Genomic DNA, 144179 nt, shown 5'->3' on the forward strand with positions numbered 1-144179 from the left:
CTCTGGGACTAGCCTTGTTGCAAACCTTTGTACTTTCTCTAACTTCTTGATGTGCTTGACCAGGTGTGGGTTCCAGACTGGTGCTGCATACTCCAGTATGGGCCTAACATACACAGTGTACAGTGTCTTGAATGATTCCTTATTAAGGTATCGGAACGCTATTCTCAGGTTTGCCAGGTGCCCGTATGCTGCAGCAGTTATTTGGTTGTGTGCCTTCGGTGACGTGCTCGGTGTTATGGTCACCCCAAGGTCTTTCACCATGAGTGAGGTCTGTAGTCTTTGTCCACCTAGCCTATACTCTGTCTGTGGTCTTCTTTGCCCCTCCCCAATCTTCATGACTTTGCATTTGGCAGGGTTGTGTGTGTGTGTGTGTGTGTACTCACCTAGTTGTACTCACCTAGTTGAGGTTGCGGGGGTCGAGTCCGAGCTCCTGGCCCCGCCTCTTCACTGATCGCTACTAGGTCTCACTCTCTGAACCGTGAGCTTTATCATACCTCTGCTTAAAGCTATGTATGGATCCTGCCTCCACTACATCGCTTCCCAAACTATTCCACTTACTGACTACTCTGTGGCTGAAGAAATACTTCCTAACATCCCTGTGATTCATCTGTGTCTTCAACTTCCAACTGTGTCCCCTTGTTACTGTGTCCAATCTCTGGAACATCCTGTCTTTGTCCACCTTGTCAATTCCTCTCAGTATTTTGTATGTCGTTATCATATGTGTGTGTGTGTGTGTGCGCGCGCGCGCTCACCTAGTTGTACTCGCCTAGTTGAGGTTGCAGGGGTCGAGTCCAAGCTCCTGGCCCTGCCTCTTCACTGGTCGCTACTAGGTCACTCTCCCTGAACCGTGAGCTTTATCATACCTCTGCTTAAAGCTATGTATGGATCCTGCCTCCACTACATCGCTTCACAAACTATTCCACTTCCTGACTACTCTGTGGCTGAAGAAATACTTCCTAACATCCCTGTGATTCACCTGTGTCTTCAACTTCCAGCTGTGTGACATCTCTGGAACATCCTGTCTTTGTCCACCTTGTCAAATCCTCTCTGTATTTTGTATGTCGTTATCATGTCCCCCCTATCTCTCCTGTCCTCCAGTGTCGTCAGGTTGATTTCCCTTAACCTCTCCTCGTAGGACATACCTCTTAGCTCTGGGACTAGTCTTGTTCCAAACCTTTGCACTTTCTCTAGTTTCTTTACGTGCTTGGCTAGGTGTGGGTTCCAGACTGGTGCCGCATACTCCAATATGGGCCTAACGTACACGGTGAAGTTCAACGATGAGAAATTTCAATTACTCAGATATGGTAAACATGAGGAAATTAAATCTTCATCAGAGTACAAAACAAATTCTGGCCACAAAATAGAGCGAAACACCAACGTCAAAGACCTGGGAGTGATCATGTCGGAGGATCTCGCCTTCAAGGACCATAACATTGTATCAATCGCATCTGCTAGAAAAATGACAGGATGGATAATGAGAACCTTCAAAACTAGGGAGGCCAAGCCCATGATGACACTCTTCAGGTCACTTGTTCTATCTAGGCTGGAATATTGCTGCACACTAACAGCACCTTTCAAGGCAGGTGAAATTGCCGACCTAGAAAATGTACAGAGAACTTTCACGGCGCGCATAACGGAGATAAAACACCTCAATTATTGGGAGCGCTTGAGGTTCCTAAACCTGTATTCCCTGGAACGCAGGAGGGAGAGATACATGATTATATACACCTGGAAAATCCTAGAGGGACTAGTACCGAACTTGTACACGAAAATCACTCACTACGAAAGCAAAAGACTTGGCAGACGATGCACCATCCCCCCAATGAAAAGCAGGGGTGTCACTAGCACGTTAAGAGACCATACAATAAGTGTCAGGGGCCCGAGACTGTTCAACTGCCTCCCAGCACACATAAGGGGGATTACCAACAGACCCCTGGCAGTCTTCAAGCTGGCACTGGACAAGCACCTAAAGTCAGTTCCGGATCAGCCGGGCTGTGGCTCGTACGTTGGTTTGCGTGCAGCCAGCAGCAACAGCCTGGTTGATCAGGCTCTGATCCACCAGGAGGCCTGGTCACAGACCGGGTTCCGCTTGATTTAGGGAATTGGGGCTCCAGTTCCCCGTTGATCCCCCCCCAGAACTCTCTCCAGGTAAACTCCAGGTGTACAGGGCATAATAAAGTTGGTAAAATTGCCGACAATATGTAAAGTAAAAGGACACAAGTGCAACTAATGTGACATTTTATTGTGGCAACGTTTCGCTCTCCAGGAGATTTATCAAGCCATTACAAACAATACATGGACACAGAGGGTATATAAAGGCTCAGAGTGAGGTGCAGTACTAGTGAGGTACCATTTAGATGTTCACTAGTGGTAGTAGTAGTAGTAGTGACAGGTGTACAGGGTCCTGAATGTTTCCTTATTAAGATGTCGGAATGCTGTTCTGAGGTTTGCTAGGCGCCCATATGCTGCAGCAGTTGTGTGTGTGTGTACTCGCCTATTTCTGGTTGCAGGGGTCGAGTCATAGCTCCTGGCATGTGTGTGTGTGTGTGTGTACTCACCTAATTGTGGTTGCAGGGGTTGAGACTTAGCTCCTGGCTCTGCCGCTTCACTGGTTGCAACTAGGTCCTCTCCCTGCTCCATGAGCTTTATCATACCTCATCTTAAAACTATGTATGGTTCCTGCCTCCACTACATAACATGCCAGACTATTCCACTTCCTGACAACTTTGACTTAAGAAATACTTCCTAACATCCCTTTGACTCATCTGAGTCTTCAAATTCCAATTGTGACCCCTGGAACATCCTGTCTCTGTCCACTTTATCTGTTCCTTTCAGTATTTTGTATATCGTTATCACATCTCCCCTAACCCTCCTGCCCTCCAGTGTCGTCAGGCCGATTTCCCTTAACCTTTCATTGTAGGACATTCCCCTTAACTCTGGAAGTAGCCTTGTTGTAAACCTTTGCACTTTCTCTAATTTCTTGACGTTCTTGACCAGGTGTGGGTTCCAAACTGGTGCTGCATACTCCAGTATGGGCCTGATGTACACAGTGTACAGTGTCTTGAATGCTAGTCTCAGGTTTGCCAGGTGCCCATATGCAGTAGCAGTTATCTGGTTGATGTGTGCTTCTGGAGACGCGCTTGGTATTATACTCGTCCCACGATCTTTCTCCTTGAGTGACGCTCGTAGTCTTTGGCCACCTAGCCTATACTCTGTCTGCCGTCTTCTTTGCCCTTCCTTAATCTTCTTGGTTTTGCATTTGGCGAGATTAAATTCGCGGCTCCAGTTGCTGGACCACACATCCAGCCTGTCTCTCTCTTTGTAGTCCTCCCTGATCCTCATCTGATTTAATTCTCCTCATTAGTTTCATATCTGCGAACAGGGACACTTCTGAGACTATCCCTTCCATCATGTCATTCACATATACATACCAAAAATAGCACTGCTCCTAGGATTGACACCTGTGGGACCCCGCTCGTCACAGGCGCCCACTGTGATACCTCATCACGTACCATGACTGTGTGTGTGTGTGTGTGTGTGTGTCCGTGTCCTTGTTTGGCAATGTCATGAATAGTTTTGGACATAACTGCTATGTTAGTATCGTTTTTCTTTATTGCCTTGGTCTGTAGTGCTGGCTGTTGGAAAGACACAGAGCCTGAATTTTATTTATTTATGCCTTTGCAATTAGTACAGTGTGACTGGAGTTGTAATGTAAAAATATGCTGCTAATGGTGTCACATTCCTCTTCTAAAAATTCAGGGCTGCAGACTCGATAAGCTTTTAACTTTTAACTGCATCCAGCGTACTGTTACGCAGGTGACGTCTGTGTGTTCAGTGTACTATTATGCACAATTTTTCATATCAAATCTGCCACCTGCCAGTATCTTTGACCTCTGCATAATTCTTTAGGTCTTTTACAACCTTTTTGAGCCTTTGAACAAAAGGTCTGAGGCCAGGCAGGTCTACACACAGCATGGTCAGCTATACAGGTGATGTGCTAGTATGCCTAGCTGGTATAAGTAAACAGTCGAATCAGGACCTATTGTTCCACCATCAGCTTCCCTGCTAGCAAACATTGAGTGGAACTGGCACAAACATGACTCATTCCAAATTTATTGCAATTTCATAATACTAATATTGAAATTCAACCACAAAGCACACTGTAGATTTAACCTAAGATAACCCATGAAAGCCAAGCAATATGGCTTATTTCCATGTTTTGAAGAGTATTACACTGAAACAATTGTAATATGATTTTCATGTAAATATACATTTTACAGTATGGAAGGCCCACGAGTGTTATGGGCACACTGAATGTTTGTATAACCAGGATATTTCTTCAAACCTAAAAATGATACAATTAATCTAGGATAACCAAATACAGCCTCTCCTTACTTAGAGATGTACTCGTTTACTGACGACTCTGGCTTACAACGGGCTTTCTGATCAGTGTGTAGTATACGTTTTTTTTTACATAATGTAAACTCGAACGTAGAGGTATGTCTGGACTGCTATGCGTGCGAATGTAGAGCTTTGTCCAGAGCGCTACACGTGCGAACGTAGATTTACGTTTGGACAGTTTAAGGGTTGAGTAATACAAAAACAAAAAACAAGAAAACTGAAAAACAACAATGATTTGGTGTCAAATTGAGAATCTAAATATCCCTGGCACTTTTACTCTGCTGTTGTCTGAGAGTGACAATTTTTTGCCAGATTTCAGCACACCATAAAAATTATAAGATTTTATCAGATTTTACCCATTTTATTTTAATTCATAAAAATGCACCCTTTCATTCAATAAGAATTTTTCAAACTCTTGCCTCCACACATACAGGAATATTTTTTCCAAGTATGCCACAAGTTAATGCCTCATTTTGTTTGTCATAATGGAAGAAGTGTACAGCCTCTCCTCACTTAGCAACGTACTTGTTTACTGACCAATAATGTACAGTATATTAGAGCTGATTTCCTATATTCTGTTTATTACAGTATACAGTACACTACTGTATAAACATTTAAAAATATGCTAGAAATGTTATAAATGGTGCAAAAGTGACATTAAAATATCTAAAGATGCTTGATACAAACTCCCTGCGAGTATAGTATGCTTCTCGCTTAATTACCAATTCACTTACCGACCTGCTCTTAGGAACGGAACCCTGTCATTAACCCTTTGACTGTTTCAGGCCGCTTTCTGAAACTGTCATTCTATGTCGATAAATTTTTGAAAAAAATAATTATTTTTTCTTATGAAATGATAGAGAATCTTTTCCCAATGGTAATAACACCAAAAGTTCGAAATTTGGTCAAAAACTCATGGAATTACGCTCCCGCGAAGTTAGCGGTCTCGGCGACATATGCGTATTGGCGATTTCGCCGACTTTGAGCCCTATTTTCAGCCAATTCCGTTGTTCCAGTTGACCAAACTCATAGCTATTTCTTTAGAACTCCATTTTATCTATCAGCTGAGTACAAGAAACCTCCCATTTACCAATTTGGACTACCCAATGTGGTGGTCAGACTAAAAAAGATGCCAATTTCAAAATAGGGTCCAGAATAAACAAGGTAGATATTCTTGGCACTAAAATAACATATCCTCTGTTCATTAGTCATATCTCTAGGCCCCTCTTATATTATTATTGCTTTCTATTTTGATTTTTTATTCATACAAAAAAATATAAAATTTACTGTTATGCAGACTACTACATTATTGTAAAAATGGTATAAATAATATCAGTGCACTAGTGAAAGAATATTAGGCTCCCCAGTTGACGTGTATTGGACGTGTGGTGTGATTTGTTTACTCCTGAACATTGGTAAAAATCAAACATTTTCGCTACTTTGAGCTCAGTTTCAAGGTCGTTTTCATCGTCAAAGTAATGAAAATCATCTCTATTTCTGTAATATGTTCTCCATTTTATCACCTAAGACCATGAAAACGCAAATACAGTGGACCCCCGGTTAACGATATTTTTTCATTCCAGAAGTATGTTCAGGTGCCAGTACTGACTGAATTTGTTCCCATAAGGAATATTGTGAAGTAGATTAGTCCATTTCAGACCCCCAAACATACACGTACAAACGCACTTACATAATTGGTTGCATTGGGAGATGATCGTTATGCGGGGGTCCACTGTACATCGATAAATACTATACGAAAATACACCTCAAAGTCGGCGTTTTAATCCAAAAAAACGATCAGTTTTTTTTTTTTCATTACGCACTGTGTGCTGCAGGATTTTTTTATGTGGTGCACACTGACCATGCAGACCCATTCTCTCACATGTGGGCCTACCAGCTTTCTTCCGCTTGATTTGAAGCCGCTAGAATTATTGAGTATATATACGTCAGAAACAGTGGCGCGTAAGATGTATTTATACGGCGTAAACAGTCAAAGGGTTAAGAAAGGAGAGGCTGTATTAGTTTTTCCTAACTAGTTTATGGAAAACCTAAAATTTCAGTTGTTGATCTGTTTTAAGAAGCAAGATGTCTAGAATGGAAATATGTTAACTCTCATCTTTGATAGTGAAATGTATTTAAGATTCAACAGAATTAAGATGGTTCTAGGCATAGTAACAAAGAGGTCTACATAGCCAGACGATGGATGATTTGATGTCAGGAATGTTCTGTTTCTAGGGAATTCTTGTAGAGGTTTGCAATTACTGTATTGTATTTCTGGGTGACCTCACTGATAAAGCTCAACCCTGGATGAAATATGGTCCCATTGAAAGGTTCTGCATAAGGTTTTTATACTGGCATCTGTCGTCGTGACACCTCTACATCAAAGCTTGAGGAAGTTAAGGGTATGCCATCAGACCGGTCTTTGAATTGAGGGATATGAAAATTTCCAAATGGTTGTAGTGAATTTTTTTTTGTTTTATGTAAGTGCTATTAGGTAACCCTGGATACATCTTTTTATTCTAATGAGCCATAGTTAATTAGCTAACATCATCACTCATCTTTTATAGTTCAAGCACTGTACTTCACATCTCCAGAACTTAAATTTGGTAAACCAGTTTCCTTGAATCCCTTCATAGATATTACTTATCTCACACATGCATGCATATATATATGCATGTCTTTGTTTCTCAAGAGATATGGATTTATAAGTTATCTTTTGTGTTTAGTAACTTAGTCTAACCTAGAGGTCAGCAAACTTATTACCCCAAAACAAATTTGTGTACAGTGAAATTACCCATTAGTCTTGAAAGTCCACATAATTTGGAAAACACAAGGAGCATTCAGATTAAAAAAAAACTGTATTGAATCCCTTTGTATGGAGAATTAGTCATACAAGCTGAAAAGTATGTATGTATTATATGCAATAAAGCAACTTAAAAATATAAAATTTACAAAATTATAAAATTAAAAATAAACTGCATGAAATAAAAAAATAGTAATAGACAAATTTAATAAAAATCTCATTAGGGAACCAAAATTTCAATGAAAACATTTTTACTTCAGGTTTTGGAGAAACCTGAAGAAACTAAAAATTATTTGTTTGAAAAAAGTATAACTCATAATTTGCTTGCTTATTAAATAAATTTTTGTGCAGTTTTATTTGTTTATTGAGCCTTCATTACCCCTGAATTTTCATTTTTACCCCATTTTGGGTAATTTACCCTGGTTCCCCAACCTAGGGTCAAACCCCACAGTCTTACCCAACACCAGCATCTTGAATGCATATTAAACCTTTCCTGGTACCATTTTGTATTGTATGTTTTCTTTAAGTATCTTTAAAACCTTTCATGTAGTGGAACAATAAATACCTTATCATTAGCTAGCCTTTTCCATCAGTACTCTGTGCAATACTCTGGTTACCTTATTCTTATCCTTGAATCCCTGTGTATCTTGCTCATCACCTACTATTAACCCTTTCAGGGTCGGTGCCATACTTGTACGGCACGAGAGCCAGGTCGGTGCCATGCTTGTACACGTAAATTCTAGCGCCTTCAAGTCTAGCGAGAGAAAGCTGGTAGGCCTACGTATGAAAGAATGGGTCTGCGTGGTTGGTGTGTACAGTATAAAAAAAATCCTGCAGCACACAGTGCATAATGAGAAAAAAACTGACTCTGTTTTTGGTTTAAAATGGCAACTTTGCAGTGTATTTTCATATGGTATTTATGGTTATATTCTCATTTTCTTAGTCTCATTTGATAGAATGGAAGATATATTACAGAAATGGAGATGATTTTGATTGGTGTCACGATGAAAAGTACCTTGAAATTGAGCTCAAAGTAGAGGAAATGTTTGATTTTTGCCGATGTTCAAGAGTAAACAAATCGCGCCATGCATCCAATACACATCAACTAGCGAGTCTAATATTCTTTCACAAGTGCACTGATACTATTTATACCATTTTTACAATAATGCAGTAGTCTGCATAACAATCTATTTTTTGTGAGAAAAATTCAAAATGGAAAGAAAGAGTAATATAAGAGGGGCCTGGAGTTGTGACTAATGAACAGAGAAAATGTTATTTTAGTGCCAGGAATGTTTGTCTTGTTTATTCTGAACCCTATTTTGAAATTGGCATTGTTTGAAATTTGTGTGAAATTGGCCAAATTGCCAATATCTGACCACTTTATTGGGTAATTGAAATCAGTAAATGGGCGAATTCTTGTACTCTGTCGATAGAACGAATGGAGTTCTAGTGAAATACATAGTTATGATGTTAGCTGAATTGGCCAAAAATAGGGCTCAGTGGGCAAAATTGCCAATGCATATAGTATATCATCAAGATCACTAACTTTGCGAGAGCATAATTCCATAAGATTTCCATCAAATTTCATACTTTTGGTGTCATTACCATCGGGAAAAAATCTCTATCATTTCATAAGTTTTTTTTTTTGACCCTGAGAACGAGTTCAGGATTGGGGAGTCTCGACCCGGAAAGGGTTGATTCTAAATACTATTTGTCTTTGAACTTCATTTATTTAATTAAATCGCAATCTATCACCTTTACGTGTAATAACTGTAACATAATATGTGCTTACGAGAATAAGATGTGGAAGGGATTTAAAAAAAATGTGGTTTTATTAAATGACTTTTTATTGCAGTTTTACATACAGGAAAGATGTTGAAGATTTTGCGATGCATTTTGCATATGTAGGTTTTCGTACAGCATATTGTTGTTTATACTGTAGAGGGTTGTTAAAGATTAGAAAAATTCAGTGCTATACACATTTGAGCCCCTTGATATTTAGCATGTACATATTTAGCATGTACACTCCCACCAGTGGCATAGCCAGGGTCTAACATCAAGGAAGCAAGCACATAAAAAAAGGTCCCCCCTCCCCACATGCATACTAAATAAAATCATTTTAAATTAATTATGCAAGTAAATCTTTATTATGTATTTATAATCAAAGCACAATAAATAATTTTAAAATAAGTACAGTACATGTTTTACTATTTATTTAAATGCAAAAATGTTATTTACTTCTTATAGATTCTGGGTTTAGCACTTAGTTTGATATTATTATTACATATTATAAATGTTTATTTCCAAAGTAAAATCAAACCATGAAGGAATATGACTCTGTGGATCAACCACAACAGCCCCTTTCGTATAGGATTCTAGCAATTATTCATTACATTATTATAATCTGCTTAAGTAGACAACTGTCTTTCAGTTGTTCACTTCTGCTGATGTCAATAGCTGTCAATAATTACTATAAAGCTTTTAACCACTCTCATTGCAGTTAATGTATTTGATAGCTAGCCTGATAAGGGCTATATCAATCATTTTGTATATCAAAGATGAGATATATCGCATATCAATCATTCGGTAATAAATGTTTCTCCACATGTATAATGTTTAGCCAACAGTTTAATAAGTTCCAAAAATTTCCTTTATTTGTATTTAGTAAACCTAAATGAAGAGAGCAGCTGCAAAAGGCAAGGGCAAAAAAGTTTCCACATGTTCTTAGGGAAAGCAGCTGCTTTCTCTTCAATGCCCGAAGCAATGACACTGACTACCACATGGAGTCCAAAGTAGATATGAAAGATCTTAAAATGTTAATCGACTGTTTGTTCCATGTAGGTACTGTACAGAGCAGGGCTAAGATCCATACAAGAAGATACTCAGCATGAAGGTAGTGTGGTACAGTATGTACTAGGGAAGTAATGAAGGCATGTGGTACATGAATTCAAATGCATGTACAGTAGTGTAGTGTGCAACAACCTATTGTGTTGAGTATGCATCACACTGGTAAATGACTAACAAACAGAGCTGCTACCCCCCCCTCCCCTCACTTTTATTCCTCCATGCACAGAGTAAAATTATGAAGATTGGACAGCATGAGCTTAGCACCTGACACCCCCATGCCTCAGTCCACCCCCTAACACCTGACCTGCATGCCTCAATCTACCCCCTGAGCCTCAGTCTACCCCTAGCACCTAACACCCATGCCTCAGTCTAGCGCCTGACACTTCTGTGCCTCAGTCTACCCCCTAGCATCTGACACCCATGCCTCGGTCTACCCTCTAGCACCTCACCCCTGTGCCTAAGTCTACCCCCTAGCACCCCCATGCCTCAGTACCCCCAGCACCTTATGCTCGCTCACAAATACTTTCATTTTATATAAGTAAAAGCTTTTGACATAAAAATTCTTTCATGAGTCGTATATGATGTACATTTTGTAATTGAATAATTATGATTAAAAAGTATCACTTTGTTGTGCAAAAAGTGAAGCTCTTAATTTTCATTTGCATGTTATTCTTTTGGGATCTACTTGTATACCAATATGCAACTAATATCTTTATTTTTTTTTTTTTTTTTATTATCACACCGGCCGATTCCCACCAAGGCAGGGTGGCCCGAAAAAGAAAAACTTTCACCATCATTCACTCCATCACTGTCTTGCCAGAAGGGTGCTTTACACTACAGTTTTTAAACTGCAACATTAACACCCCACCTTCAGAGTGCAGGCACTGTACTTCCCATCTCCAGGACTCAAGTCCGGCCTGCCGGTTTCCCTGAATCCCTTCATAAATGTTACTTTGCTCACACTCCAACAGCACGTCAAGTATTAAAAACCATTTGTCTCCATTCACTCCTATCAAACACGCTCACGCATGCCTGCTGGAAGTCCAAGCCCCTCGCACACAAAACCTCCTTTACCCCCTCCCTCCAACCCTTCCTAGGCCGACCCCTACCCCGCCTTCCTTCCACTACAGACTGATACACTCTTGAAGTCATTCTGTTTCGCTCCATTCTCTCTACATGTCCGAACCACCTCAACAACCCTTCCTCAGCCCTCTGGACAACAGTTTTGGTAATCCCGCACCTCCTCCTAACTTCCAAACTACGAATTCTCTGCATTATATTCACACCACACATTGCCCTCAGACATGACATCTCCACTGCCTCCAGCCTTCTCCTCGCTGCAACATTCATCACCCACGCTTCACACCCATATAAGAGCGTTGGTAAAACTATACTCTCATACATTCCCCTCTTTGCCTCCAAGGACAAAGTTCTTTGTCTCCACAGACTCCTAAGTGCACCACTCACTCTTTTTCCCTCATCAATTCTATGATTCACCTCATCTTTCATAGACCCATCCGCTGACACGTCCACTCCCAAATATCTGAATACGTTCACCTCCTCCATACTCTCTCCCTCCAATCTGATATTCAATCTTTCATCACCTAATCTTTTTGTTATCCTCATAACCTTACTCTTTCCTGTATTCACCTTTAATTTTCTTCTTTTGCACACCCTACCAAATTCATCCACCAATCTCTGCAACTTCTCTTCAGAATCTCCCAAGAGCACAGTGTCATCAGCAAAGAGCAGCTGTGACAACTCCCACTTTGTGTGTGATTCTTTATCTTTTAACTCCACGCCTCTTGCCAAGACCCTCGCATTTACTTCTCTTACAACCCCATCTATAAATATATTAAACAACCACGGTGACATCACACATCCTTGTCTAAGGCCTACTTTTACTGGGAAAAAATTTCCCTCTTTCCTACATACTCTAACTTGAGCCTCACTATCCTCGTAAAAACTCTTCACTGCTTTCAGTAACCTACCTCCTACACCATACACTTGCAACATCTGCCACATTGCCCCCCTATCCACCCTGTCATACGCCTTTTCCAAATCCATAAATGCCACAAAGACCTCTTTAGCCTTATCTAAATACTGTTCACTTATATGTTTCACTGTAAACACCTGGTCCACACACCCCCTACCTTTCCTAAAGCCTCCTTGTTCATCTGCTATCCTATTCTCCGTCTTACTCTTAATTCTTTCAATTATAACTCTACCATACACTTTACCAGGTACACTCAACAGACTTATCCCCCTATAATTTTTGCACTCTCTTTTATCCCCTTTGCCTTTATACAAAGGAACTATGCATGCTCTCTGCCAATCCCTAGGTACCTTACCCTCTTCCATACATTTATTAAATAATTGCACCAACCACTCCAAAACTATATCCCCACCTGCTTTTAACATTTCTATCTTTATCCCATCAATCCCGGCTGCCTTACCCCCTTTCATTTTACCTACTGCCTCACGAACTTCCCCCACACTCACAACTGGCTCTTCCTCACTCCTACAAGATGTTATTCCTCCTTGCCCTATACACGAAATCACAGCTTCCCTATCTTCATCAACATTTAACAATTCCTCAAAATATTCCTTCCATCTTCCCAACACCTCTAACTCTCCATTTAATAACTCTCCTCTCCTATTTTTAACAGACAAATCCATTTGTTCTCTAGGCTTTCTTAACTTGTTAATCTCACTCCAAAACTTTTTCTTATTTTCAACAAAATTTGTTGATAACATCTCACCCACTCTCTCATTTGCTCTCTTTTTACATTGCTTCACCACTCTCTTAACTTCTCTCTTTTTCTCCATATACTCTTCCCTCCTTGCATCACTTCTACTTTGTAAAAACTTCTCATATGCTAACTTTTTCTCCCTTACTACTCTCTTTACATCATCATTCCACCAATCGCTCCTCTTCCCTCCTGCACCCACTTTCCTGTAACCACAAACTTCTGCTGAACACTCTAACACTACATTTTTAAACCTACCCCATACCTCTTCGACCCCATTGCCTATGCTCTCATTAGCCCATCTATCCTCCAATAGCTGTTTATATCTTACCCTAACTGCCTCCTCTTTTAGTTTATAAACCTTCACCTCTCTCTTCCCTGATGCTTCTATTCTCCTTGTATCCCATCTACCTTTTACTCTCAGTGTAGCTACAACTAGAAAGTGATCTGATATATCTGTGGCCCCTCTATAAACATGTACATCCTGAAGTCTACTCAACAGTCTTTTATCTACCAATACATAATCCAACAAACTACTGTCATTTCGCCCTACATCATATCGTGTATACTTATTTATCCTCTTTTTCTTAAAATATGTATTACCTATAACTAAACCCCTTTCTATACAAAGTTCAATCAAAGGGCTCCCATTATCATTTACACCTGGCACCCCAAACTTACCTACCACACCCTCTCTAAAAGTTTCTCCTACTTTAGCATTCAAGTCCCCTACCACAATTACTCTCTCACTTGGTTCAAAGGCTCCTATACATTCACTTAACATCTCCCAAAATCTCTCTCTCTCCTCTGCATTCCTCTCTTCTCCAGGTGCATACACGCTTATTATGACCCACTTCTCGCATCCAACCTTTACTTTAATCCACATAATTCTTGAATTTACACATTCATATTCTCTTTTCTCCTTCAATAACTGATCATTTAACATTACTGCTACCCCTTCCTTTGCTCTAACTCTCTCAGATACTCCAGATTTAATCCCATTTATTTCCCCCCACTGAAACTCTCCTACCCCCTTCAGCTTTGTTTCGCTTAGGGCCAGGACATCCAACTTCTTTTCATTCATAACATCAGCAATCATCTGTTTCTTGTCATCCGCACTACATCCACGCACATTTAAGCAACCCAGTTTTATAAAGTTTTTCTTCTTCTCTTTTTTAGTAATTGTATACAGGAGAAGGGGTTACTAGCCCATTGCTCCCGGCATTTTAGTCGCCTCATACGACACGCATGGCTTACGGAGGAAAGATTCTTTTCCACTTCCCCATGGACAATAGAAGAAATAAAAAAGAACAAGAGCTATTTAGAAAAAGGAGAAAAACCTAGATGTATGTATATATATATATGCATGTGCGTGTCTATGAAGTGTGACCAAAGTGTAAGTAGGAGTAGCAAGATATCCCTGTTATCTTAGCGTGTTTATGAGACAGAAAAAGAAACCAGCAATCCTACCATCATGCAAAACAGTTACAGGTTTTTGTTTCACAGTCATCTGGCAGGACGGTAGTACTTCCCTGGGTGGTTGCTGTCTACCAACCTACTACCTACCTAATATCTTCTCATTGTTAAAACCTCTTAGCAAATGCAATACAAGTAATTACTAAAACTGACAAAGCAGATGTACAAATTCGTAGCATCCTTATCTGTTAAATTGCATGCAGTACTCTGAAGATTAAAGGTATATGGAAAGGGGGTAAAAGTCTGTGTAAGACTTATTTTTAAATGTAAATAGGTGGAGACATTTTTGTTTCTATAAGTACAGCACAGTAGTACTTTTAAAAGTACTGTACAGGAGGGCCCCACTTATACCAGGCTACTGTTGTAAAGCGTAAATCATTGTAGAGTGAACCATAGCCTTTTTCACTATCAAAATGCATGTAAAAGCCTGATAACATGTTTACACTATCATATATTAAATGAGTAATATAGCTAGGCCTTAAAAATACATGTACAGTAAACACATTACTTACCGTATTTCGAAGCTTTTAATGCTCTGATGCATTAGACACATCCCAGTTTAGAAGGTAATAATGAGAAAAAAAGTTAAGGGTGCCTAATACCAAGTAATATTTACTCATTGAAACCTATGGTAATTTTACATGCAGAAATAAGGTTACATTTGATTTATGGGTAGGTCAAAACATAGGATAGGCCTAGTGCTCACCTGAACACCCCAATACTCTCTCAATTTGAACTGGTGAAACAGTCGCTTGTGGCCGAGTTGCTGCTGTGTGTGCAACTCTCTATAGTGAGGGTCCCAGAGTGCATAATGATCCATCTTTGTCAGTGACTGTCGTTAAAAACAAAAATGGCTGCTTCAGCTGTTGTTGGGCCACCATATTTACTTGGCAATATTTAACACTATAAGTACCATAACATATGGTATTTAATGTGCCTGCCATAAATGACACTACTTTGTGACTTCAGTAGCTTAAGAAATAAGAAAGGAAGGTGTTACTTAAGGAGGAATTTTGTTTTCTGTCAGTATCCCAGTACAGTATCTGTATTTCATAAATAATGTGTCTCGAAATGTTATTAATTTACTGTAATTTTGAAACCCTGACTTGTTTGTTTCAATGGCTTGGCATCAGATGTAACTGGGAGAGCTACAGCCCACCCCACACCCCAAACTTATAACTCCCTTCACTGACCTTCAGTTTTTAGGACGTAGGGTGGTTTTTTAGAGACATTTTAGGGAAAAAAAATGTGTCTAATAAGCCACAGAATACAGTACCTTAAAATATTTTTGTCCTTAGCTTATAGTGAGTGGTGAATATATTGTAGGAAATCTGAATAAATGAAGAATGGGTATAATTGAAAAACCGTTGTATTAGCAAAATATTGTAAAGCGGGTCCTGCCTGTATGTCAGAGTATGTTTATTGATACAGTATTTGTGTTAAGAATTTTTGTAATTAATACTCTAGGAATATCTTTTACAAAAACTGAGAAACAGAATTGTATAGTAAAATTTGTTTTGATGTTTTAGCATGATGCATTGGTGCAGAATGAAACTATTTTAATTGGGAGGAAGTGCTAAAACTCTAGGGAAATAGGAGACATTCAAGTTTGATCCAAGAAAAGGGAAGTATAGTCCAATTTCCTGGAACACGAGAGCCCCTTTAGCATTGAGGCGGCACCTGTGAAGGGTATACTGTACTATAAACTGTAATTTATCAAAAATATTTATTTATAGAGAACAGTATTTTTCCATTTCTACAAAAGTTGCTTTCTAACAGGTTGTGTTGTGGCATATAATATGCCATATTATTATTATTATTATAATACTATAATCAAAAGAAGTGCTAATAATATGCCATAATAATGTAGGGACTTGGCATCCCATAATGGTTATAATGGTTACTAACCCAGTAGCAGTTTTTTTATTTGCCAATGATAGCTTCTTGCTATGAAAACAAATACGTACTTGTTTTATTACTGACAGATATTACTTGAGGATTTCTAAGTCAGTATGTACCAGTAATTATTTTCACATTGACATTGTAAAGATATACAGTATACCACACTCATTATAAAATACAATTATATTAATGCCATATATTTAGAAAAATGTGAAGCCCCATAATCACAGGTATTTTCAGTTTATCAGCTTTTGATATAATGGTCACATTATAGAAAAAATCATAGCCATTTTTTCTTGTTGGCAAATTTCAGTGTGTATTATGTGGTTCAAAAGGAGCTAAAAGATACTGATAAAATCAAAAGAAATGTGTTTGTATTCATGTGAAACTTTGTATTGTAATAATGTTGGTAGAATTACCATCTGTTAGGTAAAAAGGACCTGTGTGCAACTAATTACTAAATGAGACACTATTGTGGCAACATTTCACTCTTCAGGAGCTTACCCATTGGCAACAACGTTGGTCTGATCTGCTCCATAACAAACTTCATTCTGTTAAACCGAGTATAGGTTTCTGGCCATCTTCTTGTCATCAGTGTCGAGGTTGGGAGACTACTCTCATCTTCACATCAGCCACACTTGTCTTACTCACAGGTATCTCATGAAGAGGCGTCCTTTTCTTCTCTCCGAGAATTGTTAAGTCCCAGTATCTGTTAGCCACATTCTGCCCACTCTGTCAACGAGCACACAGAATTTACCTCTGTCGTCATCTCTGCTCTGCTACCCTTTCTTTACCTTCCCTTTTTGCTGATGGACCCTCCTTTAATCCGAACACTCTCACTGACTTTTTGACAGCAACTGATTTACTACACAAACTCTGATGATGATGTCTCTAGCACTCTCCTCAGTCCTTTCCACCTTAATCTCTAGCTACCCTCTACCCCTGTCCTATCCACTGCCCCACTGCACTTCATAACCTAATAATCATCCCTCTCCCTCTTGCTACCCATTACCCCTGCATCCTTCCCTGCCCTGCTGCACTGTATAACCCTTGTGGTTTAGCGCTTCTTTTTTATTATAATAATCTTCAGGAGCTTAGTCAAGATAATACAAACTAAAAGGACAAAACGAATATGATGTTGCACAGCAGAAAAGAATAATTGCCACCATGGCCAAAATCCGAGTTAGCGAAAGGATCATTTCCTTAATGTTTCATCTGTTAGTGAGAATGTATATATAGTCTTCTGTATCTGTAGATTAGACTCAGAACCCTATATTATTATCATGAGGGAGAGCTAAACCTGTAGAATTATACAGCACCTGTGGGGGTGGGGGAATTGGGGCACAGATCCAATTCCTTTGATCAAGAGCCCCTCACCACCATCAAGGAACCTCCCTCGAGGGGTCAGAGCCCAATAAAGTAGGGTAAATTGAGCTTCATAGCTCCTGTCTCCCCCACATCTGTGTCTTTTTCATAGTTTGAGTTTGGTGCGTATTCCTTTCTGCCATGCAAAGCCTTCTATATGTATGCGTAATGTGGTGAGGTGAAAGAACTTGAGCACTGCACTGGGTGGGTATTGAGAACTTTCAAAACAAGGGAAATAATGCCGATGGTGACACTCTTCAAATCACTAGTGCTCCCTCATTTAGAATATTGCTCAGTGCTGACTGCCCCATTCAAAGCAGAAGAAATATTAGAGCTAGAACAAATACAGAGAACATTTACGGCTCATATTGAGCCAGTAAAGGGCCTAAATTACTGGGAACGCCTTCAAGTCTTCAACATGTACTCGTTGGAGCGAAGGAGAGAGAGATGCATGATAATATACGTGTACCTGGAAAGTACTCAGGCCTGGTCCCAAATCTGCACACTGCCATAACAACATACTGGAGTGAGAGATATGGGAAGTGCAAAGTAAACTCAGTGAGGAGCAGAGGTGTGGTGGGGACAATAAGGGAACACTATCAACATCTAGGTCCCAGACTATTCAACATCTTACCAGAAGATATTAGAAACAGGGCTGGAACATGTGTAGAAGCCTTCAAGAGGAAACTGGACAAGTATCTTCATCAGGTGCCAGATCAACCAGGCTGTGATGGATATGTGGGGCAGTGGGTCTCCAGCAACAACAGCCTGGTAGACCAGGCAAGCACGGGCTCCAAGAGTAGTGAGACTCGAAACTCTTCAAAGGTATATATACCCATGCTAGCAGGAGAGGTAACTTTTGTAATAATGAAGCTGCATTTATTTTTTGTCTGAAATGGAAATTTGCCACTAAGAGGCAAATTTTGTCTGCATTTATTTCTATACAGCCTCTCCTCACTTAGCGACATAATCATTTACCGACCACTTGGACATACGACCAGCTCTCCAACCAGTATGCAAACCTAAATAATGTATATTAGAGCTGATTTCCTCTGTTCAGCTTATTACAGTATACAGTACACTACTGTATAAACATTTAAAAATATACCAGAAATTTTATAAATGGTGCACAGGTGACATTAAAAATATATCTAAAGATGGTTGACACAAACCCACTACCAGTATGTATAGTATGCTCCTTGCTTAACAACCAATTTACTTACCAACCTATTCTTAGGAACGTAACCCCATTGTTAAGCGAGGAGAGGCTGTATTCACTAAGTAGACGTCCTTGAATCTCTGCAAATGATTGGTGGTATTCTGGAATTGTACATATGCATTATTGAGGTAGGAGCTTCTTCATACATTAATAAGTTCAGTCAGACATTTTCCTAGGCTTTGTGATGTTGCCTTGACTTATATTATGTCACAGCTTCCATAAGGGATTATATAAACCTGTGTTGATTGGTTCATGTTGTACACTTTTGTCTTGGTGAGGTCATTGATGGATGTGCTGGTTATGACAACTAGTGATGGCTTATGCTAGTACTTGAGTATGTTCATGGCAGCTTGTCTGAACAAATACACCGATGCATGCAGAAGCAATATCTTAAACATGTAACTAAAGCACAGAAGCGCCAGTAACCATTTGACGAGATTCAGTGATGCCCACTTAATGATTAAAGAACCAAATACTGTACTTGCAAAAGAAATGCCATTTCAGACAATAAAGGTAGCTTAATCTTCTCTGAAGCATTAATGCCACTTCTTAAAACAAACTCCATTCTCACAAAACGAAGTAACTGCCTCCTACTGTTACTACTATATTATTACTACTACTACAGTACTGACTACTTCAGTACTACAATACTGCTACTACAATATTATTAATACAGTACTACTATAATACTACTACTGTTACTATGTACAATACTACTGCAACATTTCTATAACACTACAACTATTCTGCTGCTGCTGCCATCCTTCATAAAAATTACCCTGCTTTTCTCCATTCACTTCCCCCTAACAAGTTCACACAAGCCTGCTTGCTGCTCAGGTCCCTAAAACTCAGCCTCTTGTATCCTGCATCCTTCAACCATTCCTTGAACAACCTCGCCTCCTCCTAACTTCCACCTTAAATTTATACACCCTCTTTGTCAACCTATCCTTGTTCACCATCTCTACATCAAACCACCTAAACCACTCCTCAGCTCTGAATTATACCCCTAGTCACCCTCACATTGCCTTTTAATTTCTACACTCCGTATTACCTGCATGATATTGACACACACTGCTCTCAAACATGAAATCTGTGTCCTTGTAGTGTTTGTATTGGCTTGACAGAGCTTCTGGAGAGTGAAATGTAGCCACAATAAAATGCCCCATTAGTTGTGCATGGGTCCTTTTACCTGAAACTTTGTATTGGTTTGTACTTGTTTTAAGTGCAAGTGCCTTGAAACAAGCTGGGGGGAAAGGGGGGAGGGTGCAAAGTTAGCCGATTGGTTATTAGTCGACATTGTTTCAGAGAGGAGACCTACGCAGGCATTATGCTGAATTTGTTTCTTTAATTTGTAAACACTAAGAAGAATTATTATTTTATACTAAGGTTTAAGTTTTCCTGTGTGAGCTACTGATGACTTAAATTATTAAAATGAATGTAGCTCAGGGTTGCTAGGTGAACCTTTGTCATACAGCAATAATAGATTATGAATGTGCTACTATATTTAGACTTTATATTTTATACTTTAATAAAACCTAATTAAAAATAGTTTTTTTTTCCCATCATGATCTAATGAAGTTACAAAACAGTGCTAAACCCAAATAGGTTGCAGTTTACATTAATATGACATGAGCTACTAGAATAAAAGTGTACTGTATGCTCGATCATTATTATATTTGGTGAAACCAGTGTGGCTTATTCATTGTTGCATGGCGAGGGTAAAAAGATAGTATGGTTTAGGTTGAGTGGTGGTAAGGGATGACATTGGCACAAAACTATGTGAATTTGGTTGGTGTACCTTAAGAAAGCAAACAAGTGTGTATTACAGATGGGACAGTCAGAGCAGAGTAGAGCAGACAAATTAAGTATGGCAGGGTGCTTTAGTTGGCATATGGTGATGAAAGGGATGACCCTTGTGGGTTTAGCACTTAAACCATACCCCCGGCCGGGATTGAACCCGCGGTCATAGTCTCAAAACTCCAGCCCTTAGTTTTGATTAAATAATTATGAATGGGACAACTGATAAGATATTGTCAAGCAGCTGTCTATCCTCAAAGTGGTCCCAAAGGAATAGAGCAGTTTGTGGCACATGCACTTTCTCTGCTCATTGTGGTTCAGGATCTTCCAATTTTCCGTCTTGTCTTTGTGCATTTGTGATTGGCAGTATTTTGATCCAGTGGTCGTCTCTCCCGTCCCTCTACTTTGGCTGACCACCTCACTAAGAGTCGCGTCTTTGATTCAGAAACTAACTTATTGCGCCAGCTTTGATTATGATTTTTACCTTTTACACTCTCCACTACCCTTACTAACCTTTACCCTTGCACACTTGTTGACATCTGCATATTCCTTCTAGAGCATATCACCCTGCAGAACTGTATGGCCCTTTTGGGTTTAGTACTTAATGTATATCATTATTATTATGGCATTGATCCAGTGGTGACCAACAAGCTATTATTAAACAGGGATCATTTCCAGTTGACTTTCTCTTGTTACTTTCTGTTATGGAACTCCTCTAGGGAGGCTCCTTGATGGCAAGAGGCTCTTGATCTAAGGAACTGGACCAATGCTCCAATTCCTTGAATCGTGTTTGAAAGATTTTCATTCCCCAGGTGCTGTATTACCCCTATGAGTTTAGTGCTTCCCCACTAATGTAATACAGTAATAATTTCTGTTGTGGGAAATGGTTCTCACCTTCATACTACTTGGGCATCTCCCTGAAACATATCTGCCATTCTTGTTGCCTGTACAACACCTTCATTGATTTTTTGGCAGCTATATTACCCTTAAGGGTTTAGCACTTAATTTGATTATAATGTTGATTTTCTTGTTTATCAAAGGGCCCATAAGATTAATTTTTTTTTTTTTTACATCCTCCCTCAGACACCTCTTAGTGGAGGTGCCTTATTGCCAATGAAGAGCTCCTGATCCAGGGAACTGGACATGTCTTCCTTGGATCAATTCTGAATGCTTCCTATTCCTCATGCACTAGATGACCCCTTACAGGTTTAGCACTTCCCCAAATAAAATATAAAATACTGTAAATCACTACCTTGAGACCTGAAAGCTATACTCAACCCTCCTGATCACTTCGTCTTACTCATGCAGTTTGCAGTCTACACTTATGGTTCAAAATCTCCCGATGATGCCAGGCATGCAGCTGTTTTTCCTGAGCAAACAGAGGTCATTTATTAGAACTGGCTAGTATTTTCATGGCAGTTATACATAATTCTCATTGCTGTCATCCACATTGCAACTATGTTCAAATCATCATTCATAGTTTTCCGAGTCCCAAAGTACATTAAAGGCTATCTGTATGACCCATGAGTGTTTAACTCTTAGTTTTGATTAAAATATCCATGCTGTACAACCCTTGTGGGTTTAGCACTCAGTTTTGATTGTAATAATATAGACTATCCAGAAATTTGACCTGTATACTGCTCTGGCTTCTTTGTATTTCTTGTAAGCACAAAGAAGTCTTATTTTGCTAGATCCCTGCAATGAATGTGCAGACTTGGGCACACAGCCAGCTATTCAGGACCTCCAAATTTCCCATAGGAATATTCCTTACTTGAACTATTTTTCAGTGCTCACCACCTTCGTAACCACTAGCAACACTGGTTCACATTACAACTCAAATTGTTTTTCATCAAACTACGTTTATTATTTTAATTATCTTCCCACAATTGTTGATTTTGGAAAATCACTTTCGTGCTTGTGTATTGGACATGTGACTTGCTAATGGTTACCACATGAAAAAACAAGTGGCACCACTCAGTTAGGACTATCAGGTTGCACTGTGTTCAATGTATTTTAACAGATAGTCCTCCCTATGAGTGCACACACAGGATCCACTGCCGATGTCTAAACCGCCCACTCACTGATGTCCTTGCTGATAGTCCTACCTTTGACACAGACACCATTTAAGTGAAACCAATGTATTGCACAAACTTTGATTTCAGTTTCACTTTCACTAACCCCTAACTTTACACACCTACCTCTCACTCACTCTTAACCTTTTCACATCCTCCCCAACACGTTTTCGCCCATATGGGTTTAGCGATTAATTTGAAAGTGTAATAATTCCAAGAGACCCATGAGTTAGAGTTTAACACCTTATAAAGGCCCAGTATATTTAGCCCAACACATTAAAGGTAAGCACCTGTAGTTTTACCACCACCAAAGAGGCACAGCTGTAAATCAATATCCCCTCAAGGAAGGTTCCTTGATGTTGGTGAGGGGCTCTTGATTTAGGGAATTGTATCTGTGCTCCAGTTCCCCGAATTAAGCCTGAATGCCTTCCACATCCCCCCCCCCCTGGCGCTGTATAATCCTCCGGGTTTAGCGCTTCCCCCTTGATTATAATAATAATAATAATAATGTAAATCAATATATACCCTTAAGATACCTAGGTTCTGAAACTCAACCCAGACTGAAAATAAGATGGCAAAGACATGTGGTGTTTTAAGATGCATACGTGTGTTGCATCAGTGCTATATGACCCTTTCGTGTTTAGCGCTTAGTTTGATTAAAGTAGACTGTTATATTACATTACACGGCTTTATTTGGCACATTTTGGTTATTGCACTATTGAAAAACTGTGGCACAACTTCATACAACACTTGTAAAATTAACTTAACACAGTTTGGAGCGTCGCCCGGGGGTTACTTCCCCAAGACAGCTAGGAGCTAGCTGTGTTTATTATGTTTGTGGATTGAGTTTAGATCTTTTAACTGCCATATCTTGTATCTGCCAAGCAATCATGGTACCCAGTAGGCATACAGGTGCTGGTGAAAGTGGCAAGAAAAAGGTTTAAGCGTTTAAGTCTAGGAGTTACGAAGAAAATCGAGATATTAGACAAGCTTAAGAGTGGCTCACGTGTGGTGGATGTAGTGAGGGCCTATGGCCTTAATAAAGTGTCAGTTCATACAGTTAAAAAGAATGAGGTGAGTATACGAGCTTGTGTAATTAATAACCCAGGATGTCATCTCATGAAAAGAATGACACAAATCACAAGTAAATAAAACTGAAAATTTATTGCTTGAGTGGATTGAACAAAAAACAAAGAAAGGTGGACCACTTAATTTCATCTTAATTAGGGAAAAGGCCTTACAGTTGTTTAAAGCAGTGTGTGATAAGGAAGGAAGGCTTGAAAGGAGTGTATGTTTAGCACAGGCTGGTTCCACAACTTTAAGTTGCATAATAAGTTAAATAATATTAAGTTTTCTGGTGAAAGTACTTCAGCTAATCATACAGCAGCAAGTAATTTCCCTGCTGAATTGCAGGAAATTATTTGTGAGGGTGGCTATGAGCCACATCAAGTGTTTAATGCTGATGAGAAGTGTTTTTTGTAAGAAAATGCCAACAAGAACTTATATTAGTCAGCAAGAGAAAAGTGCACCGGGCTTCAAGACAGCAAAGGATCGCTTCACCTTGCTCCTTCGTGGTAATGAGTCAGGTGATTTCAAGTGTAAGCTTATGGTTATTTACTGCTCTAAGAATCCTTGTGCTTTGAAAGGTGTAGATAAAAACACCTTACCAGTAATTTGGAGGTTAAACCAGTCAGCATGGATGACAGAGAAACTATTTACTAACTGGTTTAAGCATCACTTTATTCCTAAAGTCAAGTTTTACCTGCACAGCAGGTAATTATTATTATAATAAAAAAGAAGCGCTAAGCCACAAGGGCTATACAGCGCTGCAGGGCAGGAAGGAAGCGAGGGCATCAGGTGGCAAAAGGGAGATGGATGAGAAATAGGTTACGGATAACAGTGGGGCAGTGGATGGTGAAAGGGTAGAGGGCAGCAAGAGACTGAGCTAGAAAGGGCTGAGGGGAGTGCAAAAGGTATCATCATCAGAGTTTGTGGAGTAAATCAGTCGTCAAGAAGTCAAGGAGAGAGTCAGGATTAAAGGAGGGTCCATCAGCAAGAAGGGAAGGTAAAGAGAGAGTAGTAGAACGGAGACGACGTTGGAGGTAAATTCTGCGTGCACGTTGATAGAGAGGGTAGTCTAACAGAATGTGGCTAATCGATACTGGAACTTGACACTGCTCACAGAGAGCAACAGGGTGCCTCTCCATGAGATACCCATGAGTAAGACGAGTGTGGCCAATGTGAAGGCGGGAGAGAGTGGTCTCCCAACCTCGGCACTGATGACAAGAAGACGGCCAGTAACCTATGCTCGGTTTAATAGAATGAAGCTTGTTACCAAGCAGAGTTGACCAACGTTGTTGCCAATGGGTGTGAAGGTGGGTAGCTATTGTAGCAAAATAGTCCAGAAATGGAACACCTCTATAAGAAATTGGTAGGTCATGTACTGCTGACCGTGCAGCAGTGTCTGCCTGTTCATTGCCCTGTACGTCGACATGACCAGGGATCCAACAAAAAACAATATCTTTATGCTTGGTAGAGATACGGCATAGCCAAAGTTGGATACGGAGAACTAGGGGGTGAGATGTATCAAATTTTCGTATAGCCTGTAGAGCACTAAGGGAGTCTGAGACTACCACAAATGATGACACAGGCATAGATGCGATACGAATAAGTGCTGCAAGAATGGCATACAATTCAGCAGTAAAAATGCTAGCCGAAGATAGTAAATGCCCCCGCACGACGCTGTCCGGAAACACTGCTGCGAATCCGACGCCGTCTGAAGACTTAGAGCCATCTGTGTATGCAGCGATGGCATGAGAATGAGAGTGGAAGTGATCAAGAAAAAGAGAGCGGGAAGCCACCGTAGGCAGTTGGGCTTTCGAGCAAGGGAGTGAGAAAGAACAGACCCGAACAGCTGGAACTTCCCAGGGGGGTAGGGAAAAGTGAGATGCTACATGAACATATAAAGGTGGTAACTGAAGGGAAGACAAGAGCGAATGTAAGCGAAGAGAAAAGGGACGGAGCAAACAGGGGTGGCGAACGAATAAAGAATGTCTACTAATATTGGTGACCATTCTATAAATGGAAGGATTGTGGAGATCGTGAGAGCGTACATAGTAGTGAAGGCAATGGGCATCACGGTGATCAGACAAGGATGGAACATTCACTTCTGCATAGAGGCTCTCAACAGGGGAAGAGTGAAAAGCACCAATGCATAAACGTAATCCTTGGTGATGGATGGGGTTAAGGCTAGAGAGAGTAGCAGGAGAGGCCGCTGAATAAATCTGGCCACCATAATCGAGTTTCGATAAAACGAGGGCTGAATGTAGGCGAAGCAGAGTTCGACGATCAGCTCCAAAGGAAAGATGAGCAAGGGTTTTAAGAAGGTTTAGCTGGCTGTGACAAGTTGCCTTCAGAGAGGTAATGTGAGGTTTCCAGGATAACCTACGGTCAAAAAGAAGGCCTAGAAACCTGACTGTATCACGTTTGGGAATACGGGAGCCATAGAGATACAAAGGATGATTGGAGATGACAGAGCGTCTAGTGAAAGTAATTTGGTGAGTTTTGGTACTTGAAAATTTAAACCCATGTGTGGTGGCCCAAGTGGAAACACGGTCGACCGCATGCTGGAGAGAAACTGCAATGAGATGACAGTCAGAGCCTGCACAAGCAATAGCGAAGTCATCAACATAGAGTGATGACCAAATATTGGGTGGAAGAACAGAGGCCAAATCATTTATAGCTAGGAGAAAAAGTGTTGTGCTCAGAACACATCCCTGAGGGACACCTTCAGCTTGGACGAAGTCCGGGGAAAGCACATTATTGACTCGAACAGTTAAAAAGTTCTCAAGGAAGGATGGTAGATTGCCTCGGAGGCCTAAGGAGTGGGCTTGGGCCAAAATATTATACCTCCAGGTTGTGTCATATGCCTTCTCAAGGTCAAAAAATATGGCAATAACTGAGTGATTATTCACAAAGGCATTACGAACATACGTATCTAAGCGTAGTAAGGGGTCTATGGTAGAACGGCCCTTACGAAAGCCATATTGACTAGCGGAGAGACTGTTGTGTGTCTCTAGATACCACATTAAACGTCGATTTACCAGACGTTCCATCACTTTGCAAACTGCACTAGTAAGAGCGATGGGACAATAGTGGGAGGCATCATGTCCTGTAGTACCCGGCTTGCGGAAAGGGAGAACAATGGCAGATTTCCACAGCTGTGGAAGAACTCCTTGTGCCCAAATAAGATTGAAGAGGTGTAAGAGGACTACAAGGGCTGACTGATGTGAATGTTGTAACATACGAATATGAACGTCGTCAGGTCCAGCTGCCGATGATCGTCAAGCTGAGAGTGTTGCCTCCAGTTCCTGAAGTGTAAAAGGCACATTATACTGTTCATCTCTGAGAGAAGAAAACTCCAAGGGTGCTAACTCTCTGGCAGATTTTGAGAAAAGAAATGAGGGGCATAGATGGAGCCCCCGGGAAATACGGACCAGATGAGTGCCAATTTCAGCGGCAACGTCAAGAGTGTTTGCTACATCAATACCGGCGACCCGTAGAACAGGAGCCGGGTCAGGAGAGTATTTACCACTCAATTTCCTCACTTTTTTCCAGACTGCACTCATAGAGGAAGCAGAGGTGATGGTGGAAACATAGTCTCGCCAGCAAGTGCGTTTAGCATCACGAATGACACGGCGAGCGATCGCACGCTTCTGCTTAAAATCAAGAAATCTCTCATTGGTTCTACAGTGGACCCCCGGTTTACGATATTATTTCATTCCAGAAGTATGTTCAGGTGCCAGTACTGAACAAATTTGTTCCCATAAGGAATATTGTGAATTAGATTAGTCCATTTCAGACCCCCAAAAATACACGTACAAACGCACTTACATAAATACACTTACATAATTGGTCGCATTGGGAGGTGATCGTAAAGCGGGGGTCCACTGTATTGTATCGGTACCTGCCCCATGCAGCGAGTTTCAAAAGTACTGCACGAGCACAAGCAGGAGACCACCAAGGCACTCACTTCTGAAAATGCCTGCCTGAGGTTTGGGGTATAGAATGAGAAGCTGCGGTATAAACTGACGTCAAGAAGAGGTGTAGGAGCTCATCAATGGAGGATGAAGAAGGAACCTCATTAAAAGCAGCGAGTTGCGAGTAAAGGTCCCAATTTGCCCGATCAAATTGCCAGCGAGGGCTAGAGAAAGGTGGTGAATATGAAGGAGAAGTAAGATTGATTGGAAAATGATCGCTGTCATGTAAGTCCGGTAGAACAGACCAGGTGAAGTCTAGTGCAGTGGAGGAAGAGCAGACTGATAGATCGATGCAAGATAGAGTATGAGTACGAGGATCAAAATGGGTGGGAGTACCCATATTTAAAACATGGAGGGGGCGAGAGGCGAGAAAAGCCTCCAACTGGTTGCCACGTGAGTCACAATGAGACCCCCCCAGAGGAAATGGTGGGCGTTAAAATCACCAAGTAACAGAAGTGGTGGTTTTGTAGATGAATGGTTCAGAGAACTGACATGTTGATAAATTAGACACATGTGCAACTCTTGGGTATCTAAATTTATTGAGGAAACGTTTCGCCACTCAGTGGCTTCATCAGTCCATACAAAGGAGAATCTTGAAGAACAGGAGTAGAATGAGGTAATCAGTCCCTCAACCTTGAGTCGATGTGGTCAGTCCATCAATCTTGAATAGAATACGGCATACGTGCGGAGAAGGAGCTTATAAACCATTGGTAGGAGAGGTGCAGCAGTCATAGGCGGTGTCACATTTGTTCAATGTGGAAGTAGGTCGTGCCCAAGAATTAGGCAAGCGAAGAATTCCCAAGTATTAAGATCCCAAGAAGTTGCAGTGTCTGACAGGTTTGTAGATGAATGGTTCAGAGAACCAACATGTTGATAAATTAGACACATGTGCAACTCTTGGGTATCTTTATTGAGGAAACGTTTCGCCACTCAGTGGTTTCATCAGTCCATACAAAGGAGAATCTTGAAGAACAGGAGTAGAATGAGGTAATCAGTCCCTCAACCTCGAGTCGATGTGGTCAGTCCATCAATCTTGAATAGAATACGGCATACGTGCGGAGAAGGAGCTTATAAACCGTTGGTAGGAGAGGTGCAGCAGTCATAGGCGGTGTCACATTTGTTCAATGTTGAAGTAGGTCGTGCCCAAGAATTAGGCAAGTGAAGAATTCCCAAGTATTAAGATCCCAAGAAGTTGCAGTGTCTGACAGGTTTGTAGATGAATGGTTCAGAGAACCGACATGTTGATAAATTAGACACATGTGCAACTCTTGGGTATCTTTACTGAGGAAACGTTTCGCCACTCAGTGGCTTCATCAGTCCATACAAAGGAGAATCTTGAAGAACAGGAGTAGAATGAGGTAATCAGTCCCTCAACCTTGAGTCGATGTGGTCAGTCCATCAATCTTGAATAGAATACGGCATACGTGCGGAGTAGGTCGTGCCCAAGAATTAGGCAAGCGAAGAATTCCCAAGTACATATTAAGATCTTCGCTTGCCTAATTCTTGGGCACGACCTACTTCCACATTGAACAAATGTGACACCGCCTATGACTGCTGCACCTCTCCTACCAACGGTTTATAAGCTCCTTCTCCGCACGTATGCCGTATTCTATTCAAGATTGATGGACTGACCACATCGACTCAAGGTTGAGGGACTGATTACCTCATTCTACTCCTGTTCTTCAAGATTCTCCTTTGTATGGACTGATGAAGCCACTGAGTGGTGAAACGTTTCCTCAATAAAGATACCCAAGAGTTGCACATGTGTCTAATTTATCAACATGTCGGTTCTCTGAACCATTCATCTACAAACCTGTCAGACACTGCAACTTCTTGGGATCTTAATACTTACCTGGAGGTTATTTAGGGGATCAATGCCCCCGCAGCCCGGTCCATGACCAGGCCTCCCGATGGATCAGGGCCTGATCAACCAGGCTGTTACTGCTGGCCGCACGCAGTCCAACGTACGAGCCACAGCCCAGCTGATCCGGCACTGACTTTAGGTATCTGTCCAGCTCTCTCTTGAAGGCAGCCAGGGGTTTATTGGCAATTCCCCTAATGCTTGATGGGAGGCTGTTAAACGGTTTTGGGCCCCGGACACTTATGGTGTTTTCCCTTAGTGTACCAATGGCGCCCCTACTTTTTATTGGGGGCATTTTGCATCGCCTGCCCAGTCTTTTACTTTCGTAGGGAGTGATTTCTGTGTGCAGATTTGGGACCATTCCTTCCAAGATTTTCCAAGTGTAGATTATGATATATCTCTCCCTCCTGCATTCCAACGAGTACAAGTCAAGTGCTTCCAAGCGTTCAGAGTAGTTAAGGTGCTTGACAGAACTTACACGTGCAGTAAAGGATCTCTGTACACTCTCTAGATCTACGATTTCACCTGCTTTGAATGGAGATGTTAATGTACAGCAGTATTCCAGCCTAATTCTTGGGCACGACCTACTTCCACATTGAAATGTGACACCACCTATGACTGCTGCACCTCTCCTACCAACGGTTTATAAGCTCCTTCTCCGCACGTATGCCGTATTCTATTCAAGATTGATGGACTGACCACATCGACTCAAGGTTGAGGGACTGATTACCTCATTCTACTCCTGTTCTTCAAGATTCTCCTTTGTATGGACTGATGAAGCCACTGAGTGGCAAAACGTTTCCTCAATAAAGATACCCAAGAGTTGCACGTGTCTAATTTATCAACATGTCGGTTCTCTGAACCATTCATCTACAAACCTGTCTGACACTGCAACTTCTTGGGATCTTAATACTTGGGAATTCTTCGCTTGCCTAATTCTTGGGCACGACCTACTTCCACATTGAACAAATGTGACACCGCCTATGACTGCTGCACCTCTCCTACCAATGGTTTATAAGCTCCTTCTCCGCACGTATGCCGTATTCTATTCAAGATTGATGGACTGACCACATCGAGTCAAGGTTGAGGGACTGATTACCTCATTCTACTCCTGTTCTTCAAGATTCTCCTTTGTATGGACTGATGAAGGCACTGAGTGGCGAAACGTTTCCTCAATAAAGATACCCAAGAGTTGCACATGTGTCTAATTTATCATCAGAAGTGGTGGTTGTAAGGATGAAACTAGAAATTCAAAATCTGGGATAGAAAATGCTCGAGAAGGAGAGAGATATAAAGAACATATTGTAAACCACTTATTCAAGTGGATACGGGCTGCAGTGTAATGCAGCGAGGTGTGGACAAAGAGTTGACAGTACGGAATATCATTGCGTAGAAGAAGGGCACTTTCATTAAAGGTCCCATCTGAGAAAGGATCCAAAGAATACAATAAATTATAGCCTGAGATAGGTTGGAAAACAGCTGAGTGTAATTTTGGTTCTTTTAAGCAAGCACCAACAGGGGAAAACCTGGAAAGCAACATCTGAAGCTCACCCCGATTACCCCTGAGGCCGCGGATATTCCACTGCAAATAGGTCATGATTGGCAATGAAGAAAATACCAGGAATCCGTAGGGAAAGGCACCTACGGACTAGAGGGGTTAGAAAAGTCAACGTGTGGTGGCATTGGAAGACGTTCAAGCAGCGAAGGAACGGAGCGTTGCGAAGAATGGAGTTGTGAAGATGGAGGAGAGGGAAGAGAAGGAACAGGAGGTGAATCAGTGTCCATTGAAGGTTTAGTCTCTGCAATATATTCTGAAATGGCTTCAAGTGTTTCTGAATTCAAAGATGTATGGAAGACCATATTGGAGGTAGAAGGAGGAGGGTGAGTAAAGATTGGGACAGTAATGGACTGTTCCAAAGTAGAGGGGGACGAAAAAGTGTAGGGGACTGGAGATGAAGTGTGGGGGGGGGACAGAAGAGGCAGAAACCTGGGAGGTGGCAGAAGAGGGAGAAACTTGGGAGGGGACGGGGGTGGAAGGCATAGTACAAGGAGGAGAGTGAACCTTCACACTTGTAATAGAGGCAGAGAGAGGGGAAGAACTAGGCACAGAGACTGGAAAGGTAAAGTGTGGAGGTGGAAGAAGGGAAGGAAGGGGCAAAGAAGATTTGAGCAATGTGGATTTTTTGGACTTCTGAGAAGTAGAGGAGCGATTGGTATAAGGTGTCGTACGAGGTCTTGTCGATACTGGGGCTTGTGAGGAAGGACGCGAAAATGTGAGAACAGACTGAGTTGTAGTCGGGACGTCAGAGCCAAGGACAGCAAAAGGATTAGATGCCGGAGTGGCTATGGGAGGGGTAACAACAGAGGAGGCTGCAGAATATGGGACTCCAGAAGTGGGGGGATGTTTTGAAACACGAGAATAAGAAACACGGGGTAGTCTTCCTTGGAGGCGGAGATGAGTAACTGCCATAGCATAAGGGAGACCTTCTGCCTCTTTGAGACAACGGATTTCACGCTCATTTAACCCTTTCAGGGTCCGTCCCGTAGATCTACGGCTTTGTGTTCAGGGTCCAAACCGTAGATCTACGTCATGAGCTCAGCTCACTCTGATAAACTGTAAGTGGTACATTTGGGCCTAGATATGAGAGAATACATCTATGTGGTATGTGTGCACTACATAAAACAGATCCTGCAGCACACTGTGTATAGAGAAAAATACTGAAATCATGATTTTTCGATTAAAACAGCGACTTTGCAGTGTTTTTTCGTATGTTTTTTATAGTTGTATTTGCGATTTCTTGGTCTCATTTGATAGAATGGAAGACATATTACAGAAATAGAGATGATTTTGATTGGTTTTAGCACTGGAAATGGCTTGAAACTGAGCTCAAAGTAGCAGAAATGTTAAATTTTTGCCGATATTCAAGAGTAAACAAACGACCTCACACGTCTAATACACACCAGCTGGTGGGTCTAATATGCATTCACAAATATGGTGATGATATTTATACAATTATTACAGTATTGCATAATAGCAAATCTTCTATTTTTTGGTGTGAATAAAAATTCATTATGTGAATAAAAAATCAAAATGGAATTTATTTGTAAAGTCTCAAAACGTAACTAATGAACAGAGGAAATGTTAGTTTAGTTCCAGGAATACCTACATTGTTTATTCTGGACCCTATTTTGAAATTGGAATATTTTGAACTTTGTGTTAAATTGGCCAAATTAACAATTTCCGAATACTTTAATTTGTAGTTGAAACAGTTGACTTGGCGATTTCTTGTGCTCAATCGATAGAATAGAAGTAATACTAGTGAAATAGTGAAGAATTTGGTTGACTGGAATAATGTAATTGGCCTAAAATGGGAGTCAAATTCGGCAAAATCGCCGATTTGTAAATATTGCTGACACATCAAAATTCGCGAGAGCATAATTTCGTCAATTTTCCATCAAATTTCGTACTTTTTGTTTTCTTTCTTTCACAAAAAGATTCTCTACCATTTCATAAGAAAAATAAAAAAAAATTTTTTTTTGAAAATTCTTGGACACTGGGGCACCACTTCAGATTTGGGCCTTGGACCCTGAAGGGGTTAAGTAGACCTGGCAACGGCAGGAGTACAAAGGGTGAGCTTCATTACAATTAAGGCAAGATGGAGGTTGACTGCAAGATGTATTAGAATGGTCGTCGGCACCACAGACTGGGCATTCGGCTATAGATCTGCAATATTTCGCTGGGTGACCAAAACGCCAGCAATTTCTACACTGTTGCAGTGTAGGGATCACCTTTCGAACTTGTAACCTATGTCCCGCGACATAAACAGAGGATGGGAGTTCTCGGCTGTCGAAAGTTAATCGAGCCACAGTGTAAGGGTAATGTCTCCGCCCACAGGCAGGAAGGACATAAGTGTCGACTTTGAGGATTAGGAGATCCTGGAGTTCCAGCGACACTTTGAGGATTGGGAGATCCTGGAGTTCCAGCTGTTCAAGAATGTCATTGCCACATGACTGGAAATTCTGTTGGACTATGGTATGGGGCAGAATGACAGTACCACTACAAGAATTGAGAGAATGATGTTTGTCAATAGTGATAGGAGTAGTATTGATATGCGAAAGGAGAGAAAGATCATGAGCTTGGGTAGCATTCTGGACAGTGACGATGCACGTACCGCTCTTGAGAGCATGAAATGAAATATCTCTACCAACATGAAGCAGGAGCACTTTGCTAATACTATGGTCAGAAAGATAGGCAGAAGAAGTCAGTCTTAAAGTAAAGAATTTAGTCCATTGTGTGGTCTGAAACTGAGCTTGGAGAGGGAGTGCATGACGTGTCAGTCTTTTCCGGGTAGAATGGGAAGGTAACGAAGGAACATCATCAGGAGATCGACATTGGCGTTTAGGAGTAGGACCAGAGTTGGTCCATTGTGAAACGGGCTGGCGATTCGAAAATTGCCATACCGTAGAGGGAGAGGCCGGAAGCATAGTCAAAGGAGAGCGGAGGTCAGACAAATCGAAGGAGTCAGTCGAAGCCCCGGTACCTGAAGTGGGTGAGGAAACAGCACCAGCAAGAGGTACAGGGGCCTTAGGAGTGTCTAAAGAGTGGCCAAAAGACGAGACGAGGTCAGAACAGGGTGCGGTAACAATAAGGGGCCCGGGGGTAGCGGGGTCATGGATTTGGGACTCCATAGTTAGGTTACTTCTTTCTTTTTGTCTTTAAGAAAAAAAAAGAAAATAAAAATAAAAAAAAGAATAAAAAAAAAGGGGGGACCGGGGAGGGATAGTTCCTAGGAGGAATGAAAGGGCCAGAAATCTCCCTCCGCGCCCAAGAGGACCTCAGCACCGCTAGTAGCGCAGATACAGCATGGAACCCGTGCCATACCCTACCCTTCATGCCAGTAAACCAGCAATCCGGGATAGCAACCTCACATCTGCCGAGCTACCTCGGTGGACAACAGAGGGCGGCCGGATATCTGCCACAAAGCATACCTCCTTCGGCCACCACCCCCGGAATCCGAAAGGTGTCTTCCAGAGATAAACCCGTCGCCCGAAAGACACCCAAAGCTACACTCCGGGATACCGGAGAGGGATTGGGACATCCCCAGGCGATCCAGATTCCACGGCAAACTACGCCACCGCCAAGAACCTCAACGGAATGGGATGAACCCCGGTATCCTTTCCCCTACCTAGGAACTAGCGTGCCTGTGGGAGAAATCCCAAAGGCCAAAAAGAGGAAGGGCAAAAGGGAGGGGTGGGGAGGAGGAGGAGGAAAGGAAAAAAGGTGAGGATGGGATAGGGAAGGGGGGATTGGGGGGTAATTAGGTTCGGTCTGAGGAAGGAGACCGACCGGTCTAATTCCTCAGACCAAGAGCCTCTTCACCACAACAAGGAGCCCCCCTTGAAGAGGCACAGCAGGTAAAAACTTGCATTCAAGGCTCTCTTCATTCTTGATAATTCCCGTACTCATCCACAAGCTTTGCTGGATGTGACCCCACATGTAAAAGTTGTATTTTTACCTCCAAATACAACATCTTTAACCCTTTGACTGTTTCGATCATATATATACGTCTTACAAGCCACCGTGTTTGCTGTATATATACTCAAATTCTAGCGGCTTCAATCAAGCAGGAGAAAGTTGGTAGGCCCACATGTGAGAGAATGGGTCTGTGTGGTCAGTGTGCACCATATAAAAAAAATCCTGCAGCACGCAGTGCATGACGAGAAAAAAAACTGACCGTTTTTTTTTAATTAAAATGCCAATTTTGTGGTCTATTTTCGTATAGTGTTTATGGTTGTATTCTCATTCCCTTGGTCTCATTTGATAGAATGGAAAACATATTATAGAAATAGAGGTGATTTTAATTGGTTTTACTATGAAAAGAACCTTGAAATAGAGCTCAAAGTAGGGGAAATGTTTGATTTTTGCTGATGTTCAAAAGTAAACAAATGATGTCATTTTCCAATAAATGTCCAAGTAGCCATTCTAATATGCAGTCATGAATGGGTTGACATTATTTATACAATTATTACAATATTGCAGTAGTCTGCATAACAGTAAATCTTCTATATTTTGTTAGAATAAAAATTCAAAATAGAAAGCAAGAGTAATATCAGAGGGGCCTGGAGACGTGATTGATGAACAAAGAAAATATTATTTTATAGCCAGTAATGTCTGCATTGCTCATTCTAGACCCTATTTTGAAATTGTCATATTTTTTAATTTTCATGAAATTGGCCAAATTGCAAATTTCTGACCACGTTATTAGGTAGTTGAAATCGGTAAATGGGCAGTTTCTTGTACTCAATCGATAGAAAAAATGGAGTTCTAAAGAAATAGCTATGAGTTTGGTCAACTGGAACAATAGAATTAGCCAAAAATAGGGCTCAAAGTGGGCGAAATCGCCGATTCATAAATATCACCGAGGTCGCTAACTTTGCAAGAGCGTAATTCTGTCAGTTTTTCATCAAATTTCGTAAAAATATTTTTTTTCGGAAATTTTGCAACACCAGGAGACGCCTCAGGATTTGGGGTTGCGACAGTCAAGGGGTTAATACAACCACTGGGTCAAGGAGTTATTAAGTCATTCAAGTGTAACTACACAAAAAAAGTTAGGAAAAAACTAGTTGCATCAATGGACTCTGACTCCAACCTGGCAGTACTAAGTTTCTGGAATAAATTTAACATTGCAGATGCCATCAGCTATGCTAGAAGTGCATTGCGTGAAATGCCCCAATCAACATATGCAGGCTGGGGAAAGTTATGGCTTTCTGTAGTTAATTCTTTCACTGGTTTTCCCTTGCTTGAGAGTCAGGTTCAGGAAATTGTTCAGCTGGCAAGGAGATTACCAGGTGATGGTTTTGAAGATACGAATGAAAAAGGTGTGAATGAGCTCTTAGAAGATGATGATGACGACAGGAGTCCAGAGGAAATGTTGGCAGAGCTCGATGCACAGATACAAGGGAACCACATAAAAGATGATGATGAAGAACCTGAGAAAAACAGTTTACACTGCACCAGTTATGTGAGCAGTTCCATGTTGCTGCTAAACTAACAGACTTTTTCACTAAAGAGGACCCTGACAAATCTAGAAGCAGTGCTTTGAAATGGGATCTAGACCAGCTGATGATGCCTTACCATCAGCTGTATAATGTACTGCAGGGTTAAAGAGCCCAGAGACCCATTATAGAATTTATGCACACTCCAATACAACCATCAACTTTAGTACCAGAATCTCTACCATCCACTTCTGCCGACAACCAACAACCATCCATCTCAGCTCAGTGGGGCCAAACCATGCATCTCCACTCTCTTCACAATCATCCATAAACACCAGTACCCACAATTTAAGGTAAGAAATACTATTATTTCTGACTTAAGAAATCGTAATGACACGATTGCAAATAAACCATACCCCCGGCCGGGATTGAACCCGCGGTCATAGAGTCTCAAAACTCCAGCCCGTCGCGCTAGCCACTAGACCAGCTAGCCACAATAAGATTCATCCAACTAGGTATATTTCTACACCATAGGAAAGTTAGCACAGGCACCTCTGTGACCACAAATGCAAGTTTTTACAGACGAATCTCCAGCTAGCGTGGCCGTGACGAACTCTAGCTCAAGTCCCTTCACTGCCGTCAACATGACTTAAGAAATCGTAATGACACGATTGCAAATAAACCATACCCCCGGCCGGGATTGAACCCGCGGTCATAGAGTCTCAAAACTCCAGCCCGTCGCGCTAGCCACTAGACCAGCTAGCCACAATAAGATTCATCCAACTAGGTATATTTCTACACCATAGGAAAGTTAGCACAGGCACCTCTGTGACCACAAATGCAAGTTTTTACAGACGAATCTCCAGCTAGCGAGGCCGTGACGAACTCTAGCTCAAGTCCCTTCACTGCCGTCAACATGACTTAAGAAATCGTAATGACACGATTGCAAATAAACCATACCCCCGGCCGGGATTGAACCCGCGGTCATAGAGTCTCAAAACTCCAGCCCGTCGCGCTAGCCACTAGACCAGCTAGCCACAATAAGATTCATCCAACTAGGTATATTTCTACACCATAGGAAAGTTAGCACAGGCACCTCTGTGACCACAAATGCAAGTTTTTACAGACTTGAGCTAGAGTTCGTCACGGCCACGCTAGCTGGAGATTCGTCTGTAAAAACTTGCATTTGTGGTCACAGAGGTGCCTGTGCTAACTTTCCTATGGTGTAGAAATATACCTAGTTGGATGAATCTTATTGTGGCTAGCTGGTCTAGTGGCTAGCGCGACGGGCTGGAGTTTTGAGACTCTATGACCGCGGGTTCAATCCCGGCCGGGGGTATGGTTTATTTGCAATCGTGTCATTACGATTTCTTAAGTCATGTTGACGGCAGTGAAGGGACTTGAGCTAGAGTTCGTCACGGCCACGCTAGCTGGAGATTCGTCTGTAAAAACTTGCATTTGTGGTCACAGAGGTGCCTGTGCTAACTTTCCTATGGTGTAGAAATATACCTAGTTGGATGAATCTTATTGTGGCTAGCTGGTCTAGTGGCTAGCGCGACGGGCTGGAGTTTTGAGACTCTATGACCGCGGGTTCAATCCCGGCCGGGGGTATGGTTTATTTGCAATCGTGTCATTACGATTTCTTAAGTCATGTTGACGGCAGTGAAGGGACTTGAGCTAGAGTTCGTCACGGCCACGCTAGCTGGAGATTCGTCTGTAAAAACTTGCATTTGTGGTCACAGAGGTGCCTGTGCTAACTTTCCTATGGTGTAGAAATATACCTAGTTGGATGAATCTTATTGTGGGTAGCTGGTCTAGTGGCTAGCGCGACGGGCTGGAGTTTTGAGACTCTATGACCGCGGGTTCAATCCCGGCCGGGGGTATGGTTTACTATTATTTCTGTTGCATTTGTAGTCTTAAGCAGTAAAAACATAATATATCTCGACAACGAACAACAATTACATATTCACTTTTATTTTTGTAAGATCTGTTGGTCTAAAAAAAAGTTGTTTGGCCTTCTGGGGGCTCCCAGGAATGTAACCCTATTTCTCCCATAAGTTCTTCAGTTTATCTAATATGGTTTTTTACCTAACACAGCATTTTCAGGAACGTAACTACCATGTAATATAATGGTCTACTTCATATGAAAAGAAATAATAAATTGGGACTGTATTCTTGAGTACCTGTTCTTTCAAGAATTTTACAAGTGTTTGCACACCAAGGCATAAATGCAACAACAATGATGAAATACTAATGTTTACACTCTATTTAAGAGTGGGAGTTTAAATGTCAAGATCATAAACTCTAGAGAAGAAATGTGCTTTCAATTAAGACTTAAAAATATAGATAGATTCCTGACTTGCCAGACACTGGCAACCTGTTGAATAATCTAGGAGTTACACAAGATAAGGCTTCTTCTGTAAATGATTTCTCCAACACATGGCTCAGTCTAAAAGGGTTAGTAGCAATTATGGAAAACAGTCTTGAGCCCAATGTAAAAGGTACAAGCAAATCAAGCTACTAGAGTTCATTAAATTAACTTTTAAATGTTAAAGAAGAGCTAATATTTAATTCTTACCTTAACAGTGGTGGCAATGCAACTTAAACAAGCAGGGACTGGTAAAGACCCCAGTTGGGAGCAAAAATTCCAGTACCTGCAGAGCTCAATACATTTTGAAGTTTTGCTTTTGTTTTCCTTAGAAAGTAGTTAGGCAAACCCACAAATAAACAATGGCAAAATCAATTTGAGAGGAAACAAATAAATGGATAAGGACCAAGATACTGTACTTACAAAGATATTTTCCTATTGCATAGAGAGTTTTAAGATTTAAAAATTAAATGTCTAACAAATGACCATAATGAATCCAGGCACACCCAGAACCCTTGCTGATCCCACAGGTTGTAAACTGACAGTACCACAATCACAATCAAAGGCACCAAAATCCTTAACCTGTACTCCCCTGAAGTTTCCCACTGACAATCAAAATCTGTCTTACCCTCATTTAGTGTTAATTTTCTATTTGTCATCCAAGTCTGCATATCCAGCTAAAGAGAACTAATGCAGTGTTTTGCATTAGTTTAATTACAATAATCACATTCAGAACTCAAATGTAGATCTGTGTATCCTTAGAATAAAAATGATAATTAACCCCATAGGAATCTAACAGTAAGGTTAAGGCACTAACAAACAATACCAGTCCAAAAACAAGGTCCCTGGGGAATGCTAAAGAATCATTGACTACTACTCGACATGACTGACCATAAAGATATGATTCAAGAGGTGACAATGCAGCATTCATAAGGTCATAGCCAAAAAGATCACTTACCAGTAATCCATGATCAATAGCATCATATGCAGCAGTGATGCATTTCCTAAACAAACATTCAGTGCTAAATAATAAACTGGACACAAAGCCTTCTCAGTTGAATGAGATTGTCTACATGCAAACCGAACACACGGTAAACATCACTCCACTCCAGAAAAGGAAGTTTGTAAAAAATAGCACAATCAGTTTAAAAAGGAACTTAAGATTAGAAACAGGATGATAGTTTGACACGTTTTCTGAAACAAGAAAAGATTTCTTGAGAAGCAGGTGAAGCAAAGTCCTCTTAATTGACTATGGAAAACAAATGTCTTAAAAACAGTTGATCAACAGTTATAAAAGAAATAATACTTTCATATGTGAACAAGATTTTTAAAGTATTCATTATTTTTTTGTAGTTACATATAATTATTTTATAGTTATATTTAGCAATCCTTGGTGGGATACAGCCAGTTTGTTGAAAGAAAGATTTAGCAATATTTGTTCTCTCTCATAAACATGCAAGATTTCAGGTATGTCTTGCTACTTCTACTTACACTTAGGTCACACTACACATGCATGTACATGTTTATGTAAACACACTCATCTGAGTTTTCTTTTATTTTATCTTAATAGTTCTTGTTTTTACTGCTTTTCCTTTCATATCCATGGGGAAGCAGAAAAAGAATCTTTCCTCTGTAAGCCATGAGTATTGTAAAAGTCAACTAAAATGCCAGGAGCAATGGGCTAGTAACCCCCTTTTCCCATACAGCTTACTAAAAAGAAAAAGAAGTAAACCGTCAAAGTGGGATGTTTGAATGTGTGTGGATGTTGGGCGAATGATAAGAAAGAGATGATTGTGGATGTTATGAATGAAAAGAAGCTGGATGTCCTGGCTTTAAGTGAAACAAAGCTGAAGGGGGGAGGAGAGTTTCAGTGAGGAGAAATAAATGGGATTAAGTCAAGGGTTTCTAATAGAGTTAGAGCTAAGGAAGGAGAAGCAATAATGTTGAAGGATAAGTTATGGCAGGAAAAGAGGGAATATAAATATATAAATTCAAGGATTATGTGGAGTAAAATAAGGTTTGGATGTGAAAAGTGGGTTATAGTAAGTGTGTATACACCTGGTGAAGAGAGAGGTGTAGAAGAGAGAGAGATTTTGGGAAATGTTGAGCGAGTGTATGGGGAGTTTTGAACCAAGTGAGAAAGTACTTGTGGTTGGGATCTCAGTAGTACCGGTTCCTAGTAACCAGTTGCCAGTAACCAGTTACTAGTAGTATGACTCACTAAGAACTGTCTGTGTGAATCATTTGTTATTCACTACTGTTGCTGACCATAGCATGTTTTTGAACGCCACTCACCCCTAGGCATCATTCGTGAGTCAGTCTTAAGATAGAGAGCAGAGAGGCAGGGCTGGCCTGTGCTTCCCATATTTTCCGTACTAAACAGCCTACGGGAGTGTTCTTACCCAATCCACGTTTCGAACCCCCACATGACAGGGATCCCAATGCTAAAGTGTGTAAAAATGTAGTGGAGGTAGTAGTAGATAAATTTGGGGTGCCAGGGGTAAATAAAAATGGAGAGCCTTTAATTGAATTATGTGTAGAAAGAGGTTTGGTAATAATACATGTTTTATGAAAAAGAGGGTAAATAAGTATACAAGGTATTATATAGCATGTAATGAAAGTAGTTTGTTAGATTATGTATTGGTGGATAAAAGGTTAATGGGTAGGCTTCAGGATAAACACGTTTATAGAGGGGCAACAGATATATCGGATTATTGCAGCTACAGTTAGAGTAAGAGGTAGATGGCACAAAAGGAAAATAGCAACAGTAAGAGAGACATGAAAGTTTATAAACTAAGGGAGGAGGAAGTTAGGGTGAGATATAAGCAACTATTGGCAGAAAGGTGGGCTAGTGCAAAATGCAGTGTTAGAATGTGGGGCAGAAGTTTGTGGCTATAGGAGGGTGGGTGCAGGAGGAAAGAGGAGTGATTGGTGGATTGATGAAGTAAAGGGTGTGATACAAGAGAAAAAGATAGCTTATGAGAGGTTTTTACAAAGAAGTGATATATGAAGGGCAGAGTATATGGAGAGTAAAAGAAATGTGAAGAGAGTGGTGAGAGAGTGTAAAAGGAGAGCAAATGATAGAGTGGGAGAGGCACTGTCAAGAAATTATGCTGAGAACAGCAAAAAATTCTGGAGTGAGATAAACAAGTTAAGAAAGCCAAGAGAACAAATGGATTTGTCAGTTAAAAACAGAGTAGGGGAGTTAGTAGATGGGGAGCTGGAGGTATTGGGTAGATGGCGGGAATATTTTGAGGAACTTTTAAATGTCAATGAAGAAAGGGAGGTGGTAATTTCATACACTGGCCAGGGAGGTACATCTTTTAGGAGTGAAGAAGAGCAGGATGTGAGTGTGGGGGAGACGCAGAGGCATTACATAGAATGAAAGGGGGGTAAAGCAGCTGAAACTGACAGGATCAAGACAAATGTTAAAAGCAGGGGGATATATAATGTAAGAGTGGTTGGTATTTTTGTTTAATAAAACAGGGGAAGGTACCTAGGGACTAGCAGAGAGCATGTTTATTTCCTTTATATAAAAGGAAGGGAAGGAAGGGGTAAAGGAGGTTTTGTGGGCGAAGGGCTTGGACTTCCAGCAAGCGCGCATTAGCGTGTTCGATAGGAGTGAATGGAGACGAATGGTATTTGGGACCTGACGAGCTGTTGGAGTGTAAGCAGGGTAGTATTTAGTGAAGGGAGTCGGGGAAACCGATTATTTTTATATAGATGGACTTGAATCCTGGAAATGGGATGTACAATGCCTGCACTTTAAAGGAGGGGTTCGGGATATTGGCAGTTTGGAGGGATATGTTGCGTATCTTTATATGTATATGCTTCTAAACTGTTGTATCCTGGGCACCTCTGCAAAAACAGTGATTATGTGTGAGTGAGGTGAAAGTGTTGAATGATGATGAAAGTATTTTCTTTTTGGGGATTTTCTTTCTTTTTGGGTCACCCTGCCTCGGTGGGAGACGGCCGACTTGTTAAAAAAAAAAAAAAAGTTGAATGAGTGTACCAAGTAAAATGTATGGTAGGGTTATTATTGAAAGAATTAGAGGTAAGACAGAGAGCAGGATTGCAGATGAGCAAGGAGGCTTTAGAGTGGGTAGGGGATATGTAGATCAGGTGTTTACATTGAAGTATATATGTGAACAGTATTTAGATAAAGGTAGGTAAGTTTTCATTGCATTTATGGATTTAGAAAAGGCATATGACAGAGTGGATAGGGGAGCAATGTGGCAGATATTGCAAGTGTATGGAATAAGTAGTAAGTTACTAAATGCTGTAAAGAGTTTTTATGAGGATAGTGAGGCTCAGGTTAGGGTGTGTAGGAGAGAGGGAGATTACTTCCTAATAAAAGTAGGTCTTAGACAGGGATGTGTAATGTCACCATGGTTGTTTAATATCTTTAATATATTTATGGGGAGAGGGGTGGGATTAAATTATGGGGAATCAAATACAAAATGGGAGTTGACACAGTTACTTTTTGCTGATGATACTGTGCTTTTGGGAGATTCTAAAGAAAAGTTACAAAGGTTAGTGGATGAGTTTGGGAGGGTGTGTAAAGGTAGACAGTTGAAAGTGAATATAGATAAGAGTAAGGTGATGAGGGTATTGAATAATTTAGATAAAGAAAAATTGGACATCACATTGGAGAGAGGGAGTATGGAAGAAGTGTATGTTTTCGGATATTTGCTAATTTACTTGTCAGCGGATGGGTTTATGAAGGATGAGGTTGACAAAAGAACTGACGAAGGAAAAAAGGTGAGTGGTGCATTGAGGTATCTGTGGAGACAAAAAACATTATCCATGGAGGCAAAGAAGAGAATGTATGAAAGTATAGCGGTACCAACACTCTTATATGGGTGTGAAGCTTGGGTTGTAAATGCTGCATCAAGGACACGGCTGGAGGCAGTGATGTCCTGTCTAAGGGCAATGTGTGGTGTAAATATTATGCAGAGAATTCGCAGTGTGGAAACTAGGTGTGGAGTTACTAAAAGTATTAGTCAGAGGGCTGAAGAGGGGTTGTTGAGGTGGTCTGGTCATTTAGAGAGAATGGAACAAAGTAGAATGACTTGGAGAACATATAAATCTGTAGGGAAAGGAAGGCAAGGTGGGGGTCGCCCTTGAAAAGGTTGGAGGGAGGGGGTAAAGGAAAAGGTTTTGTGGGTGAGGGGCTTGGATTTCCAGCAAGTATGCGTGAGTGTGTTAGATAGGAGTGAATGGAACTGAATGATTTTTGGGACCTGACGAGCTGTTGGAGTGTGAGCAGGGTAATGTTTTGTGAAGGGATTCAGGGAAACTGGTTAGCTGGACTTGAGTCCTGGAAATGGGAAGTACAATGCCTGCACTTTAAAGGAGGGGTTTGGGATATTAGCAGTTTGGAGGGACTATCTAAACTGTCGTATCTGGGTGTCTCTGCAAAGACAGTGATTATGTATGAGTGATGGTGAAAGTGTTGACTGATAATGAAAGTTTTTTCTTTCTTTTCGGATTTTTCTTTTTTTTGGGTCACCCTGCCTTGGTGGAAAATGGCCGATGTGTTAAAGAAAAATTTATTATTAATGCTCAACAGGCCTGTAAGAAAAATAATTAGCTTTACTAGGTATCCCAGAAAGGGGATACAGTTAGAAGCTGTCAAGTTATATCAGTTCCTCTGATATAACTTGAGAATACTTTCTGATCAGCCTCAAACTTTCAACACTAGTGTATTCTGCTTAGAGGAAAGTTCAGATTGTTAATGGGCTCTTTACTTCCCAATTTAGTTTTATTTGGAATGAATACACATGAAACTGACAGTTGTCAAATGACAACTAATATGGTGACCAAACAAAAATGTACTTGAGGTTTTTATAAAAGTACCTTTACAAACCTCTTCTCATGTCTTCACACAGACAGTGTTGGGTTTAAAGGAAGAGGTTAAAAATTATTCTTTACAAATATTTATTGCATGGTAAAATACAAAAAATGTAAGATGAGTAACAATCACAAAACAATATATAGTATAAAAATTATAATATATTTTTTTAAGACGGGTAATTTACAAGCAAAAATTTATGAGGGTTACCAATAAAGCTCAACAAGATTATGAATACTGTATGGGCTGACTTCGCAGTTTTAATTTTTCTTCACGTAATCGCCGCGCTGCTTCTTTCTTACGATCAATTTCATCTTGTGTGCATCTCAGTGACTGAGAGAGTGATTGCTGTGAGTTGGACATTTCAGACTGTGCTTTTTGACTGCCATACTGGGCTGATGGATAGAACAAATACTAATGGTTAGTTCCTCCATATGCACTAGTTTAAGAGTAAAGGCAATTCAAACAATCACCAGACAAATTCAGCAAAATATTTAAGAAAATCTATTATGCAACTTCTATACCAGATACATACTTGGCTTTATATAATGCCTGCAATAATAATCCAGACCTCCCTTTCATTATTACAAAAATTGTTAAAAAGCAGCAATATAAACATTATAGAACAAAAACTGTAATACTTAGTATTTACATTAATATTTTGTCATTTCCTTCTTGGCTTTGATGAGCATATGAAGCCATCTGGGCATGCTTTCATTCAGATTCCTGAAGTAATCAGTAGACAATTGGTTGACCCAAATGTCCTTTATCTGCTGCTGCAGGCACAACATGGATGAAATGTGGAAGGATTCCATCTTCTTTTTCATGATATTTTGGGCATTCTCAGTAGGATTGAGGTCTGGACTATTCCCTGGCCACTGAAAAACCTCAAATTTTTCCCAAGAAGCCACTTGGTTACCTTTTTGGCCTTGTGACAGGAGGGGGCAGGGTTGCTATCATGCATAAAGGTGGTGCAACCGTGAATTTCAAAAGTATTCAACAGGTGGTTCTCGAGAACAATAATGTAGTGTTTGGCATTCACTGTAACTTTTGGGGAAGGAAGTACACCCCCATGACCAAGTAAACCACAAAAGCAAACCAGTACCACAACGGATTGTGGATGCTTTACGGTACTTCATATGCAGGGGCACCTCACCCTGCTTTGATGACCTTGAATGCACTGAAATGTGGATTTGTCTGACCATGTGATTTTTTTTCAATCATCAACACTCCACTGAGTATATTTCCTGGCAAACTGCAAGAGTAGAGGCTTTCTTGCAGGATGATGACTTGACCGGCAGTTGTCTTTTTACAGGCAGTGATGGATACACCAGACTGGGAGGTCACCCAAGAGTTCAGGATGTTTATATTACTTATATTGTTGCTTTTAGTTGTAATACAGTCATATCAGGATTTCTATGTAGTTCTCTGCATAAAATGTTGTGTGTGTGTTTATACATTCACCTTGGCTGTCCAGTATGGAGTTTAGCAGTGGGAACAATGTCTGGTGGGAGACCACAGGTGGCAGCAAGTAATGCCAGTATGGTGGTCTTTGCTTGTCCAGTACAGTGACAAATTTCCTTCACTGTGGTTTTTTCTTGTCTCCAAGCCAATATACATTTTTTTTCTTGCTATTTATCTTTGATCAATTCACATTTATCCTCTTGGCACAAAATTACATAGCAATAACTACAGTTCCAAATCCTGGGCCCTTTGGGGCAGAGCAATGCAATGGAACACCTTATCTCACTGCCATGTATAGGCGAACTGAGAGGCGATACATATCTTGAGTTGACAGATCCCTCCAGAAAACATTCATATGAAGTATAGCAACAAATATGCAATATGAATCCTGACTGCTTTATACTGCTCATAATGGAGGCAGGTCAGACAGGTCACAAGGTCAAAAAAGTAATCAAGTGATTTGCTGAGAAAAAATTGAGGTTTTACAGTGGTCAGAGAATAGCCCATACCTCAGTCCTACTGAGAATGCCTGAAATATCATGAAAAAGAAGATGGAATCCTGTCACATTTCATCTACATTGTACCTGCAGCAGCAGTTCAAGGACATTTGGGTCAACCTGTTATCCACTGATTACTTTAGGAATCTTGAGTGAAAGCATGCCCAAATCGCTTCATATGGTCATCAGGACCAAGGGGCATATGGTCATCAGGACCAAGAGGCATATGGTTATCAGGACCAAGAGGCATATGGTTATCAGGACCAAGAGCATGTTAGATAGGAGTGAATGGAGACGAATGGTATTTGGGACCTGACGAGCTGTTGGAGTGTGAGCAGGGTAATATTTAGTGAAGGGATTCAGGGAAACTGGTTACATATTTTATATAGCCGGACTTGAGTCCTGGAAATGGGAAGTACAATGCCTGCACTTTAAAGGAGGGGTTTGGGATATTGGCAGTCTGGAGGGATATGTTGTGTATCTTTATACATATATACTTCTAAACTGTTGTATTCTGAGCACCTCTGCAAAAACAGTCTTAGCACTTCTTTTTGATTATAATAATGATTATAATGCAAAAACAGTGATTATGTTTATGTGTGAGTGAGGTGAAAGTGTTGAATGATGATAAAAGTATTTTCTTTCTGGGGATTTTCTTTCTTTTTGGGTCACCCTGCCTCTATCGTAGGGGTTCTTAAATGGAGATATCGAGGGTTCACCATTTATCGTAGGGGTTCTTAAATGGAGATATCGAGGGTTCACCATTTATCGTAGGGGTTCTTAAATGGAGATATCGAGGGTTGAAGGTAGACACACTTGTTGGATGGTAACGATATATATTGTCAGACTGAGATGATGGGAGATGGAGCCCAGCCTCTGCCTGTCCTAGTCTGGATGTCTAACGCCGACTGAGGCCGAGACAGAGGTACAAACGTACACATGCACATCCCGTGACGTCACACAAAGTCACAGGCCTAAAAGGGATCTCCTATCTAAAGCACATGGATGATACTGATATGCTATACAACACAGGGATCAGCAACTATGTTGACACCTCGGTGGGAGACGGCCGACTTGTTTAAAAAAAAAAAAGTACTAAGTATTACAGATTTTGTTCTATAGTTATTTAATTATTTTCATAATAATAAAGGAAAGGTCCAAATTATATATGACAAAAAAATTATAAGAAAAGGACTTTACAAATAGCATTTATTCTAGCCTATCTTAGCTCCATAGTTATTAGTAAAATCAGTTATATGCTTCTATACATGACTTAATAATTAAGATATTCTTTGTATGTATGCATGCCAGCAGACCTAGAACACAACTAATAACCACCAAATAAAGATTGTATATACTGCAAACTGCACAATATATGCTTAACAAAAAATTTATATTCATATTTAATCATAATCCCAGATTCCTAAGCCAAGATAATGACATGCTTTACTAGAATCTAAATGCTTTACTGCTTCCATTCATAATTAAAACAGATTAAGCTACATAAAACAACAGATGTAGTATTTAACATTCCTGTGTACATAACCATTCACAACTGTAGATCTAGTCGAGATGGCACTGTAATTTACTATGAAACAAAACAAAATGTAAAAATATCATAAATACTAGAAATGTACATTACTGTACTTGTTAAAAATATATTTATACAATGTACTACCTACAATACCAAGAATTTAATTACATTCATATGGAGCTATATAAGGAATTCCACAAATTAATATAAAACTAGTGAGACTGTCAGAAACATTATGATTAAGAAAAACTGCCAAATTCACCTAATAATAAGGTGAGGCTTCTCATTCTGAACCATGAGACAAATATACGAGAACTGTGGAAGCTATCATATACTCTTTAGCCAAACTTTCTGAATGACTGGTAATAAGAAAATTAGCAGCTTCTCTGAAGACTATCTTGAGGAGAGAGATATGACAATGAGGGAACCTTCCTATAAAAAACAACCTTTCACTCTGTTAGTTGATTTAATAGGAAGAGAGACTCCTTTAAGGCCACTGAAGTCGTTTGATGTGTCCCAACCTCTCTACAACACTCCCTTTGATTTGTACAGGTCCGCCATCACAAATCTGGCAATCAGACATCTGGTTCCATCAGTTATCCGGCACTAATTTCGGCTAGCATAATTTCAAATTTCCAGGGTCGTCACACCAACTTGCTGGTACTGTTTGGTGGTGCTACTTGCTGCATAAGTCATTCCAATTTCTTTCTCTCATTTATTGTTATAGCCTGCTTACTTCCAGCCCTACCCATGGTTCCAAAGAATAAAAGAAATGCTTCTCATTGTGTAAAGCACCTACACAGTATACATTGTCCATTAACCCTTAAACTGTCCAAGCAGATCTATGTTCACAGGCGTAGTGCTCAAAAAGCAGATCTACGTTTTTTTACATATTTTCAATAACAAAAAAAAAAAAAGTAGATCAAAGTTTTTTACATGTTTTCAAATGTAAAAAAAGAAAAGATGATCTACTTTTTTTACATACCTTCAAATGCTGAAAAAACGTAGATCTACATTTGGACAGTTTAAGGGTTAAAGATAAGGTGGCTTTGAAGCCACTGTCGGTTGCTATGAGCTCAGTCTCGTGATGCAGGGGAAATAATGCTTTATTATTATGCTAATATCAATGCTACAGCTTATTTGCCTATCACAATTGATCTAATATGACATAATAAACATTACAAATAACATTATAAATAATATTTGACATAATACCGAGCAGTTCGACAGAGGTATGAAGAGGGTATGGGATACAAGTACCATTCTCCTATCCCTGTCTTGGGGCTTATATTAGAGAAAACAGAGTATAACACAGGACTAACTGTGATATACAGTGGAACCTCTACTTACGAGTTTAATCCGTTCCATGACCTTGCTCGCAACTGGATTTGCTCGTTTGCAGAGTCAATTTTCCTCATTTAAATTAAATGAAATGGAATTAATTTGTTCCAGTGGAATTCCAGGCACGAGAAAATACAGTGGACCCCCGGTATTCGATATTAATCGGTTCCTGAGAGTTCATCGAATATCGAAAAGCGAATCAATTTTCCTCATAAGAAATAATGGAAATCAAATTAATCCGTGCAAGACACCCAAAAGTATGAAAAAAAAAAATTTACTACATGAAATATTAAGTTTAATGCAATAGAATAATTACAATAACAATAAAATAATTGACACTTACCTTTAATGAAGATCTGGTGATGATTGATGGGATGGGAGGAGGGGAGAGGTGTTAGTGTTTAGAAGGGGAATCCCCTTCCATTAGGACTTGAGGTAGCAAGTCCTTTTCCGGGGTTACTTCCCTTCTTCTTTTAATGCCACTAGGACCAGCTTGAGAGTCGCTGGCAGCCTCACCATGCCTAATCACACTATTATGCCACTACGATTCTTAAATCTTTCAAACCAACCTTTGCTGGCCTTAAATTCACTCACATCAGCACTAGTTGCAGGCAATTTCTTTACCAAATCATCATGCAACTGCCTAGCCTTTTCACAAATGATCACTTGAGAGATCCTATCTCCTGCTATCTGTTTTTCCTTTATCCACACCAATAACAGTCTCTCAACATTTTCTAACACTTGCAGTCGCTGTTTCGTAATCACAGTTGCACCTTTTGCAAGAACAGCTTCCTTGATTGCCGTTTTCCTGGTCACTATAGTAGAGATGGTTGATTGGGGTTTATTATACAACCTGACCAGCTCCGACACACGCACTCCACTTTTGTACTTTGCAATTAGCTCTTTCTTCATTTCAATAGTCATTAGCGCCTTTTTCCTCGAAGGGTTGGCACTAGAAGCTTTCTTGGGGCCCATGGTGACTTATTTTGCAGAAACAAGCACCAAAAACAGTGATAATATGGATAATATGGAATGTACCGAACGTATCCTTAGATGCGCGCACACTGGCTGGCTTGTAAACACTGGCACACACGGGGCAGTTCAGGCCACACGTGGACATGTCTCGTACGAATCGTATCGAATACCGGGTTTTCGATCGGACACTGAGGCAAAATATTTGCTATATAATGCATCGAATACCAGATTTATTGAATACCAATGCCATTGAATATCGGGGGTCCACTGTACGTGCTTTAATAATTTCCCTAATATCAGCTTATTTATCTATCACAATTCATGTAATATGACATAATAAACAATATTAATAACACAGAAACATGATATATACACTAGAATGAATAAAATACATGTCATTAGGTATGTGGCTAGTGGTAGTGACAGCAGCCATTGGTGTTGGGGTTTATAGGGGCACCACAGCGGCCATTCCTGCTCCTGACTACATGTGTAGAGAACCTAGGATAACCCAAAAAAGTCAGTCAGAGTGACTTATAAGTGCTACACTCTTAACCCCTTGACTGTCGCAACCCCAAATCCTGAGGTTTCTCCTGGTGTCGCAAAATCCCCCCCCCCCCCCCCCAAAAAAAAAAAAAAAAAATTTTTTCTTCTGAAATGATAATCTTTTCCCGATTGTAATGACACCAAAAGAACGAAATTTTATGGAAAACTGGCAGAATTACGCTCTCACAAAGTTAGCGACCTCAGCAATATTTACGAATTGGCGATTTCACCCACTTTGAGCCCTATTTTCGGCTAATTCCATTGTTCCAGTCGACCAAACTCATAGCTATTTCTTTAGAACTCCATTTTTTCTATCGATTGAGTACAAAAAACTGCCCATTTGTTGATTTCAACTACCCAATAACGTGGTCAAAAATTTGCAATTTGGCCAATTTCACAAAAATTAAAAAATATGACAATTTCAAAATAGGGCCCAGAATGAACAATGCAGACATTCCTGGCTCTAACCTAACATTTTCTTTGTTCATCAGTCATGTCTCCAGGCCCCTCTGATATTACTCTTGCTTTCTATTTTGAATTTTTATTCAAACAAAAAATAGATTTACTGTTATGCAGACTATTGCAATATTGTAATAATTGTATAAATAATGTCAACCCATTCATGACTGCATATTAGAATGGCTACTTGGACATTTATTGGAAAATGACATCATTTGTTAACCCGTAAACAGTCCAGGCAGATCTACGTTCACATGTGTAGTGCTCCAAAAGTAGATCTATGTTTTTTTACATATTTTCAAATATAACAAAAAAAAAAGTAGATCAAAGTTTTTTTACACATTTTCAAATGTAAAAAAAAAAAAGATCTACTTTTTTACATACTTTCAAATGTTGAAAAAACGTATATAGTGGACCCCCGGTTTACGATATTATTTCATTCCAGAAGTATGTTCAGGTGCCAGTACTGACTGAATTTGTTCCCATAAGGAATATTGTGAATTAGATTAGTCCATTTCAGACCCTCAAACATACACATACAAATGCACTTACATAAATACACTTACATAACTGGTCGCATTGGGAGCTGATCGTAAACCGGGGGTCCACTGTATATACGTTTGGACCGTTAACGGGTTAACTGTTGAACATCGGCAAAAATCAAACATTTCCCATACTTTGAGCTCCATTTCAAGGTTCTTTTCTTAGTAAAACCAATCAAAATCTCTATTTCTATAATACATTTTCCATTCTATCAAATGAAACCAAGAAAACGAGAATACAACCATAAATACTATACGAAAATAGACCACAAAGTCAGCATTTTAATTAAAAAAAAAACGGTCGGAGTTTTTTTTTCTCATTATGCACTGCGTGCTGCAGGATTTTTTTTATATGGTGCACACTGACCACACAGACCCATTCCCTCACATGTGGGCCTACCAGCTTTCTCCTGTTTGATTTGAAGCCGCTAGAATTTATGAGTATATATACATCAAAAACAGTGGCTTGTAAGACATATATATATGACCAAAACAGTCAAAGGGTTAATGCTTCACTTAACTGCTACACTTAATTGCTACACTCTTAATGCTACACTTAATTGTTACGCTCTTAATGCTACACTTAGCCACTGCTGCTTCATGTTGTCTGCCACTGCTACCTTATGATGTCTGCCACTGCTGTTTCATGTTGTCTGCCACTCCTACTTCATATTGTCTGCCACTGCTGCTTCATGTTGTCTGTCACTGCTGCTTCATGTTGTCTGCCACTGCTACTTCATGTTGTCTGTCACTGCTGCTTCATGTTGTCTGTCACTGCTGCTTCATGTTGTCTGCCACTGCTACTTCATGTTGTCTGTCACTGCTGCTTCATGTTGTCTGCCACTGCTACCTCATGTTGTCTGCCACTGCTGCTTCATGTTGTCTGCCACTGCTGCTTCATGTTGTCTGCCACTGCTGCTTCATGTTGTCTGCCACTGCTGCTTCATGTTGTCTGCCACTGCTGCTTCATGTTGTCTGCCACTGCTGCTTCATGATGTCTGCCACTGCTGCTTCATGTTGTCTGCCACTGCTGCTTCATGTTGTCTGCCACTGCTGCTTCATGTTGTCTGCCACTGCTGCTTCATGTTGTCTGCCACTGCTACCTCATGATGTCTGCCACTGATGTCGCCAAAGAATCAAACATTTCTGTTATTTTGAGCTCAATTTCAAGGTACTTTTCATCGTGAAACCAATTAAAATCATACAGTGGACCCCCGGTTAACGATTTTAATCCGTGCAAGAGGGGTAATTGTTATGCGAAATAATCGCTATGTGAATGAATTTTCCCCATAAGAAATAATGGAAATCAAATTAATCCGTGCAAGACACCCAAAAGTATGAAAAAAAAAAATTTACCACATGAAATATACATTTTCCCCACACACAAAGAGAAGGATACATGCACAATAGTAGAGTAGTACATGCACAGTATATATTGTGCATGTACTAGTCTACTAAATGAAGAATAAATGACACTTACCTTTATTGAAGATGCAGCAATGACTGATGAGACACTGTGTCCTGGGAGTGCATTTTCCTCCTGAGTACTGTAGGTCCTGTTTGGCATTTTCTTCCAGAACAGGCCTTATCACACTGTGTATGCCACTACGATTCTTAAATCTCTCAAACCAACCTTTGCTGGCTTTAAATTCACCAATATGAGCACTAGTTCCAGGCATTTTTCCCTGTTCACCTGGGTGTTAGTCGACTTGTGTGGGTTGCATCCTGGAAGACAAGATTAAGGACCCCAATGGAAATAAGTTAGACAGTCTTCGATGACACTGACTTTTTTGGGTTATCCTGGGTGGCAAATCCTCTGGGGTTAATTGTTTCTAGGTATTCTCAATAAGCCACACCAACAACGGTGCTACAGCAGCAGCAGCAGCTGACAGTGCAGCAGCAGCAGCAGCTGACAGTGCAGCAGCAGCAGCAGCTGACAGTGCAGCAGCAGCAGCAGCTGTACCACCAATAGTAGCGATGGTTGATTGGGGTTTATTATACAACCTGGCCAGCTCGGAGACATGCACTCCACTTTCATACTTATCAATGATCTTTTTCTTCATCTCTATTGTAATTCTCACCCTTATTGCTGTAGGGTTGGCACTAGAAGCTTTCTTGGGGCCCATGGTCACTTATTTTCCAGAAAAAGCACCGAAAACACTGTAATAATACGAAATATTCCGATTGTATGCTTGGATGTTACCGCGGAGGCTGGCTGGTAAACAATGCCACCGGCGGAACATGTGAGCGTGGCTCAGGCCGCACATTGGACGCGTCTCGGACGAAAATCGGTAAGCAGGCTTTTAAGCGGTATGTGAGGCAAAATTTTTGCAATTAAAGTAAGCGGTATGCGAAATAATCGCTATGTGATGCCATCGTTATGCGGGGGTCCACTGTATTTATTTTTGTAGTATATCTTCCATTCTATCACATGAGACCAAATAAAAAGAGAATACAACCATAAAAACCATACGAAAATATACCGCTAAGGGGAGGCTAATGGCTGAAAAGTGAACTCCATTATTTATGGTCCGATTGCTTTCATTTTTGGTGTACGTTAAGAAGCATCTTTTCATCATACATTACCCAAATTTCAATAAGATAGTCCAACAAACAACTGAGATCCAATTCCCTAGATCAAGAGCAAGAGCCCCCTCACCAGTGTCAATTAACCTCCCTTGAGGCCCACTCGCATCTGGAAGCAAAAAATTGACCGAGCAGCTGCTTGTATCTGGAAAAACTCGCAAATGGATGTACTCGTAAGTAGAGGTTCCACTCTATGCTCGTATTGCACCATAAAACTGAAACAAAAAAGCTATTTTCTCTACATAGATTATCACACATAGCAGCATATGTGTAGAGAACCTAGGATAACCCAAAAAAGTCAGACAAAGTGGCTTATTTCTAGTACCTGGCTTGGCCTAGCCATATATGATTTTTGGTAAATATTCAATTCCCAGCCAGGGTAGAAACATTGGGCGTGTTTCTTTACACCTGTTGTCTATGTTCATCCATCAGTAAATGGGTACCTGGGTGTTAGTGGACTGGTGTGGGTCTTATCCTGGGACACTGACCTAATTTGCCTGAAATGCTTAGCATAACATGGGTCTTTCTATATAGTAGTATGTCACTGATGTCAGCTAGGCCTGTATACCATGTACATGTACGTGTAGTAAATAAAGATATTATTATTATTACAATTATTATTTTTTCTCTCAGTTGTTTGTTGGGCTATCTTGATGAAACTTGGGCAATGTATGATGGAAAGATGCTTCTTAACGTACACCAAAAATGAAAGAAATCAGACCATAAATAACGGAGTTCACTTCTCAGCCATTAGTGGCCCCATAGCGGTATACATATTTTCGTATGGTTTTTTATGGTTGTATTCTCGTTCTTTTAGTCTTATTTGATAGAATGGATATAGATATGATTTTGATTGCTTTCACGACAAAAAGTGCCTTAAAATTGCGCTCACAGTAGCGGACATGTTTGATTATTTAGCAATGTTCAAAACAAATGACGTCACCGTCTAATACGTTGAAATCTGTTGAAATTTGTGTGAAATTGGCCAAATTGCCAATTTCTGACCACTTTATTGGGTAGCTGAAATAGGTGAATGGGCGGTTTCTTGTACTCAGTCGAAAGAACAGAGGTAAGTAAATAAGTAAGCTTATTCAGATATACACAAATACAGTTATATAGATTAACATACATAGCAGCGTATGTATAGAGAACCTAGGATAACCCAAAAAAGTCAGACAAAGTGACTTATTTCCAGTACCTGGCTTGGGCTTGCCATACATGATTTTTGTTAAAAAAAAAAAAATTCTCAGTTGTTGGGCTATCTTATTGAAACTTGGGCAATGTATGATGGAACGATGCTTCTTAACTTATACCAAGAATAAAAAAAAAAAACGGACGATAAATAAGGGAGTTCACTTCTCAGCCATTAGCCACCTCTTTGCGGTATATTTTCGTATGGTTTTTATGGTCATGATCTCGTTTTTTTTTATCTCATTTGATAGAATGGAAGATATATTACAGAAATAGATATGATTTTGATTGGTTTCACGATGAAAAGTACCTTGAAATTGAGCTCAAAGCAGAAGAAATGTTCGACTTTTGCCAATGTTCAATGAACTTTGTGTAGGTCAAGCTGGTTAATTTTATTAGTGCATTCTCACCTGACCACTCTGTAATCCGGCACCCTACAGGTCCCAATGATGCCGGATTTGTAATGGAGGACCTGTATACTGGAATGGAACTCTCATTTCATGCCCCTCTTAGGAAATCCTCTGGTTTCTGGGTAATGGTTTCTTTGGTCCCAACATTATAAATGACCCAACTATGTCTTTTGGGCTTGACTGAGCCAAAAATGAAAGCTAAATAAGACTTTTCAGTCTGAAATGGCCTAGACAAAGGCCTCAAGTAATCCCTTGATGGTAAAAATATGATGAAAGAATGGAAATACTGTAGGTGACAGTCTCCTTTATTGGTGAGGCCTAAAATTATCAAAGTCCTTCTGGACATCAATCCTATGAGACAAAATACAATAAGCATCAGGGGCCCAAGACTGTTCAACTGCCTTCTAGCATACATAAGGAGGATTACCAATAGACCCCTGGCTGTCTTCAAGAAGGTGCTGGACAGGTACCTAAAGTCAGTACCTGACCATCCAGGCTGTAGTATGTACGTTGGGTTGCATGGGGCCAACAGCAACAGCTTGGTTGATCAGGCCCTGATCCACCATGAGGCCTGGTCACAGATTAGGCAGCAGGGGTGTTAACCCCCAAAACCCTCGCCAGGTAACTCCAGGTATGACTAGTAATAGCTGTCCCAAGCTTTACCTCAGATTATGCAACTCTATAATGGAGTTTAGGTGCTGCATGACTAAAGCATCTTTAGTAAAGTGCCTGGCTTCAGTAAAGTATAATTTGCAAAATTACTGACCTTAACATTCTCAAAAATAGTAGTAGTAGGATCTATTACCTCACATAATTATACTCATTTTCTTCTGAAAAGGTCAAAAAACAGGCTAGACTCTGTATCCTTATACTGATGTGGAAAAATCACTAGTAAAGCAAGAGGTGTTATTCTCGTGGGAAATGTATTTACATGCCAAAGATGATAAATGTTAAAGTTGTTGGAAAATATGCCTACAAAACCCTCAGAAAGCTAACATCAACGATCTTCAATTGGATCTTTTTGAAAGGCACCTCTTGGTTTATAAAAATCAGCTGGTTTCTTTACCAATATTAAAGATAAGCAAGCATCTTGAATTTCCATTAGTAACTGCCTAAATGTTAAAAGTTCAGATCCTTAATCCACACTACTGGCACCTTGACTGACGAGTGAGCATACTTGTTTGTCAGGTTTTCTCCAAGTAGTACTTGATTAAATCCACATAATAATGTACATATGGCTATGCAATTGCTCTTTAATTTTCAGTTTCGTCACTGGCTGTCTTTACTCTTCTGTTCATACTTGTTTTTTCTTCAAAGGAGGTGACTTCTGTCCCTTCACTTCATCTACAGTGCTAGTCACTGCATTATGCCGGGTGAGCACCCCGGCATAATGCCATGATGAAAATCAAAGGCCTACCATACAGGGAGGGGTCTTTTTTCATCAGTGCATTATGCCGGGTAACAACCGTCAACACGACGTCACATCCTGCCACCACACTCCACAGTGACTCCTCACTGCTCACGTGGCTGCTGTGGTGAGAGGAAGTGTTGCACTTTTGTCTCTCATCCGCCCCATCTTTTGTCGGGTGTTCCCTTTTGTTTTGGGGCTATACACATTTGATTATGGGTACAAGGAAGTCTTTAACACCTGAAACTATGGCTCAAATCATAGGGCTTCACAAAGCTGGGCAACAGATGAAAGAAAAAGTGGAGAATGTTGGTGTGTGTGAGCATTCAGTGAGGAACTGGGTGCAGCTTTTCAAGGCTGGTGGCTGTGTCAAGTTACTGCCTGCCAAACCTCTGCCTGGCACGTCGAAGAAGACATCTGTTTGTAACTTAACTGTGTTAAAAAAGCAGTTTGAGAGTACACCTAAGATAACTGCTAGAGAACTGAAAGAAAGGAGCCCACATCTTCTCTCAGAGGTGTCTGTAAGAACTGTTAACAGACGTGTGTCAGAACTGGGCTACAGTAGTCGCCACCAGGTTAAGAAACTGATCCTCTCCAAGCCACAGAAGAAACGTAGGCTTGATTATGCAAAGAAATATCTTCTCTGGAATCCTCAACAGTGGTCTGAAGTGCTTTGAAGTGATGAAGCAACCTTCACCGTCATCTGTAACCATGAGGGACATGTGTACCGGCCCAGAGATTGTGACTCGCTAGACCCACACTACACCTGTGGGTCCACCAAACACCCAGACTCGCTCATAGTTTGGGGATGTTTCAGTGCTCAGAGTGTTGGTGAACTCACTGTGCTTCCCAAAAACCAGTATGTGAGGTTATTGTGTGACAATTTAACTGAGGCATTTGATAAGTGTGGGCTACGGTTTTTATGCAGGACAGTGCACCGTGTCATACCGCCAAATCTGTAGTTCAATGGCTTAAGGACTGTGAAGTGAGGTTCTTTAATGACTGGCTAGGCAATTCCCCAGACCTAAACCCTATTGAGAACCTCTGGTCAATAGTGAAATGAAGTTTACTGGGCAAGGATATCAGTTCCATCCCGTGGCTGGAGATTGCTGTACGTGAGGCATGGAATAATATACTTCCTCAAACCCTCAAGAATTTGTGTGCGAGTCTTCCTACATGGCTGCGTAAAGGACACAGCACCAAGTATTAAAACCTAGGTAAGTGTGCAGATCTATATATTATAATCTTTCATGGTATATGTTTGCATTTTGGTATGTGTGTTGGGGAGGGGCAGCATAATGCTGTGACTAGCACTGTACTTCCATTCTGCATTCCATGTAAGTATTTTTCTTTTGGGATTGGGATTCTCTTGCTTTTCAAAAGCTCCAGGCAGACTTCCTTACTGTCTTAAGTGTTGTCTTATACCCTGAACTTCAATTTTATGCATATTAATCCTTCACTCTTCTCCGAGTGCTCACTTCATGGCTTGGTCCCCCATGGAGAAAGCTGGATGGGAACAGGATTTTTTAAAATATCTAATTGTTCTACAAATATAATTTGATCTTAAGACTGTTTATGTAAGGATTTCCTACCTAGCTATGGACTCTGAACCTATCTCTACAGTACTGTTCACACTTCACAAAGGCATCTAACAACCTTTTCTTAACTCATTAACTGCCTGCTGGTGAAATGCCCGTGATAGAGGCATCTGAACGACCTTGCTTTCTCTATCTCCTGGTCAACCCTCACTAACTCATTAACTGGTCTGCCCATTACTCTGGAGAACTTTTGACACTCGAGCTGCTTCTATTATGGTTTCATAACCTCATGGAGAAAATCAACAACTGTCCCTAATATATAAGTCTATATATTCCTCTGGTTGAGGAACAATTTTATTTTGTTTAGCTTTGATTAATCCATTTGTTTTTATTTTTCCTTAAAATTTATTAAACCCTTTTTATATTTTTGGATAAAAGTTTATTATTCTGTTAATAAATTCCTAAAGGAAACTCAATGGCTCTCTTTTTCCAGTCAGCTCTCCTTTTGCAGTTGTTTTATTATGATTTCATGAGTCATGATAGCATCTTTGAATGGACTTGAGCCAGAGTATGCCACAGCCATGCCATACACAACACACACACACACACAAAACCCCACACACACACACACACACAAAACCCCCCACACACACACACAAACCCTCCCCCCCCCACACACACACACAAACCCTCCCCCCCACACACACACACACATGTCAAGAAGTTAGAGAAAGTACAAAGGTTTGCAACAAGGCTAGTCCCAGAGCTCAGGGGAATGTCGTACCAGGAAAGGTTGAGGGAAATCGGACTGACGACACTGGAGGACAGAAGGGTCAGGGGAGACATGATAACGACATACAAGATACTGAGGGGAATAGACAAGGTGGACAGAGATAGGATGTTCCAGAGAGGGGACACAGGAACAAGGGGTCACAACTGGAAGCTGAAGACTCAGACGAGTCACAGGGACGTTAGGAAGTATTTCTTCAGTCATAGAGTCATCAGGAAGTGGAATAGCCTAGCAAGTGAAGTAGTGGAGGCAGGAACCATACATAGTTTTAAGAAGAGGTATGATAAAGCTCAGGAAGCAGAGAGAGAGAGGACCTAGTAGCAATCAGTGAAGAGGCGGGGCCAGGAGCTGAGTCTTGACCCCTGCAACCACAATTAGGTAAGTACAATTAGGTGAGTACACACACACACACACACACACACACACACACACACACACACACACACACACACACACACACACACACACACACACATACACACACACACAAAAAAAAAAATACACAAAAACAAAAATACACAGAAACACAAAAACAAAAAAACACACAAGCACAAAAACACACAAACACAAAAACAAAAAATACACAAACAAAAACAAAAACACACACACATTGGCTGGGCAAAAAGTGGTCATAACCTATTGCTGGTACACATAATAAGAGGTTTACCAAAAGCACTCTCAAAACTTAAGGCCTCTTTTATGTCTACATTTATGAAAAAAAGTAAAAAAGTAACTTTGTCTTCAAATATGGTAGAGAATCTTTTTCTAAAAGTAATGACACAAAAAATGCAAAAGTTAATGCAATGCTGTACCTACGGAATTCCTGTTTCAGTCCACTTCTGGTCTTAAACCAACAAAATCTTCTCCATTTCACTAGCATTTCTACCAGTCAATCTATTAACACCAAGAAAAAGCTAACAGATCCAAAAAAGTAACCCTAAAAATATTACTACAGTCACTATTTTAACCCAAAGGCAGGGTCAGAGGTTTGCTGTTCTCATCATGCAATGCATGGGAAAGATTTTTGTATACCACACACAACCACCAAATAGATCCATGCTCTTATGTCTAGACCAAAATTTGCCACTCACAACAAATTTGGGTGCTATGAGTTATGCATATTAATATGTCATGGACTCTGAATGCAATGACATACTGGTATGTGAGAGACACCCCAGAGTTCAAGTGGTTCGTGAAACCTGAACGCAGGATGTGCATAGAGAAAATCAACAAAATATTTTATTCATCTCTCTACTATCATACCTGTGCCTCCTTATTTACTAATCACACAAATTTCATTCAGATCCTTTTGTCCCCTTATTTCTCACATTTTATTTACCTCCTAAATTTTCTTATTCTCAATAAAATTTATTAACAATGCTTTTCCACCTATTTAACCTCTCACCCATATGACATATCTATCTTGATGGATTTTTGTCATATTGCAAAAACTTCCATATGCCAGCTTATTCTCCTTTACGAATACAGTAAAATACCACTGACCTACTAGATTTTTAATGTACTTACATTCAACTTCATCTATTAATGTTAAAACATCATCTTCAAAGAGATCATCATCCAAGATGTCGCTGGTGTACAACTGAGGTGCTGTCAGAGAGTTCTGCTTGCTGGCTTTGTTGTCTACTTTTTTCTCAACATTTTGCACATCATCTGAAACAATGATCTTTGTCATTCATGGCTCTTCATTCCCTGGCCCTAGATGCCAATGCAAGCTAATATATTTTTAAATCACCTAACCTGAATTACAAATACAGGATCTTGACTACCTAAAAAGTTTAGCTGTGTGTCTTAATTTCAGTGAATTAAATAAAGAAACAGAAAACAATTAACAAATAAAATTTGAATTACACTTTTATAATCAACAAATCACAGCCATTACTGATCAAATTCTAGGAATTACCATTATTCAAAATAATTCTTATTATGTATTTCCTTCTCCACTCTCAAGGTTGAGAGGGCCACCTAAAATGCTTCTGAAGTGTAGTACAAGATTTTAATTACTTGCCTCTTTAGACAAAACATTTTCAAAAAAATTATATTTGCTGACCTGTATAAATTCCTGTACCACTGTACCAGTATGGTAATTAATAGTTACTGTTATGTACAGTAAGCAGTGATAGTTAACGACTGCTACTCGATCAATGTCAGCCATGAATTATAGTCTGAACTGTAAAATATCATATTGGTTTTGCAGTCAAGATAGTATTTTGTTGTACAAATGATAAAAATGTAACCAAACCTAGCAAAATCTACTTAACCTAAAATAACCTCATGTAGCACAGATGCACTATTTACTTCCTAAGATACTGCAGCAAATTTTATAAAAGCAAAGCCTCAGAAAGCCAGGGTACTTCTACAGGCTTGAGGAGCACTGCAGTAGAACTACTGGCCCATGAAAGGCAAGTCTCAGATTTACTGAACTACAGTGGGACCTCGGTACATGGACCGCTCCCTACTCAAACAAAGCTCAGCACTCGACCAAACAAACACGACCTGCCAGAACGTCACTGTAAACTATTTTGTGTTTCTTAGCATTTTTTTTTTTTTTTATATATTTGTATAAATAAGTCACCATGGGGCCTACGAAGATTAGTGATAACAACCAACCAAAAACAAAACTGGTTGCAAAGAATTTGTTCGATACTCGAATGGATCGGCACTCGAACAGCCTTCTGGAATGAATTACATTCGAGTACCGAGGTCCCACTGTATTATCATCTTAAACTTACCCCTGCCTTCGGTCCTAGCACGTCTTTGTTCACATTTGGTGGCACATGACACACCTCAATACTAAGCAGTGGTGGACCAAGATATGCTGGTCAACCAAAATAAATGTACTACAAATTTTCAAGAGCAATTTGCACAAAAAATACACAGTGATTAAATGAAGTACATGGGTTGTATGTATTCTCAAATGTAAACTAATGTTAGAGTTCTGTAGTGATAGTAAGTAACTACAGCCCAGTAAACTCTTAAATACACAGATTATATATCTATAAGATACCATCTAAGCAGTTGTATCTGAGCACCTCTGCAAAGACAGAGATTATGTATGAATGATGGTGAAAATGTTGAAAGTTCTTTTTCATTCTTTTTGGGTTTTTCTTTCTTGTTGGGTCACCCTCGGTGGGAAACAGCCAATGTGAAAAAAAGAACTACAATATTAAGAAACAAAAATAAAGTGTCTACTGAATGTAAGTAGAAATTTGTTAGATTTGCCTGCAATGTCACATATGTTTATGAGATGTATCTCTTGTGGATCCTGGGATTACAGTAATCAGCCAAGTATTAAAAAAGGCTAAAGAACTTTAATATTTGAGATTAATATTTTTTACCTACTTTACTATGCTTCGATAATATAAGAACTTACCACGTGAATTTTCCATATTTACAGACATTTTACTGGTGTCTAGTCTTGGGTTATGAAGATTAGATGCTTGTGTGGTATGGTTGAAGTACCTCTGATCCCTTCTGCCTTCAGTTAAAGAATGTGAGTGCTTGAGCGAAGTCTTCAAGGTTTTGTAAGCCTGCACAACAGATTTTTGACGAGATGTCTTTACTTCATCTTTTATGTATGCATGAGAACTTACTGCAGGGTTTTCTTCACGCAAAGGTTTATCAGAATTAAAATTTTCAGGGAACTTCACAATATTCACGGAGCATTCATCACTCTGAGGAGGCACACTTATTCTACATTTCTGCACACTAGATTGTGGATGGTAAGAAGCAATTTTAAATAACTCCTCATCTTCGGGAAGATCAGAGAGCAACGACTTAAAAAATTCATCATCCTCTCCAAATTCTCGGGAAACATCTCCATCCATTGAGCTTTTGCTCCGCTGAGTGACAGATGGCAGATCAACAGTAACCTTTGCATTATCAGTAGAATGCGAGCGCATTATAGGTCCTCTTGCTGTCTGACCTGTACTTGTCAGTCGTCCTACTTGATTAGAACAATCACTACTAGATTTTTTCGATGGTATATTCGAAAAAACAGAATGATAGTTAGATGCACTTGGGCTTTTGATTTTTATACTGGGGGCCTTAGTTGCCTGGCATGTCTCCTCATTAGCTATAGGATGTATCACATGTACATTCTGTATACCTTTTGACTCAATGTTTGCTATTGCAGTTTTATGTACAGAATTATCAGATATATTTTTTGAACCAATATTTTCAAAGCCACTTTCATTTATAGGTGTCTTATTTATAAATTTACTAGCATTAACACTATATACATGAGAATTACTTTCTAGAGTATTATTCAAGGGATTTTTCAATGAATCAGACACAATTCTGCCTAACTGAAATGAACTTCTAACTCGCCTTTGAAGATTATTTGTGGGGGATATAAGGGTCTTACCAATGACAGGGCTACAGCTACTCTCATCACCAGAAATATGATTATCAATATTTTTGTTATAGATACTGGAAGCACTGGATTTACTCTGATTACAAGAACTATTTACTTTGATATTACTAAAAGTTTGGCAAGTTGTATTTTTGTTGATATTATTATTAGCAGAATTATAATGTACTATGGCACTCTGGGTTACACTTGAACTGTTTCTATTTATACTAGTAACATTGCTGATATGCCTAATACTACTATTACCACTGATTATATGATCAGTATTTAAACAAATTTTGTAGTCTACATCTTTCTGATTAGTTTTATCTTTACTAATGTTAACATAACCTGAAAGGTTATTCCTTTGTTCTGATTCTTGAGAATTTCTATTGTCTACATCGGTAAACAAAATTCCACTGTCTTTTTTAGCCATGGCTTCTTCCAAGGCTTGTGTAGTTTTTATCACTGAATCGTTGAACAGATCATCATCAAATATATCTACAGATACATTAGAAACATCCTTCACATCATCACCTATGTTCACTTTATCCTTTTCAAGTGCAACACTTACTTTCTCTTTCACAAAATGTCTGGTGTCTGTGTCAGACACTATATTAATTTCACTAATATCACATATACCAATATTGAGATCATCACCCCATAATGAATCATCTTGATCACTAGTAAGGTTCATGTCCTTAACTTCTGGAACCATTAGTTGTTCTTCATTTTTGTCATTACCATCACCCACATCAAAAGGCTGTGACAGGGCATGCTTTATTAATCCTGGAAGTGGCAATGTACTGGAAGTGGAATCTTCATCTAGAACTGGGTCAGAGTCATCACCAGAGCTTTCCCTTTGTGATTTGAAGTCTAATGGTGGAAGATCTTCAACATGAATTCTTTCTGACTTATTTTCTGAAAAGAGACAGAAACATCAGAAAGTTAAACCAGACAGAAGCACAAATTTAAAATAATTAATATTTGTACATTAAATAATGGATCAGACTAGAGAGAGGTAGAAAGAAAATTGCTGAAAAATGTCTATCACCTGTGTTTTAAATGCCACTGAGAGCATCTTCAAGATGCTTAAGCTTGCCCAAAATGCTCTGCATAACTATAGGCTTTCTGCATGCACAATTAAATGTTACCTTTCTGTGTACAAACATTGTATCATGCTAAAATATTATTATTCTTGTTACTATTATAACAGCTAACAGATATGAGATGATATATGAAAGACTGACTGATAAATAGTTTCTGTGCTGTATTAGCTCTACAGATTTGCATTTCACAAACTCTGCATTATAATTAAAGTACAGACGATAGTAACAATATACACCTGGAAAATAAAGAGGCCACATGTATCAGGTTAAGGAAGAAAAAGTAAGAGAGAATGGAGTCAAGTGTTAGGCATAGAAGAAACAAAGAATATTATCTGAAAATGCTGTAACAATTAAATAAATGGCAAATCTGAAAAAAAATAAGAGCTCACTTAAAAGTATGTCCCTAATAAGTTACATCATCAGCAAGAAATGACCTTGACAAAATTAAGAACAAGTACATTAGACTTCAAACATTGTTAAAAAATTACACAGGCATTTGTATCTAGTAACTCCAGATGTCTCATAAACATGCAAGATTTCAGGTATGTCTTGCTACTTCTACTTACACTTAGGTCACACTACAAAGGCATGTATAGGCATATACACACACCCCTCTGGGTTTTCTTCTATTTTCTTTCTAGTTCTTGTTCTTGTTTATTTCCTCTTATCTCCATGGGGAAGTGGAATAGAATTCTTCCTCCGTAAGCCATGTGTGTTGTAAGAGGCGACTAAAATGCCGGGAGCAAGGGGCTAGTAACCTCTTCTGTATATATTACTAAATGTAATATATACTAAATGTATCCCACCCTGCCTTGGTGGGATACGGCCGGTGTATTGAAAGGAAGAAGAACTCCAGATGTCTCATAAACATGCAAGATTTCATGTATGTCTTGCTACTTCTACTTACACTTAGGTCACACTACACAGGCATGTATAGGCATATATATACACACACCCCTCTGGGTTTTCTTCTATTTTCTTACTAGTTCTTGTTTATTTCCTCTTGTCTCCATGGGGAAGTGGAACAGAATTCTTCCTCCATAAGCTATGCGTGTTGTAAGAGACAACTAAAATGCCGGGGGCAACGGGCTAGTAACCCTTTCTCCTGTATAAATTACTAAATTTAAAAAGAGAAACTTTCATTTTTCTTTTTGGGCCATCTTGCCTCGGTGGGATACGTCCGATTTGTTGAAAGAACAACAACTCCAGATGTGCCCGATGTGGAGTAAAAATGAAATTTTTATGTGCTACTAGGCCCCTATCCAGAATGTTCTACTATTCAAAGCAATTAAATTTAGTAATTTACACAGGAGAAGGGGTTACGAGTCTCTTCCTCCCAGCATTTTAGTCGCCTCTTAAGACACGCATGATTATAGAGAAAGAATTCTTTTCCACTTCTCCATGGAGAATTATTATTATTACACTTACATAATGGTTAGAGAATCACAGAATGGAAAATGACTTACTAGCTGTAAGATAATAGGTAACCATATTTAATAAAGTAATACCAGAATTTGCTAGTCACTAGCAGGTATCTGATACATATTTTTCAATTACTGTACAGTTCTTGTATTTTTTATATGAATACTGTCACTTTTTTGTTCAATAATATAAATTTGAAATACTCTTGACCATAATTTTTCATGCCCTGCATAGATAAAATGAACTGGTAATTATAAATTAATTTAAGAACTAGTAGCCTTAAATATTTTAAAGCATAAACTTTTCCAAATGGATATTTTTATACCCTTGTAGGGAATAGGGTTCCTCACTTGTGTGCCAGCCCTGAATTTAGCCAGTAACTTGTCAAAGATTCCCTAGTCAAGGATCAGCTTTTATTCACCCATTCAGTTTATTCTTTTCTTTCTTTCAACACACCGGCCGTATCCCACCGAGGCGGGGTGGCCCAAAAGGAAAAACAAAAGTTTCTCCTTTCAAATTTAGTAACATATACAGGAGAAGGGGTTACTAGCCCCTTGCTCCCGGCATTTTAGTCGCCTCTTACAACACGCATGGCTTACAGAGGAAGAATTCTGTTCCACTTCCCCATGGAGATAAGAGGAAATAAACAAGAACAAGAACTAGAAAGAAAATAGAAGAAAACTCAAAGGGGTGTGTATATATATATATATATATATGCTTGTACATGTATGTGTAGTGTGACCTAAGTGTAAGTAGAAGTAGCAAGACGTACCTGAAATCTTGCATGTTCATGAGACAGAAAAAAGGACACATATTCAGTTTATAGTCAGATATAAATGTGCTTAACATAACTAACCAAATAATGCACACATCTACAACACCATGTAAATAGAATAACTGAATATCATATTTTTTTTTTTTTTTTTTCAACAAGTCGGCCGTCTCCCACCGAGGCAGGGTGACCCAAAAAAGAAAGAAAATCCCCAAAAAGAAAATACTTTCATCATCATTCAACACTTTCACCACACTCGCACATTATCACTGTTTTTGCAGAGGTGCTCAGAATACAACAGTCTAGAAGCATACACATATAAAGATACACAACATATCCCTCCAAACTGCCAATTTCCCAAACCCCTCCTTTAAAGTGCAGGCATTGTACTTCCCATTTCCAGGACTCAAGTCCGACTATATGAAAATAACCGGTTTCCCTGAATCCCTTCACTAAATATTACCCTGCTCACACTCCAACAGATCGTCAGGTCCCAAGTACCATTCGTCTCCATTCACTCCTATCTAACACGCTCACGCACGCTTGCTGGAAGTCCAAGCCCCTTACCCACAAAACCTCCTTTACCCCCTCTCTCCAACCCTTTCGAGGACGACACCTACCCCGCCTTCCTTCCCCTATAAATTTATATGCATTTCATGTCATTCTACTTTGATCCATTCTCTCTAAATGACCAAACCACCTCAACAACCCCTCTTCTGCCCTCTGACTAATACTTTTATTAACTCCACACCTTCTCCTAATTTCCACACTCCGAATTTTCTGCATAATATTTACACCACACATTGCCCTTAAACAGGACATCTCCACTGCCTCCAACCGTCTCCTCGCTGCTGCATTTACCACCCAAGCTTCACACCCATATAAGAGTGTTGGTACTACTATACTTTCATACATTCCCTTCTTTGCCTCCATAGATAACGTTTTTTGACTCCACATATACCTCAACGCACCACTCACCTTTTTTCCCTCATCAATTCTATGATTAACCTCATCCTTCATAAATCCATCTGCCGACACGTCAACTCCCAAGTATCTGAAAACATTCACTTCTTCCATACTCCTCCTCCCCAATTTGATATCCAATTTTTCTTTATCTAAATCATTTGACACCCTCATCACCTTACTCTTTTCTATGTTCACTTTCAACTTTCTACCTTTACACACATTCCCAAACTCATCCACTAACCTTTGCAATTTTTCTTTAGAATCTCCCATAAGCACAGTATCATCAGCAAAAAGTAACTGTGTCAATTCCCATTTTGAATTTGATTCCCCATAATTTAATCCCACCCCTCTCCCAAACACCCTAGCATTTACTTCCTTTACAACCCCATCTATAAATATATTAAACAACCATGGTGACATTACACATCCCTGTCTAAGACCTACTTTTACCGGGAAGTAGTCTCCCTCTCTTCTACACACCCTAACCTGAGCCTCACTATCCTCATAAAAACTCTTTACAGCATTTAATAACTTACCACCTATTCCATATACTTGCAACATCTGCCACATTGCTCCTCTATCCACTCTATCATATGCCTTTTCTAAATCCATAAATGCAATAAAAACTTCCCTATCTTTATCTAAATACTGTTCACATATATGCTTCAATGTAAACACCTGATCTACACATCCCGTACCCACTCTAAAACCTCCTTGCTCATCCGCAATCCTACATTCTGTCTTACCTCTAATTCTTTCAATTATAACCCTACCGTACACTTTTCCTGGTATACTCAGTAAGCTTATTCCTCTATAATTTTTACAGTCTCTTTTGTCCCCTTTCCCTTTATATAAAGGGACTATACATGCTCTCTGCCAATCCCTAGGTACCTTCCCCTCTTTCATACATTTATTAAACAAAAGTACCAACCACTCCAACACTATATCCCCCCCTGCTTTTAACATTTCTGTCATGATCCCATCAGTTCCAGCTGCTTTACCCCCTTTCATTTTACGTAATGCCTCACGTACCTCCCCCACACTTACATTCTGCTCTTCTTCACTCCTAAAAGATGGTATACCTCCCTGACCAGTGCATGAAATTACTGCCTCTGTTTCTTCCTTAACATTTAAAAGTTCCTCAAAATATTCTCGCCATCTACCCAATACCTCCATCTCCCCATCTACTAACTCCCCTACTCTGTTTTTAACTGACAAATCCATATTTTCCCTAGGCTTTCTTAACTTGTTTAACTCACTCCAAAATTTTTTCTTATTTTCATTAAAATTTCTTGACAGTGCCTCTCCCACTCTATCATCTGCTCTCCTTTTGCACTCTCTCACCACTCTCTTTACCTTTCTTTTACTCTCCATATACTCTGCTCTTCTTATAACACTTCTGCTTTGTAAAAACCTCTCATAAGCTACCTTTTTCTCTTTTATCACACCCTTTACTTCATCATTCCACCAATCACTCCTCTTTCCTCCTGCACCCACCCTCCTATAACCACAAACTTCTGCCCCACATTCTAATACTGCATTTTTAAAACTAGTCCAACCCTCTTCAACCCCCCCACTACTCATCTTTGCACTAGCCCACCTTTCTGCCAATAGTCGCTTATATCTCACCCGAACTTCCTCCTCCCTTAGTTTATACACTTTCACCTCCCTCTTACTTGTTGTTGCCACCTTCCTCTTTTCCCATCTACCTCTTACTCTAACTGTAGCTACAACTAAATAATGATCCGATATATCAGTTGCCCCTCTATAAACATGTACATCCTGGAGCCTACCCATCAACCTTTTATCCACCAATACATAATCTAATAAACTACTTTCATTACGTGCTACATCATCCCTTGTATATTTATTTATCCTCTTTTTCATAAAATATGTATTACTTATTACCAAATTTCTTTCTACACATAGCTCAATTAAAGGCTCCCCATTTACATTTACCCTTGGCACCCCAAATTTACCTACTACTCCTTCCATAACATTTTTACCCACTTTAGCATTGAAATCCCCAACCACCATTACTCTCACACTTGATTCAAAACTCCCCACGCATTCACTCAACATTTCCCAAAATCTCTCTCTCTCCTCTACACTTCTCTCTTCTCCAGGTGCATACACGCTTATTATAACCCACTTTTCACATCCAATCTTTATTTTACTCCACATAATCCTTGAATTAATACATTTATAGTCCCTCTTTTCCTGCCATAGCTTATCCTTCAACATTATTGCTACTCCTTCTTTAGCTCTAACTCTATTTGAAACCCCTGACCTAATCCCATTTATTCCTCTCCACTGAAACTCTCCCACCCCCTTCAGCTTTGTTTCACTTAAAGCCAGGACATCCAGCTTCTTCTCATTCATAACATCCACAATCAGATCTCTTTCTTATCATCTGCACAACATCCACGCACATTCAGACTTCCCACTTTGACAATTTTCTTCTTCTTATTCTTTTTAGTAATCTTTACAGGAAAAGGGGTTACTAGCCCATTGTTCCCGGCATTTTAGTTGACTTTTACAACACGCATGGCTTACGGAGGAAAGATTCTTATTCCACTTCCCCATGGATATAAAAGGAAAATTAATAAGACCAAGAACTATTAAGATAAAATCAAAGAAAACTCAGATGAGTGTGTATAAATAAATGTGTACATGTATGTGTAGTGTGACCTAAGTGTAAGTAGAAGTAGCAAGACGTACCTGTAATCTTGCATATTTATGAGACAGACAAAAGACATCAGCAATCCTACCATCATGTAAAACAATCACAGGCTTCGTTTTACACTCACTTGGCAGGACGGTAGTACCTCCCTGGGTGGTTGCTGTCTACCAACCTACTACTATTATACTACCTATTATACAGTAAAATGATTGCCATGGTTTAGCCAAGAGTTCTTAAACAAAATTTTTGTACAATACACAAAAACAAAAATAAACTTTATCATTATTATTATTATTTTAATAACACACTAACCTACATTCTCACCTTTACTGGTAAGTTGATCCAAAAGCTCTTCTAACTGTGCAGTGGTATTTTTACAAGACGATGTTGGAGGTGGGCGGCCCCTAGCTCTGGGGAACAGGCGATGGGGTGTAGGAACAACGAAGGCCACTGGAGTTTCGGCTGTATACCCTTCTCCAGCACCACCACCTGGCACTGTAATGAAGCTTCCATTAAAGCCTTCAATGACTCACCAACATAAGAATTACTCTACTACTATGGAGTGACAGTCTCTCTTTATTACAAGCTTCCCATTAGTAAAATAATTCACAAGAGTATACAAGAGCCAACCTAAAAAAAAAAGTTTAAATTAAAAACTACTACTGTCATCACTTACTGATATGGTCAACTAGTCACCCATTAGTCGCTTTTTAGTTGCCTCTTACGACATGCATGGCTTACAGAGGAAGAATTCTGTTCCACTTCCTCATGGAGATAAGAGAAAATAAACAAGAAGAACTAGTAAGAAAAGAGAAGAAAACCCAGAGGGGTGTGTGTATATATATGCTTGTACATGTATGCGTAGTGTTACCTAAGTAGAAGTAGCAAGATGTACCTGAAATCTCCCATGTTTATGAGACAGAAAAAAGACACCAGCAATCCTACCATCATGCAAAACAATTACAGGCTTCCATTTTACACTTACTTTGCAGGATGGTAGTACCTCCCTGGGCATCTGCTGTCTACCAACGTTGGCCGTTTCCCACCAAGGCAGGTTGACCCAAAAGAAAGAAAAACCCAAAAAGAAAGAAAGAAAAAAAACTTTCATCATCATTCAACACTTTCACTACCACTCATACATAATCACTGTCTTTGCAGAAGCGCTCAGTTATGACAGTTTAGATGTTACTCCAAATGGCCAATATCCCAAACCCCTCCTTTAAAGTACATGCACTGTACTTTCCATCTCCAAGACTTAAGTCCTAGGTAGTAAGTTGGTAGACAGCAATCACCCAGGGAGGTACTACCGTAATGCCAAGTGAGTGTGAAACGGGAACCTGTAATTGTTTTTACATGATGGTAGGATTGCTGGTGTCTTTTTTTTCTGTCTCATAAACATGCAAGATAACAGGTATATCTTGCTACTTCTACTTACACTTAGGTCACATTACACATGTATGTACATACATATATATTTACACACCCTTCTGAGTTTTCTTCTATTCTCTTAGTTCTTTTCTTCTTTATTTCCTCATACCTTCATGCATGTCATAAGATGTGACTAAAATGCCAGGAGCAAGGAGCTAATAACCCCTTCTCCTGTATAAATTACTAAATTTAACAACAAAAACTTTCACTTTTGTTTTTATGCCACCTTGTCTCAGTGGGATACAGCCAGTTCATTGAAAAAATATATGTACAGTAAACCCCCCCCATATCCGCAGGGAATACGTTCCAAGGATCTGCCATGGATACCAAAACCGTGGATAGTAGCTGACCCTATAAGTCCTATACATACCTACTGTAAAGTTTAACTGGTTAATTATGCATAATAAGTGGAGAATTACCACTTTTTCACTGATGGGAAGAACTTCACAGTTTATCTTAGGTTTTGAAGAACTTCCACTATCACTACTTTTGCACTTTGAGACCATTATTTTGCAAAATTAAAGGTTATTTTTGGACCATGGTAAACCGCAGATAACTGAAACTGAGGATACCGGACCCATAGATACAAGGGTCCTACTGTATATTGCAGCGAGGAGGTTGGAGGCAGTGATGTTGTGTCTGAGGGCAATATTTGGTGAAATTATGCACAGAATTCATAGGTGGGAAATTATGAGGTGCAGAGTTAATTAAAGTATTATGCAGTGGGCTTAGGAGGCGTTGTTGAGATGGTTCAGACATTTCGAGGATGGAACAAAATAGGATGACTTGGAGAGCATATAAATCTGTACTGGAGGGAAGGAGGGGAATGGGTAGGGGTCATCTTAGAAAAGGTTGGAGGGAAGGGGTAAAGGAGGTTTTGTGTGCAAGGGGCCTGAAGATCCAGTGGTTATGTGTTGTGTAAGCATGTTAAATACGAGTGGAAGCAAGTAGTTTTTATTACTTGACATGCTGTTCGAGTGTGAGCAAGGTAACGGAAGGGATTCAGATAAATTGGTTAGCCAGACTTGAGTCCTGAAGGTGGGAAGTACAGTGTCTGCACTTTGAAGAAGGGGTGTGGATATTTGCAGTTTTGAACTGTAGTATTGGTGCCCCTCTGGCAAGACGGTGATGGAGCGAGTGGTGGCAAAAGTGTTTCTTATTTTTTGGGTCATCCAACCTTGGTGGGAGATGGCTGGTGTGCTAATAAAAACAAAAAAAATCAAGGAAATATTAAGAGAATTTTTCTTTGATAACTTTTTCAAGGCTCCCCTCTACCCAAGATTTTTTATCAAGATCACCTAGTTTTCCTGAACGAGATGCAGCGGACTACTACCACAAGTTGCTGTAGTCACAAAGCGTTTAAAGGTACTTCTGGGCTACCTGTCAGTTATAAAACACAGTGGAACCCTGAGTTTCGGCTGCATACAATCTGTTTCAGGAGCTAGGCCTAAACTTGAAACGGCTTAAAGTCAAAGCAATATTTCCCATGAGAAATAATGTAAATACAACTAATCCATTCCAGACCCACAAAAATATTCACAAAAAATACATTTTTTAAAGATTAACTATAGTTTAACATACATATAGTACTTAAATGAGCAATACAATACATAAATAAACATTTAAAATCACATTTACATACCTTTATTGAAGAGTCTTGCTGGCATCTGGAAGACAGGGAGGAGGAGAGCAGGAGGACTTATTGTTTGGAAGGGGAATCCCCTTCCATAAAGACTTTAGGTAACAAGTCCTTACCTGGGGTTACTTCCCTTCTTTGTCTTTTAATGCCATTAGGACCAGCTTGAGAGTCACTGGACCCCTGTCATACAAAATAACTTTCAAGAATGCTGTTTCTAGCATCTCTAAGATTTGCCTAAAATGGGACATTGTTTTGTCAATGAACATGTTGCAGAAATGGCTTGTTTCAGCTTGCTCAGGGTGGTATTTTTCCACAAAACTTTGCAACTTATTCTACATTCCACACATGTCCTTAATCACTGAAGAAGGCACCTTCACTCCCTCTTCCTCCTCGGAAGCAAGTTCCTCATGGTGGCTTATTTCACAGTCACAATCAATAAACAAGCACTCAACACAATGAATTTATTGTCAAATGTTTGGATGAGCACACACGGTAAGGTTCCCTCAAGGATAAACAAAGCTAGACTGGCTCACTGCACCTGCCGCGCAGGTGGGGGCAGGTGGACAGGCCTGGTACACCGGCCAAAACACAGGGCAGAGGCTGAAACTTGGGACAAAATTTAGCCGAAAAAAGCGGTCGAAACTCGAAGCGGCCAATACTCAAGGCAGCCAAAACTCGAGGTTCCACTGTACTTGATCCTCTATCACAGCACACTAGTCACTTTGTAGGTAGTTAAAAATTTTTTACGATGGTCGCATTCTCGTATCTAGAGGCTTTTACAATTTGTCCAAAGAAGTTTCTTAACCCTTTCAGGGTCGAGAGGCCCTCTCCTAAACGTGTTCTCAGGGTCGAAAATTTTTCGGAATTTTTTTTTTTTTTTTTCAACAAGTCGGCCGTCTCCCGAGGCAGGGTGACCCAAAAAAGAAAGAAAATCCTCAAAAAGAAATTACTTTCATCATCATTCAACACTTTCACCACACTCACACATTATCACTGTTTTTGCAGAGGTGCTCAGAATACAACAGTTTAGAAGCATACACATATAAAGATACACAACATATCCCTCCAAACTGCCAATATCCCAAACCCCTCCTTTAAAGTGCAGGCATTGTACTTCCCATTTCCAGGACTCAAGTCCAACTATATGAAAATAACCGGTTTCCCTGAATCCCTTCACTAAATATTAACCTGCTCACACTCCAACAGATCGTCAGGTCCCAAGTACTATTCGTCTCCATTCACTCCTATCTAACACGCTGACGCACGCTTGCTGGAAGTCCAAGCCCCTCGCCCACAAAACCTCCTTTACCCCCTCTCTCCAACTCTTTCGAGGATGACCCCTACCCTGCCTTCCTTCCCCTATAGATTTATATGCTTTCCATTTCATTCTACTTTGATCCATTCTCTCTAAATGACCAAACTGCCTCAACAACCCCTCTTCTGCCCTCTGACTAATACTTTTATTAACTGCACACCTTTTCCTAATTTCCACACTCCGAATTTTCTGCATAATATTTACACCACACATTGCCCTTAAACAGGACATCTCCACTGCCTCCAACCGTCTCCTCGCTTCTGCATTTACCACCCAAGCTTCACACCCATATAAGAGTGTTGGTACTACTATACTTTCATACATTCCCTTCTTTGCCTCCATAGATAACGTTTTTTGACTCCACATATACCTCAACGCACCACTCACCTTTTTTCCCTCATCAATTCTATGATTAACCTCATCCTTCATAAATCCATCCGCCGACACGTCAACTCCCAAGTATCTGAAAACATTCACTTCTTCCATACTCTTCCTCCCCAATTTGATATCCAATTTTTCTTCATCTAAATCATTTGATACCCTCATCACCTTACTCTTTTCTATGTTCACTTTCAACTTTCTACCTTTACACACATTCCCAAACTCATCCACTAACCTTTGCAATTTTTCTTTAGAATCTCCCATAAGCACAGTATCATCAGCAAAAAGTAACTGTGTCAATTCCCATTTTGAATTTGATTCCCCAAAATTTAATCCCACCCCTCTCCCGAACACCCTAGCATTTACTTCCTTTACAACCCCATCTATAAATATATTAAACAATCATGGTGACATTACACATCCCTGTCTAAGACCTACTTTTACCGAGAAGTAGTCTCCCTCTCTTCTACACACCCTAACCTGAGCCTCACTATCCTCATAAAAACTCTTTACAGCATTTAATAACTTACCACCTATTCCATATACTTGCAACATCTGCCATATTGCTGCTCTATCCACTCTATCATATGCCTTTTCTAAATCCATAAATGCAATAAAAACTTCCCTACCTTTATCTAAATACTGTTCACATATATGCTTCAATGTAAACACTTGATCTACACATCCCTTACCCACTCTGAAACCTCCTTGCTCATCCACAATCCTACATTCTGTCTTACCTCTAATTCTTTCAATTATAACCCAACCATACACTTTTCCTGGTATACTCAGTAAACTTATTCCTCTATAATTTTTACAGTCTCTTTTGTCCTCTTTCCCTTTATATAAAGGGACTATACATGTTCTCCGCCAATCCCTAGGTACCTTCCCCTCTTTCATACATTTATTAAACAAAAGTACCAACCACTCCAACACTATATCCCCCCTTGCTTTTAACATTTCTGTCATGATCCCATCAGTTCCAGCTGCTTTACCCCCTTTCATTCTACGTAATGCCTCACGTACCTCCCCCACACTTACTTTCTGCTCTTCTTCACTCCTAAAAGATGGTATACCTCCCTGACCAATGCATGAAATTACTGCCTCTCTTTCTTCCTTAACATTTAAAAGTTCCTCAAAATATTCTCGCCATCTACCTAATACCTCCATCTCCCCATCTACTAACTCCCCTACTCTGTTTTTAACTGACAAATCCATACTTTCCCTAGGCTTTCTTAACTTGTTTAACTCACTCCAAAATTTTTTCTTATTTTTATTATAATTTCTTGACAGTGCCTCTCCCACTTTATCATCTGCTCTCCTTTTGCACTCTCTCACCACTCTCTTTACCTTTCTTTTACTCTCCATATACTCTGCTCTTCTTATAACACTTCTGCTTTGTAAAAACCTCTCATAAGCTACCTTTTTCTCTTTTATCACACCCTTTACTTCATCATTCCACCAATCACTCCTCCTTCTTTTTATATATACTCTGATAGTTATACTTATGTATACCTGTACCTAAATAAACTTACACACTGTGCTGGCATGCAGGTACACATTAAAATCAGTAAGAGTGTCTTATGTCTCGAGACGCCATATTAGTAATGATAATAATAATGATAATAATCATAAAGTCTCATTAAATGTTGTATATTACATTAATATACACATTTTCATTAATCCATCTATGACATTTTTTTCAAAATCATACAATAAACACTATACATAACATATAAAGATGATAAATACACCCCACAGTAGAATAAATAAATGCAAATATGAGATGTGGTAGCTAGACGACTTGTACGAGTGACGCCATATTAGTAATGATAATAATACTCAATAATAATCACCGAGTCTCATTAAATGTTGTATATTACGTTAATATACACATTTTCATTAATCCATCTATGATATTTTTTTCAAAATCATATATTAAACACGATACATAACGTATAAAGATGATAAATACACCCCACAGTAGAATAAACAAACATAAATATGAAATGTGGTAGCCAGACAACTTGTATAAGTGACGGCAAGAATAAAGTTTTCTCTAGTCCAACGTAAGAGAAAATGTGTTACTAGGAGTAACTGTAGAAAATTATTCTTATAGTATGCCTTCACTCAGATCGTCATTTCTTCTAAAAATGGTGTTACATGAGAATGGAAGTGTTCCTCTTTATTTATTCTACCTTATCAACATAGAGACAACTTGTACACAAACCAGAAGTGTTCGCATGGTTTGTTTACAAAACTGGCGTTCACCTGGTGTGTTTACATAACTCCGCGAGTGTCCTCTCTCATGTACTCATTCTCTCTCTCTCTCTCTCATTTACTCACCTGTGACCTTACATTAAGACTACAAATATTTTAAGGTAAGTAATAAGTGAACTGTACATGCATTTTATCGCTCTGGGACGCTTAAATGGCATAGAATATTATGTGTGGATGGGTTGGCCTAGTATGGTAGCCTGGCTGGTTACCATACATACCACACTTGATTTCTTACAATAAATACTACTCATCTCAAGCTAGATTAAGACTACAAATATTTTAAGGTAAGTAATGAGTGTACTATATGTGTATTTTACTTTTTTATTGTTTTTAATGCCTAGCTAGTAGGTTGGTAGACAGCAACCACCCAGGGAAGTACTACCGTCCTGCCAGATGACTGTGAAACAGAAACCTGTAACTGTTTTACATGATGGTAGGATTGCTGGTATCTTTTTCTGTCTCATAAACATGCTAGATAACAGGGATATCTTGATACTCCTACTTACACTTTGGTCACACTTCACAGACACGCACATGCATATATATATATACATACATCTAGGTTTTCCTCCTTTTTCTAAATAGCTCTTGTTCTTCTTTATTTCTTCTATTGTCCATGGGGAAGTGGAAAAGAATCTTTCCTCCGTAAGCCATGCGTGTCGTATGAGGAGACTAAAATGCCGGGAGCAATGGGCTAGTAACCCCTTCTTCTGTAAACATTTACTAAAAAAGAGAAGAAGAAAAACTTTATAAAACTGGGATGCTTGAATGTGCATGGATGTAGTGCAGATGACAAGAAACAGACGATTGCTGATGTTATGAATGAAAAGAAGTTGGATGTCCTGGCCCTATGCGAAACAAAGCTGAAGGGGTTAGGGGAGTTTTGGTGGGGGGAAATAAATGGGATTAAATCTGGAGTATCTGAGAGAGTTAGAGCTAAGGAAGGGGTAGCAATAATGTTGAAGGATCAGTTATGGAAGGAGAAAAGAGAATATGAATGTGTAAATTCAAGGATTATGTGAATTAAAGTAAAGGTTGGATGCAAAAAGTGGGTCATAATAAGCATGTATGCACCTGGAGAAGAGAGGAATGTAGAGGAGAGAGAGAGAGATTTTGGGAGACGTTAAGTGAATGTATAGGAACCTTTGAACCAAGTGAGAGAGTAATTGTGGTAGGGGACCTGAATGCTAAAGTAGGAGAAACTTTTAGAGAGGGTGTAGTAGGTAAGTTTTGTAATGCCAGGTGTAAATGATAATGGGAGCCCTTTGATTGAACTTTGTATAGAAAGGGGTTTAGTTATAGGTAATACATATTTTAAGAAAAAGAGGATAAATAAGTATACAAGATATGATGTAGGGCAAAATGACAATAGTTTGTTGGATTATGTATTGGTAGATAAAAGACTGTTGAGTAGACTTCAGGATGTACATGTTTACAGAAGGGCCACAGATATATCAGATCATTTTTTAGTTGTAGCTACACTGAGAGTAAAAGGTAGATGGGATACAAGGAGAATAGAAGCATCAGGGAAGAGAGAGGTGAAGGTCTATAAACTAAAAGAGGAGGCAGTTAGGGTAAGACATAAACAGCTATTGGAGGATAGATGGGCTAATGAGAGCATAGGCAATGGGGTCGAAGAGGTATGGGGTAGGTTTAAAAATGTAGTGTTAGAGTGTTCAGCAGAAGTTTGAGGTTACAGGAAAGTGGGTGCGGGAGGGAAGAGGAGCGATTGGTGGAATGATGATGTAAAGAGAGTAGTAAGGGAGAAAAAGTTAGCATATGAAGTTTTTACAAAGTAGAAGTGATGCAAGGAGGGAAGAGCATATGGAGAAAAAGAGAGAGGTTAAGAGAGTGGTGAAGCAATGTAAAAAGACAGCAAATGAGAGAGTGGGTGAGATGTTATCAACAAATTTTGTTGAAAATAAGAAAAAGTTTTGGAGTGAGATTAACAAGTTAAGGAAGCCTAGAGAACAAATGGATTTGTCAGTTAAAAATAGGAGAGGAGAGTTATTAAATGGAGAGTTAGAGGTATTGGGAAGATGGAGGGAATATTTTGAGGAACTGTTAAATGTTGATGAAGATAGGGAAGCTGTGATTTCATGTATAGGGCAAGGAGGAATAACATCTTGTAGGAGTGAGGAAGAGCCAGTTGTGAGTGTGGGGGAAGTTCATGAGGCAGTAGGTAAAATGAAAGGGGGTAAGGCAGCTGGGATTGATGGGATAAAGATAGAAATGTTAAAAGCAGGTGGGGATATAGTTTTGGAGTGGTTCGTGCTATTATTTAATAAATGTATGGAAGAGGGAAAGGTACCTAGGGATTGGCAGAGAGCATGCATAGTTCCTTTGTATAAAGGCAAAGGGGACAAAAGAGAGTGCAAAAATTATAGAGGGGGTAAAGGAGGTTTTGTGGGTAAGGGGCTTGGACTTCCAGCAAGCGTGCATGAGCGTGTTAGATAGGAGTGAATGGAGACGAATGGTACTTGGGACCTGACGATCTGTTGGAGCGTGAGCAGGGTAATATTTAGTGAAGGGATTCAGGGAAACCGGTTATTTTCATATAGTCGGACTTGAGTCCTGGAAATGGGAAGTACAATGCCTGCACTTTAAAGGAGGGGTTTGGGATATTGGCAGTTTGGAGGGATATGTTGTGTATCTTTATGTGTGTATGCTTCTAGACTGTTGTATTCTGAGCACCTCTGCAAAAACAGTGATAATGTGCGAGTGTGGTGAAAGTGTTGAATGATGATGAAAGTATTTTCTTTTTGGGGATTTTCTTTCTTTTTTTTGGGTCACCCTGCCTCGGTGGGAGACGGCCGACTTGTTGAAAAAAAAAAAAAAAAAAAAAAAGTCTGTTGAGTTGTAGGTAGTAGATTGGTAGACAGCAACTGCCCAGGGAGGTACTACCATCCTGCCAAGTGAGTGTAAAATGAAAGCCTGTAATTGTTTTACATGATGGTAGGATTGCTGGTGTCCATTTTTCTGTCTCATAAACATGCAAGATTTCAGGTATGTCTTGCTACTTCTACTTACACTTAGGTCACACTACACATATGTGTACAAGCATATATATACACACCCCTCTGGGTTTTCGTTCTAGTTCTAGTCCTTGGTTATATCCTCTTACCTCCATGGGGAAATGGAACAGAATTCTTCCTCCGTAAGCCATGCGTGTTGTACGAGGCGACTAAAATGCCAGGAGTAAGGGGCTAGTAACCCCTTCTCCTGTATATATTACTAAATGTAAAAGGAAAAACTTTCGTTTTTCCTTTTGGGCCACCCCGCCTCGGTGGGATACGGCCAGTGTGTTGAAAGAAGAAGTCTGTTGGGTTGTAGGTAGTAAGTTGGTAGACAGCAGCTGCCCAGGGAGGTACTACCATCCTGCCAAGTGAGTGTAAAATGAAAGCCTGTAATTGTTTTACATGATGGTAGGATTGTTGGTGTCTTTTGTCTGTCTCATAAATATGCAAGATTACAGGTACGTCTTGCTACTTCTACTCACACTTAGGTCACACTACACATATGTGTACAAGCATACAGATACATACCCCTCTGGGTTTTCTTCTATTTTCTTTCTAATTCTTGTTCTTGTTTATTTCCTCTTATCTCCATGGGAAAGTGGAACAGAATTCTTCCTCTGTAAGCCATGCGTGTCATAAGAGGCGACTAAAATGCCGGAAGCAAGGAGCTAGTAACCCCTTCTCCTGTATATATTACTAAATTTAAAAGGAGAAACTTTAGTTTTTTCTTTTGGGCCACCCCACCTCAGTGGGATACGGCTGATACGCTGAAAGAAGAAGTCTATTGAGTATACCTGGTAAAGTGTATGGTAGAATTATTATTGAAAGAATTAAGGGTAAGACAGAGAATAGGATAGCAGATGAACAAGGAGGCTTTAGGAAAGGTAGGGGGTGTGTGGACCAGGTGTTTACAGTGAAACATATAAGTGAACAGTATTTAGATAAGGCTAAAGAGGTTTTTGTGGCATTTATGGATTTGGAAAAGGCGTATGACAGGGTGGATAGGGGGGCAATGTGGCAGATGTTGCAGGTGTATGGTATAGGAGGTAGGTTACTGAAAGCAGTGAAGAGTTTTTACGAGGATAGCGAGGCTCAAGTTAGAGTATGTAGGAAAGAGGGAGATTATTTCCCAGTAAAGGTAGGCCTCAGACAAGGATGTGTGATGTCACCGTGGTTATTTAATATATTTATAGATGGGGTTGTAAGAGAAGTAAATGCGAGGGTCTTGGCAAGAGGCGTGGAGTTAAAAGATAAAGAATCACACATAAAGTGGGAGTTGTCACAGTTGCTCTTTGCTGATGACACTGTGCTGTTGGGAGATCTGAAGAGAGTTGCAGAGGTGGGCGGATGAATTTGGTAGGGTATGTAAAAGAAGAAAATTAAAAGTGAATACAGGAAAGAGTAAAGTTATGAGGATAACAAAAAGATTAGGTGATGAAAGATTGGGTATCAGATTGGAGGGAGAGAGTATGGAGGAGGTGAATGTATTCAGATATTTGGAAGTGGACGTGTCAGCGGATGGGTCTATGAAAGATGAGGTGAATCATAGAATTGATGAGGGGAAAAGGGTGAGCGGTGCACTTAGGAGTCTGTGGAGACAAAAAACTTTGTCCTTGGAGGCAAAGAGGGGAATGTATGAGAGTATAGTTTTACCAATGCTCTTATATGGGTGTGAAGCATGGGTGATGAATGTTGAAGCGAGGAGAAGGCTGGAGGCAGTGGAGATGTCATGACTGAGGGCAATGTGTGGTGTGAATATAATGCAGAGAATTCGTAGTTTGGAAGTTAGGAGGAGGTGCGGGACTGCCAAAACTGTTGTCCAGAGGGCTGAGGAAGGGTTGTTGAGGTGGTTCGGACATGCAGAGAGAATGGAGCAAAACAGAATGACTTCAAGAGTGTATCAGTCTGTAGTGGAAGGAAGGCGGGGTAGGGGTCGGTCTAGGAAAGGTTGGAGGGAGGGGGTAAAGGAGGTTTTGTGTGCGAGGGGCTTGGACTTCCAGCGGGCATGCGTGAGCGTGTTTGATAGGAGTGGAGACAAATGGTTTTTAATACTTGAAGTGCTGTTGGAGTGTGAGCAAAGTAACATTTATGAAGGGATTCAGGGAAACCGCCAGGCCAGACTTGAGTCCTGGAGATGGGAAGTACAGTGCCTGCACTCTGAAGGAGGGGTGTTAATGTTGCAGTTTAAAAACTGTAGTGTAAAGCACCCTTCTGGCAAGACAGTGATGGAGTGAATGATGGTTGAAGTTTTTCTTTTTCGGGCCACCCTGCCTTGGTGGGAATCGGCCAGTGTGCTAATAAAAAAAAATTCTACTGCTAACTTAATATATGTTAGTGTAAACTTGTTATATAGTATTTATATGCATTTATAAGTGGAAAAAAGGCGTTGCACTTTACGGCGATTTCCGCTTTACGGCGGCAGCCTGGAACCTAACCTGCTGTATAACTGGGGCCCTACTGTATTCCCTCTTTTCCTGCCATAACTTATCCTTCAACATTATTGCTACTCCTTCTTTAGCTCTAACTCTATTTGAAAACCCTGACCTTATCCCATTTATTTCTCCCCACTCAATACTATTTTTTTTTTATTATCACACTGGCCGATTCCCACCAAGGCAGGGTGGCCTGAAAAAGAAAAACTTTCACCATCATTCACTCCATCACTGTCTTGCCAGATGGGTACTTTACACTACAGTTTTTAAACTGCAACATTAACACCCCTCCTTCAGAGTGCAGGCACTGTACTTCCCATCTCCAGGACTCAAGTCTGGCCTGCCGGTTTCCCTGAACCCCTTCATAAATGTTACTTTGCTCACACTCCAACAGCACGTCAAGTATTAAAAACCATTTGTCTCCATTCACTCCTACAAAACACGCTCACGCATGCCTGCTGGAAGTCCAAGCCCCTCATACAAAACCTCCTTTACCCCCTCCCTCCAACCTTTCCTAGGCCGACCCCTACCCCGCCTTCCTTCCACTACAGACTGATACACTCTTGAAGTTATTCTGTTTCGCTCCATTCTCTCTACATGTCCGAACCACCTCAACAACCCTTCCTCAGCCCTCTGGACAACAGTTTTGGTAATCCCGCACCTCCTCCTAACTTCCAAACTACGAATTCTCTGCATTATATTCACACCACACATTGCTCTCAGACATGACATCTCCACTGCCTCCAGCCTTCTCCTCGCTGCAACATTCATCACCCATGCTTCACACCCATATAAGAGCGTTGGTAAAACTATACTCTCATACATTCCCCTCTTTGCCTCCAAGGACAAAGTTCTTTGTCTCCACAGACTCCTAAGTGCACCACTCACCCTTTTCCCCTCATCAATTCTATGATTCACCTCATCTTTCATAGACCCATCCGCTGACACGTCCACTCCCAAATATCTGAATACATTCACCTCCTCCATACTCTCTCCCTCCAATCTGATATCCAATCTTTTATCACCTAATTTTTTTGTTATCCTCATAACCTTACTCTTTCCTGTATTCACTTTCAATTTTCTTCTTTTGCACACCCTACCAAATTCATCCACCAATCTCTGCAACTTCTCTTCAGAATCTCCCAAGAGCACAGTGTCATCAGCAAAGAGCAACTGTGACAACTCCCACTTTATGTGTGATTCTTTATCTTTTAACTCCACGCCTCTTGCCAAGACCCTCGCATTTACTTCTCTTACAACCCCATCTATAAATATATTAAACAACCACGGTGACATCACACATCCTTGTCTAAGGCTTACTTTTACTGGGAAATAATTTCCCTCTTTCCTACATACTCTAACTTGAGCCTCACTATCCTTGTAAAAACTCTTCACTGCTTTCAGTAACCTACCTCCTACACCATACACCTGCAACATCTGCCACATTGCCCCCCTATCCACCCTGTCATACGCCTTTTCCAAATCCATAAATGCCACAAAGACCTCTTTAGCCTTATCTAAATACTGTTCACTTATATGTTTCACTGTAAACACCTGGTCCACACACCCCCCTACCTTTCCTAAAGCCTCCTTGTTCATCTGCTATCCTATTCTCCGTCTTACTCTTAATTCTTTCAATAATAACTCTACCATACACTTTGCCAGGTATACTCAACAGACTTATCCCCCTATAATTTTTGCACTCTCTTTTATCCCCTTTGCCTTTATACAAAGGAACTATGCATGCTCTCTGCCAATCCCTAGGTACCTTACCCTCTTCCATACATTTATTAAATAATTGCACCAACCACTCCAAAACTATATCCCCACCTGCTTTTAACATTTCTATCTTTATCCCATCAATCCCGGCTGCCTTACCCCCTTTCATTTTACCTACTGCCTCACGAACTTCCCCCACACTCACAACTGGCTCTTCCTCACTCCTACAAGATGTAGTTCCTCCTTGCCCTATACACGAAATCACAGCTTCCTTATCTTCATCAACATTTAACAATTCCTCAAAATATTCCCTCCATCTTCCCAATACCTCTAACTCTCCATTTAATAACTCTCCTCTCCTATTTTTAACTGACAAATCCATTTGTTCTCTAGGCTTCCTTAACTTGTTAATCTCACTCCAAAACTTTTTCTTATTTTCAACAAAATTTGTTGATAACATCTCACCCACTCTCTCATTTGCTCTCTTTTTACATTGCTTCACCACTCTCTTAACCTCTCTCTTTTTCTCCATATACTCTTCCCTCCTTGCATCACTTCTACTTTGTAAAAACTTCTCATATGCTAACTTTTTCTCCCTTACTACTCTCTTCACATCATCATTCCACCAATCGCTCCTCTTCCCTCCCGCACCCACTTTCCTGTAACCACAAACTTCTGCTGAACACTCTAACACTACATTTTTAAACCTACCCCATACCTCTTCGACCCCATTGCCTATGCTCTCATTAGCCCATCTATCCTCCAATAGCTGTTTATATCTTACCCTAACTGCCTCCTCTTTTAGTTTATAAACCTTCACCTCTCTCTTCCCTGATGCTTCTATTCTCCTTGTATCCCATCTACCTTTTACTCTCAGTGTAGCTACAACTAGAAAGTGATCTGATATATCTGTGGCCCCTCTATAAACATGTACATCCTGAAGTCTACTCAACAGTCTTTTATCTACCAATACATAATCCAACAAACTACTGTCATTTCGCCCTACATCATATCTTGTATACTTATTTATCCTCTTTTTCTTAAAATATGTATTACCTATAACTAAACCCCTTTCTATACAAAGTTCAATCAAAGGGCTCCCATTATCATTTACACCTGGCACCCCAAACTTACCTACCACACCCTCTCTAAAAGTTTCTCCTACTTCAGCATTCAGGTCCCCTACCACAATTACTCTCTCACTTGGTTCAAAGGCTCCTATACATTCACTTAACATCTCCCAAAATCTCTCTCTCTCCTCTGCATTCCTCTCTTCTCCAGGTGCATACACGCTTATTATGACCCACTTCTCGCATCCAACCTTTACTTTAATCCACATAATTCTTGAATTTACACATTCATATTCTCGTTTCTCCTTCCATAACTGATCATTCAACATTACTGCTACCCCTTCCTTTGCTCTAACTCTCTCAGATACTCCAGATTTAATCCCATTTATTTCCCCCCACCGAAACTCCCCTACCCCCTTCAGCTTTGTTTCGCTTAGGGCCAGGACATCCAACTTCTTTTCATTCATAACATCAGCAATCATCTGTTTCTTGTCATCCGCACTACATCCACGCACATTTAAGCATCCCAGTTTTATAAAGTTTTTCTTCTTCTCTTTTTTAGTAAATGTCTACAGGAGAAGGGGTTACCAGCCCATTGCTCCCAGCATTTTAGTCTCCTCATACGACACGCTTGGCTTAATACATATCTTAAAATATTTTCATCCTTAGCTTGCAGTGAGTGGTGAATATATTTATTGTAGGAAGACTGAATATATGAAGGATGGGTATAATTGAAAACTGCTGAATTAGCGAAATACCCCAAAGAGAAGCGCTGTAAAGCGGCGCCCTCCTGTATAATGAAGCCTAAATTAGCTTTTTATATTATACAATACACAACAAAAACTTTTTTTTTTGCTAAACATTATTTTATTCTTGTTTTAATTTCGACTCCAACTATAAAATTCTTGTACAGAATACTGAATCACTAAAAAGATACATATGAATTATGAAAATAAAGGCACTTACTACGTTTGAGGTCATCTTTAGAGAAGCCAGGAGAATTACAGTCCCACACAACTTCACATTCTTGTGTCCCACACAGCTGACTACTCATGAATGGTACGTCAGGTGAATGTTGCTGTTGGTGTTCAAACTCTCGTGGCTGCTGCCTTTTAATAGGCGTGTGAAAACTTTGCTCATCATTATTTATGCAACTGCTATGGTCATTATTCTGCAAGGTAATGAGGATCTAGAAAGCAAAAATGCCTAAGCAACATGAGATAAATTTAAGGATATGGTGACACATTTTACACTGTTCTTTTCTCAGTTCATTTGCTTGACTAGTATTTGGAAAAATAAAGCTTATGCCTCTCAGAATTAGTGTTTCTTGTTTAATTTAGTACTGTATAAGTCACCATCCATAAATTTATGAATATGCAGCAAGTCAACATAGGAAAAAAAATACATAGAAAGAGTAAGCCTTTAGTAAAACAACGTCTTGCTCTGTAAGCACTTCGTCTTAATAAAGCTCCCAATGAGCAGAACAGTTTTAATACAGGTTTGATATTTTTTTTTATTATTTACCATTATTATTTACCATCCATAAATTATTGTCTATATATCATCTCAATGTGGTACAGTATGTTAAGATTCATCAAGAGTAACAAATTATACTGGACAATGCTGTAGTTAAGATATAAGAAAACATTGCAATTAATTTAAGTAAAATTTACTACGTCAGACAACATAAGTGAACATACGGTTGGTTGATTTCGGAGTCGTCGAGATTTATAAACTTGTGAATCAGCAACATTGGCTGGCACTTCATCATTCATGCTATCCATTAATGGAGAGCTCTTCTTTGATACTGGGGACCCTGAAAATCATTAAAATAATAAGTAGAGCATGCCATTTAACTTTTATAAAAGTTAATGGTTTAGGCAATAACACCAAACCTATCACCAAAGGCCTACGTAAACAGGATAACATCAGCAGAATGTGATACTGGAAAATATAAGAATAGTTTCCAGATACTTCAAGGATTCATTAGGATGGGTAGGCCAAGTGTTTACAGCAGGTCACCCTCAGTGGGAAATGGCTGATGTGTTAAAAAAAAAGATACGGTAATACAGTAGAACCCCAATATCCACTGATTTGGTATTCACGGTTTCAGTTATCCACGGTTTACTGTGGCCCAAAAATACCTCTTAATTTTGCATAATAATAGCTCCAAAGCACAAAAGTAAAGAAGCTGGAAATTCTTCAAAACCTAACAGAAGCCATGAAGTGCATCCCATCAGTGAAAAAGTGATAATTCTCCACTTACTGTGCACAATTTATCAAATAAACTTTATAATAGGTATGTATAGGACTTATATATAGGGTTTACTACTATCCACGATTTCGGTATCCACGGCAGGTCCTTGGAATGTATCCCACGCGGATACGGGGTCTTACTGTATGCACCACCCATGTGATGACAATATGGGACCATATGGGCTCTGGTGGCCTGGTGGTTAACGCTCTCGCTTCACACGGCGAGGGCCTGGGTTCGATTCCCAGCCAGAGTAGAAACATTGGACGTGTTTTTTTCCACCTGTTGTCTATGTTCCCCATCAGCAAAATGGGAACCTGGGTGTTAGTCGACTGGTGCGGGTCGCATCCTGGGACACTGACCTAATTTGCCCGAAATGCGGAGCATAACAAGGGACTTTCTATATAGTAGTATGTCATTGTTGTCAGCTAGGACTGTATACCTTGTACATGTACTTGTAGTAAATAAAAATATTATTATTATTATATTATTATTATTATATTATTATTATTATATTATTATTATATTATTATTATATTAGATTCACATATTAGTCCATTTTATCAAACTTTTACTTTATAGACAAAATCCTCTAGTTAAATTATATTAACTCCTTTATTTTCAATGTTTATTGAAGTATATCTGTAAAATGTGTACAGTACTGTATCAGAAATACAATAGAGTACTGTAGTGTATTTTTTACTATTTTTTAACATTCTGATATAACAAATACCCCTATTAGTCTGCTATAACAAGGGTTTACTGTACTGTACAATAAACACTCTACTTTAGTCATAAAGAGAGGTAAAACTTACCTGTGCCATCAGTGCCTTTATTGTTGCGTTTACGTCGCAAAGACATCCTTCGAGACGGAGCATTAATCATGGTGTGCACGTACACCTGGTGATTTAGGGCATAATTACTGGATCTATAAGGAGAAAAATCAATCCCTGCATGTAGTAAATGGCTGGTCAATATTTATAATGTAATAAAAGAAGAATTTACACGTAATCAACAGAGCATTTGGAGCATTATCTGCTAGCCAAGTTAAAATGATTTTACTAAGTTTCAAATTGCATGCTGGTTTGAGTAAGAACACTGAGAAGTGATGATAAATGAGGAATTAGAAGAACTTGTCAAGTCATCAACAGAGGAAGAGGAAGATTCAGTAGAAGAAACTGAAACAGAACCAGCAATGTGGACTTTGGAAATATTTGGCAAAGTGTTTTGGAGTGCATAGACTTTAAAGGAAAAAATCACGATGGAATGCAGCATTAAAGTCACCTGTATAATCACTTAAACATTAAAACCTCTCCAACAAATGTCTGATGAACTCAAAAGAAAGAAACAACAACTTCCTGTCATGATGTTTTTCCAAAAGGTTGAAAAACAAACCATGTCCACTATCAATGATCCCCAACCATCAACATCATAATGTCTTATTGTGCATAATTTATCAATTAAACTTTATCATGGCTATGTGCACGCATGTTAACGAAAAATGACATATATAGGGTTTGCTGCTATCCATGGTTTTGGGCATTTGCAGTAGGTCTTGGAATGTGTCACCTGCAGATACAGGGGGACTACTGTACTGTCTGGGAAATGGGAGGCATTCAGATTGGATCCAAGGAAGGGGAGGAAATAAACCTGAAGCAATATGTAAGACAACAAGCACTTCCAAAACCAAGCACTACACATGCATCAAGCATAAGAGGGTTTACTTCTATTACTGTCGATAAATATTCTTTCCTAGTATGCAATCAACAACAAAAGATTAGCTTCTGGTCATCTCTATCCACCATAACTGCCATTACCAGCCACCTGCTCCTCCCCCATTAGACCCTTATATTGAGGGTACTGTATTATTTTAAAGTACATATTATTATTATTTTTTTAACACACTGGTCATTTCCCACTTAGGCAGGGGGGGGGGGAACCCAAAAAATGAAGAAACACTTACATCATCACTCACTCCATCACTGTGTTGCCAAAGTCATGCAAATACTAAAGTTCAAAACTACAAGCATATCTCCATCCCTCCTTCAGAGTGCAGGCACTGCACTTCCCACCTCCATGACTGAAGTTCCATAATTTTTTTATTTTTGGTATCATTACCTTCAGAAACAATATTCTCTACCATTTTAGAAGATAAAATATATATTTTTTAAATTGCTACCCCTGACAGGACTTAATTTCAGGAGTCACGACAGTGTAAAGGTTAATTCCACATAAGAATCTTTGTCTCCACAGATGATCAAGACACCATGCAATTATCTTCCCTCGCCTATTCTACGGTTCACCCCATCTTTCATAGGCCTATCTACCTACTAGTCCACTCCGAAATATCTGAATATATTTACTTACTCCATGCTCCCTTCTTCCAATCTGGAATCCAATCTTTTGTAGCTTAGATTTTTTGTTACTCTCGTCACTTTGCTTTTTATCTATGGAAGAAAAAGGAAAATTACCAGAGCATAGTGGTATCAACACTGTTAAACGGGTGCAAGGCATGGGCTTTATACAATGCAGTGAGGAGGCTGGAGGCAGTTGAGATGTCATGTTTTAGGGTGAATATTATGGTGTGAATATTATGCAGAGAAATTTAAGCATAGAAATTAGAAGATGGTGTGAGGTTATCAAAGGTACCATTCAGAGGGGGTTGAGGTGGCATGAGCATTTAAAGAGGATGAAACAGCACAGGATGACCAAGAGGGTGCATAAATCAGGGTGGAAGGAACGAAGGGTTGGGGCTATCTCAAAATGGGTTGGAGGGAGAGGATAAAGGTTTTGAGTGCTAGGACCCTGAAGATCCAGCAGGCTTGTGTGTGTGCGCGCGTTAGAGCGGAGAGGAAACAAGTAGTTTTTATGGCTTGATTTGCTGTTGGTGTGAGCAAGGTAACATTTATGAAGGGATTCTGGGAAAACCTGTAAGCCAGACTTGAGTCCTAGAGGTGGGTAGTACAATGCCTGCACTCTGAGAGACAGGCGAGGATGGGTGATGCATAACACAATCGACAGTTCGTTAAAACAGACACGCATGCATACTAATAAAGGTCTTCTTTTAACCAAGGGTGGCAATGTCACACTTACACTTATGACGAGACAGCTTTTGAAAAAAATGAAAGTGAATGTGTTAAATTTTTTTCTTTGTAGGGAAAGGGGTCATCCTACCACACTGGGAAATGATTGATATGTTAAAAGTTTATGTACAAATCTTCAATGCAATTTGCTAACCATACCAATTGAATACAGCACATGTACATACTCTGCACTAACAGGATTAGACATAAATAGGACAGAAATTGATTCACATAAAGTGAATCCACATTATGCAAGGGAAACCTGGACTCTTGAGGTGTGCAGCCACTTGCCTCTGCGAGCCCCTCAAATTGCATAGTAAAAACTGTATAGTAAAACTTCAGCTACATTGCCCCCATAAGCCATACCATGGGTGCGGTTAGAACCTGCGATCAGAAAGTCTCAAAACTCCAGACCGTCGTGTTAACCACTAGCTAGCCCAGTGGCTAATGCGACGGTCTGGAGTTTTAAGACTCTCTTATCGCGGGTTCTAACCCCAACCATGGTATGGATTGTTTGCAATCGTGTCATTACGATTTTGTGAGTCTGCCCCCAGTTCATGCACTAGTCATCACTGCTATGATATGGAAAGAATACTGGTGCAATAGGATTTGGGTGTGGATGGGGCCCCCCGTTTGAGGGGGAAACAAGGCTGAACTACTGTTCAGCCTTGTCCCTCTGGCTTCTGTTCTGTCTTTGGTCATGACTGGTTCATTTTGCAGCTGGCCCTGTATGAGCTTGAAGTCTGAGGCATCTATTTCACCTCACATTCCACATTCCCATCTGTACTGGCTGAATCACTGCTGTTCTTGATGGTAGGGTACAATTGCCATGTGTTCTGACTCATCTGTTAGTCCCAGTGATCCAACTGCTGTTCTTCATGATCCAAATCTTATACCAGCTGATCCACCAGTTCCCCTTGCTGATCAAATTGTGGGTCCACCATAACTAGGGCTAATGGCTGCTGCTCCAAACCTGTTTTTAGGCACTCTATTACCTTTTCACTTTGATGTAGAGCTACTGTCAGAAAATACCTCCTACTGTACCTGTGTCAGGGCATCAGTGTTGAGGCAGGAATGTCTTCTATGTTCCACTGGCCAGGAAACCTGGCAAATCTGTTCACTCGGTAGATATTTCCAGCCTGAAAATTGATAAACGGCAAGAAGTTAGGTTGAATTCTCTCTCTCTCTCTCTCTCTCTCTCTCTCTCTCTTTAGTCATTTTTTTTAACTGTGTGCAGGTCGGTGCCGGATCAGCCGAGCTGTGGCTCATACATTGGACTACATGCGGCCAGAAGTAACAGCCTGGTTGATCAGGCCCTAATCCACAGGGAGGCCTGGTTGTGGACCGGGCCACGGGGGCATTGATCCCGGAATACCCTCCAGATAGTCTCCAGGTAGGTTAGGAAACTCAAGGAGCTATATGTCTTACTGGCTCATGTGTGCACATGAACTTGTAGGACTTTCCAACATAGTTCATACTGTATGTGATGTGCATCATTGTATGTTGCACAAGTGTTCAAGGCACATGAGAACTGTATTAAATTCAATTAGGCAATAAACACTTATTTTCACATAATAAGAATTTTCAATATATTTTGCAAATCATCCAAGTTGCATACAGCTAATACATATACAGAAATAAACCTGTTGATTATACAAGTTAAAGTGTATGGTAAAGTTAATATTGAGAGAGAGAGAGAGAGAGAGAGAGAGAGAGAGAGAGAGAGAGAGAGACAGACAGACAGACAGACAGAGAGAGAGACAGACAGAGAGACAGAGAGACAGACAGACAGAGAGACAGACAGAGAGACAGAGACAGACAGAGAGACAGAGAGACAGAGAGAGAGACAGAGAGAGAGAGAGAGACAGAGAGACAGAGAGAGAGACAGAGAGAGAGACAGAGACAGACAGAGAGACAGAGAGAGAGACAGAGAGACAGAGACAGAGAGAGACAGAGACAGAGAGAGACAGAGAGAGACAGAGACAGAGACAGAGAGAGACAGAGAGAGACAGAGACAGAGAGAGAGACACACAGACAGAGAGAGAGACAGACAGAGAGAGACACACACAGACAGAGAGAGACACACACAGACAGAGAGAGACACACGGACAGAGACACACACAGACAGAGACAGACACAGAGAGACAGAGATAGAGACAGACAGAGACAGAGCCAGAGAGACAGAGGCAGAGAGAGCTGAATCACAGATGAACAAAGAGGATTTAGGAAGGGTAGGATATGTGAAGATCAAATGTTGATAGTGATGCATGTAAGTGAATAATACAGCCTCTCCTCACTTAGTGACATACTCGTTTACCAACAACATGGACTTATGACGGGCTCTCTTGACCTCTATTCTGTTTATTACAACATACAGTACACTGCTGTATAAATATTTAAAAATATACCAGAAATGTTATAAATTGTGCAAAGGTGACATTAAAACAATATCAAAGATGGTTGATACAACCCCACTACCATTACAGTATGCTCCTCACTTAGCAATGAATTCGTTTACCAACGTGGTTTTAGGAACAAAACTCCGTCGTTAAGTGAGGAGGCTGTATTTACATAAAAGAAAGGAAATTTTTGCTACAGCTATGGAGTTAGAATACACATACAATAGGGCAGATAAGGGATCAATATAGCAGAATTGCAAGTGTATGGAATAGGTTGTAGGTTACTTAAAACAATTAATAGTTTTTATAAAGATGGTGAGGCTCAGGTTAGGGTATGTAGGAGAGAGGAAGATTATTTTCCACCTAAAAGTAGGCTTTAGACAAAGATGCACGATGTTACCACAGTTGTTTAATATATTTATAGATGGGGTTGTATAATGTGTGGGATTAAAAGAAAAAAAAAAAACTAATACAAAGTGGGACTTCTCACAGATGCTTTTTGCTGATGACATAGTGGTTTTGGGAGATTCTGAAGAAAGGCTGCAAAGGTTAGTGGACAAATTTGGGAGGACACATAAAAGAAGGAAACTAAAAATGAACACAGGAAAGAGCAAGGTAATGAAAGATTGGATATCGCCGTGGAAGGAGGCAGTATAAAGGAAGTGAAAGTGCTCAGAGTCTATGAAAGATGAGGTGAACCAAAGAAGTGATGAGGGGGAAAAAAGGTTGGTGGTGCATTGAGGCATCTGTGGAGACACACAATATTATCCATGGAGGCAAAAAGGGAAATGTATCAGAGTACATAGTACCATTATTATTATAATCAAAAGAAGTGCTAAACTGCAAGGGTTAAACAATGCAGCAGGGCAGGGAAAGATGCAGGGGAAATGAGTGGCAAGAGGGAGAGGGATGATTATTAGGGTATGGAGTGCAGTGGGGCAGTGGATAGTGCAGGGGGTAGAGGGTACCAAGAGATTAAAGTAGAAAGAACAGAGGAGAGTGCTAGAGGCATCATCGTCAGAGTTTGTGTAGTAAATCGGTCGCTGTCAAAAAGCCAATGAGAGAGTCTGGATTAAAGGAGGGTCCATCAGCAAGAAGGGAAGGTAAAGAAAGGGCAGCAGAGAAGAGATGACATTGGAGGTAAATTCTGCGTGTTCGTTGATACAGTAGACAGTCCAACAGAATGTGGCTAACAGATACTGGAATGTGACAGTTCTCACAGAGAGGAACAGGGCGCCTCTCCATGAGATACCTGTGAGTAAGACGAGTGTGACCGATGCGAAGACAGGAGAGAGTAGTTTCCCAACCCCGACACTGATGACAAGAAGATGGCCAGAAGCCTATATACTCGGTTTAATAGAATGAAGTTTGTTATGGAGCAGATCAGACCAACGTTGTTGCCAAAAGGTGCAAAGGTTGGTAGCAATTTCAGCAAAATAGCCCATGAATGGAACACCCCTATATGAAAATGGGAGGTCATAAACTGCTAACCGCTCAGCATTGTCTGCCTGTTCACTGCCCTGTACATCAACATGACCAGGGGTCCAGCAAAAAACAGCATCTTTGCGTCTGCTAGAGATATGGTGAAGCCAAAATTGGATACGAAGAACTAGGGGGCGAGGTGTATCAAATTTTCGTATAGCCTATAAAGCACTAAGGGAGTCTGAAACGACCACAAATGGTGACACAGCCATAGATGCTATACAGATAAGTGCTACAAGAATAGCATACAATTCAGCCGTAAAAATGCTAGCCGAGGATAATAAATGTTCTCGCACGACACTGTCCGAAAACACTGCTGCGAATTCGACGCCATCAGAAGGCTTAGAACCATCAGTGTACACTGCAATAGCATGAGAATGAGTGCAGAAGTGGTCAAGAGAGTTGGGCTTTCACGTATGGCAGTGGGAAAGAACAGACTCGAACAGCTGGAACTTCACAAGGGGGCAGGGAAGAGATGCTACATGAGCATAGAAAGGTGGTAACTGAGCGAATGGAGGTGGAGAGAAAAGGGGCAGAGTAAGCAGGGGCAACGAACAGATAAAGAACGTCTACTAACATCAGTGACCATCCTACATATGAAATTATTGTGGAGGTCACGAGATCAGACATAACAGCGAAGGCAATGAGCATCACAGTGATCAGACAAGGATGGAATATTCGCTCCTGCATAAAGGCTCTCAACAGGGGATGAACAAAAGGCCCCAAGGCACAGACGGAGACCTTGGTGATGAATGGAATCTAACTTATACAGAGTTGTGGGAGAGGCTGCAGAATAGATTTGGTCACCATAATCCAGCTTGGAGGACCCCAGAGGCTACAAACAGAACGAGAAACAAGAGGAGGATGGGGAGAGGGGAAGAAAGGGGAGTATGAGGAGGGTGGAGTAGGGAAGGGAGGATTCGGGGGTAATTAGGTTAGGTCAGAGGAAGAAGATCAAGAGGTCCAATTCCTCAGACCAATAGCCTCTTTACCGTTATAAGGAGCCCCCCTTAAAGAGGGAACATAGTACCAACCCATAAATTGGTCAATAACCCACTGCCATGGTAATGGCCTTTTTAACAGTGTGTGATACTCAGGAATGCATGGTCATTTCCAATTTCCCGGATCCAGAGCTCATTGATATGAAGGCATCTTTCTTGAAGGATGGTGAGCAACAATCTACAGAGAATTGTAGAAGAGGTTGAAATATTATATTCATGGGAGAGGTAAACCCATAGTGGTCATGGGGAACAAGGGTAAAGGGAAGGCAATCAGATTATATTCAAGGACCGGGAGGGCAACTCTAATTCCTTGGATGAAGAGCCCTTCACCTACTATAATACGTATACGAGTTTAATAAGTTTATTCAGGTACGGGTACATATAAACACAGAACATTAATTACCATACATAGCAGCATGTATTGATCACTTAGGATAACCCAAAAAAGAGTCAAAGTGACTTATTTCCATTGGGATCCTTTACGATTAAATTGATATCAGATCTTTAAGATTAAATAAGTTTAAGACAACTATACTGAATATCAGTACAATTACCAGCGTTATTAGACAACATTATATGGTTTTTAAACAGTTAATGGTAGACAAGTTACTGTTAATTACTGTCATGATTCCATAATATTAATGTTGTAGTGGGAGGGGAACTACAACACCCAGTACAACTCTCATCACTCTACACACACATTACACACGTTCACAATCAGCAAGCAACATGCAGTAACAACGTAATATTTTCTGAACACGTATCATTACAACTTACCGTTTTATATGTATTAACAACATGAGTACTAGCAAAAACTATCATGGCAAGATGTTGCTGTTTTATTTTCCTCCGCCATATGATCACAACCAAAACATTGACTATTCCAATAATATTCACCATTAACAAAGTGTATTTGTCAATGACATACTTAACTCGCGATTTATGCAACGTTAAAATTATATATTTTATTATAACACATAAAATACAACACGAGATTCTTCCTTAAATAAATTTCTGAAGTCTTAATGAATATCTTATTACTTTAAGACTGTCGTCGTTCACGAGCAAAACAAATGCCAAGTGACACTGTGTTTTTAATGTTGAAAAATAAATATATAAAAACAATATGCATAGAAGATACACACATACTCATCTGATGAAGCACAGCGTATATAACAATATGTCATCTTTTTTATTTTTATGAGAAAAATGTTTGTCATATTTATTTAGAAAGTAGGACGAGTATGGGACGCACAATAAAGCTATTAAATTAATTAACAATAAAGTTAAATGAATTTAGTCCCTAGAAGACACACCCTACAGCAGGCCCAACTAGGCTGTTACTGCTGGCCACACGCAGGCCGACGTACGAAACAGCCCGGCTGGTCAGGTACTAATTTTAGGTGCCTGTCCAGCGCCTCCTTGAAGACAGCCAGGGGTCTATTGGTAATCCCCCTTATGTATGCTGGGAGGCAGTTGAACTGTCTTGGGCCCCTGACACTTATTGAGTTTTCTCTTAGCGTACTCGTGGCGCCCCTACTTTTCATTGAGGATATGTTGCATCTCCTGCCGAGTCTTTTGCTTTCGTAGGGAGTGATTTTCGTGAGCAGATTCAGGACTAGTCCCTCTAGGATTTTCCAAGTGTATATTCTCATGTACCTTTCTCGCCTGCATTCCAGGGAGTACAAATCAAGGGACTTCAACCGTTCCCAGTAATATACGTGCCTTAAAAGTTCTCTGTACTTTCTCCAGGTCTGCAATTTCGCCTGCCTTGAAAGGGGCCGTTAGTGTATAGCAATATTCCAATCTAAAGAGAACAAGCAATTTGAAGAGAATCATCATGGGCTTGGCATCCCTAATTTTGAAAGTTCTCATATCCATCCTATCATTTTCCTAGAAGCTGTGGTAGATGCATTATTGTGATCTTTGAAAGTGAGATCCTCTGACATTATCACTCCTAGGTCCTTCACATTAGTTTTACGCTCTATTGTGTAGTTGGAATTTTTATACTCCGATTCAGTTTTAATTTCCTCGAGTTTTCCGTATCGGAGTAATTGAAATTTCTCTCTTCATTGAACTTCACATTGTCTTCTGCGGCCCATTTTAATAAAGATTTGGTTGATGTCTGATTGGAGACTTGCCGTATCTTCGATGGATGAATGTCACGCAAATTCGGGTATCATCGGCAAAGGAAAACACGGTGCTGTCAGATATAAGGATGAGGAACAGGATGGAGCGAGAACTGTGACTTGTGGAACAGAGCTTTTCACTATAGCCACCTCTGACTTTACTCTGTTTACTATTACTCTATGTGTTCTATTTGTTAGGAAGTTACTGATCCAACTACCAACTTTTCCTGTTATTCTTTTATCACGCATTATGTGTGCTAGTACACCATGATCGCACTTGCCGAAAGCTTTCGCGAAGTCTCTGTATACCACATCCGCATTGTTTGTCCTCCATAGCATCCAAGACCATGTCATAGTGGTCCTCTAGTTGGAACAGGCATGAGCGACCTGCTTTAAACCCATGTTGCCCTGGGTTGTGTAACTGATGGGTATCTAAGTAGATGGCAGTCTAGTTTGTTAGCACTTTTTCAAGATGTTTATAATGTGGGACATTAGCGTTATCAGTCTGGATTTTTTTGCAACTGCTTTATTTCCACCTTTGTGAAATGGGGCTACGTTTGGTGTTTTTAGTGACTGTGGGATGACCCCTGTGTCCATGCTCCCTCTCCACAGAATGCTAAAGGCACAGGAAAGGTGTTTCTTGCAGTTCTTGATAAACACAGAGTTCCACGAGTCTGGGCCTGGGGCAGAGTGCATGGGGCATGTCATTTATTACTTTTTCAAAGTCTTGTAGTGTTATGATAATATCAGAGATTTTTCAGTTAACCAGATTTTGAGTCTCGGGCATAAAAAAATCGTTTAGAATATCGACTCTTAATCTGGTTAACGGTTCACTAAACGCTGAGTCATATTGGGACTTCAGTATCTCACTCATTTCTTCGCTGTCATCTGTGCAAGTTTTATCTCGTCTGAGCAGGGGTTTAATACTGAATGTTGATTTTGCCCTGAATTTTGTATAAGAAGGGAAGTATTTTTTTTTTTCAATTTCATTTATGGCTTTAAGTTCTATCTGAGTTTCATGTCTCCTGTATGATTCCTTAATCTTAAGTTTGATATTTCTCTGACCAGTGCCCCCTTTCGTATTTCAGATATACTGGCGCCTTTCAGCCGCTCTGTTTCTTCGCCTTTCCCTGTATAGGGAACATCTCTCTCTTTCTAGTTTACATATTCCCTTCTTTTTTCTTAAAGGAATATACCTTGAGCATACCTCAAGTACCCAGAGTTAATTCTTTCTAGGGAAAGGTCCGGATCCGTGTTGTTTAGGATATCGTCCCAGCTTGTTTCATTTAGGACATGGTTGATTGGATCCCACTGTATGTTTTTGTTATTGAAGTTGAATTCGGTGAAGGCACCCCTCATTAATGATCACCTTATGCTGATCAGGAGCCCTGCGCATGTATGTCTGTACCTCTTTTATGTTGTGATCTGAGCGTATTGTCTTTGATATTGTTATATTTCGTATCAGATCATTATTATTAGTGAAGATGAGGTCCAGTGTATTTTCCATTCTTGCTGGGTCCACTATTTGTTCCAGAAATTTAATAGCTCATGTGTGAATTTTCATCTGAGCTATCTTTGCTAAAACATTATTTGCTACATTCCTCCATTTTAGGTGTCTTAAACTGAAATCGCCCAGCAGCAAGATGTTTGGGGCACGAGTTGGGAGATTTTCCAGACAGTGGTCAATTTTCAAAAGCTGTTCCTGGAATTAAAATAAAATTAAGGCACATACTTTCAATTCCCGACTGTTTCAACAGCTCTGAAATGACAATAATGAATATTTTTGACGTTTGTTGTTGCACACAAAGCTAGATGGCTGTCAAAGGGAAACTTCCTGAGACGTTTCTATTCACTTTTTAAAACAGTTGTTGAATTCTTCCAAGACTCCAATTCTGTTCTATGTGATGAAATAAGAAACATCAAGCATGACATTGCTTATTTGTCAGATGTATTCACAAAGTTCAACGAAGTTAATTTGCAATTGCAAGGAAATGAGGTTAATCTTACCAAAGTCAAATCAGCCCTTTCCACTTTTCTTTCCAGATTACAATTATTTAAACGTAACATAGCCTTCAAGTATATTGTGCACACCTGAATGAGCTGCATAAAGACATGTCTGACAGATTTTCGGATCTGGGTGATCAATCCATCTCTAGATATTAGCAATGAGGAAACAGGAATGGTGGAGGAAGAACTGATTTCACTCCAAAATGACACTGAGATGAGGCCAAAGTTCAAAAAATCATATCAAAAATTTTAGTTACAAAAAAAACTGACCACTACCTTGCACTGTGGAACAAAGTCAAGATATATTTTATAGCCTTTCCAACAAGCGAGCGGCCCATGTCCTTTCGCATGCTAATACATTACTTTTTAACAAGTCACTAGAAACTAGCACCTTCCCAGAACTACTCAAGACAGCAAGGGTTACACCAATACATAAAGGTGGTGACCCTACAGACTTAAACAACTATAGGCCAATATCAAACTTACCATTGCTATCCAAAATCTTCGAGAAACTCGTGCACAGGAGACTATATTCATTTATAACGTCACAAAACATACTCAACCCCTGCCAGTTTGGATTCAGGAAAAATAAAAGCACTAATGATGCAATTATAAAAATGCTAGACCTGCTTTACACAGCATTGGAAAATAAGGAATATACGCTAGGAATTTTTATTGACCTAAGAAAAGCGTTTGACACAGTAGACCACGGCATCCTACTCCACAAACTTGACCACTATGGTATAAGAATAGCGTCTGATCATTTCCCTAGGCTAACCTCACTAGATATTGGTAATACTATCCTTCCTGGTGGGATATTCAAACGGAAACGTTTTAATGTTCCCACTGATCAGCATGATGACTTTGTTGCACATGTGACTGACTGGTATAATTCCTATGAGTGTTCCTCTGTAGAGACCTTTAACAATGACCTTGTGAGCAGCATTCAGAACTTCTTAGAGCCGCCACTGCAACCTCTTGGTACTCTAAACCCAACAAACTTCCATAATAATCATACCTCCTTCAAAAACCATACTTATTACAATGATTCTAAACTTCGTACACTGAAACGTACTGCTCGCAGACTAGGCCTAGCCTATAGAAAACATCGTACCCCTGGAATGCTGAGACTCTTCCAAACTGCCCTTGCTGCTGCCAGAGAGCGTATGACAGAGCTGCGGCAAACAGACTGGGAAAAATTTGTCAACGGTCTTAATGCTCACACCCCACTTAGCCGGGCATGGAGGGACATAAATAGAATTAAGGGTAACAGAACTGGGCAGATCGCGCACCCTCATCCCTTGCATAGGGCGAATGAGTTAGTCAGTGCTTGGGCTGCTACATCTAGCTATGACAATCTTCCCAGTACCACACAGGCAAAATTAAATGACAAATATGATGCAAGGGAGAGACTTGTTTGCTTTATGCTCAGCAAGGCAGATGATTGCAACATTCCTTTCACTAATTATGAACTTGATGCAGCACTAACTAAGGGCAACTCCACGTCGCCTGGTGAGGATGGTATTACTTACAACATACTCAGATTGCTGTGTCGAGTACCAGGTAATCCATTACTTGAATGATATAACATGAGCTATGTAACTGGGGCTCCCTCAATCTTGGACCAACAGCCTCATTATTCCAATTCCTAAGCCCAATCAACAAAATGCATTTCGCCCAATATCTCTTACTAGCTGCTTGTGTAAAACATTTGAGAGAATGATTCTTAATCGTCTCATGTACAGAATCAAACAATTTTTGTCTCCCCGGTTACATGGTTTCATGCATGGAAGGAGCGTGCATCATTGCATAGCCACCTTTCTCACCCTGCACACTGACAGCTCATACACTACCTTCCTTGACCTTAAATCCGCTTTCGATGTAGCCAACCGACATGTAATCATTAGTGAACTTGCCAGAATGGATATTGGAGGATGGCTTCTCCGCTGGATTAAAGGCTACCTGTCCAACAGAAAATCGTCTGTGTTGTTCCAGGGACATAGAAGTGTAACTAAAGACTTTGAATTAGGAACCCCACAGGGAGGTGTGCTCAGTCCCACACTGTTCAATATTCTAATTAATGCATTATTTAATGCTATGCCTAGTCAGCCCCATCATTATGTGATTAGTTTTGCTGATGATATAATGATTCACACCACCGGATTCTCCAACACCCAAAACATTCTTAATCATGTACTAGCCTCGTGTCAGGACCTGGGGTTGATAATCTCTACTGATAAAACAAAGATACTCAATAGGCGTCCTCCTCGACAGAGAGGCACAGTTCGTCAGATCCAATTGCATGATGGGTCTCTTCTAGAATATGTAAGCAGATTCAGGTATCTAGGCTTTGAGGTTCCACTACTTGGACCTGTTGTAACAAGACTTTGTCGCCAATACGAAGAAAGACTAAGAGCAATTAGAGTTGTGGCAGGGCTTCACCCCAGGTATGGTGCTAATGTTAAAATTGTGAAAATGATGTATCTTGCTTATATTAGATCATTGGTTGATTATGCTGCGCCACTATTTGCTCTTGTGTCTGACTGGAAGCTTGGAGGGCTGGAAAAACTGCAGAACGAAGCAATGAGGATCATTTTAGGATGCCCTCGTACTGCCAAAATTTTAAATATGCAAAAAGAACTTGATATTCCAAGCATCAGAGATCGTGTTATTGAAAGAAATATCCTAATTGGGGTTAATATGCTCAGGCAAGCTCATTCAAACCCCTGCACAGAAGCCCTCCAAACTTTCCTCAGCACTGGTGAACACTCCTCCAGATGGATCGAAAAAACTGGAACCGACCTCCGCATGAATCAGATACATGATCTATGTCAAGTAAGGCAACAGCGGCACTTCTCCGCTCCATGGAATATTACCCCATTCCAAACTACCATTCCTCCATTTCCCACCAAACTACTTCTTAAATCACAACCAAAACTTCGCCTTGAAGCCAAACATGAGGCCTTAAGCTGTATTGATAACTTAGTCACACAGCACACACTCTCGCAAATTATTTACGCTGATGGTTCTGTTCACCAATCCACTGGTGCAGCTGGTAGTGCTGCTGTTGTCGTACAGAGTGATGGCTCTCTTAAAGAAATTGGAGCACGCATCAATAATTGGGCCTCTACCCTTCAGACAGAACTGTTTGCCATACTCCTTGCACTGAAATGCATCTGTGTATCAAAGATTGACAGTTTAATTGTAACTGATTCTCTGTCATCCATAAATGCTCTCAACTCATTAAGCATAAATTGTGGCATGCTTGTGTCAGAAGCCAGACACAGGTATGGTAGGATTGTGGGCAGTGGAGTCAGAGTGCACATGCTGTGGATTCCATCTCACATTGGTCTTCAGATGCATGATAGAACTGATAAATTGGCTAAGCTGTATGCTTTCAAAGAGGGAGTAGATTACAATCTTGGCTTGTCAGGTAGTAGTTTGAGAACAATAATACGAAAAGAACTTCAACTGAATTTTATGGACTTAAGGCTCAGGGAGATTGACACCAGTGAGTCCATCTATCATCATTCTATCATGCAGGAGGAGCCACATGTCTACGGTGCATCCAACAAAATAAGCAGACTCTTGGATGTCACTACCGCCAGGCTCCGGCTGGGTTACAAGTATCTTTGGCAGGTTAAATCACCACCACCAGATGTAGACCAAACGAAATGTAAACTTTGCCAGATGGACTATTGTCACACCCTGCGTCATTATGTACTGGAGTGCGATAAAATTAATGAATTTAGAAACAACTCACTCAGAAGTGTTCAAGAAATGGCTAAGTATTTTATCCAGGGGTGTCACTAGCACGTTAAGAGACCATACAATAAGTGTCAGGGGCCCGAGACTGTTCAACTGCCTCCCAGCATACATAAGGGGGATTACCAACAGACCCCTGGCAGTCTTCAAGCTGGCACTGGACAAGCACCTAAAGTCGGTTCCTGACCAGCCGGGCTGTGGCTCGTACGTTGGTTTGCGTGCAGCCAGCAGCAACAGCCTGGTTGATCAGGCTCTGATCCACCAGGAGGCCTGGTCACAGACCGGGCCGCGGGGGCGTTGACCCCCGGAACTCTCTCCAGGAAAACTCCAGGTAAACAGTGGTATATGACAGACCATTCTGGAGAAATACCCTGACTTTGCTAGCTGTAAATAAAGCATTAACACATGTTAGTTACCATTTTGTCCTAGGCACATGTCGATTAGACACTAGGCCTGTTGTAGGTGTGTAGGTGTGTGTGTGTGTGTGTGTGTGTGTGTGTGTGTGTGTGTGTGTGTGTGTGTGTGTGTGTGTGTGTGTGTGTGTGTGTGTGTGTGTGGTGTGTGTAGTGTGTGTGTAGTGTGTGTGTGTGGTGCATGTGTGTGTGTGTGTGTGTGTGTGTGTGTGTGTGTGTGTGTGTGTGTGTGTGTGTGTGTGTGTGTGTGTGTGTGTGTGTGTTTGTGTGTGTGTGTGTTTGTGTGTGTGTGTGTATATATGTGTGTGCACTCACCTAGTTGAGATTGCAGGGGTCGAGTCCAAGCTCCTGTGTGTGTACTCACCTAGTTGTACTCACCTAGTTGAGGTTGCGGGGGTCGAGTCCGAGCTCCTGGCCCCGCCTCTTCACTGATCGCTACTAGGTCACTCTCCCTGAGCCGTGAGCTTTATCATACCTCTGCTTAAAGCTATGTATGGATCCTGCCTCCACTACATCGCTTCCCAAACTATTCCACTTACTGACTACTCTGTGGCTGAAGAAATACTTCCTAACATCCCTGTGATTCATCTGTGTCTTCAGCTTCCAACTGTGTCCCCTTGTTACTGTGTCCAATCTCTGGAACATCCTGTCTTTGTCCACCTTGTCAATTCCTCTCAGTATTTTGTATGTCGTTATCATGTCCCCCCTATCTCTCCTGTCCTCCAGTGTCGTCAGTTCTCTATTTCAACACTACATCTCACCTGGCCCTATTACAGGCTCTGATCACATCCCAGTCATCTTGCACATCTCCAACCCTATCCTCATTCCAACCACACCTTCCTTCTCCTACAAGAACGCTGACTGGGATGCTTTCAAACAACACATAGACAATATTAACCTCACCTATGACTACAACAACAAACCCATCTCTGACATCGATACTCAACTTGATCTCATCCAGGACACCATTACACAAGCAGCCAACATCGCAATACCAAAGAAAACTCACACCACTCGTTATTCCTTCAAACCGTCACTCAGAACAAGAAGACTAATTATCTGCTACCACAACCGCTTCCTCTACAACACACATAGATTTAATCAAGTCCGATTAGATCTCACTTACCTTAGAAACGATATTTTACGCAGCCTAGACCAAGACCACAACAATCACTGGTCACAACTCATACAACAAGCAGACAAGCAGCGTATTAAAAACACTAAAGCCTTCTGGAACTTTATCAAAAAAATCAGAGGCACAACTCCCACCAACAAATTCAAACACATCACCCACAACAACACACACATCTCAGACCCGCAGGCTGCTGCCAATATCTTCAAACACATCTGGGAGAACATCTTCCACGCTCACCCACCTCACCCTAACGTTATTCAACACATTCAGAACATAGAACACTGGAACACTGCACACACACAAGAAACAACACCAGACAGCCACATACATCTAGACTCTCTTACCTCCTCCCAAAAACTCGACACTCCTTTCACCAACACAGACATTAAAACTCTCCTCAGACACCTTCCTCCCAAGGCTCCTGGTGCTTCTGGCCTAAACCATATTATCCTGAAACACCTTCCTGACTCTATCATTACTGCCTACACAAACCTCCTCAATGCCTCCCTTGCCTCTGGATACTTCCCTTCCCTCTTCAAAGCTGCTACTGCTATCCTCCTTCCTAAACCCAATAAAGACCACTCTGACCCTAGAAACTATCGCCCTATCAGCCTCCTCGAAACTTTAGGAAAACTCTTTGAAAAACTCATCAATCATCGCCTTCGCAGATACCTGGAACACAATTCTCTACTTTCTGATGGCCAGTTTGGCTTCAGAACACACAGATCCACACAGGATGCCATTAACATCATTCTCAACTACATCCACATCAACACAAAACAAAGAAACAGGACAGCCCTGGTTGCAAAAGACGTTGAAAAGGCCTTTGACACTGTCTGGCACGAAGGGCTCAAGTACAAACTCTGCACTAACTTCAACCTGCCTCTCACTACTCGTAAACTCCTCTGCAACTTCCTAGACGGCCGTACCATGAGAATCAAATTCCAAGGCTGTTACTCTGACTACTTCACACTAAATGCCGGAGTACCCCAGGGATCTGTCCTCTCCCCTACCCTCTACATTTTATACACTAATGACATTCCAACACCTGTATACCACAACTCCATCACACTAGCCTATGCAGACGACATTACACAACTTATCACTCATGCCAATATAGATACACTCACACACAAAACACAAAATGAGGTCGACAGGATAGCCATCTGGGAACAAAAATGGAGGATCAAAACCAATGCAGCTAAATCCAGCATTACATATTTTAACTACAGGAAACGTGATCCTCCATTACCTGTCGAACTCAGAACAGCTGACACCCGCACTTACTTCCCTATCACACAATCTGTCACTGTCCTTGGCGTTAATCTTGACTACCTTCTTCGTTTACACGGACACATTCACTCAAGGCATGCAATAGCTAGTAAGGCCCTTGCGGGCCTCTACAAGCTGAAACATGCCTCTCAACGCACCAAACTACACCTCTACAAATCCCTAATACGTCCTCTGATAACTTACTCTCCTCTAGCCCTCTCTCTTGCAGCAAAAAAAACTTACTTAAACTGCAGCGTGTCCAGAACAAGGCGCTGCGCTGGGTGCTTGATGTCAGATGGGAGGAGTTCGCCACAAGCGAGTCTCTCCATGCCCAGTTAGACATCCCTGCACTGAATCTGTACTGGAAGAGGCTCAGTGACAGACAGATAGACAAACTTGAGACACGACATGACTACTGGACCTCTCTCCTTGACGTAGACATTCGCAGACCCACAAACCAACACAATCTTTTCTACTCCTTGCATGATCCTGCTCCTAACCCTACTTACAAATAACCTTGGATCCGCTGACAGGTACCTTCTATGACAGGTACCATTCTCTGACCCACGTTTGCCTTAGCATTTTTGGGTTAAGACATGGCCCAGTTCTACACTCCTCTCTAGCTCTAAACGTCGCATGTCCCTTCCTCCTCGCTCACCCCACTGGAGTCCTAACAGAAGAGCCTGAATTTCTCTTCTCAATATCTGTTCCACGATCGCCTTCGCTGCTGGGTTAAGCCCTGGCTCTTTTTCTACGACTAAGAACACTCCTCTCCAGCACTATTCTTCGTCTGTCCCGTTTTCCCCGCTCATCCCATTTGGGATCTTACCTGAACTCTCGTTCGTTCGTTCGTTCGACATGCCTATCAGTGTCAAGTGCAAACTCCTACTGTATGCAGATGACAGTGCCCTGTTAGTGTCAGGTAAAGACCCACAAGATATAGCTAATGTTTTAACACTGGAACTGGAGTCCTGCAGCAAATGGTTAGTAGACAACAAACTATCATTACACCTCGGGAAAACTGAAGCCATTCTCTTTACATGGAGTTTACCTGGAGAGAGTTCCGGGGGTCGACGCCCCCGCGGCCCAGTCTGTGACTAGGCCTCCTGGTGGATCAGAGCCTGATCAACCAGGCTGTTACTGCTGGCTGCACGCAAACCAACGTACGAGCCACAGCCCGGCTGGTCAGGAACTGACTTCAGGTGCTTGTCCAGTGCCAGCTTGAAGACTGCCAGGGGTCTGTTGGTAATCCCCCTTATGTATGCTGGGAGGCAGTTGAACAGTCTCGGGCCCCTGACACTTATTGTATGGTCTCTTAACGTGCTAGTGACACCCCTGCTTTTCATTGGGGGGATGTTGCATCGTCTGCCAAGTCTTTTGCTTTCGTAGTGAGTGATTTTCGTGTGCAAGTTCGGTACTAGTCCCTCTAGGATTTTCCAGGTGTATATAACCATGTATCTCTCCCGCCTGCGTTCCAGGGAATACAGGTTTAGGAACCTCAAGCGCTCCCAGTAATTGAGGTGTTTTATCTTCGTTATGCGCGCCGTGAAGGTTCTCTCTACATTTTCTAGGTCAGCAATTTCACCTGCCTTGAAAGGTGCTGTTAGTGTGCAGCAATATTCCAGCCTAGATAGAACAAGTGACCTGAAGAGTGTCATCATGGGCTTGGCCTCCCTAGTTTTGAAGGTTCTCATTATCCATCCTGTCATTTTTCTAGCAGATGCGATTGATACAATGTTATGGTCCTTGAAGGTGAGATCCTCCGACATGATCACTCCCAGGTCTTTGACGTTGGTGTTTCACTCTATTTTGTGGCCAGAATTTGTTTTGTATTCTGATGAAGATTTAATTTCTTCGTGTTTACCATATCTGAGTAATTGAAATTTCTCATCATTGAACTTCATATTGTTTTCTGCAGCCCACTGAAAGATTTGGTTGATGTCCGCCTGGAGCCTTGGCACGAAACATAAACTGAGAAGGGTAAATAATTTTAATGTCCAGTGTAATGGGGAGCCCATCACTTTGGTTTCATCAGTAAAATATCTGGGAATCCCCTTTGACCCATGCATGTCAGGAGAATTGATAGGGAACAGTGTAGTAAAGAAAGCGAATGCCAGATTGAAGTTCCTGTATAGACAAGCACAGTGTCTACCTACTGAGGCTCGCAGGACCCTAAGTCTAGCCCTTATACAATGCCATATGGATTACGCTTGCTCTTCATGGTACTCTGCCTTGACAAAAAAACTGAAAGATAGACTGCAAATCACCCAGATTAAAATCGTAAGATTCATCCTGGGGCTGGGACCAAGAGAACATGTAGGCCAGGATGAATTACAGCAGTTGGATATGCTGAATGTTGAAGACAGAGTAAAACAACTGAAGCTAAATCATGTTTATAAAATTGCTCACAAACAGTGTCCAGAATATCTCGCTGTCAATTCTGTCAAGGTTGGGAACCAAAGCAATCATAGTACTAGGGGGAGAGAGCACAACTTTGTAGTACCCACAGTCATTGGCCAGGCTTCAAACACCTTTTATTGTACAGCAATAAAGGAATGAAACAGACTACCCGCACATGTCAAGGCCAGTCATAGCATGAACCAGTTCAAGAAGACTGCCAAAAGGTGTCTGATGAATGTAGCTACAGAAAGGGAGGGGAATGATTTTCTATTTTTTTAGCTAACATACGTGTAAATTTTACCTTATTCCTAGTAATGACCCTCGTATTGTAGATAGTCTTAATGAACCTCGTGTAGTAGATAGTCTTTTTAGTATGATAATAAGATGTTATCTTCATTATAGAATAATAAGAAAATATTATAACCTTCATATTATAATAATAAGGTAAAAGGACCCCAATGGAAATAAGTCACTCTGTCTGACTTTTATGTACCTCTGTAATCTTTTGACTACCGCCCACAGGATGGGTATGGGGTGCATAATAAACATATTAAACTAAAAACTGTCTGACTTTTTTGGGTTATCCTAGGTTCTCTACACATATGCTGTTATGTATGATAATTCTATGTAACTGTATTTGTGTATACCTGAATAAACTTACTTACTTAACCTGCACATAGGAGAGAGGAGCTTATGACGACGTTTCGGTCCGACTTGGACCATTTACAAAGCCACAATAACAGAAGACAGGGATGGGACAAGAGAGGTAGTAGAGGAAGATGAGAAGTAGTGGTAGAGGTAGAAGTAGTAGTAGTGGAGTCAGTAAAGACTAAGAGGAACACTGCAGGGGAGCTAGGGGCACACAAAGGGTAGGAACAAGAACACAGATAATAGTAATAATAATGATAATGGACCAGATACCCAAGGTAGAAGAAAGACAACTCAAAGGAGAAAGGGGAAAGAAGAAAGGGGAAGAGGGAGAAGGGGAAAAACAAGAAATCAGGTTAAGTCACGGGTGTTCTGAAGTAGTGGGAAAAGAAGGCATCTACAGAGACAAAACCAAGACTAAGATTCATACAAGGTAAATTGTGTATAAGGGAGGATTCAACCAGACGGCGACTGTGAAAGTTAGACGTGGGGTAGACAGTTTTAGCAGAAGACCACTTAATAGGATGACTGTAATCATAATATTTGTATTTATAACTCATTACAATTGTGACCGGGTATGGACGTGTTAGTGGCTCATTACTTTGTAATTTGTTCATGATGGTAACCATGTATAGGAGTGAGGATGATTCATTACCTTTGTAACTTGCCATGATTGTGACCAGATCTACCTGAAGTTCAATACCTTTGTAACTAGTTCAGCTATCATAAATTTGGAGTCCAGTCCCTGGACCCATTATGTACCTCTGTAATCTCTTGACTACCGCCCACAGGATGGGTATGGGGTGCATAATAAAGATATTAAACTAAACTAATTGTGATCTCTGACATGACAGAAAAGAGCATTGTTGGTGTCGGCAAGCCTAACACTACTTTTGTGCTCCCTGAGTCTGTCAGAAAGAGAACGGCCAGTTTCTCCAAAGTATTGAAGAGGACAAGATGAACAAGAAATATAAACACCAAGAGAATCTATAGAGGGAGGAGAGGTATGAACTAGATTGGTGCGAAGAGTGTTAGTCTGGCGAAAAGTAAGTTTGATGTCTAAGGAACGGAGAGAGTTCCTGAGATCAGAAAGACTGGAAATATAGGGAAAGCAGAGGACAGGAGAGCTCCCAGGAGTAGAGAGTTTGGGAGAGAAGAAAGTCCGTTTAGCACGTGAGAAGGCAGAGTCTATGAAATGGGAAAGGTAGCCAAGACGGGACAATGAATTACGAACAGTGCAAATTTTTGATTCAAGGAACTGAGGATCACAAATGCGGAGAACACGGAGAAAGAGGGAGATAAGAACACTTTTTTTAACAGAAGAAACATGATAAGAAAAGTGGTGAATGTACATGCCACTGTGCATAGGCTTGCGGTACACGGAAAAAGCAAAACCTGTATCTGAACGGTAGACATGAACATCAAAGAAAGGCAGCAAGGAATTAGATTCCTATTCAGCTTTAAACTTAATGGAAGGGGCAAGATTATTAAGGGTATCAAGAAATAGTTGAAAGAGACTAGAGTCATGAGGCCAAAGAGCAAAGATGCCATCTACATAGCGAAGCCAGAGTGAAGGGTGCACATCAACAGTAGGAAGACCAGTTTCGAAGTATTCCATATAGAGATTAGCAAGAAAAGGAGATAGAGGAGAGCCCATAGCGACACCGAAGGTTTGAGAATATTTGCCTTGGAAGGAAAATGAATTTGAATTCACATAAAGGCGAATAAGACCAAGAAAGACATCAGTAGGTACAGGGAGATGAAGTAACCATTCATTGGCCTTCTCTCTGAAGAGGAACATTAGTGAAGAGGGACTCAGCGTCAAGACTTAGCATCTTACAGGTCGGGAGAGAGCGAACACTTTCGATGAAGTCTTGAGAGTGACGAAGGTGGACAGGAGAAAAAAGTACCAAGAAAGGGAGTGAAGGTTTTGGCCAGCCAAGAAGCAAGAAAATAAGAGACAGAACCTCAAGAGGATGTGATGGGACGTAGAGGAATATCAAGTTTATGAGTTTTAGGAAGCCCATAGAAATAAGTCAGAGAGGGTCAGATGACACGAAAATGTTGAACAAGGTCAAAGTCAGGAGGACAGAGGTCGGAGAGAATCCTTAGTTTCTTGTTGAAAGTTCTCTTGATGAGATCAAGAGGGCTGGAAACGAGAGGAGTGTAGGTACGTGAGTCAGAGAGCAAGCCATCAGCTTTGCGGAGGTAATCCTCGCGATCAAGGACAACTACCGAATTACCTTTGTCAGAAGAAAGTATGACAATGTTAGAGTTAGATTTAAGAGAATAAAGTGCAAGTTGATAACGGCGCGGCAGGTGGTGATTCTTAGACTATCAAGAGCAGGAAGGAGAATGTCACGTAAAGTGTACAAATCAGGAAGATTACGAGAGCGAAACTGACGAAAAGAATCAAGAGCTAATCAGGTCAGTACCAGCGCGAGGGGCAGGTGAAGTGTTCAAGGAAAGACCAAAACCAAGCAGTTCAAGCTCATGTTGGGAAAGTGTGACAAGACAGATTAGTAGCACGATCGGTAAGGGAGAATTTAGACCAAGGGCTATTAGAGATGAGACGTTGAAGTTCATTCTGTAGTTTAGAAGAATGAATTTATGAGTTCGGGCGATCAGTGTCAAAAGCAGTGGTAGTGAGAAGGTTACAGAGATCTTGTGGAAAAGAAGCAAAGAGAGCACGTTGATGCTGATGGAGAGTAAAGAAGGCATCTTCAACCTGAGAATTGGTAGAGAGAATGAGCTGTTGAAGTAGGAGACAGGCATGATCAGGAACGGTAATGCCTAGTGGCTTGGGTTTAAGGAAATGAGAGAAGGAAGGGGGCAAAACTTGTTCAGCAAGACAGGTAGAAAGCGAAACTGATTCTTACGACGCCTGGAAGCAAGAGGAGCAGCCTCATAAGAACGAAAGAGGGATTTAAAAGAAGGAAGAACATTAAAAAAGTTGGAAAGAATAAGACGCTTACCTGCGGGGTTCATAAATAACAAAAAGGCACAATACCGACCGAAATGTCGTAGTAAGCTCCTCTCTCCCATCACACATTGGATTACTCCTTCATGATAAAGTTGATATGTTAGCCAAGAAGAGTACCCAGAAGGAGAATGTAGAATATAACTTTGGTATATCTGTGTCTAGCATTAGGAATAATATTAGGAGAGAAGTAAATAATGAAAATGATTGTTATAAGAATACAGTTTGAAGCCTGAGTAGATCTATAAACCACTGTGATAACATGAACATAGATAAGTATGTTTATGGAGCAACTTGCATTGTGAACAGACTGACTGATGTAGTGGCCAGGCTTAGGCTTGGTTACAAGTGCTTCTGGCAGTTTGGGAGACACACAGATGATGATCGAACTAAATGCAAATTATGTAATCAGCATATGGTCACTGTCTTGAACACTATGTGCTTAATTGTCCACTTATTGTGGAATACAGAGATAGACAGCATAATAACCTATGTGACATGTCAAGATATCTTATTAATGAAAATAAGATACCAGATATATTAAGCAAATTTCCTAAATTTGCTTGTAACAGATAAGTGAACTATAGATATGTAGATATAAATCCATATGTACTCCTGTTAACCCTTTGGAGCCTAGTTCCTAAGCCTTTTGTGTATCCATATGCTCTTGCTCTACCGTCCACAGGATGGATATGGGGTGCACAATAAACTAGCCACTTCGGTGGCAAAATCTAAATCCTATGTGCGGGTTATTTGTGTATCTTTCACATTGCTAAATAAATTGGTTTACCATGTTAATTTTCATTTGTGAAATAAATACTCTTGTTTATAGTGTTAGATTAGTTGTTGTTTTGAATTTGCAGTAAACCTAATTACCGACTATACTTAGACTATACAACAAACATCGTCCTATAAAAACGAAACAGATCACAAACAAACAGCTTGGTTGCCCATGGCTAACCAGTACCATTCTGAAATCCATTGACAAGAAACACCAATATGAAAAGCAATATAGACAGGGCTTAATACACAAAGATATTCTTAAACACTATTCATCAGTTCTCACCAAAGTAATAAAGAAAGCCAAACAACTATACTACTCCAGTAGATTCACAGACACTAGAGGAGATATAAAAAAGACCTGGAAAACACTCTCTCAGATTCTAGGGACCCACAAACTGAAAAAAAACCAAGAATATTGTCCTAACTAAACCTAATGAAACACCACTACATCCCACTGACACAGCTAACAAGATAAACGACTTCTTCTCAACCATAGGATCTAATCTCGCCAATAAAATCCCACATACCAATGCCCATGCCGGGGACTACCTAGATGGGAATTTCCCAAATTCCTTCTATCTTGCACCAATTGAGCCCTCGGAAGTCACCGAGATTGTAAAGTCACTTAAAAACAACTCAGGGAATCTGTCTAATGTCCCACCATTACTGTACAAGCGAACGGCCCATATCCTTTCGCATGCTATTTCATTACTTTTTAATAAGTCACTAGAAACTAGCACCTTCCCGAAACTACTCAAGATGGCAAGGGTTACACCAATACATAAAGGTGGTGACCCTACAGACTTAAACAACTATAGGCCAATATCAAACTTACCATTGCTATCCAAAATCTTTGAGAAACTCATGCACAGTAGACTATATTCATTTATAACAACACAAAACATACTCAACCCCTGCCAATTTGGATTCAGGAAAAATAAAAGCACTAATGATGCAATCATAAAAATGCTTGATCTGCTTTACACAGCATTGGAAAATAGGGAATATCCACTAGGAATTTTTATTGACCTAAGAAAAGCTTTTGACACAGTAGACCACGACATCCTACTCCATAAACTTGACCATTACGGTATAAGAGGCCATGCGCTTGCTTATTTCAAATCTTACCTTACTAATAGGTATCAGTATGTCACCATTAAAGACATAGCATCAACAACACGGCCACTTGATACTGGAGTTCCGCAGGGAAGTGTCCTTGGTCCCCTGCTCTTCCTCATATACTCAATGATCTTCCAAACGTATCCCAACACCTGAAACCCATTCTCTTTGCTGACGACACGACTTATGTCATCTCTCACCCTAATCTTGCCACCCTCAACACCATTGTTAACGAGGAGCTGATCAAAATATCGACTTGGATGACAGCCAATAAACTTACGCTTAACACTGACAAAACCTACTATATTATGTTTGGTAGCAGAGCAGGAGATACACAAATTAACATTAAGATCGACAACACTCTAATTACCAGACATAATGAGGGCAAATTCCTAGGCCTATACCTTGACAACAACCTGAATTTCAGCACCCATATCCAACACATAACCAAAAAAGTATCCAAAACGGTTGGGATCCTCTCCAAGATACGATACTACGTGCCGCAAAATGCCCTTCTCACACTATACCACTCACTTATTTATCCATACCTCACCTATGCTATTTGTGCTTGGGGATCAACTGCAGCAACACACCTAAAGCCAATAATAACCCAACAAAAAGCTGCAGTAAGAATAATCACTAAACCCCATCCCTGGCAACACACCCCCCCACTCTTCATAGATCTAAACTTACTCCCTGTTCAGTACATCCACACTTACTACTGTGCAATCTACATCTACAGGACCTTAAACTCCAATATTAACCTTGACCTAAAACGCTTTCTTGATAGTTGTGACAGAACCCACAGGCATAACACCAGACACAAACATCTCTACGACATTCCCTGTGTCCGACTAAACCTTTACAAAAATTCAATGTATGTCAAAGGCCCTAAAATCTGGAACACCCTACCTGAGAACTCTAGAACTGCAGACACATTCATCACCTTCAAAACTACCATTAGAAAACATCTTATCTCCCTGATACACCCCGTCAACTAACTACACGAATACCACCTGGTGGTTCACACTTACACTCACTCACCCATTTGACCATAAACAGAAATATTAATCTCAATCTTAAAATAATGAATCCTATGATACTCCAATACTGAAACTATATACTGTGCCAAAACAAAAGCATTCACATTGCTAAACTCACAAACTAGTATTTAGTCACTTAGCCATAATACCAACTTACCTCATAATTTGTAATATTTTAAAATAAAGAATTAAACTAAGTCTGCCCGAAATGCCTAGCCATGCTAGGCGTTCTAGTGGTACACTCTGTAATCATTATTTAACTACATGTAAACCACACAACAACCAAATTCTGTAAATTCAACATTGTAATCTTTATAGAGAATAAACTTTGAATTGAATTGAATTGAATTGTATGTGGGGGGTAGGGGGTGCAAGTGAAGTAGCCTGGGTCCATTGGGGCGGCAGCCTGGAAAAGTTTGGGAACTACTGGTCTAGAGTGTATTTTTTTTTTTTTTTGACTATTTGTGTTGTAGGCAGGAGTTTATTCTTATTATTATTATTCTTATTCTTATTCTTATTATTATTATTATTATTATTATTATTATTATTATCAAAGTGGAGCAGTAAACCCGTAGGATTATGCAGCGCCTGTGGGGCGGATGTAGAAGGTATTCAGGCTTAATTCAGGGAACTGGAGCACATATCCAATTCCCTAGATCAAGAACCCCTCACCAGCATCAAAGAACTCTCCTTGAGGGGAGGAGTTTCTTAGATCATCACAGTTGCCAGCATTTCCTTTAGTAAATTATATGACTGTATGTTTGTCTTCTTCCACATCATGTATCACCATACCTTGTGCAAACATGGATACAAAACAATCATTTGATATCTCAGAGACACATTTTTTCTGCAAGTTATGCCTGAGTGAACATTCAAATGGTATAAAATACCGACAGGTTGTTAGGTAAGACACATATGCAACAGTTAGGTATCTTTATTTCGAAACGTTTCGCCTACACAGTAGGCTTCTTCAGTCGAGTACAGAAAAGTTGATAGAAGCAGAAGATACTTGAAGACGATGTAATCAGTCCATCACCCTTGAAGTTTTGAGGTGGTCAGTCCCTCAGTCTGGAGAAGAGTATTGTCCCGTTTCGAAATAAAGATACCTAACTGTTGCATATGTGTCTTACCTAACAACATGTTATGCCTACTGTCCTAGCAGTGTGTTTCAATCCCCAAAGGCAATAGTTTGTAACAGTCATGATTCCTATGATTTGATCGAAGGTAGATAATACATATAAGTTGATGAATAAGTCACCTGACCAACATCTGAGTATTTTCATGTTTATTTATTTATTTATTTATTTATGTCTTTGCTAACAGTACATTGAGACTTTGTATTTACAATAGTGGGTTGCAATGCAAAGAGACCCTCTATTATGCCTAGGCATTATGGGCCGACTTAACATTATTGGCTTACAGACTACTTAGCACTAAGAATTATGACATAGCTGTACAGAAGAATATTAATAATAAGAATATTAATATTATTATATCACTACGACAAGGTCCTAGATGAACTAGAAGACAAAAAGAATGCAGATGTAATATATACAGACTTTGCAAAAGCCTTCGACAAGTGTGACCATGGCGTAATAGCGCACAAAATGCGTGCTAAAGGAATAACAGGAAAAGTTGGTAGACGGATCTATAATTTCCTCACAAACAGAACACAAACAGTAGTAGTCAACAGAGTAAAGTCTGAGGCAGCTACAGTGAAAAGCTCTGTTCCACGAGGCACAGTACTCGCTCCCATCTTGTTCCTCATCCTCATATCCGACATAGACAAGGATGTCAGCCACAGCACCGTGTCTTCCTTTGCAGATAACACCCGAATCTGCATGACAGTGTCTTCCATTGCAGACACTGCAAGGCTCCAGGCGGACATCAACCAAATCTTTCAGTGGGCTGCAGAAAACAATATGAAGTTCAACGATGAGAAATTTCAATTACTCAGATATGGTAAACACGAGGAAATTAAATCTTCATCAGAGTGCAAAACAAATTCTGGCCACAAAATAGAGCGAAACACCAACGTCAAAGACCTGGGAGTGATCATGTCGGAGGATCTCACCTTCAAGGACCATAACATTGTATCAATTGCAGCTAGAAAAATGACAGGATGGATTCAATTCAAATTCAAATTCAAAGTTTATTCTCTATAAGGATTACAATGCTGAGTTTACAGAATTTGGTTATTGTGTGGTTTACATGTAGTAAAATAATAATTACAGAGTGTACCACTAGAACACCTAGCATGGCTAGGCATTTCGGGCAGACTTAGATTAAATCTTAAGTTTAAAATATTACAAAATTATGAGGTAAGTTGGTATTATGGCTGACTAAATACTAGTTTGTGAGTTTAGCAATGTGAATGCTTTTGTTTTGGCACTATACATAGTTTCAGTATTGGAGTATCACAGGCCAACTTATGACTAGTTAAGATTCATTATTTTGAGATTGAGATTGATATTTCTGTTTATGGTCAAATGAGTGAGTGAGTGTAAGTGTTAACCACCAGGTGGTATTCGTGTAATTAGTTTACAGGGTGTATCAGGGAGATAAGATGTTTTCTGATGGTAGTTTTGAAGGTAATGAATGTGTCTGCAGTTTTAGAATTTTCAGGTAGGGTGTTCCAGATTTTAGGGCATTTGACATACATTGAATTTTTGTAAAGGTTTAGTCGGACACGGGTAATGTCATAGAGATGTTTGTGTCTGGTGTTGTGCCTGTGGGTTCTCTCACAACTATCAAGAAAGCGTTTTAGGTCAAGGTTAATATTGGAATTTAAGGTCCTGTAGATGTAGATTGCACAGTAGTAAGTGTGGATGTACTGAACTGGGAGTAAGTTTAGATAATGAGAACCTTCAAAACTAGGGATGCCAAGCCCATGATGACACTCTTCAGGTCACTTGTTCTATCTAGGCTGGAATATTGCTGCACACAAACAGCACCTTTCAAGGCAGGTGAAATTGCTGACGTAGAAAATGTACAGAGAACCTTCACGGCGCGCATAAAGGAGATAAAACACCTCAATTACTGGGAGCGCTTGAGGTTCCTGAACCTGTACTCCCTGGAACGCAGGCGGGAGAGATACACGATTATATACACCTGGAAAATCCTAGAGGGACTAGTACCGAACTTGCACACGAAAATCACTCACTACGAAAGCAAAAGACTTGGCAGACGATGCAACATCCCCCCAATGAAAAGCAGGGGTGTCACTAGCACGTTAAGAGACCATACAATAAGTGTCAGGGGCCCGAGACTGTTCAACTTCCTCCCAGCACACACAAGGGGGATTACCAATAGACCCCTGGCAGTCTTCAAGCTGGCACTGGACAAGCACCTAAAGTCGGTACCTGACCAGCCGGGCTGTGGCTCGTACGTTGGTTTGCGTGCAGCCAGCAGTAACAGCCTGGTTGATCAGGCTCTGATCCACCAGGAGGCCTGGTCACAGACCGGGCCGCGGGGGCGTTGGCCCCCGGAACTCTCTCCAGGTAGATTATTAATTATAAGTGAATCTAATTTATATAAGACAAAAGATATATTCATATATGTTTTTGTGAAAACAATGATTCAAAAATGCTTTTGTGAAAACAATGATTCAATTATATTACCTGGAGCTTACCTGGAGAGAGTTCCGGGGGTCAACGCCCCCGCGGCCCGGTCTGTGACCAGGCCTCCTGGTGGATCAGAGCCTGATCAACCAGGCTGTTGCTGCTGTCTGCACGCAAACCAACGTACGAGCCACAGCCCGGCGGTTCTAAGTAATTGTTGAAATTATGATGTGGGAATAACATAAGTGAGTATGTGTGTACTGAGTATTTAGCATTTAGTCTAGGGTGATTAAGTGGCTTTTGAGAAGAGTCTTAAATTGATTTTCAGACCTGGTTACTTTAGTATCTTCTGGTAATGAATTCCAAATTTTGGGGCCCTTTATGTGGATAGAGTTTTTACACAGTGTGATGTGGACACGAGGTATATCAAAAAGAGATCTGTGTCTTGTGTTATGGTCATGTGTCCTGTTTAGGTTGGTGAGGAGAAGTTTGAGTGGAGGGTTTATATTTGCGTGTATTCTGTGTATGTAGTAGGCACATGAATAAGTATAGCTGTTCTTAATGGTGAGCAGATTCAGACTTTTGAAAATTGGTGGAGTATGCTGCCTTGAGTGGGAATTTGTTATCATTCTGACTGCTGCCTTTTGCTGAGTTATTAGGGGTTTTAGGTGATTGAATGTTGTTGATCCCCGTGCACAAATTCCGTAAGTAAGATAAGGGTATATGAGTGAATGGTACAGTGCCAGGAGAGGTGACTGTGGAACGTAGTACCTTATCTTTGATAGTATACCTACAGTCTTAGATTTTCTTGGTGATTTGTTGTATGTGTGGACCCCAATGGAAATAAGTTACTCTGACGTTTTTGGGTTATCCTAGGTTCTCTACACATATGCTACTATGTATGATAATCTATGTAACTGTATTTGTGTATACCTGAATGAACTTACTTACTTAATTGTAAAATGATGCATATAGACAAATTAAAGTATGAAGAGGTTGTAATATATACTATAATTTTAAACGTTAGTTGGACCCCAATGTAAATAAGTCAGTTTTTTTTTTTTTTGGGTTATCCTGGGTAATTTACACATGTTACTATGTAAAACAATAGTAATCATTTAAAAGCTTGTGTAAGTATACATAGATAAAGTTGCACATTGTATGACGCCAAATATTGTGATGGATATGTACATGTAGTTAGGTTAGTCAGGTTATTCACTGTTGGGCTGGGTTAGTAATTGGATGAGTGAGTGGATAGACAGGTTGGTCATGGCTTGGGGAAGGTTAATAAGCCAGGGGAGGTTGGGTATGCATTATGGAGAGGTTATAAATAAAGAGTGTGAGTGCCTGGGGAGTCAAAGGTGGCGGTGCGGTGAGTCAACTTCCTGTGTCTCCTCCCAGCATGCACCGCCACACACAAATGGCTGCACGGCAATAGGTGACTCCTTCTTGGGCCTTCCTTAGCCTTCCCTAAACTGTGCGTTGCAGAACATATGAGCCGCTAAGGACCGGGCAAGCTTGTGTGTAGGAGCTGGTGGCCATTGTTGCCTGGTGAGGAGTACTGGAGGCAGCCAGGGAACAACCCCCCCCAGCAGCCACCCACAACACAGCTGACTCCACCATCCTCCCCAATCATGGACCAAACTCTACACAATACCTTGTTGATATAGTGATAAGCAGTGCTACAAGAAGGGCAGTATGTCGGCCGAGGCGGCGGATAAGGGTAATGAGGACTCGATTAAGGTTGTGGCAAGGTTCCGGCCGTTGAATGACTCTGAGGAGAGAGCAGGATCAAAGTTCATCGTCACATTCCCACACAACAAAGATGACCAGCTAGTCAACATAGGGGTGAGTCTCTCTCTCTCTCTCTCTCTCTCTCTCTCTCTCTCTCTCTCTCTCTCTCTCTCTCTCTCTCTCTCTCTCTCTCTCTCTCTCTCTCTCTCTCTCTCTCTCTCTCTCTCTCTCATTAATCAGCACACTTATGCGTGGCCTTCGTGGCACAATAAAAACTATTGTGCATTACTTTTTGACATTGACGGGAATTCCACTTTCTAATGTAATTGTTGACCTAACCTAGAAAGAACTGTCAGCAATTACTTGGAACATTAAGGTGTGGCACGTTAATGTTGTTCTACCTTTTCTAATTTTCATTTAAGATATCATTTAAGCAATGAAGATATACATATTGTATATTAAAAGTATTATGGTGAATTTCAGTTACTATTATGAAAGTATTATGTGGTGCTATTTTTCAAAATAAATCTTAAGACTGAAATGGACGTTAAATGCAGTTATTGACCCCTGTAGGTTTAATGCTTAGTTATGATTGCAATAATATGTAGCTATATATCAGCATTGAAGATATAAATTCAATCAAGTTATACCATGGAAGCAGTGTATGATCCTTGTAGGTTTAGCACTTTTTTTTTTATTATAATAATAATATAACATGTAAACTAATATCTTAATTTCCTCATAAAAATGAGAAATTGGCTCCCACACAGTCTGAAACACATTTGATCCTACCACTAAGTAAGATACAGTTCATTAGCTTTGAAAGTTTAAAGGAGGTTCCTTAATGCTACTAAGGGGTTCTGCAAGCAGTAACCTAACCTAAGCAAGCTTAACCTAAATTAAGCCTAAAAAGTAGCAGATACCTACTGATAGTGTTACGAATATCAGTACAGTACCATGAAAATTGGCTGGTTCCTACCAATACTCAGATTTTAAGCCGATTCTGATACCAATACCATGAAAATTAACCAATACCCATCAATGCTGATACTTTGGCACACTCCTAGATGTGACATTTTTCTGGAATTTTAATTACTCCTAGGTATTTGTTATAGAGTAAACTAACTGCCTTATAATGGAACTTAGTGTTACGTATTTGTATAGAGAAATTATTGATTTGTTTCTGTTGTAGAGAAGTGTATCCTAAGGGTGTAATAGTTTTTTTTTTTTTTTTTTTTTATTAACACACTGGCCGATTCCCACCAAGGCAGGGTGGCCCAAAAAAGCAAAACTTTCACCATCATTCACTCCATCACTGTCTTGCCAGAAGGGTGCTTTACACTACAGTTTTTAAACTGCAACATTAACACCGCTCCTTCAGAGTGCAGGCACTGTACTTCCCATCTCCAGGACTCAAGTCCGGCCTGCTGGTTTCCCTGAATCCCTTCATAAGTGTTACTTTGCTCACACTCCAACAGCACGTCAAGTATTAAAAACCATTTGTCTCCATTCACTCCTATCAAACACGCTCACGCATGCCTGCTGGAAGTCCAAGCCCCTCGCACACAAAACCTCTTTTACCCCCTCCCTCCAACCTTTCCTAGGCCGACCCCTACCCCGCCTTCCTTCCACTACAGACTGATACACTCTTGAAGTCATTCTGTTTCGCTCCATTCTCTCTACATGTCCGAACCACCTCAACAACCCTTCCTCAGCCCTCTGGACAACAGTTTTGGTAATCCCGCACCTCCTCCTAACTTCCAAACTATGAATTCTCTGCATTATATTCACACCACACATTGCCCTCAGACATGACATCTCCACTGCCTTCAGCCTTCTCCTCGCTGCAACATTCATCACCCATGCTTCACACCCATATAAGAGCGTTGGTAAAACTATACTCTCATACATTCCCCTCTTTGCCTCCAAGGACAAAGTTCTTTGTCTCCACAGACTCCTAAGTGCACTGCTCACCCTTTTCCCCTCATCAATTCTATGATTCACCTCATCTTTCATAGACCCATCCGCTGACACGTCCACTCCCAAATATCTGAATACATTCACCTTCTCCATACTCTCTCCCTCCAATCTGATATCCAATCTTTCATCACCTAATATTTTTGTTATCCTCATAACCTTACTCTTACCTGTATTCACTTTTAATTTTCTTCTTTTGCATACCCTACCAAATTCATCCACCAACCTCTGCAACTTCTCTTCAGAATCTCCCAAGAGCACAGTGTCATCAGCAAAGAGCAACTGTGACAACTCCCACTTTATGTGTGATTCTTTATCTTTTAACTCCACGCCTCTTGCCAAGACCCTCACATTTACTTCTCTTACAACCCCATCTATAAATATATTAAACAACCACGGTGACATCACACATCCTTGTCTAAGGCCTACTTTTACTGGGAAATAATCTCCCTCTTTCCTACATACTCTAACTTGAGCCTCACTATCCTCGTAAAAACTCTTCACTGCTTTCAGTAACCTACCTCCTACACCATACACCTGCAACATCTGCCACATTACCCCCCTATCCACCCTGTCATACGCCTTTTCCAAATCCATAAATGCCACAAAAACCTCTTTAGCCTTATCTAAATACTGTTAACTTACATGTTTCACTGTAAACACCTGGTCCACACACCCTCCTACCTTTCCTAAAGCCTCCTTGTTCATCTGCTATCCTATTTTCCATCTTACTCTTAATTCTTTCAATAATAACTCTACCATACACTTTACCAGGTATACTCGACAGACTTATCCCCCTATAATTTTTGCACTCTCTTTTGTCCCTTTGCCTTTTATACAAAGGAACTATGCATGCTTTCTGCCAATCCCTAGTTACCTTACCCTCTTCCATACATTTATTAAATAATTGCACCAACCACTCCAAAACTATATTCCCACCTGCTTTTAACATTTCTATCTTTATCCCCTGACTCCCGGCTGCCTTACCCCCTTTCATTTTACCTACTGCCTCACGAACTTCCCCCACACTCACAACTGGCTCTTCCTCACTCCTACAAGATGTAGTTCCTCCTTGCCCTATATACGAAATCACAGCTTGCCTATCTTCATCAACATTTAACAATTCCTCAAAATATTCCTTCCATCTTCCCAATACCTCTAACTCTCCATTTTATAACTCTCCTCTCCTATGTTTTTTTTATGTTCATAATTCTGTCAGCCTTAACTTACTACTGTCAGTATGCATTGGCTCACCATATAAGAGCTTTAATAGTAACTGTGTATCATGCCAAGACAAAACCATTCTCATTGCTAAATTTACAAATTGTATTGCAGTTACCTAGCTTTAATATCAATATGCTCCATAACCTGCATCAGTATAGTTAGAATTATTATTAGTCTGCCTGAAATGTCTAGTCATGCCAGGCTTGATAGTGGCCCTCTTTGTAATTAGTATTTTATATGTAATCCACACGTTGTAACCAATATTTCATAATATGTAAACCCCACATTGTAATCTTTACAGAGAAATAAACATTTGTAATTGTATATGTTTGAAAAATTCTTTTTATCCAGTCACTTTTCTTTCCCTTTGTACTGTAGCTATGATTGTAACTCTTCTGCCTTTTAAAAACCAAGATCTTCCTTTATGTGTAATAAAGTTGGTAGAATTACCGACAATATGTAAAGTAAAAGGACACAAGTGCAACTAATGTGACATTTATTGTGGCAACGTTTCGCTCTCCAGGAGCTTTATCAAGCCATTACAAACAATACATGGACACAGAGGGTATATAAAGGCTCAGAGTGAGGTGTAATACTAGTGAGGTACCATTTCGATGTTCACTAGTGGTAGTAGTAGTAGTAAAAACGTTGCCACAATAAATGTCACATTAGTTACATCTTCCTTTATGATCATTCCTCGATGTACACTATATACAATATAATGTTTTGCTTTGAAATTCTTTAAAAAGGTTATACTATTACAAAGTTGCACTAATTTTATACTAGTCCTGTAGTACTATGCTCCTTACTTAAGGTAATTATTAATGTACATAATTAATGACGCTTCCTAATTTCTAAATTTTACTTCACAGGGAAAAGTTTACCAGTTTGATAACATTCTGAAGCCTAATGTAACACAAGAAAAAGTGTACAATACAGCAGCAAGAGATATTGTTAAAGGTAAGTAGTTTTGTCTTCCTGATTTTTCAATTTTATAGGGTTTTCATAAGCATCATTCCATGTCAATTCACTCTGAACTTTGACATTTTATTTGTTTAAACCATTTATTTATCTCATATTACTTTAAAGTTGATCATCACAGTTGCTTAAATCAATTTATTTTCAGTGTCAGAATATATTTTGTACCAAATTACAGCAGTAATTTGTTACAAAAATTTGGTAGGAGGCAGGGTACCTAAAAAGAAAACCAAGAGCTTTTCTTGTTACATGTAGTAATTTATACAGAAGAAAGGGTTAAAAGTTTATTAAATGTAATATTGTCTTTTCTCTTTGCAGATGTTCTCAATGGGTACAATGGAACAATCTTTGCCTATGGGCAAACATCATCTGGAAAAACTCACACCATGGAAGGAGTTATTGGGGACCCAAATCTCCAGGGTATCATACCTCGGATCATCCAAGATATCTTTAATCATATCTATAACATGGAAGAAAATCTTGAATTCCACATCAAAGTATCATATTTTGAAATCTACATGGATAAAATTAGAGATTTGTTAGATGGTGAGTACTGGTGGTATTCTATTGTATTGTTTTTCCCCTATTTTTTTTTTTTCCATTGAATAGCATTTTCTGCTTTTTTTCCTAGAGTATAGAATGACTACCAGTGAGGTATTCATTGCAGAATAAGATTTAATGCAGGGATGGAAATATGCCAGAGGCTTGCTCGATTTTTTTTTTTTTTTTTTTTTTTTTTTTTTTTTTTTTTTAACACTCCCGTTTCCCACCGAGGCAGGGTGACCCAAAAAGAAAGAAAAACTTTCATCATTCAACACTTTCACCATCACTCGTATATAATCACTGTCTTTGCAGATGCGCTCAGATACAACAGTTTAGACGTCCCTCCAAACTGCCAATATCCTAAACCCCTCCTTTAAAGTACGTACTTCTCGTTTCCAGGACTCAAGTCTGGCTAACCAGTTTCCCTGAATCCCTTCACAAAATATTACCTTGCTTAAACTCCAACAGCTCGTCAGGTCCCAAAAACCATTCATCTCCATTCCACTAACTAAATATTTAACACTGGAACCTGAAATAGTTCCTAACTTATGGTTGAGATGAATGAGTATACAATATCTATGGCTGACACTTGGGAATATTGTTCCTACCAGAAGACAATCCTTTCCTTTTGTATCCCCTTGGACCATATTAGGAGCTATACTTCTAAAGACCGTGTGGATGGGAAATATGAGGTAAATGAAACGTGAAAATAGTACGTAGTTGTATTGTAACTAGAACTTTTCATCAAAGCACTTGATGTAAACTGTCTTCTAAAAACAACAACCAGCGTTAGAGGCCCTAACCAGGATGTGCATTATATGTATGCAAGATGATAACTTGAGAAAATAAAAATACATTCATTTGCATTAAATTGTAGTGTCATTCTTAAGAGAAAATACTGATTTAACTATACTATTACAAAGTTGCATTAGTTTTACAATTATGTAGTACTATACTGTGACCATGCACGCGGGGTCACAGCTTCTGGCCCCGGCTCTGTGCTGTTTGTGTATTTGTGTTTTCATATCTGACTTGAAAATCTCCATTAATAAATGTTAATTTTCCTGCCTAACAGTGTCCAAAGTGAATCTTGCTGTGCACGAAGATAAAAACCGTGTACCATTTGTGAAAGGCGCCACTGAACGGTTCGTGTCATCTCCAGAAGAGGTGCTCGAGGTCATAGAAATGGGCAAAAGTAATCGTCATGTTGCAGTTACAAGTAAGTGGTTTTATTGAACCATATCTAATTTATTATAAGAGATTGTATTATTATTTATTATTTTGTAAGGGGGGAGTGTTTAAGTGGAGAGAAGTAAATGGGATTAGGTCAGGGGTTTCAAATAGAGCTAAAGGAGGAGTTGCAATAATGTTGAAGGATAAGCTATGGCAGGAAAAGAGGGAGTATAAATGTATTAATTCAAGGATTATGTGGAGTAAAATAAAGATTGGATGTGAAAAGTAGGTTATAGTAAGTGTGTATGCATCTGGAGAAAAGAGAAGTGTAGAGGAGAGAGGTTTTGGGAATTGTTGAGTGAGTGTGTGGAGAGTTTTGAACCAAGTGTGAGAGTACTTGTGGTTGGGGATTTCAGTTCTAAAGTGGGTAAAAATGTTGTGGAGGGAGTAGTAGGTAAATTTGGGGTGCCAGGGGTAAATGAAAATGGGGAGCCTTTAATTGAGCTATGTGTAGAAAGAGGTTTGGTAATAAGTAATACATATTTTATGAAAAAGAGGATAAATATACAAGGTATGATATAGCATGTAATGAAAGTAGTCTGTTAGATTGTATATTGGTGGATGAAAGGTTTATAGAGGGGCAACTGATATATCGGATCATTATATAGTTGTAGCTACAGTTAGAGTAAGAGGAAGATGGGCCAAAAGGAAAATGGCAACAAGAAATAAGAGAGGTGAAAGTGTATAAACTAAGGGAGGAAAGAAGTTTGGGTGAGATACAAGCAACTATTGGCAGAAAGGTGGGCTAGTGCAAGTATGAGTAGTGGGGAAGTTGAAGAAGGTTGGAATAGTTTTATAAATGCAGTATTAGAATGTGGGGGCAGAAAGTTTGTAGCTATAGGAGGGTGGATGCAGGAGGAAAGAGGAGCGATTGGTGGAAGGATGAAGTAAAGGGTGTGATAAAAGAAAAGGGTAGCTTATGAGAGGTTTTTACAAAGCAGAAGTGTTATAAGAAGAGCAGAGTATATGGACAGTAAAAGAAAGGTGAAGAGTGGTGAGAGAGTGTAAAAGGAGAGCAGATGATAGTGGGAGAGGCCCTGTCAAGAAATTTTGAAGAAAATAAAAAATTTTTGAGATAAAAAAGTTAAGAAAACCTAGGGAACGAATGGATTTGTTAGTTAAAAACAGAGTAGGGGAGTTAGTAGATGGGGAGATAGAGGTATTGGGTAGATGGCTGGAATATTTTGACTAACTTTTAAATATCAACCAAGAAAGGCAGGCGGTAATTTCATGCACTGGCCAGGGAGGTGTACCATCTTTTAGGAGTGAAAAAGAGCAGGATGTGAGTGTGGGGGAGGTGCGTGAGGCATTACGTAGAAGGAAAGGGGGTAAAGCAGCTGGAACTCGTGGGATCATGACAGAAATGCTAAAAGCAGGGGGAGGTTATAGTGTTGGAGTGGTTGGTATTTTTGTTTAATGTATGAGAGAGGGGAAGGTACCTAGGGATTGGCAGAGAGCATGTATAGTTCCTTTATATAAAGGGAAGGGGCACGAAAGATTGTAAAAATTATAGAGGAATAAGTAAGTTTACTGAGTATACCAGGAAAAGTGTATGGTAGGGTTATTATTGAAAGAATTAGAGGCAAGACAGAATATAGGATTGTGGATGAGCAAGGAGGTTTTAGAGTGGGTAGGGGATGTGTAGATCAAGTGTTTACATTGAAGCATATATGTGAACAGTATTTAGATAAAGGTAGGAAAGTTTTCATTGCATTTATGGATTTAGAAAAGGCATATGATAGTGGGTAGGGGAGCAATGTGGCAGATGTTGCAAGTATATGGAATAGGTGGTAAGTTACTAAATGCTGTAAAGAGTTTTTATGAGGATAGTGAGGCTCAGGTTAGGGTGTGTAGAAGAGAGGGAGACTACTTCCCAGTAAAGGTAGGTCTTAAACAGGGATGTGTAATGTCACCATGATTGTTTAATATATTTATAGATGTGGCTGTAAAAGAAATAAATGCTAGGGTGTTCGGGAGAGGGGTGGGATTAAATTATGGGGAATCAAATACAAAATGGGGATTGATAGTTACTTTTTGCTGATGATACTGTGCTTATGGGAGACTGAAAATAAAACTTGCAAAAGTTAATGGACGAGTTTTGGAGAGTGTGTAAAGGTAGAAAGTTGAAAGTGAACATTGAAAAGAGTAAGGTGATGAGGGCATCAAATGATTTAGATAAAGAAAAATTGGGTATCAAATTGGGGAGGGGGAGTATGGAAGAAGTGAATGTTTTCAGATATTTGAGAGTTGACGTGTCAGCAGATGGATGTATGAAGGCTGAGGTTGACCATAGAATTGATGAAGGAAAAAAGGCAAGTGGTGCATTGAGGTATATGTGGAGACAAAAAAAATTGTCTATGGAGGCAAAGAAGGGAATGTATGAAAGTATAGTGGTACCAACACTTTTATATGGGTGTGAAGCTTGGGTTGTAAATGCTGTAGTGAGGAGGCAGTTGGAGGCATTGGAGATATCCTGTCTAAGGGCAGTGTGTGGTGTAAATATTATGCAGAGAATTCGGAGTGTGGAAATTAGAAGGTGTGGAGTTAATAAAAATGTTAGAGGGCTGAAGAGGGGTTGTTGAGGTGGTTTGGTCATTTAGAGAGAATTCAAAGTAGAATGACATGGAGAGCATATAAATCTGTAGGGGAACGAAGGCGGGGTAGGGGTCGTCCTCGACAAGGTTGGAGGGAGGGGGTGATGGAGGTTTTGTGGGCGAGGGGCTTGGACTTCCAGCAAGCATGTGTGAGCGTGTTAGATATGAGTGAATAGAGACAAATGATATTTGGGACAGTCAAAGGGTTAACCCTTAACCCTTAAATGGTCCAAACGTATATATACGTTTTTTCAACATCTGAAAGTATGTAAAAAAAATGTAATCTTTTTTTTTTTTTTTTTATTTGAAAATATGTAAAAAAAAAAAAGTAGATCTACTTTTGTAGCACTACGAATTTGAACGTCGATCTGTTTGGACCGTTTAACCCTTTGACTGTTTCAGGTCCCTCTCTGAAACTGTCATTCTATGTCGCCAAATATTCAAAAAAAAAAAAAAATTATTTTTTCTTATGAAAATGTTAAGATTATTTTTCTGAGTGTTTTAGTCCAAAAAAAAATTTTTTGCCATCGGTACTTACCGAGATATAGAGCCATGAAGTTTGCAGAAAATGAGCCGCGTATGGCAACAGCGGCGACTGCCGCTCACCCGGTAAACTTTAGTTTACTTGTAATTGAAGGTTTTTTGTTTTTTTCACTATTTTATTTTTTCACATAACTTATGTGGCCTATGAGACCAAAGTAAGGTGCAATGTATATATATACACTCGTTGTATACAACACAACAAGCACACAAACATAATTATCAATATATTGTTTACAAAACTTGTTTACAAAAACAAACAATTCTTCTTCTTCTTCCTCTTCCTCTTCCTCTTCCTCTTCCTCTTCCTCCTCTTCCTCCTCTTCCTCTTCCTCCTCTTCCTCTTCCTCCTCTTCCTCTTCCTCCTCTTCCTCTTCCTCTTCCTCCTCCTCTTCCTCCTCCTCTTCCTCCTCTTCTTCTTCTTCCTCCTCTTCTTCCTCCTCCTCTTCTTCTTCCTCTTCTTCTTCTTCCTCCTCTTCTTCTTCTTCCTCCTCCTTGTGTGCGAGTGTGTGGCTTATAATTGTTTTGAGTCAGGAGTCGGCAGCTGTCAAAGTGACATATTGTGTCATTAGTCACTACCCTACCGCCTGTCAAAACAATGGGGTCGGATGCTGCTTCCCCTCCTCCATTCTATCTAATTATCTTTCTCCCTCATTTTATATCTTTCAATCTGTCTCTCTTTCTATCTGTCTGCCTATCTCTGTCTCACAGGTACACATAAATACAAGTATACATAGTGTAAATTACCTAGGATAACCCAAGAAATCCAGACAAAGTGCTATACTCTGCTTGAAGATGTGAGTAAACGTGATGACACAGTCTTGTGGCTCTCTCTGAGACAGAGAGCTAGATGGACAGACAGGGAGCTTGACAGACAGACAAATAGACAGACAGAAATGTTTGTGTACCAGCAAAAACAAAGGGAGGGCAATGGTCATGTAATATTACCCTCCTTTACCCTCATCAAAGTCAGCTCTTATCAGATGTTATCTCCCCTTATCTTGTCACTGTCATGGGGTGGACTTTTTTTTTTCTTGCTTCAAGGGAACAATATTATTACAACTTCTTCCTCCTCCTCCTCCTCCTCTTCTCCTCCTCCTCCTCCTCCTCCTCCTCTTCCTCCTCTTCCTCCCCCTCCTCCTCCTCCTCCTCCTCCTCTTCCTCCTCTTCCTCCCCCTCCTCCTCCTCCATTGCTTTTGGTCTCAAACTCCTCCAAATCATGAAATTGATCTTCACTGACACTTCCATCTGTGTTAGAGCATCACTTGGGAAGAGAAGAGTCCCAGATTTGCTGGGGAATCACATATTTCTTACCGCTAGACATGCTGAAAAATGACAACTGAAATGGCATTCCCACAATGCACCACTGGCTCCCCGATTTTTTTTATATGGTGCACACTGACCATGGAGACCCATTCTCTCACATGTGGGCCTACCAGCTTTCTCCTGCTTGATTTGAAGCTGCTAGAATTTATGCGTATAAATACGTCAGAAACATTGGCTCGTAAGACGTATTTATACGTCGGAAACAGTCAAAGGGTTAAGGGTTAAACGGTCCAAACGTATATATACGTTTTTTCAACATTTGAAAGTATGCAAAAAAATGTACATTTTTTTTTTTTACATTTGAAAATGTGTAAAAAAAACTTATCTACATTTTTTTGTTATATTTGAAAATATGTAAAAAAGCATAATCTACTTTTGGAGCACTACGGATTTGAACGTCGATCTATTTGGACCGTTTAAGGGTTAAAGGAGGGGTTTGGGATATTGGCAGTTTGGAGGGATATGTTATGTATCTTTATACGTATATGCTTCTAAACTGTTGTGTTCTGGGCACCTCTGCAGAAAGAGTGATTATGTATGAGTGAGGTGAAAGTGTTGAATGATGATGAAAGTATTTTCTTTTTGGGGATTTTCTTTCTTTGTGGGTCACCCTGCCTTTGTGGGTGATGGCCAACTTTTTAAAAAAAAAAAAAAAAAAAAAAATTATAGGGTGTGTAGAAGAGAGGGAGACTACTTCCCAGTAAAAGTAGGTCTTAGACAGGGATGTGTAATGTCACCATGGTTGTTTAATATATTTATAGATGGGGTTGTAAAAGAAGTAAATGCTAGGGTGTTCGGGAGAAGGGTGGGATTAAATTATGGGGAATCAAATACAAAATGGGAATTGACAGTTACTTTTTGCTGATGATACTGTGCTTATGGGAGATTCTAAAGAAAAATTGCAAAGGTTAGTGGATGAGATTGGGAGTGTGTGTAAAGGTAGAAAGTTGAAAGTAAACATAGAAAAGAGTAAGGTGATGAGGGTATCAAATGATTTAGATAAAGAAAAATTGGATATCAAATTGGGAAGGAGGAGTATGGAAGAAGTGAATGTTTTCAGATACTTGGGAGTTGACGTGTCGGTGGATGGATTTATGAAGGATGAGGTTAATCATAGAATTGATGAGGGAAAAAAGGTGTGGTGCGTTGAGGTATGTGGAGTCAAAAAATGTTATCTATGGAGGCAAATATGGGAATGTATGAAAGTATAGAGTACCAACACTCATATGGGTGTGAATGCAGCAGCAAGGAGACTGTTGGAGTCAGTGGAGATGTCCTGTTTAAGGGCAATGTGTGGTGTAAATATTATGCAGAAAATTCGGAGTGTGGAAATTAGGAGAAGGTGTGGAGTTAATAAAAGTATTAGTGAGAGGGCTGAAGAGGGGTTGTTGAGAGAATGGATCAAAGTAGAATGACATGGAGAGCATTTAAATCAGTAGGAGAGGGAAGACTGGGTAGGCGTCGTCCTCGAAAAGGTTGGAAGGAAGGGGTAAGGGAGGTTTTATGGGCGAGGGGCTTGGACTTCCAGCAGGCGTGCATGAGCATGTTCGATAGGAGTGAATGAAGACGAATGGTATTTGGGACCTGATGATCTGTTGGAGTGTGAGCAGGGTAATATTTAGTGAAGGGATTCAGGGAACCCGGTTATTTTTATATAGCCGGATTTGAGTCCTAGAAATGGGAAGTACAATGCTTGCACTCTAAAGGAGGGGTTTCGGGTTATTGGCAGTTTGGAGGGATATGTTGTGTATCTTTATACGTATATGCTTCTAAACTGTTGTGTTCTGAGCACCTCTGCAAAAACAGTGATTGTGTGTGAGTGAGGTGAAAGTGTTGAATGATGATGAAAGTATTTTCTTTTTGGGGATTTTCTTTCTTTTTTGGGTCACCCTGCCTCGGTGGGAGACAGCCGACTTGTTGAAAAAAAAAAATATATATATATATATATATATATATATATACACCTACCATCTGACTTACGATAGAGTTCGGTTCCGAGAAACCCGTCGTAAGTTGAAATGGACGTAAGTCGAACTTTACTACTGAATATCAACATCACATTTTTGTAATGGCTATTTTATTGTTTTATTTTGGCATTTCATGTTTTACTTAACTTTTTATGCTGTTAGTATTGTATTTTATACTGTAAGGTTTAGGATAAACACTGTGTACAACACAAATAGTTGTTTATTTCCCAGAAATTTGGCATAAAAAACACGGTCGTAAGTCGAGTGGTTGTAAGTCGAGCAGGTTGTAAGTCGGATGGTAGGTGTGTGTGTGTGTGTGTGTGTGTGTGTGTGTGTGTGTGTATATATATATATATATATATATATAATATATATATATAATATATATATATATATATACAGTGGACCCCCGGTTAACGATATTTTTTCACTCCAGTAGTATGTTCAGGTGCCAGTACTGACCGAATTTGTTCCCATAAGGAATATTGCGAAGTAGATTAGTCCATTTCAGACCCCCAAACATACACGTACAAACGCACTTACATAAATACACTTACATAATTGGTCGCATTCGGAGGTGATCGTTATGCGGGGGTCCACTGTATATATATATAATTTTTTTTTTTCAACAAGTCGGCCGTCTCCCACCGAGGCAGGGTGACCCAAAAAAGAAAGAAAATCCCCAAAAAGAAAATACTTTCATCATCATTCAACACTTTCACCACTCACACATTATCACTGCTTTTGCAGAGGTGCTCAGAATACAACAGTTTAGAAGCATATACATATAAAGATACACAACATATCCCTCCAAACTGCCAATATATATATATATATAATGTATATATTATATATATAATGTATATATATGTATATATTATATATTTAGCGTGTAATGAAAGTAGTTTGTTAGATTATGTATCGGTGGATAGAATGTTGATAGGTAGACTACAGGATGTGCATGTTTATAGAGGGCCAACAGATTTATCACATAATTATTTAGTTGTAGCTACAGTTAGAGTAAGAGGTAGTTGGGGCAAATGGAAAATGGCAACAGCAAATAAGAGAGAGGTGAAAGTTTATAAACTAAGGTAGGAAGAAGTTAGGGTGGGATATAAGAAGCTATTGAGAGAAAGGTGGGCTAGTGAGAGTATAGGTAGTGCTAGGGTTGACGAGGCGAGATAATTTTAAAAATGCAGGGCAGAAGTTTGTGGATATAGGAGGGCATGTGCAGGAGGAAAGAGGAGCAATTGGTGGAATGATGAGGTAAAGGGTGTGATGAGGAAGAAAAAGTTTGCTCGAGAGGTTTTTACAAAGCAGAAGTGATATAAGTAGGGTGGAGTATATGGAGAGTAAGAGAGGTGAAGAGGAGTGTAAAAGGAGAGCAAATGATAATAGTGGGCAGAGTACTGTCAACAAATTTTGCTGAGAATAAGTAAAAGTTTTGGAGTGAGATAAATAGGTTAAGAAAGCCTAGGGAACAAATTGATTTAAATTAAAAACAGAATAGGGAAGATAGTAGATGGGGAGTTGGAGGTAGTATTGGGAAGATGGCAGGAATATTTTGAGGAACTGTTAAATGTTGATGAAGATAGGGAGGCAGTAATTTCATGCATTGGCCAGTGAGGTATAACATCTTTGAGGAATGAAGAGCTAGATGTGAATGTTGGGGAGGTGCATGAGGCAGTGGATAGAATGACGGGAGAAAGTAGCTGGAACTGATGGGATCATGACAAATGTTAAAAGCAGGTGGGGATATAGTTTTGGAGTGGTTGGTAGTTTTGTTCAATAAATGTATGAAAGATGGGAAGGTACCTAGGGACTGGCAGAGATAGTGCATAATTCCTTTATATAAAGGGAAGGGGGACAAAAGAGATTGTAAAAATTATAGGGGAATGACATGGAGATCATATAAATCTGTAGGGGAAGGAAGGCAGGGTAGGGGTCATCCTCGAAAAGGTTGGAGGGAGGGAGTAAAGGAGGTTTTGTGGGCGAGGGGCTTGGACTTCCAGCAAGCGTGTGTGAGCATGCTAGATAGGAGTGAATGGAGACGAATGGTATTTGGGACCTGATGGACTGTTGGAGTTTACCTGGAGAGAGTTCCGGAGTGTGAGCAGGGTAATATTTAGTGAAGGGATTCAGGGGAACTGGTTATTTTTATATAGCCGGACTTGAGTACTGGAAATGGGAGGTACAATGCCTGCACTTTAAAGGAGGGGTTTGGGATATTAGCAGTTTGGAGGGATATGTTATGTAATTTATACGTATATGCTTCTGAACTGTTGTATTCTGAGCACCTCTGCAAAAAGTGATTGTGTGAGTGAGGTGAAAGTGTTTAACACCAAAAGTTTGAAATTTGATAGAAAACTTATGGAATTATGCTCTCGCAAAGTTAGTGGTCTCGGCGATGTTTACGCATCGGCGATTTTGCCCACTTTGAGCCCCATTTTCGGCCAATTTCACTGTACTAGTCGACAAAAAACATGAATATTTCGCTAGAACTCCATTTTTTCTATCGAATGGGTGCAAGAAACCACCCATTTATGAAATTCAACTATCCAGTACAGTGGTCGGAATTTAGCAATTTTGCCAATTTCACACAAATTTCAAAAGATGCCAATTTCCGAATAGGGTCCAGAATAAACAAGAAAGACATTCCTGGCACTAAAATGACATTTCCTCTAGTCATTAGTCACGTCTCAAGGCCCCTCTTATATTCTTTTGCTTTCCACTTTGAATTTTTATTCTCACAAAAAATATAAGATTTACTGTTATGCAGACTACTGCATTAGTGTAAAAAATGGTATAAATATTATTGGTTCACTTGTGAAAGAATATTAGACTCACCAGTTGACGTGTATTGCACGCTTGGCACGATTTGTTTACTTTTGAAGTTTGGTAAAAATCGAACATTTCTGCTACTTTGAGCTCAATTTCAAGGCACCTTTCATTGTAAAACCAGTCAAAATCATCTCAATTTCTGTAATATGTCTTCCATTCTATAAAATGAGACCAAGAAAACTAGAATACAACAATAAATACCATACGAAAATACACTGCAAAGTCGCTGATTTATTCCAAAAAAATGGTCAAAGTTTTTTTTTTTTCTCATTATGCACTGTGTGCTGCAGGATTTTTTTTTAGACTGTGCACACTGACCACATAGACCCATTCTTTCATATGAAGGCCTACCAGCTTTCTCCCACTAGATTTGAGGCCGCTAGAATTTATGCGTACTAGTACGACAAAAACCCCTACGCGTAAGACGTACTAGTACGACCAAAACCCTCAAAGGGTTAAGGTCAAGTTTTTGCCTCCTAATACCACTCCTCTCCTGCAGCCTATGGACCAGCAGGTCATTTCCAACTTCAAGAAACTGTACACAAAAGCTATGTTTCAAAAGTGCTTTATAGTGACCACAGAAACTCAACTGGCTTTAAAAGAGTTTTGGAAGTATCGCTTTAATATCCTCAATTGTATAAACCTGATAGGTACGGCTTGGGAGGGAGTGACTAAGAGGACCTTGAACTCTGCTTGGAAAAAACTGTGGCCAGAATGTGTAGACAAAAGGGATTTTGAAGGATTTGAGGCTAACCCTGAGAATCCTATGCCAGTTGAGGAATCCATTGTGGCATTGGGGAAGTCCTTGGGGTTGGAGGTTAGTGGGAAGGATGTGGAAGAGTTGGTGAAGGAGGACAGTGAAGAACTAACCACTGATGAGCTGAGAGATCATCTTGAACAGCAAGAGGGCAGACCTGAGGAAACTGCTCCGGAGGAGGGATAGAAAAATTGAGGAAGTTGCCTACTTCAAAGATTAAGGAAATGTGTGCAATGTGGCTTGAAGTGCAAACCTTTTTTGATGACAATCACCATAACACAGCTATTGCAAGCCGTGCTGGTGACTATTACACTAACAATGTTGTGAAACACTTTAGGGATGTCATAAAGGAACGGGAGGTACAGGCCACTATGGACAGATATGTTGTGCGACAGAAATCCAGTGACTCTGAAGCTGGTCCTAGTGGCATTAAAAGAAGGGAAGTAACCCTGGAAAAGGACTTGCTACCTCAAGTCCTAAGGGAAGGGGATTCCCCTTCTAAACACTAACACCTCCCCCCTCCTCCCATCCCATCAGTCATCACCAGATCTTCATTAAAGGTAAGTGTCAATTATTTTATTATTCTATTGCATTAAACTTAATATTCCATGTAGTAAAATTTTTTTTTTCATACTTTTGGGTGTCTTGCACGGATTGATTCGGTTTTCGATATTATCGGTATTCGATGAGCTCTCAGGAACGGATTAATATCGAATACCGGGGGTCCACTGAATGTGTAAATTCAAGAATTATGTGGATTAAAGTAAAGGTTGGATGCGAAAAGTGGGCCATAATAAGCGTGTATGCACCTGGAGAAGAGAGGAATGTAGAGGAGAGAGAGAGATTTTGGGAGATGTTAAGTGAATGTATAGGAGCCTTTGAACCAAGTGAGAGAGTAATTGTGATAGGGGACTAGAATGCTAAAGTAGGAGAAACTTTTAGAGAGGGTGTGGTAGGTAAGTTTGGGGTGCCAGGTGTAAATGATAATGGGAGCCCTTTGATTGAACTTTGTATAGAAAGGGGTTTAGTTATAGGTAATACATATTTTAAGAAAAAGAGGATAAGTATACAAGATATGATGTAGGGCAAAATGACAGTAGTTTGTTGGATTATGTATTGGTAGATAAAAGACTGTTGAGTAGACTTCAGGATGTACATGTTTATACAGGGGCCACAGATATATCAGATCATTTTCTAGTTGTAGCTACACTGAGAGTAAAAGGTAGATGGGATACAAGGAGAATAGAAGCATCAGGGAAGAGAGAGGTGAAGGTTTATAAACTATAAGAGTAGACAGTTAGGGTAAGATATAAACAGCTATTGGAGGATAGATGGGCTAATGAGAGCATAGGCAATGGGGTCGAAGAGGTATGGGGTAGGTTTAAAAATGTAGTGTTAGTGTTCAGCAGAAGTTTGTGGTTACAGGAAAGTGGGTGTGGGAGGGAAGAGGAGTGATTGGTGGAATGATGATGTAAAGAGAGTAGCAAGGGTGAAAAAGTTAGCATATGAGAAGTTTTTACAAAATAGAAGTGATGCAAGGAGGGAAGAGTATATGGAGAAAAAGAGAGAGGTTAAGAGAGTGATGAAGCAATGTAAAAAGAGAGCAAATGAGAGAGTGGGTGAGATGTTATCAACAAATTTTGTTGAAAATAAGAAAGTTTTGGAGTGAGATTAACAAGTTAAGTAAGCCTAGAGAACAAATGGATTCGTCAGTTAAAAATAGGAGAGGAGAGTTATTAAATGGAGAGTTAGAGGTATTGGGAAGATGGAGGGAATATTTTGAGGAATTGTTAAATGTTGATGAAGATAGGGAAGCTGTGATTTCGTGTATAGGGCAAGGAGGAATAACATCTTGTAGGAGTGAGGAAGAGCCAGTTGTGAGTGTGGGGTAAGTTCGTGAGGCAGTAGGTAAAATGAAAGGGGGTAAGGCAGCTGGGATTGATGGGATAAAGATAGAAATGTTAAAAGCAGGTGGGGATATAGTTTTGGAGTGGTTGGTGCAATTATTTAATAAATGTATGGAAGAGGGTAAGGTACCTAGGGATTGGCAGAGAGCATGCATAGTTACTTTGTATAAAGGCAAAGGGGACAAAAGAGAGTGCAAAAATTATAGGGGGATAAGTTTGTTGAGTATACCTGGTAAATTGTATGGTAGAGCTATTATCGAAAAAATTAAGAGTAAGACTGAGAATAGGATAGCAGATGAACAAGGAGGCTTTAGGAAAGGTAGGGGGTGTGTGGACCAGGTGTTTACAGTGAAACATAAGTGAACAGTATTTAGATAAGGCTAAAGAGGTCTTTGTGGCATTTATGGATTTGGAAAAGGCGTATGACAGGGTGGATAGGGGGGCAATGTGGCAGATGTTGCAGGTGTATGGTGTAGGAGGTAGGTTACGGAAAGCAGTGAAGAGTTGTTACGAGGATAGTGAGGCTCAAGTTAGAGTATGTAGGAAAGAGGGAAATTATTTCCCAGTAAAAGTAGGCCTTAGACAAGGATGTGTGATGTCACCGTGGTTGTTTAATATATTTATAGTTGGGGTTGTAAGAGAAGTAAATGCAAGGGTATTGGCAAGAGGCGTGGAGTTAAAAGATAAAGAATCACACATAAAGTGGGAGTTGTCACAGTTGCTCTTTGCTGATGATACTGTGCTCTTGGGAGATTCTGAAGAGAAGTTGCAGAGATTGGTGGATGAATTTGGTAGGGTATGCAAAAGAAGAAAATTAAAAGCGAATGCAGGAAAGAGTAAGGTTATGAGGATAACAAAAAGATTAGGTGATGAAAGATTGGATATCAGATTGGAGGGAGAGAGTATGGAGGATGTGAATGTATTCAGATATTTGGGAGTGGACGTGTCAGCGGATGGGTCCTTGAAAGATGAGGTGAATCATAGAATTGATGAGGGGAAAAGGGTGAGTGGTGCACTTTGGAGTCTGTGGAGACAAAGAACTTTGTCCTTGGAGGCAAAGAGGGGAATGTATGAGAGTATAGTTTTACCAACGCTCTTATATGGGTGTGAAGCATGGGTGATGAATGTTGCAGCGAGGAGAGGGCTGGAGGCAGTGGAGATGTCATGTCTGAGGGCAATGTGTGGTGTGAATATAATGCAGAGAATTCGTAGTTTGGAAGTTAGGAGGAGGTGTGGGATTACCAAAACTGTTGCCCACAGGGCTGAGGAAGGGTTGTTGAGGTGGTTCGGACATGTAGAGAGAATGGAGCGAAACAGAGTGACTTCAAGAGTGTATCAGTTTGTAGTGGAAGGAAGGCGGGGTAGGGGTCGGCCTAGGAAAGGTTGGAGGGAGGAGGTAAAGGAGGTTTTGTGTGCGAGGGGCTTGGACTTCCAGCAGGCATGCGTGAGCGTGTTTGATAGGAGTGAATGGAGACAAATGGTTTTTAATACTTGACGTGCTGTTGGAGTGTGAGCAAAGTAACATTTATGAAGGGGTTCAGAGAAACCGGCAGGCCGGACTTGAGTCCTGGAGATGGGAAGTACAGTGCCTGCACTCTGAAGGAGGGGTGTTAATGTTGCAGTTTAAAAACTGTAGTGTAAAGCACAGTTCTGGCAAGACAATGATGGAGTGAATGATGGTGAAAGTTTTTCTTTTTTGGGCCACCCTGCCTTGGTGGGAATCGGCCAGTGTGATAATAATAATCGGTGGGAGACGGCCGACTTGTTGAAAAAAAAAAAATATATATATATATATACACACACACACACACACACACACACACACACACACACACACACACACACACACACACACACACACACACACACACACACACACACACACACACACACGCACACGCCCTACCTTGGTGGGAGATGGCCGACTTGTTGAAAAAAAAAAAAATATATACATGTGTATGTATATATGTATATATATATATATATATATATATATACGTATATGTATATATATGTATATATATTATATATATATATATATATAATATATATATATATATATATATATATATATATATATATATATATATATATATATATATATATATATATATATATATATATATATATATATATATATATATATTTTTACTTTTTTTTTATTATCACACTGGCCGATTCCCACCAAGGCAGGGTGGCCCGAAAAAGAAAAACTTTCACCATCATTCACTCCATCACTGTCTTGCCAGAAGGGTGCTTTACACTACAGTTTTTAAACTGCAACATTAACACCCCTCCTTCAGAGTGCAGGCACTGTACTTCCCATCTCCAGGACTCAAGTCCGGCCTGCCGGTTTCCCTGAATCCCTTCATAAATGTTACTTTGCTCACACTCCAACAGCACGTCAAGTATTAAAAACCATTTGTCTCCATTCACTCCTATCAAACACGCTCACGCATGCCTGCTGGAAGTCCAAGCCCCTCGCACACAAAACCTCCTTTACCCCCTCCCTCCAACCCTTCCTAGGCCGACCCCTACCCCGCCTTCCTTCCACTACAGACTGATACACTCTTGAAGTCATTCTGTTTCGCTCCATTCTCTCTACATGTCCGAACCACCTCAACAACCCTTCCTCAGCCCTCTGGACAACAGTTTTGGTAATCCCGCACCTCCTCCTAACTTCCAAACTACGAATTCTCTGCATTATATTCACACCACACATTGCCCTCAGACATGACATCTCCACTGCCTCCAGCCTTCTCCTCGCTGCAACATTCATCACCCACGCTTCACACCCATATAAGAGCGTTGGTAAAACTATACTCTCATACATTCCCCTCTTTGCCTCCAAGGACAAAGTTCTTTGTCTCCACAGACTCCTAAGTGCACCAATCACTCTTTTTCCCTCATCAATTCTATGATTCACCTCATCTTTCATAGACCCATCCGCTGACACGTCCACTCCCAAATATCTGAATACGTTCACCTCCTCCATACTCTCTCCCTCCAATCTGATATTCAATCTTTCATCACCTAATCTTTTTGTTATCCTCATAACCTTACTCTTTCCTGTATTCACCTTTAATTTTCTTCTTTTGCACACCCTACCAAATTCATCCACCAATCTCTGCAACTTCTCTTCAGAATCTCCCAAGAGCACAGTGTCATCAGCAAAGAGCAGCTGTGACAACTCCCATTTTGTGTGTGATTCTTTATCTTTTAACTCCACGCCTCTTGCCAAGACCCTCGCATTTACTTCTCTTACAACCCCATCTATAAATATATTAAACAACCACGGTGACATCACACATCCTTGTCTAAGGCCTACCTTTACTGGGAAAAAATTTCCCTCTTTCCTACATACTCTAACTTGAGCCTCACTATCCTCGTAAAAACTCTTCACTGCTTTCAGTAACCTACCTCCTACACCATACACTTGCAACATCTGCCACATTGCCCCCCTATCCACCCTGTCATACGCCTTTTCCAAATCCATAAATGCCACAAAGACCTCTTTAGCCTTATCTAAATACTGTTCACTTATATGTTTCACTGTAAACACCTGGTCCACACACCCCCTACCTTTCCTAAAGCCTCCTTGTTCATCTGATATATATATATATATATATATATATATATATATATATATATATATATATATAAAATCACACACACACACACATACAGTGGTCCCTTGTTTTTCGTAATTAATCCGTTCCTGGAGCTGTTACTGTGAAGGAAATTTACGATTTATGAATCAATTTTCCCCTTAAGAAATAATGTAAATACAATTAATCCGTTCCAGACACCCAGAAGTATTAAAACAAAAAAAATTTTTACATGAAATATACATGTAGTACATAAACAATACAATGGGAAATGATGAATGAAACATTAACAGCATAACACTTACCTTTATTGGAGATTCTTCTTAGTGTATGGGAGACTGGAGGAGGAGAGAGAGTGGATTGTTTATAGTTTGGAAGGGGAATCCCCTTCCAGCAACACCTCAGGTACCAATTGCTTTTCTGGGGTTGCTTGTCTTCTCTGTTCCTAATGCCACTAGGACCACCTTGGGAGTCACTGGAGTCCTGTCTCACAAAATAACTGTGGAGGGAGCTCTGTTTCTGGCATCTCTTTAACACTTCCCTAAAATGGCCCAAGACTTTGTCACTGTACATGTTGCCAACCTGGCTTGCAACAACCTTGTTAGGGTAATGTTTCTCCATAAAGCTTTCCATCTTACCCCACATAGTAAAAATCTCTTTAATTTCTGAAGAAGGCACCTTCTTCCATCTCTCTTCCTCCTCCTCTGCAGCAAGATTCTGAGCTGCGATGTGTTGCTCTTCCTGCTGAAGCTCTTGCGACTCCTCAGTGGTGAGCTCTTCATTGTGGTCTTCCACCAATTCTTCCACATCCTCCAAACTCACATCCAACCCCATGGAACTCCCCAGT

At 40.2% G+C, this 144179-nt stretch overlaps 2 protein-coding genes and 1 long non-coding RNA gene across 8 annotated transcripts in view; 2 read left to right on the plus strand and 1 right to left on the minus strand.

Moving 5' to 3' along the window:
- Positions 1-7779, plus strand: part of LOC138852996 (uncharacterized) — a 150182-nt gene extending 142403 nt beyond the window's left edge. The window contains exon 2 of the long non-coding RNA XR_011392234.1: positions 2149-7779. This is a non-coding gene — a long non-coding RNA (uncharacterized lncRNA). The remainder of the gene's footprint in view (positions 1-2148) is intronic.
- Positions 7780-44820: 37041 nt separating this feature from the next.
- LOC128700906 (uncharacterized protein DDB_G0286591) lies at positions 44821-97783 on the minus strand. Of its 6 annotated transcripts, none has more exons than XM_070087015.1 (10): positions 97627-97783; positions 93012-93106; positions 91252-91331; positions 89700-89784; positions 88331-88446; positions 87597-87801; positions 71674-71844; positions 63420-65318; positions 61556-61699; positions 44821-45145 (listed from the first exon to the last, which is right to left on the minus strand). In XM_070087015.1, the coding sequence occupies exons 4-10, from the start codon at positions 89767-89769 to the stop codon at positions 44979-44981; spliced, it is 2772 nt and encodes a 923-aa protein (XP_069943116.1). In that variant the 5' UTR covers positions 89770-89784; positions 91252-91331; positions 93012-93106; positions 97627-97783; the 3' UTR covers positions 44821-44978. The 6 variants fall into 6 exon arrangements, with proteins under 6 accessions (XP_069943116.1, XP_069943114.1, XP_069943117.1 ...); XM_070087013.1 differs by having other exon boundaries at positions 89700-89812; XM_070087016.1 differs by lacking the exon at positions 91252-91331.
- Positions 97784-121507: 23724 nt separating this feature from the next.
- LOC128703871 (kinesin heavy chain) overlaps positions 121508-144179 on the plus strand; it is a 102807-nt gene continuing 80135 nt past the window's right edge. The window contains exons 1-4 of the mRNA XM_070087020.1: positions 121508-121951; positions 125911-125998; positions 126335-126562; positions 127635-127778. Coding sequence (XP_069943121.1) covers positions 121802-121951; positions 125911-125998; positions 126335-126562; positions 127635-127778 — 610 coding nt within the window. The 5' untranslated portion in view covers positions 121508-121801. The remainder of the gene's footprint in view (positions 121952-125910; positions 125999-126334; positions 126563-127634; positions 127779-144179) is intronic.

The sequence above is a fragment of the Cherax quadricarinatus genome, chromosome 20 (assembly GCF_038502225.1).
Source record: "Cherax quadricarinatus isolate ZL_2023a chromosome 20, ASM3850222v1, whole genome shotgun sequence".
Lineage (NCBI taxonomy): Eukaryota > Metazoa > Arthropoda > Malacostraca > Decapoda > Parastacidae > Cherax > Cherax quadricarinatus.

Coding starts and splice junctions, on each gene's coding strand:
- LOC128700906 (XM_070087013.1), bottom strand. Junction 71,845..87,596: donor TAAAGATGACCTCAAACGTA/GTAAGTGCCTTT, acceptor GCTTCATTACAG/TGCCAGGTGGTGGTGCTGGA. Junction 61,700..63,419: donor AAATATGGAAAATTCACGTG/GTAAGTTCTTAT, acceptor TCATTGTTTCAG/ATGATGTGCAAAATGTTGAG.